This window comes from Heteronotia binoei, chromosome 6 (assembly GCF_032191835.1).
Source record: "Heteronotia binoei isolate CCM8104 ecotype False Entrance Well chromosome 6, APGP_CSIRO_Hbin_v1, whole genome shotgun sequence".
NCBI classification, from domain to species: Eukaryota; Metazoa; Chordata; class Lepidosauria; order Squamata; family Gekkonidae; genus Heteronotia; species Heteronotia binoei.
The window spans coordinates 37,626,910-37,762,406 of NC_083228.1; the positions used below are offsets into that span (position 1 = coordinate 37,626,910).

At 43.4% G+C, this 135,497-nt stretch overlaps 4 protein-coding genes across 7 annotated transcripts in view; 2 read left to right on the forward strand and 2 right to left on the reverse strand.

The window, feature by feature from the left end:
* ANKRD22 (ankyrin repeat domain 22) overlaps positions 1 to 10,386 on the reverse strand; it is a 20,512-nt gene extending 10,126 nt beyond the window's left edge. The window contains exon 1 of the mRNA XM_060241286.1: positions 9,774 to 10,386. Coding sequence (XP_060097269.1) covers positions 9,774 to 9,794 — 21 coding nt within the window. The 5' untranslated portion in view covers positions 9,795 to 10,386. The remainder of the gene's footprint in view (positions 1 to 9,773) is intronic.
* A 28,262-nt stretch (positions 10,387 to 38,648) lies between these two features.
* STAMBPL1 (STAM binding protein like 1) lies at positions 38,649 to 53,006 on the forward strand. 4 transcript variants are annotated; one of them, XM_060241287.1, is made up of 10 exons: positions 38,649 to 38,761; positions 39,471 to 39,688; positions 42,532 to 42,607; positions 44,437 to 44,532; positions 46,722 to 47,064; positions 47,364 to 47,488; positions 48,419 to 48,556; positions 49,598 to 49,710; positions 51,469 to 51,568; positions 52,681 to 53,006. In XM_060241287.1, exons 1-10 carry the CDS (start codon positions 38,732 to 38,734, stop codon positions 52,735 to 52,737), a joined length of 1,296 nt encoding a protein of 431 aa, XP_060097270.1. In that variant the 5' UTR covers positions 38,649 to 38,731; the 3' UTR covers positions 52,738 to 53,006. The 4 variants fall into 4 exon arrangements, 3 of the variants coding, with proteins under 3 accessions (XP_060097270.1, XP_060097271.1, XP_060097273.1); XM_060241288.1 differs by having other exon boundaries at positions 38,684 to 38,761; positions 47,364 to 47,446; XR_009555557.1 differs by lacking the exon at positions 49,598 to 49,710 and having other exon boundaries at positions 38,684 to 38,761; positions 52,681 to 52,767.
* A 1,553-nt stretch (positions 53,007 to 54,559) lies between these two features.
* On the reverse strand, positions 54,560 to 74,089 carry ACTA2 (actin alpha 2, smooth muscle). Its single transcript, XM_060241291.1, has 9 exons — positions 73,936 to 74,089; positions 65,808 to 65,978; positions 64,041 to 64,169; positions 63,044 to 63,154; positions 60,633 to 60,717; positions 60,384 to 60,545; positions 57,385 to 57,576; positions 55,732 to 55,913; positions 54,560 to 54,911 (listed from the first exon to the last, which is right to left on the reverse strand). Exons 2-9 carry the CDS (start codon positions 65,934 to 65,936, stop codon positions 54,768 to 54,770), a joined length of 1,134 nt encoding a protein of 377 aa, XP_060097274.1. The 5' UTR covers positions 65,937 to 65,978; positions 73,936 to 74,089; the 3' UTR covers positions 54,560 to 54,767.
* Positions 74,090 to 84,779: 10,690 nt separating this feature from the next.
* On the forward strand, positions 84,780 to 115,210 carry FAS (Fas cell surface death receptor). Its single transcript, XM_060242652.1, has 7 exons — positions 84,780 to 84,922; positions 89,628 to 89,796; positions 92,716 to 92,850; positions 96,236 to 96,347; positions 101,738 to 101,802; positions 109,693 to 109,783; positions 114,668 to 115,210. The coding sequence occupies exons 1-7, from the start codon at positions 84,878 to 84,880 to the stop codon at positions 114,996 to 114,998; spliced, it is 948 nt and encodes a 315-aa protein (XP_060098635.1). The 5' UTR covers positions 84,780 to 84,877; the 3' UTR covers positions 114,999 to 115,210.
* The last annotated feature ends 20,287 nt before the right edge of the window (positions 115,211 to 135,497 follow it).

Here is a 135,497-nt window from a genome sequence, read left to right on the forward strand (position 1 = left end):
CATTGTGGTACCATTGCACCCCTGCATACATTTAGCTGCAAAAGACCAATGGCACGTAGTTCCCTTCAGGAAAAAAACCGAAAAAACCCCCACAATTTCTTCTAGGTGATCAAATCTCTAGCGAAAATACCTTGTATTTAATCAGACTATTGGTCCATCAGGGTCTGCTTTGATTGACAGTGACTCATTAATCCTTGTAACTGGAGACTGAAGAAGAGACTTTCTATGCACAAAACTAATGTTCTACCACTGAGCTACCCTTGATTGACCCTAATGAACATCCAAAATAAATATCATATATCTATAGCTTAACCCGCATTTTCCATTTTTGAAGGATGGGGGAAGGAGGAATTTTACAATGGTAAATTTATATGAAACAACTGTAATTTTATATGAGCCATTTGTCAATAACATCAATAAGGAATTATATACTATAGATAAAGTAAAAGGATATGTGCTAGTTTTTCCTACTTTTATATCATTAATCATCTAAAAGAAAACCATAAATAAAACTGAAAGACAAAATGTCTTTTGAGATTATCAATTTACACAATGTACATAGTCAACAAAACTGCACTGTTTGAGAAACCCTGGTTTGTTTATGGAACAAGGGAAAAGTGGGAGCAGCATTAGAAGTCAGACTGCAGTTCCCATTGAAATCCTCAGAGTGGTGCTGCTAAGCAGCATGAACTATATCTAATAAAAGCACATGAATGCTGAAAGTACATGAAAGTTCAGCTGATGAAAGTACATGAAAGTTCAGCTGATACATCAGCTATGGCCTTTCCTTGAAAAGCAAGGCCTGGACATGCCAATCTATGCTATGATTATATCCAAGTTAGATTACTGTTGTGCACTCAATGTGGGATACCTTTGAAAACAATCCAGGGCAGTCTAAAAAGGAGGGGGGCTGGGTTAGGCTATTTCTACACATTAAGCCTATATTCAGGGGTCGTTTTGTAGAAAAAAAGGTAGTGGAGCTCATCCAGGGATTGTTATGCAACTGCACCTACTATTCAATGAACAAGGTAAAAAGGAGGAGGAACCCTCAGAAAGGTTCAGGAGCTGTGCTTCTGTGAGCTCCTGCTGAATCCAAGGTCTGCCTATATTAAAGGACAGGACATTGTATTTATCCCCTCCCCCCAGGTGGCTGGCAACCCTAACATTGAGCTAATCCAGATGTGTATTTACTAATGGCCCTCCCTGCCTTCCCTGCAGATTCTTCACTAAAAATCACAGCTGCTTTTCAATTACACATCCACATGTACACACCCACATGTCATCGGGACTCCCTTAAATGCTTCTGTAGGTAGCTCATAGTTTGTTCCATAAAGGCAAAAGTGCTGGAGGCAATAAAAGGTGAGAGATATGAACAGAAATCCCAGAAGGCTCTGTTAATTTAGCAATGACCTTTGGGGGTAAGAAATTGGAATTGAAGCTGGCTCCGGTCTTAGCAGTTTAAAGGGAATGTATGGTGTCTGACTTAGCTGTTTTTAAAGTTTGTTACACTGTGATGGACTCAGCATGGGAGGGAGAAAAACTGGAGATGGGTAAGAGTATTAATACAATCTTAATAGCTCCTTACCAGACCAACAGGTCTGGGTATATGACAACAAAGACCTGCCTAACGGTTAGTTGGAGGATGTTGTGTGTATGACAGAAATTCCCTAAAAGCTGAAATTATTTTAAATAAACTACTTTAACCCATTCTTTATGCAATGCATATTCATGAGCTGTGAATGAGAATACATGTGCATGTACCACCAAATGACTACTAAGGGTAAAGGGTGTGTGTAGAGAAGCAACTGTTGTAGTTTCTACCTGGATATGTGCTTTGGTCTCCCTGTACCACACCACACCTTTGGTAGTGGACCCAGGCTAGGGGTGGATTGGGGGCAACCAATAACCCTGGAGCAAGATGAGCTAAGGGGCCATGATAGCATTCTACAAGCCTGAGGTACAGCGGCCACTCAGCTCAGCATCAGCAGCAATGGACATTAGCTCACGTGTTGCTTCCTCTGCTAACTGGTGGCTGTATGGGGGGAGGCAATTGATGAGCTGACATCAATTATCACTGCTGATTAAAACTCTAAACCAAAGGGCCCTTGAAGTGCTGGCAGAGATGCTGGAGCTTAACTTTGCTTGTTCCTGGCCACCAGTTGCCTTCTAGGGCATTGGCTAACCAGGAAATTTCCCTGGAAGTTAAATGGTCAATCTGCCCCGCACCAGCTCCCTAAACTCCAAGCTGTTTATTTATATTTGGCGGGGTGAGGGTTCCCAATTTATTTTCAAAGGTAAATATAACATATACAGCTACATGCACTAATAAACCACAGATGGGGACATTATATTTATTTATATATTTGCCTTATATCCTGCACTCCCCGTCGAGGCAGGCTCAGGGTGGCTCACATTCAAGGTCATAAAAACCAATATTAATATAAGCCAAGCATAAAAATAAGAATGCATCATAGATAAAATATATAAAACATATCGTAAAACAATGTCAGGTGTTATTTTGATCTAGTAACGGAACATATTGATGTTTCAGTCAATACTGGCTGTCCTATTAAAAGAGAAGTCCCGAAGTCACAATAGAGTATTCGAAGTGGGTCAACTGGTGTCTATTTGGGCCAATGGTATAATATCTGTTGTCTTAGATTTCGGTTCAGAAATGCTTGGTGGAAGAGCACCGCTTTGCAGACTTTGTGGAACTGTGTGAGCTCTTGCAGGGCCCTAACCTCTTCCGGAAGCTCATTCCACCAGTAAGGAGCCATCTTGAGCCTGGCCTCTTTGATGCTGGGAATCATCAGCAGGTTCTGAGACCCTGACTGAAGTGCCCTCTGGGGTACATGTGGGGAAAGGCAGTCCCTAAGGTATGCAGGTCCCTGACCATATAGGGCTTTAAAGGTGATAACCAGCACCTTGAAGTGAATCCAGTAAGCAATAGGTAACCAGTGCAGCGTTTTCAGCACAGGTTGAATGTATTCCCGTGAAGAAAGCCCCATTAACAGCCTGGCTGCAGCATTCTGCACTAATTGAAGCTTCCGGGTTTGGACAAGGGCAGCCCCATGTAGAGGACATTACAGTAATCCAATCTCGAGGCATGGATCACTGTTGCCAAGTAGTCGCGTTCGAGAAAGGGGACCAACTGTCTTATCAGCCATAGATGATAGAAAGATGATTTAGTAGTGGCTGCTGCCAGGGCCTCCATAGTTAGGGGGGGATCCAGGCAGGGCCATAGCCAGGATTTTGAAAGTCAGGGGGCCTTTTAAAAAGGGAGGCACCCCTTCTCATCCAATGCGGGGTTTGCTGCTTCTCCGAAGCTTTCTGGGGCAAAAGCTGGAGGCTCTGAAAGTGGCCAAGTCGAGGCAGCTAACCCTAAAGCTTTGGACTGCACCTTACATGCAAGCAGGGACGTTCCTTCCATCTCCCTCTCCCCCAGACCATCGCAGATGGATTCCTCTGCCTCCCGCTCCTCTGCCTCCCTCCTTTTCACCTACTGCTTTTGCTGTTTCAGTGCACTGTGCCCTTCTCAACTCTCCTGGCTCCAGCTGCTGCTTATGAAAAAAAATGGCTGCACCCCAGAGGATTCCCTGGAAGTCTGGGGGCCCAGCCTGGATGTCAGGGGGCAGTGCCCCCACAGGCCCCCCTGTGGCTACAGGCCTGGATCCAGGAGCACCCCGAAGCTTTTAACCTTAGGTGTCAACATAAGTTGCACTCCATCAAAGGTCGGTAGAGAGACCTCCGGTCCCAGACTGTGACAGCTTAGATACAGGACCTCCATCTTCATCAGATTCAATTTCAGTTGACTCAGCCTGAGCCACCCTGCCATGGCTCACAAGGCCATGGACAGATCTTCCAGGGTGGAGTCAGACTGGCCACCCATCAACAGATAGAGCTGGGTGTCATCTGCATATTGATGGCAACCCAGCCCAAACCTCTGGGCAATCTGGGCAAGGGGGCACATATAGATGTTAAATAACATCAGAGAGAGAATTGCCCCCTGTGGCACATCGCATGTGGGTGGGTGCCATCGGGATAGTTCCTCTCCTATCGCCACCTTCTGTCCCTGTCCCTGGAGAAAGGAGGAGAGTCATTGTAAGGCCAACCCCTGAATCCCAGCGGCGAGGCAGCGGGTCAGTAACTGATGGTCAATCATGTTGAACGCAGCCAACAAGTCCAATAACATCAGCACTGCCGAACCACCTCTATCCAGATGCCTCTGGAGATCATCTGTTAGGGCGTACTTTAAACTTTAAAGTACTTTAAACAAGAGACATGATATCCCCATACATATCTTTCCTTATGGCATTATCAGAGATAGTTTTGAAAAATAAACATTTTGTATTTTATTTTATTTATTTTATCAAATTTATATCTCACCCTTCCCTGGCGAGCTCAGGGCAGTTAACTATAGTTTAAAACAACAGAAAATATTAAAAAAACAGAATATGCAATAAAATCATTTCCATACATTTTACAGTCATTAAAAGTCCAAGATGCATGTTGTGCTCTGATTATTCTGATGTTTCTGGTTTTAGTTATATGGGTTCAGTGAGGTTGTTGGTGCTGTGGAATAATAACCACCTCCCCTTAACTGTTGAAAGCGAGTTCAAACAGTTTAGTCTTACAGGCCCTACACCCCACCCCTTGGAACTGTTATACGTAAAGACTTACTATCTACAACAGGGGTCCTCAACCTACGGCCCGCGGGCCAGATGCGGCCCGCTGAGGACGTTTATGCGGCCCGCCGGGTTATGGCAAAATCAGACCGGAAGTGACGTTCGACCTAAACTTGCGTTAGCAACGCACACTTCCGGCACTGGGCTGAGGTGGCGGAGACAGAGTGTGAGGTGATACCAAGGTGAGGTGAGTTCCCAGGCCGGGGTGTGTGGTGTGGGGAAGGGAGAGAGATGCAGAAGACGGAGAACTGACGGCCCGCGGCCTTGTACAGTAACGGCAGTCCGGCCCTCCAACAGTCTGAGGGACAGTGAACTGGCCCCCTATTTAAAAAGGTTGAGGACCCCTGATCTACAAGCTAATAAGATTGATGGGGGAGAACAAAGGAATGCAATTTTATTGACTATCTGTGAGCAAAAACTTTTGCTATTGTGAACCTGCTGCACCAAGTACAAAAACTTAAGAACTGATATCTCTATTTTCTATTTTTTAAGCATGATCACACACTAGTGAAAATACAGCAGAATTTTTAATCAGTTATTTCATGCCATTTTGGGAGAAATTTAGTCCAGATTTCTTTTTTTAAAAAAACCAAGAAAATCCCATATATGCAAAATGTACTGTCTGCCAGCTTCAGATATGCAGGTCTTTACTTCCTGGATGCTTTTGCTTACACACATGCACAGCCCAATAAAATTCCTAACGGAAAGGTTTTTGAGGGATAAACAAGTATAATATACCATAACTCAGAGTCTGGGACTAGGATGGCCAGAGAACATGCCTATTACCATGATATGGTTTATTTAAGTCATTTCTCAGATTACTTTCTTCCAAGATTCATAATGTTGGTGTATTTCCAACCACACAGGTAGAACAACATTTCTATTTGTGGAAGAGGGACAGGGGCTTCTGTCAGTTCCTTTCTCCCACTGCAGACACTCACTTTTCAATTGTAGTGTTCCAGGGGATCCATTGACACCCCCACCCTATGCCCGTAGCTACAGTGGGGTGCATGGGGGGGGGGGCAGGACACTCCATTCAACCCCCCCTTCCATCTCTATGGCCACTTCATTGGAGGGTCTTCAATCTGCTCCCTTTGCTCACCACCACTCGCTGCTGCTCTGAACAAGTGCAGTATTGCTTCTGTAGGGGCTTCAGATTGGAAAGGAGGGGAGAAGTCTACTTGCAGCCAGATCCCCCTGGAAGGTTTACTGAGTTAGAGGGGGGGGCTGTCTCTTTACTTGAGAAGCAGATAAAATGTTTAGGGCCAAACTGGGTAGCCCCCCTCAAACAAAAATTGCTGCTGCAGGCCCCACCAAACATTAAATCCTGGCTACGGCCCTGCCCCACCCCCAAACAAAACTGGGCATGCTTTGTGGTCTGCTCCAGGAGAGGGAAACACAAAAGTCCCACTCTGTGAATTCCACAAATGATTGGATATTCAGCATTGTATTTATGTAATGGAAAGATATTACAAATTTGCTTTAAACTCAGATATATACTTATTCATAGTAGCACCTATGCTATATGCAACTCCAGGAAGACAGCAACTTAGATGTCACTCTTAGGAACCTATTCTGCATTTCAGCTCTTTAAAAGGTAAAGGTAGTCCCCTGTGCAAGCACCAGTTGTTTCCGTCTCCGGGGTGATATTGCATCATGATGTTTTCACAGCAGACTTTTTACTGGGTGGTTTGCCATTCCCTTCCCCAGTCATCTACACTTTCCTCCCAGCAACCTGGGTACTCATTTTACCAACCTCAGAAGGATGGAAAGGCTGAGTCAACCCTGAGCTGGCTACCTGAACCCAGTTTCTGCCAGTCAGGTCATGAGCAGAGCTTGGAATGCAGTACTGCAGCTTACCACGCTCCAAAACTTAGTTTGGGGTACAGCAACCTGAGAATATGACATTCTTGATCTTTACAAAAACCTATTGCATTAAGCATTTTTTTTAACCATGATTTTTGAACATTGGAGAATTACATGCCTTTGATAACACCACTCATTTTTCAAGTGTTGCTCTACAATGGTATCCTATAGTCATGTTATGATTAATGTACATTAAAGTCAACAGAAAATAACTGGCATTCCTCAAGGCATGAAAAAAAAGTGGTCGGGGATGTCAGAGAGAATTGCCAAGGCGATGAATTAGAGTTATTTTTTTCACTGCCTTGCTAGCAGGAAAAAAGTTGGCAAAATTATGAACATGCAAAAAAAGAAATAATACTCAGATGTCTGGATTCCATGACTCTTGTTCAGCCTAGTTTTGGATTAAGCAACACAAATATTCCATATTCTCCTGTGGGGGTGGGATAAGACTACATATAGTCTAATCATGGATAGGGCCATGGCTCAGTGGTAGAGCATCTGCTTTGCCTGCAAGAGGTACCAAATTCAGTCCCAGTACCTCCAATTTAAAAGTAGGTAGTTGGTTAAAGTGGAAAGTGCCAAAACAGAATTACAGCTGAACATCAAGAAGACTGAAGTAATGACTCCTGGGGAATTACAGAACTTCACAGGTGATAATGAAGAAATTGTTCAAGATTTTTTTGTTGTTGTTCCTTGGCTACATCATCAACCCAAAGAGAGACTTAAACCAAGAAATCAGAAAGAGATTAAGGATAGCCATGAAGGAGCTAGAAAAGATTCTTAAGTGTAAGGATGTACCACTGGTAACTAAAATCAAGTTCATTCATGCCATAGTACTCCCCATTACTATGTATGGGTGTGAAAGCTGGACAATGAAGAAAACTGATAGAAAGATATTTGATTCATTTGCAATGTATTGTTGGAGGGGTTTTTTTATGGATACAGTAGATGCCAAAAGGACAAATAAGTAGGTTCTAAATCACTTTAAACCTGAACTAAAAGATGATGATGATGATGATGATGATGATGATGATGATGATAATTTTTTATTTATACCCCGCCCTCCCCGCCGAAGCAGGCTCAGTTAAAAGTTAAAATTAAGACCGAGAAGCTAAAATGACTAAATTGAGGCAACTGTACTTTGATCACATTTTGAGAAGGCAAAAGTCACTGGAAAAGACAATAACACTAAGAAAAACAACAGGAACAGAGGAAGACCAAACATGAGATGGATTGACTCAGTAAAGGAAGCCATGGCCCTCAGTCTGCAAGACCCAAGCAAGGCTGTTAAAGATAAGATGTTTTGGAGGATATTAATTCACAGGGTCACCATAAATCAGAAGCGACCTGATGGCACTTCACATGCACACAGAGGGTGACGTGAAAGACCTCCACCTGAGACTCTGGAGAGCACCTGCCAGCCATAATGACCTTAACAGGCCAATGGGCTGACTCAAAATATTGGATTAGCTTCATGTGTTTAATGTAAATTATGAGCATTGGTTGATGTAAGTAAAGGACAATGGTCTGCCTTTGGATATATAAATGATGTTTCTATTCTTGCAAGGTTTCACTTTGTATGCTGCCTTGAACAGCCCCAATGGAAAGGCGGAGTGCCAGTTTGGTGTAGTGGTAAGGAGCTTGGACACTAATCTGTAAGAATTGGGTTTGATTCCCCACTCCTTCACATGCACCTGCTGGTGTGACTGAGTCAGTTACAAGTTCTTTCAGAGCTGTTCTCTCATAAACAGTTCTGGAAAGAGCTCTCTCAGCTCCACGTACTTCATAGGGTGTCTGTTGTGGCGGGCGGGGAGGGAAAGGAGATTGTAGGCTGCTCTAAGACTGAGTGAAGAACAAGGTATAAATCCAATCCCCCTCCTCCTTCTGACTAAATACCTTTGTGGTACCTTTTAAAAAATACCTCATAGTAATCATAAGTAGTCTGCAATGCAGTACAGGCGAACTACCACTCTCTTGAATGGCTATAAAGAGAACGTGACATTTAAGACTATATTGTATATGCTCAATACACACCCTTTTACATTTCAATGCTCTGGATAATATACAGCCAAGAACACAGAAACTAGATTAAACATCAGGGATACAAATGGCTAACTAACAGGGAATGCAGTCTAACCAGAATATTTCATTCCTTTAGTTGTGTATGTGGATGCACCAGAATGACTTCTTCCCTGTTCACTTGTAACAAGCAGTTGATTTTTTCCATCTAAGACATACACTTTAATTAATGAGCTTTTATATGTAGACCAACATGATTTTTTAAAAGTATGACATAGCGACACCCTGAAACACAAATACCAACAACCACTTGGACTGGAATTTATAATTTGTATAAATAGGTGTGTGTGCATACACACACAGAATCTAATAATTTTAAATATATTATTTACTTTTAAAACTTTATTTTAACAATGGCAAACATTTGACAAAGCAAACATGAATCTTATGGCAGCAATAGTGTGTTTTACAGATGAAATTCAGATTTCCAATAACTGGGTTTATAGGGAATTGGAGGTTGAGGAAAACCAGCGGGGGAAAAAAGACATTCTTTCTGGTAGGGTTGCCAGATACCCCTGGCCACCAGAGAGGAATGGGGAGGAACAGTAGCCAGATCCGGGTTAAGAAACAACTAGAAATGTTGAGGATGGATCCTGGGGAGGACTGGTACCTGAGTGGGGTGTGATGCCAACACCCTCCAAAGCATCCATTTTCTCCAGTGGATCTGATCTCTGTAGTCTGGCGATGGCCTGTAATTCCAAGGGATCTCCAGGTCCCATCTGGAGGCTGGCATCCCTACTTTCTGGCCCCTTATCCCTCTCATTAATGCAAAATGTAAGTCAATTATCCTAGTTAACACAAGCTAAAGAAAGAGGTGAAATATTTTCCTTTTCTCAGTTCATTCAGTGTGAAAAATGCTTGAGAACTACATGAACAAGAATTACTCCTGAGTAAACATGTTCGGGTTGAACATGTTTACTCAGGAGTAATTCTTGTTGCACCCTGTAACTCCTTAGTAAATATGCTTAGTTACACAACCTCACTCACAGCTCTAGTCCTTTAACATTTTAGTATCTGACAGACGTATTCAAAAGATATTTGGAAAATCTTTTTCAAGAGACCTTGATTTTTGTGCAAATCATCCTCTCCTTTGTTTATTTGTGTGTACTATGTATCTATATAGTCTACGAAATGGCTACATACCTCTGAATAGAGAATTCCCATGATCTTTCCTTGGATTCAGTTCTGGCAGTTCTGAACTGGCAGGCTCTTGACTTTGTATCACCCTTCACTGTGTTTAAAGCTGATTAAAATGTAATTAGCAAAGCCCTTTTACCTAATCACCATGAACAGCAAACACACTGAAATACAGTATCTTTTCCAAAGCATTCCGTAGGTTTGCTTGCAAAGGCTTTTTTAGTCAGTCACTCTGAAAACAGAAGGTGACTGCTTCCTGAGGCCCAGCCCAGAGAGATCAAGCTAAGTGCCGGTTTACTACAGAGCTCTCCCATCTGAGTACAAGTTACAACAGGGAGAGGGGGTGATTCACTCTGTCAGTTTAGCAACATCAATTACTAATCGCCTAAAAGGAAAATGTCACAACAGCGGCTGCAGATAAAGGGAGGTGTGTGTCCAAGGGTAACTGGCAGTGAGAATGATACTGTGGAAGAGACAGAAGCACCACACTCTACATTACTAAGCAGACTGTACACTAAAAGTCAGAGACCAAACATAGAGCTGGCAATCTCTAGCGGGGCATGAAGATCTCCCAGAACTACAACTGATCCCCAGACTACAGAGACCAGCTCCCCTGGAGGAAAACTGCTATGGAGGGTGGACTTTATAATATCACATCCCCACTGCACTCCTTTCCCAAATTTTGCCTTCAATAGGCCCTGCCCATAAATCTCCAGGAATGCATTGACCTGCAGTTGGCAGCCCTAGCAGAATGTAATGCATGTAGAAATATTGAAATACACGTACACTTCCCCACCAGTCAAAGGAAAGCATAGGACAAATGTTCCCCCAATAAAAGAAACAACACTTAATGTTGATTTTAAAAGTTAAGCATTACTTCCTGGTTGATAATATATGAATCTGAATCAAATAGCATAAAGGTAGTTTTGAAGTATTCATTTCAATGTAGCTTGTGCAGGGAAATTGCCTAGTACGTTGTAAATTTTAATACCATATTTATTAGTTTTATCACATCTGAATTGTCTAAATATTGCAGGTGTATTTGTCTCAGTCACACCTGTTTTATAAGTTGTATGAGGGAGGGCCATTAAGTGATAAAACATTTGTTTTTAAAAAAATCACAAAGAATTCACAGGACTTGCAAAACTAGTTCAACAGTCATCATGTAAGTTCTTTCTTTCTTTCAGTGCAAAATATTTTCCCTCATGACTAAAATAACAGTTGGAATAGGCTCTATTCACCAGTGGACTATAAGAAATTGAGGTCACTGGCATGACCCTCACTGAGCAGGCTCTGGGGGAAGAACCTGGGTAACTTGAATCATGGACTGGGGGGAGAGTAGGAAGCTCAGGGAGACCCCTGTAGTAGGCGATTCTGCCACACCACTTCCAGAGGCTGCCCCTGAGCTGAGCCTGTAGCCACAGTGGAGCATCTCATTGCCATGCCCCTTAACTTTACAGCCACGCCCCACATGGAGCTGTTTTTAAAAAATAAAATATTTTTTAATTTAGCCATGGCATTGCGCCCAATTTTGCCTATGTTGCCTTCTCCTCCATTAGTTACTGCCCACCGTGGCTGGAGACACCTCCCCATTTGTTGGATTCCACTGTGGCTTCCAAGTGCAAGGCAGAAGTGATGTAAGGAGGGAAGAGGAGTTGTCAGGATGGAGGAGGAAAGAGGAGTAATCAACCAGGCAGACAGGTTTGCAGAGCCCCAGTCTCTTGCTTGGTTGGGGATGGCTGGGTGGGGGGACCAGCAAGCCTAGCCGCCACTCGTTGGAGCAGGAGTTTCTAAGTAGGGGCTGCCATTTTCTCCTAGGTACCACTGCACCATCAGGACTCCAAGGAGCCACAGCCACTTGCTGGAAGGTGCTGCACCTGGTCTCCTCCTCCTCCAGAGTAGGTCCAGAACCACAGGAGCCTCTTGCCAGGTGCACTCTGCCTCACCTCTCCCCTAGCCTGCAGAGCACTTTGCTGTGATTGCAGAGGAGGCAGAGCCTGGCTTGGACTCCGGCCCAGGTGTGGGGTGAAGATAAAGAAAGATCACACCAGAGCACAAGCACCATGTTTATTTGCCCACCAGTCCAGCCTTCTTCTTGCATTCCACAGAAGAGATAGATTAGGAAAGTGGCTGAATATATTTTTAATTTGCATTTTTAATCTTTCCTTTACAATGTCATGCCCCAGTGCTCCTTCGATGAAAATCTCCTGGCTATGGGTGAGCAGCCTGCAGTGGAGGCTCCTCCACCAGAACTTCCCTCTAGCTCACTTGTTCCTTGAGCAAATGTGCCAGCTCAGGACCCAGCCCATAAGCCCACCAGAAGCAGCAGAGGCAGCAGGCTCATGCTGAGATAAAGAACAATTCCAAGTTAGCAGCCCATGCATCAGCTGTGGAACTGAACTAGACCTAATTCTCAGCAGAATTCTGGCCCAATAAAGATCTCATCAGGTGAGTTCTAGGAACTGCCTCCCAAACAGCTGGGGCTGCTTTTCCTCAGCCGATTTAAGATGAGGGCAAGGAAGTCATTAACCAGTTTGCTGTTGGGTGCTAGATCAACTCTGAGACCCTACCAAGTGATCATTTGTAGGTGCTCAAGAAGATCAGCAGACCAGGGAGCCAGAAAGCAAAACACAAACCAATATTGCTCAAACTTGGGCAGAAAAGTAAAGAAGCTCCTGAAATGAAAAATGAAACCTGCAACTTCCATCCTGGATATCCCTACATTTTAGCCCCTCCCATTGGTCTTAATAAGTCATATGTCCAGCTTCAGTCCTACAGGCCACTGTACAAATTATTCAGATAATCCTGGGTCTTTGTGAGCCATGTTTATGAGGCATTTGTGCAAAAATCAGGAAAGTGCTTGGAAACTTTATGACATCTCAGTTTTACACTACAAACTACCAATTTGTACAATCTCCTACTTCTGCTGGACTGTGCTGAAATGAGAGAACTGTATTCTTGTGTCTATTTGTGTTTGATTGCCATTATAAAAAACCCCCCAAAATCTTCCAAAACTGTGCTTACCCAGTATATCCTCCTATGGAAAATGAGGCTGAAGTTGGATCCCAGTTCCATATTTGCCATCCTTGCTTTCTTATTCTCCACCCCACTGCAAATATTAATGATATTTAAAAATCTTTGCCTCCCAAACTAAGCATTAAGACCACCCCAAATAATACTTTCCATGGGTATATGAGTTGGCCCAAAACTTAACAATGCAATGCAATTCACTTCACTTCAGATTGCTTTTGTAGAAACCAGGCTTTGGACTGGGCATCACAGTATACCTTTCAGAGCACTAATTCCTGACTCCAGGGATGTCTGTATTAGGATGATCCAAAACTTAGTTTGTTGTACAGCAACCTAAGAACTTTATTATTCAGGTACTTAGCAACAAAATTCAATGGGACACCTTGGAACACTCTGCTTTGGAGCACAGTAACTGCAAATATGAAACTGGAACCCATTTCAGTCTTGTCCCACAAGAGGGTATCAACAGATATATGTGGTAGGTGGTAGAGAAAGCTCTGATGCATGATGGATCATTCTTTTTATGAATCAAATTATTCTTGGCCAATGACACTTTTTCACCTCTCTCTTTACACACTGAGACATCATAATATTCATAGAAGCCTTGTCTCATTTTGGGCTAGAATCCATTCCAGAATGGAATCAGGACTATTCCTTGTTTTTATTCTGGATTTTCACAGAGGCCAGCAATATTCAGAGCAGAAGTTCTTTGGTTCCCTTCCCCAGCAGGACCTCCAGCTCAAAGACGGAGAAGAATCCGGTCATCCTTTGTGTGCTTCCTGATGCCCTTTTCAGTTTCACTCCCCACAAGCCTCTTTGGCGCACTCGCTTGCTGGAGTACAAAAATGTGCATTGCTCACTTTGCCACACTTTATTAGAAGGGAATTTTTGGCACAGTTCTCTCAGCCAGTCAATGTACATAAACTACAATGAAACTTGGTTTGTTGGAGTATGGCAGGAGATGCTGATCAACAGGAGGGAATATTGGACAAAACTGAGGAGACTCTGATTAACAGGAGGGAGTATCTGACAAAATGAAATGCACTGATGGAGAGGAACAGGCAAGCAGCCAGCTGGCTAAAGAGTGAGCCTACCTGGAGCCATAACATGGGTGGATCTGGACAAAGTAAACAAAGCAATGTGAAGCAGGAGATCACACTGCCCGCCTTAGCCAGCAACAAAGCAGCAGAGTGGAGAGATCCTGGCAAGAGAACAATAAGGACACTTGAACTGAGATAGGGGGCTAAATCATGCCCACAGGGCTTCCTCACAAGAGATACAGTTCTAGACTCCATTCCCCTGCATGGTAGTCTTTTAATACAGGAACAAAATTTAAATGAGTTAACAGCTCAAGCCTGTATGTTGGGTTACTTCTCATGTATTCAAACGGTACAGTGTGGTATGATGCAATCATCAGCATCAATACATGTGTATTCCCACATGGCACAACAACAGCCCTAGTTCCCCTTCCCCTCATATACACACACATTCACAAACCTGCCATTGCTGCATGCTGTCAGTAGCCAACTGATTAAATTGTGAGTAAACCAGTAGATCAGTTAGTGATCATAATTAAACACTTTGGGGCTTCTTTGTTTGATGTTAATCAAAGTCCATGTCTTTGCACGGTCTTATGGAAGTTCTAGCTTTCCACCCCATCCCATTCCCGGTGTCATTTACTGGAACTAATGATGGTTGCTCATTTCACCAGCTGTACAGATGTAAAAGCAGGATATAAAGCAGGTGGGCTGAAACTCCACAATGCTGTTCAGTATCTGCCAGAAAGCTGCAAAGCAATGAGACTGGATTCAAAGCTAAAAAGTGATTAAAAATGGTATCTTTGCTTGCTGGACATGTTAGCAGCACCTCCAATCAGAAGGCAGTTCCCAAGCCTAGAAGCAAGGTCTGATGTACCCAGATATAACTGTGGCACTACACAGAGAATAGCCAGGAGAGTTTCAGTTTATTTGGACACAATAGTTTATGTTTCTCTTTCACATCTTTCATATACCCCCTGCTGTCTCAGTGGTTGAATCTAGGTCATGATTTGGTGAGGGTCAATGTATCTATTTTTAAAGGTGGGTCTGGGTTCCTGCAAAGAGTAATAATAATAATAATAATAATAATAATAAAATTTTATTTATACCCCGCCCTCCCCACCGAGGCAGGCTTAGGGCGGCTTACAGAGTGTGGCAAAAGCCATGTTAAACAATAAAACAATTATACATTCAGTACCATTTAAAATTACCATTAAATTTACATAATATAAAAATCTAAAATCAATCTAAAATAATCTTATCTTATTGCTAACTCAATTGTTGATGTTAATGATGGCATGGTGTTCATTTCAGGTTTCATCTTGGAAGGCTAGCCGGAAGAGGGCGGTTTTGCACAGCCTACGGAATTGGCTAATGTCCCATAGGGGAGGAAATCAGTCCCCCCCCCCCCCGCTCCTGAACACACTGTTTTAACACAGGAAAGTAGTTCATAGTGGTCTAACAGCCCTAACAGCCTCTCCTTTATTTTACAAAGGCTATTCCCAACACCTGCACCCCAAGTTGAATATGGGGAACCAGGACCCAACTCTAAAACTAAGCATGTCTTGTTTGGCTCTGAGAGGGCCATTAGTGCCTAATTCTTCACAATTCCCAAATAAGAAGACAATTTTTCGTAATTTGTCATTACCTGTAATGGATTGTCTGTATAGCTGACATTGCTGCTGCAAATGCAGTACCATTTGCACTGGCAATGGAGAGTCCATGTGGGCCTTGGGAGCACACTTTCCTGCATCAGCTGTAATTTTCCACCTGCCATGCCACCAGAGGCTTTTTTTTTTTTACAAAAAAAACTAATTATTCCAATACCACTTCAACGTTCAGTTTGTTGGTTTGTTTTTCAGGATTCCAGAATTATTCAAGTTACATTATTCTTCATGGAGTTTTTTTTTTCAAGGCGGAGGGGTGTATTTCAACCAAATGACAACAAACTTTTAGGGGATGTAGTGCTGAAGGACAACTATAAGTCTGTAACTTCAGAAGAACAACTATAAACCTGGAACCAGATTAATAAAAAAAAGTACTAACAACTTAGAAAATCCATTCAGATACTCATGAACTTTAGTCTGTGTGAAATGTTACTGAGATCGGGTCCCACTTAGAAGCCAATATATGTATAAAGAATAATGCAAAATGCAATATTATAGCTGGGAATGCGTCATCTTTTGGCTTTTGGAATTGAAATTTATTCATCATATAAGCATTGATCCACTCCTAAAGGAACTTTGACTGAAGAGGAAATTATTCCAGTAGGAGTGACTCAGTGAGACTTATATTTTGGATAATTGAATCTGTATTTCTTTGCTTTTGTATTAGGCATATGTGAATATATACATTGTATGTTGGTTGTGGACCACAAACCATATGACATTAGTTTACAGAAGAAAATGACACATATACTCTATTTATGTGAAATTGCACAGTGGTCTAAACAGCAGCTTGTCTTTTTTGGCTATTAGTTTTCTACAAGCAAAATTGTAAATATAGCTATTGTATGAAACAAACAGGCAGACATACACACACAGAGAAATGTCCACTGCTGAACTCTATGCTCCCCTAGCACATGTATCCTAGATTTTGCCATCTGAAAGAAAAGAAAAATAAACATTGAAAATATGAAGAAATTGTTATAGGAAACAAAAGAAAGTATATTATTTGGACAGAGGTGATCTCATGCAGCCACAACAGGACTAACAGTATATTTTTATTTTAATTGTTATTTGATATTATTTATTTCAAGTGTTTTATCTTATTGTAAGCCATCCTGAGTCCTGCTTGCAGGAAAAGGCAGCCTAGAAGTCTAAAGAATAAATAAATAAATAAAATTTGGGTGTACAGTTAAATTTAACAGCAAATCCTTCAATACTGTATCATTATCATATTTAACTAGTTAATTAGTTAATTTAAACAAGGAATGTATCTTTGAAAATATGTCGCTTATGGCTACAGTATACATGGGAATTATCTAGTTTACTATTCTACCATCCTAGCAGATTGTTTGCATAAAAATCATTGTATTTTAGTGACTTAAGCCTTGTCTTAAACTGCATTACTAATCCCAAATGAAAAAGTATTTCATAGGAGTTTTTTTCCCCGAAAGCTGCCCCAAATTTCCAGTTTTTCCACTGGAGAAACTGGGGGAAAGTCCTCAAAAGAAAGAACAATATTTTTCCATTTTCCCCCCATGCCATCACATCTCTAGTACCTATCTGTCAAGTCCACAGGTACATTATATGTAAGGCTAAGACTGCCACTGAAACACAAACACCAATATTTATTTTTTCTGCTAAGAAAATTATATTCCACTTCAAAATGCTTTGGTTTTTCTCATATTCTCAAGCACTTTTTCTCTGATCTGTTTCCCTTGTCTGCTCAGAAGTGTCAACAACATGATTTGAATATCGAAGTATAGTTAAGTGAACACCCCAGAGAACAGTGAATTAGGCTATCCTTCCCATTTTCCCTTGAGTCTTGCACTTTAAAACTGGAGCCAAGCAATAGATGAAAGACAAGAGAAAGTGATTTTAGGGAGCCTTTGTTTTTCATGCTATACATACCTACAAAGGACTTGTTTACTTTTGGCTTTAGCAAAGCTAGCAGGGCTACCCTTTGAAATACATATTTCCTTTGTCCAGTATTGCCCTTGATCAAACACAATATTTTTGAAACAGTATTAACCTCTCTCAAATAATCTTCATCATCAACTCTGTGGGGGAAATGACAATTATCTGTCTCCAGCCAAATTTAAATTAGCCCAGGACACACCTCAAATGGTTAAACCTGATTAAGCCACCTAAATATGCCTAAGAAATTAAACAAATCAGCTAAAATGGAAGACTCCAAAATTGGCTGGTCTTCTCAATGACCTGAATAGCTTCTTTTCCATAATTCCCTTTGAGGTTTCCCATAAAATGAGGTTAGTGTGGTGTCTACAATGTTTTACTTCAACTTTGTCATAGCTCACTGCCTTGTGAACTTTCTGCACCTCTGCAAGGAGTTGATTTAAAACAAAGGAACAACTGTAACCCCATCCAATAAATATGAAATTGGGGAAAACTAATGGTATTGGAGGGAACCAAATTGATGTCTGAAATCTAGTGCGATTCACCCAGTTTAAAATCTCCTATATCTGATGCTCTTTTCTTTCTTTGAATGAATGAATCTGAAATATATACATTTACACTTTTTAAAAGATTGGTTTCCTTTTCTAAACGCTATTAATCTGGATATAATTTGGTGAAAAATTCATCTCAGCTGCACTTTTTTGGGCAGAATGCATGCAAAGTGCTTAATGTTTTTCTCCTTTTAGGATATTGTCACCCACACATTAGTAAACAATGTCCCCAGTATACAGCTACTTACCATACAGAGCTGTCCTCCTAAAAACAGAAAAGCATCTGATACATAAAATAACCAGGGCTTTTTTTGTAGGAGGAACTCCTTTGCATATTAGGCCACACACCCCTGATGTAGCCGGTCCTCCAAAAGCTCACAGTAGGCCCTGTACTGAGAGCCCTGTAAGCTCTTGGAGGATTGGCTACATCGGGGTGCATGGCCTAGTATGAAAAAAAGTTCCTGCTACAAAGAAAGCCCTGAAAATAATCATATAAATCTACTGATATCAAAATACTTTTGACCATTGGTCTATCAGATGGTATTGTGTCTCCTCTGAATGGCAGTAGCTCTCCGGGGCCTCAGTTCACATTATTTACTACTTGATCCTTTTAAAAGGAAATGTCGGGGTCCGAATGGGACTTTCTGCATGCAAAGCAGATGCTCTACTGATGTTCTGGATACTGTAATGTTGTGTTAACTGAACCTCAGCAGTCTGGCAGAGTAAAAAATTAAACAGGATTTTGCTTAGGCTTCAGTGGCAGGAACTAGGAGCGTGCAGAGAAAAAAAATCATTAAAATTTGGTTTTGTGTGGATTAAACAAAAAAAAAAATCATTATTCCCTTGGAAAGCCGAATCTCATATTAGGTAAAGGAAAAAACCTGGGGAAAAATGGTATTCCTGATTTTTTTAGGCTCCATTATACTCTATGGGCCATTTTAGTCAATGGCAAAATCCCATAGAGTATATTCTGTGGGCTGGGGGGGGAGGGGGCTTGAGGTAGAGGCACCAAATTTGCTGTGTACCTTATAGAGCGTCTTCCCAAAAGATCCTCCAAGTTTCAAAAAGATTGGACCAGGGAGCCCACTCCAAAGAGGGTGCCCCTATTCCCCATTGAAATCAATGGCTGGGAAAAATCCATTAATTTCAATAATGGGAAAAATGTCAAAGCAGAGAATCTGACTATCACTTTAAAAATTGCCTTTGTAAAAAAGGCAAAACCACATAGAGAACAACCCATAGGTAGGGGGGAATGGGGTTTGAGGGAGAGGCACCAAATTTGCAGTGTACCTACTGGAGGCTCTCCCCAAAAGAACCCCCTAAAGAACCCCCAAGTTCCAAAGAAGACTGGAGTGGACTCCTCCCCACCCCCGCATAGAAACCAATGACTGGGAAAGCTCCATTGCTTTCAACTATGGTGGAAAAATGAGTAAGGTCAAGTAAGAGAATCTCTGAATTGCAATATGGGGTGGGGGGATTTTTGCAAGGGCAGCTAAAGCACTGCTACTAGTGCCCATACCCTACAGCAGGTAAACCCACTGCACTGCCAATGGTGCTGCCCAGCAGGAGAATCCAGCACATTTGTGGAACATCCCCAGCCCAGCAAGGCCACTGTCAGGTGCAGACTCACAATCCAGGTAGGGGGAGGGGGTTTCAGGGACAGCAGAACCAGCGCAATGCCCAGTGGCAGATCCCAGTTCATTGATGGGGTGGCAAATCTTAAGGGCGCCCTTATCTAGGATTCTGTGTAGGGGTTTGGCCAGGGCTGCTTTGTGGGGCAAGAATGAGTGGTAAAAGTTCAGAAGCCCCCAAAAAACTTTGCAGCTCCGCCCTGCAAGTGGGGGCTGGGGCTTGTACTATCGCCCTGGTCTTGTCGGCAGTTGGATGAATTCCCGCGGCATCCACCATAAATCCCAGGAACTCCACCCTTGGCACCCCAAGCGAGCACTTCTCCTGCTTCACCTTGAGACCCACATTCTGGAAGCAGCGGAGCACCTCTTGAAGGTGGCGGCAGAATTCATCGGCGTCAGGTGCTGCTATCAAAACGTCATCGAAAAAGGGTTGTACTCTGGGAATCCCTTTAAGGAGAGAGTCCATTAAGCTTTGGAAAATTCCAGGGGCCACGCTGACCCCAAATTGTAGCCACCGCACCTTGAAAGCCCCCCGGTGCATAATGATGGTCTGAACCTCAGCCGTTTGCTCATCCACCGGAAGTTGTTGATATACTTGGGCCAAATCCAACTTCCCAAAAATCTTGGAACCGGCTAGGGAGGCGAGGACATGGCTGACCACCGGGATGGGGTATGGGTGGTCCTGTAGTGCTTTATTAATTGTGCATTTGCAGTCTGCACAGTTGCGCATGTCCCCGTTCGGCTTGACTGGGGTGACTATTGGGGTTTCCCAAGTGGTATGGGAGACGGGCTCTAGCACTCCCTGGGCCACGAGGTGGTCCAGTTCAGCTTTGATTTTTGGCTTAGGTTCAAACGGAATCCACTGAGCCTTCAGCCTTAAGGGCCTAACCGTAGGGTCCAGCTGCAATGCGATAGGTGGCCCCTTGTACGTTCCCAGAGCCCCATCAAATACTTCCAGGAACTCCTAGCACACTTGGTCGAAATTGTGGGCCTATATGTGGTCCGCCCCTACAATTTTGATGCGCAGGGGCTTATACCAAGCCAATCCCAATAGGGTGGTGAGCCAGCGCTTCACCACAAGAATGTCCAGGGCCTTTTAAAAAATTTTGAACTTCACCCGAACTCTGACCCACCCCATGATCTGCACTGGATTCTTTTGAAAGTCTTGCAGTATGAACTCTGCGGGCCACAGGGCCGGCTGGTTGTGGGGGCAGAGTTTACTGAGGGTCTCCTCCGAAATAATGGAGATGAGGGTCCCATGTCCAATTCCATCAGGCAGGGACCCCCCTCGATCAAGACCTTGTCGGGCAAGTTCATTACCTGGATGCTGTTTGTGGCCATTGTGTGTGCATCTGTCAAGTTGTGGTGTGTGGACTGGGGCCTCCTGTTGGGTCTGGCCCTGCAAGCTCAGGCGATGTGACCCACTTTTCTGCAGCTTCTGCCGTCAGTGTTATGGTAGGGGCAGTCTCGGCACTCGTGTGGGTCCCCACAGTTGGCGCACTTGGTGCTCGGTTTCTCCACTGGCCGTGGTCAGTTTGGTGTTTTCAGCCCGCTGCGTGGCTGGCGGCGAAGCTGATGTGCCCCTTCCTCATTGGAGCTGTCCGAGATGGAGGCAGTGGCAGCCTGGTTCACAGAAGGGCTGGTGTGCGTCTGTTCGAAGGCGGTTGCCTGTCGGAGTGCTTTTGCAAGGTCGATGTCTTTGTCCTCGCATGCTAGCAACTTTCAGTGCATTTTCTCCTCTTGGATGCCAACTGCAAAACGGTCCAGCAGGATCTCTTCCAGGTCCCCCATGAAATCGCATCTCAGGGCTAATCCACGGAGCTCTGCAAGATACTCGGCGGCAGACTCAGCTTGTCTCTGCTGTCTCATGTAGAACGCATGCCTGCATATGAGACGGGATTGCTGGGGCGCCATGTGGTTCGTCATCGCCTTGACCAGCTGGTAGTAGGTTGCCCTTGCGAGGGTGGTTGGCGCGATGAGTTGCTTCATCAGCTGGATGATCTCCACCCTGCACAAACTCAGGAGAATTTCCTTCTTCTCTGCTGCTACCTCCATTTTGTGCAGCTCTGCGTAGTAGTTGATCTGGTCCACCCATGATTCCCATAAGTCAGGCTGGGTGATGTCGAATGCTGATAGGGTTTGTCCAGTAGCCATGACCTTGGCCGCAGAAGCACTAGAGATTGGATCACAGGGCTTGTGAGTGGCTGGAGGCTGCTCGCTGCTCACCGGTATCCCACCTTCATCGCCAGTGTAATATACTGAAGTCGGAGACGTTCAGATGGCAACATGCTTTATTAGAGAGTACATCACAAGGACAACATGGCAGGGCTGGGTCCCCTGTTATATACATTTCCCGGAACAACCTTCTTCCTAGTCAGGTCCAATCCTGGCCAGTTAAACTTCCCGCCACTGATCATCATAGGCGGGCTGTGTTCATCCCTTCCAGGCACCATCCACAGGTGCACTGTGCTGTCCTTTTCGGGATTAATGCCAGACACAACACTGGCCATGCACAGATTTTCAAAATGTGAAAAATCCTGTGACTAACATGAACTTCTGTTGCCCCATTGGCCAGATTACCCATCTCTCCCCCCCTCCCTCAAAAAAAATCTGCTGGCCACTAGCAGCCCAACCTGCTACAAAAGCCTTACAAAGGAAAACAAATTTAGCTGTAATGTGTAATTAAGGACACAGAAAGAAGGTTAGGCATGATACATTACATACTGCCCTTGTTTTTAGCTATTGCTTTATTCCAAAAGTCCGTTCCTTTCCTATCCATTCCTGAGTACATGTGAAATTACAAATATTAACCAATCTAGAGCATTTATTCTTATTTGCAGCCAAATAATAAACGTTGCAACAATCTTCCAAATGCAATTCCTCCCTCCCCTCCCATTGCCTGATTGAGTTCGTTTTGCTACAACTGATAACACAGTTGTTAACTTGATGACTGAGTGAAGACTGGTCTTGAGGAATGAGGAACACATTCAGAGTAAATTCAGACCTCTTAATGGATTCTAAATGTAGAGACAAAAGATTCCCCTGAAGTATGAAAGGAAGGGGATGTTAGTTGTTAAGACTATAATGTTCTTCCCTTCCCCCATTTTCCTGATTCCCGAAAAAAAAAAAAAGCCAAAACTTTTAGGCTTTTCCCCAGATTTCTCTAATTTGGTTGCTGAATCTTATCAGATAATCTGATTTGTCTTTTTAAAAGCTTAAAAATGCTGAAAAGGACATATTTCAGCTTTTTTCCAAGCTAATGTTTACCGAATGCACACCCCTAGCAGGAACATCCATACATACTCACATACCACTGTACACACAATCACAGGAGTGAGGAGTTATGTTGTGTAGCTCCACGGTAACCCCATTAAACAAGGTAATTGTTGAGCAGGCATTTTGCTTGCTTTTTGATATGACTGCAAACATTGTGCTCATGTGCACAAATACTCTAGGAGCAGAATTTCAGGGGACATTTAAGGCTTCCGTGGAAAGGGGAACTCTGCAAGTGGACCCACCTCATAAAATATGGAAACTATTATTTGTCCACTTTCATTTCTGGCACTGCAACCATGAGGACACTTTTGGAACAATACAATTTTAGAGTTGGGAGCCATAGTAGGAATGGAATAGCTTTACCTGAAAGCTACTGCACTAATCCGCATTTTGCAAGGCATTGATGACACTTCACATTTATTCCACATACTGCATAGTAAGGATTTTTTTTTTTTTTGGCTCTATTCATAATGGTAATTATCTCTATCCAAAAACTGCAGGCAGCATAGATTTGCAGGCATAAGCTTCCTTTCAAAGAAAAATATTTAAAATGGGCACCAATCAATAGCTGCCACTACAGGTAAATGAACTGTGTGACTATTTGTTTTAAGATACAGAGTTGCACAAAGATGTAGCAACTAACTGTAATAGTAAAGAAGCCACTTCCCGCATTCATGTTCTTCCAACAGATACAGCTGTGGTTTCCTGTGATTGTTGTGGCTGAAACCTCCCAACAATTTCTATGAGCACAGTTGCACTTTTTCTTGTTGCCATGATCACAGGAATTCTTGCTAGGCAGTGGTGACTGTACCTGTGAACAAGCCAGATCACATATTACATCTGCATGTGAGAGGGTCCCTGGGAACAGACATGCTGCTTTTCTTTTGTAAGAATTTGACTACATGAACTACTCCCCCCACCAAGTGCTGAAAGCTGGGATTACATAGCTACTGCAACACAATGTGTCACCGTTCCTATCCTGTCCTACAGTTTATAAAAGTGTAGTGTAGCCTGTCTACACTTTTTTGACGATCTTAGAACTTCAAACAGAGAACAATTGAAATGCTGTTTCCTATCCTTTTATAATCTTAAAGGACAGTTTCTGCTATGCCACAGTCTTATCCAGGCTGCTTGCTTAACCTGTGGGTGGGCTAAGGGCAGCCAATCTGCAATACAGGTGCCATGAGGCAAGAGTTTGTGGCACCACTGTCCAGCAATAGAAGAGATTCAGATCCCAAACAGTGGTGAACTTGCAAGCACATTTAATATATAGGTAAATGGCAGTGGACACCACCACCAAATGGCTGCCCATCACAAAACGTAAGAAGGACTGAGGCCAGGTGTCTTTATATATCAAAGGCAGCTACTTGATTCCTAGGACTGCCTGCCTTCTTGCCTACATCACTGAGCTACTTGGTGACCTCAGGCCAGTCACACTCTTGACGTCTATCCAACTTCACAGGGTTTTTGTGAGGATAAAAAGGAGAATGGCGTAAAGGCAGGGTACAAATAAATAATCTTACATGCCAGCTTTCAATTTAGTTCAATTCGAAACTAAAATATGGGGGAAGCCTGCCCCTCTTTGGCGCGCTGTGCACTACTTGAGGCAAAATGGACCATGTGACTTTAGATTGCAGGTCGGGCAAGTCAAGTGTTTAATGTTCCACTTATAAAAAGCAACTTTTTAAAAAAAAAATCAGCATACCAGGGACAAATGTTCTAGGCTAGCCCATTGTATGTTGTGCCAGTGGTTCCACTTACAGAATATTTATTAACATGTGTGTGTTGTATCTGGTTTGTATTACTGTTTGGCTTGAGCTTGAAGCATGCTTCCATTACTCTCCAGGATCCTGATGCCTACATTTTGATTGGCCAGTCTCTTAGAACCGGCCAATCAGGACACAAGGCATTTATTCCAGGAAATTCAAATAAAGGAACCTGGAGAGACCAATAGGAGGGATTGCCACCAACTCAAGGGGGTGTGTTCTACTCAGCCAAAGTAGATATAGTTTGCCGTGTTGTCTGTGGCTGTTTCTTCTGGAATAAACCGTGGCTGCTTATATAAGAGTTGAATGAATTCACTTTACAATGGGGGGGGGGCGCTCTTTCTCTATAGGGTGGGATGTATGTAGCCCATTCTACCACCTCAGCACCAGCCTACCTCGTTTTACCTCATTTATCCACACCAAACGTCATAGTCTGGAATTGGACTCATCGTGGTGAAAAGCTTCGTGGTGAAAGGAGAGCCGTGGGGGACGGCAGTGGCAGTCTCCGCAGGACACAGGAGAAGAAACACCAGGAAGCCTTGCCGTTGCTCGTCCCCCACGGCTCTCCTTTCTATTTCCCTCGAGGAGGCAAAAAAGCAGGAGGGAGGCCCCACCCTAGCGCTGCTGCTGGCGCTATGGTGTTGGGGGGTGAGCGCGCGCGCGTGGCGCCAAGCTCCTCCCTCTAACCAGCCTCCTCGCGGACGGGCGAAAGCGGGAAATTCTCCGGGGGAGTGGAAGCGGCAGGCGGGCGGGGGCTGGAAGCGGCGCGCGGCTGGCGCGAGGGAAAGCTAGCGTGCGCTCTTCGTTCCCCGTGGCTCGTGGCTGATGACAGAAGGGAGGAGGAAAGAGGCGGCGTGCGGTGGCGGCTGCTGGGCCGGGCCCAGCCCCTCTAGCTACACGAGCGGCGGTAGCAGCAGCAGCAACGACGAGTCTTTCTAGCGCCAGCCGCAGCCTCCCGAGTCGACGCGAGCCCGGGCAGCCAGCAGAAGAGGCTTGGGGGGTAAGCAAGCCTGTCGGTCTTCCAGGAGTCGAACGAGGAGGGCGCCCGGGCTGGCCTTGCGGCATAGCGGCGCTTGCCTGAAAAGGGTGTAGAGGGACTGGCGCGGGGGGCGACCACGCGGGGAGGGGCTCGGGCGACTTCTGGCTGGCCAGGCTCTCTGGAGGCGTGCGGCTGGCCGGCGTTGGAGGCAGGCTGGCCTGATCTAGCGATGATCGCGCCCGTCTTTCCGGCACACCAGATCGTGCCCTGTTTGTCTTCAGGGAGGCTGCCGGAGACGTTCTCCTGCCTTTCCGCCAAGGGCTGGGAATCGCGATTACCAAGAAACGATACGGAAGCGAGAAGACCGGCCCTCGGGAGCTGCGAGGCGAGGGCCTGGCGCGAGGATTTCCCTTCGCCGTCCTGTTTCCTACGCGGGTGCCAGTTTGCAGCCAGTCGTGATGGAGATGGCCGGGGCTGCTTTTGATTTGGAGAGCTGCTGAGGTGGGAGTCTTGGAAGAGGGAGCAAAAAGATGGCTCTTGAGATGTAACAGATCTGAATTCCCTGTTGCAGTGTTTAAAAGTGGCATGGGGGGGGGGCGGGGGATGTCCTCGTTTCAGATCAGCTCATAGCAGGTCCAGAGATTTGCTCTCCCCAATTTCCACTTTTCGCAGTAGGGAAGCTGTCTAGAACAGACACAGCTCCCTTGGTTGTGACATCGTCTGGGCGCATCCAGCCATCTCCCAGTTGCTTGGGATGTGTGATCCCCTGCGCTTCTCGTTCTCCTTGGTGGCAGGTGTTGTCTGCTCTGGGGACTTTACTGCATCTCTGTTCCAGCTCATTCTTCACCCATGCTGCAGCTCTCTCTTTGCCTGCTCTCAGCAGTTTCACAGCTATGTTATTGATCTCACCAGCACTTATGGGTTCTGTCATTAGGGCCTGGAAAGCACCATGGGGGCATTCAGTGCTTTTCTGAACAAGCCTAAAGCAATAGAGTAAATGAGTAAGGTCAGGTGTAATGAAAATGCTTGCCTGGGGTGGTGTGTTTTTGTTTTGTTTTACTGGAAGGGCCCTGTTGCCAACATGGGCCATAAATAAAACATGAATAACACGACAGAGTACTAAAAAAAAGTTGAAAGGGTCACCACTGTGTGTAATTGCACTGCCTAGAAAGATTGTTCTTTGATAAATAAAGGTGAACTCAGGATAACTTGCAATAAAATGTTACTGGAGAGTGTAAAGGTGGTTTATTTTAAACAAAAAATCAGCTAAAATAAATGGAGATTGTTCTGCTTTAAATCCCCGAAAAGAAGATTCATTCATATGATTAAGGATTTAGATCAGTGATATGGTTCTAAGATTGAAGCAACCTCTGTGGAAACCCATCACCTTAAGAAAGTTAGGAGCCCAAGGTGAAAGATGCCGTTGAGTCATAGGTTACATTGTGAGACAGGCAGCTGTTTTGGAAGGTGTAACACTGAGTTCAAAGGATCAAAGAGTTCATTTAAAAAACAATTATACTGTGACTGCTCCCCCCCTCCAGTTTTATTAGATGGCTAAATCTGAATATTGGATTTAAAAAAGTACTCCAAATGGAAGTTCTGTTTATAAAATAAATATTTAATTTGTGTTTGTTTACTTTCCCATGAATACCCTAACACAGGGGTGGCCAATGATAGCTCTCCAGATGTTTTTTTTGCCTACAAATCCCATCAGCCCCAGCCAGCATGGCCAATGGCTGGGGCTGATGGGAGTTGTAGGCAAAAAAACATCTGGAGAGCTATCATTGGCCACCCCTGCCCTAACATATATTGTTAAGTGACAGGAGCAGGAAATGTTTTAGGATTATAACAAAGTTATTATTCCAGCCCTAGACATATTTAATCTGGAAAAAATAAGGCCTTATTTCACTGGAGCTTGGGCTTAATTTAGCAATGTTTAAGTTTACTGAATATTGGTATATTGCATAGTTTGGGATGTGATTGAGGACTGACTGATGTGACTCACTAAGCATAGGGCAATGCTGGTATGCACTAAGCTCAGCAGATTCATTGGACAGCTGGAGCAATATGTGAACAGAATTCAGCATTCAAGTAGCAATCATATAATACCTCTCTTTCTCCACCAGCTAACTTGCCCCATTGATTTTATTTGAACTTATATGACTGTCTTTATTTGGACTGGTCCATCTGAGCCCATATATTAGTTCTTCAGTTAATTCACAATTAACAGCCGAATTTATTGAGGGTGCTGCATGGTGTAGAAGCAGGCTTGTTCTCCATGCTCCAGCTGATTTATCCCACTAGTATAACTTGATGCATGCATCTCCTGTTGGAGTGGAGCTGTGCACACAAAAGTATTGTCTGTGACTAACACAGCTATCCATCTGGAATTACCACTAGACTGATTGAAGAGGTCCGTCATGTTTCAGTGAACAGAATGTTGGTCTTTGATCAGGGTTCAAGTCCCTGCTCAGACACTTAGCTAACTAGATATAATATGATACATGTGTTCCATTGAGAAAGGGGTGGAACATAATTATAAGTTTATTTAGAGCATAATTAGTACACCTTTCTCTGCAACAGGACTCTGATGGGATTTTAAAAATGTGTGTGTGTGTGTGTACACATGCACATACATGGGCATGCCTGGAAGTCTTGGTGACCCCTACTGGGGCCTGGACATTTTTACAGAGAGGTGGACTGATACACCTGGCGCTGTGCCTTGGTATTCCTTGGAGGTCTGCTTTTCAAATACTTTCCAAGGCCAGTCCTGCTTAGCTTCCAAGATCTGACAAAATTGAGCTTGCCTTGGATATCCAGGTCAAGGCTATCACTCTGATGAATTTTGATGGGCAAATTAAGGTCTTGCTTCCCAACAGTCTGAAATAAAATGTGCATTTATTTTAAAGACATTTCCAATTTTTACTAAATAGTTACTTATGTTTTAGAACTGGAAAAAGTGTGGAATCTGTTCACATAGGTACTGACAATCTATTAAATACATACATTATATGTATGTTTTTTTCTAAAATATTTATTCTGAAAATCAGGAGGGAAAACAAGAATGGAAAAAACTCAATATTCAGCAACTGAATAGAATTTTAAACGAGGAAAAAGTGGGGGAAAGTATACCTTAAGTAAAGACAGAAATATAATAAACAACGGTGGCAGATTGGCACATAAATGTCTATAAAAGGTTTCCAAATATCTAAAAAGAAATCCATATGCACTTGTTGTCTATATGCCATGCTTTCAAATATTGATAGAGTTCTAAAGTCTTCAATCCATTAATTTACCAGAAGTGGGCATTTATCTTGGTTGTAATATAAGTCCTTTAGCTGTAGTAAGGGTCCATTTTCACTGACCATCAATTAGCCTCCAACAGATGGGCAGATAGTTTAAAAGAATATAAGTATCCTCAAAAATCAATGAACATTCTGATACAAAATTGATCTGAGTAATAACTTCTTCCCAGAAAAACCAAATGACTGGACACATCCAAAGCATTTATTTAAGGGATGCATCCTGTGAGTTATGCCAACAGTTAGACACTTTGCTCAGTCCTTCGCTGAAAAGTTGCTGTGGTGTTCAGTGTAACCTAAATATACTTTTTTCTCGCTGAATAAGCTGCAATTTAAGATTAATGGAGAGAGCAGGTATAAATGTTAAGAACATATGCCATTATTTTGGCAAAATTGGGGGATCTAGCCGATTCATTCTTTAGACCCTGGGTATCATATTTATTAATTGACATAAAATATTTATAGACAAACATTGTAGGTTTTGTTTTCTGCATTGATTCAATTAGAGTTTCAAGGAGCAAAAGGGACTCTGAGACAATTCTATAGGGCCATATTTAGATACCAACAGATGTTGCCATTATAAGCACTGCCGTTCATTCAACAGAGATTGTGACAATTCATACCAAGACCTTAGCTGAAAAAAATGACAAAAGCCCATCATAGTCTGTCATTGGTCCAATGCAGGCCATAGCTACAGGAGGGCCAGGCCACTCCATTCAACCCCACCCTCCTTCCATCTGTATGGCCCCTCCATTGGAGGGCCACCAGTCTGCCCCCTTTGCTCACCGCCACTCACTGTCACTCTGAAAAAGTGCAGCATCATTCGAGAGGGAAATGAGCTCTGCCATTTCTTTTGTAAGTTACCCCACATACACACAACTTGGGCACCTTCCTAATGCAGTTTGTAATCTCAGCAGTGAGCACAGCAAAGTCCTGCTCATAGCCTTCAAAGTCAGATGTCATTTTGGGCCCCATGGCCCTCCCACCCAAAATTTTATCCCCTTGCCTAAATTGTTTGGCTATGGACCTGGTCCAATGTAACAATATCCCTTTCAATTCAAATGTTCTATTTAAAAAGTTATTCTCACTTTTTAGGTCTGGATTGGTTCATAATGTTAATTTAGCATGTGGAAATGGATCAAATTGATATTGGCATGACATTATGCACCATTGTTCTCTAGCTGCTGAAACTGCAGAAAGAATGGGATCCGCTTCAGCGTAACTATACATTCCTCTTAGGGGTGCCAGACTAAAAGAGCCCATGATAGTCCAACTGCAAGTAACAGTCCCAATAATTAGTACAAGTTAACAAGTATGCCTGATTATATAAATTAAGATCAAGGAACCAAATCCTCCTTCATTGAATGGAATCTGCATCCCTTTAAAGAAATCTGGTGGTAAGGAACCCCACATAAATCTCCAAAACAGCATTAATTTTGCAAATACATCTGCAAGGTATATAGAGAGGAATTGCATGTAAAATATAAGTAATTCCAGGTATGACATTTGTTTTGAGTATATTTAGTATACACAAAGTATATGTTCCTACAGCCATGTACTTTGTACTTTGCTTACAGAGCCTGAGCTACTCTCTTTATTGCTGTATTTGCTTTGCCCCATAAAAACAAGTTTAAAGTTGCCCATCTGTACAGGTTGAAAGATATATCAGCAATTAGCTTTTTAAAAATTTAGCATAATCATGTGCATATTATCTCTAGGAATCATGATCCATAATGACATCTGGGCACCATCAAAAATGCCTGCAGACAAATTTAACAAAAATGCCTGCAGACAAATTCACGCAGTGATATATTGTCTCCCAGTGGAATCAACTCAAATTTTGCCCAGTTAATCAAATATCCAAACAGGTCTTCAGAGCTTTTAATCATATTCATCAATGCAGGAATGGAAGACTGAGGTTCCTAAAAATTAATAAAAGATCATCTACATAAAGAATAATTTTAAATTCCAGAGATTAATGTATAAAGCCATGAATATTATTACTTTGACTAATGGAACAAGCCAGAGGTTCTAGACACAGATCAAAAACAAGAGGAAAAAGGACAATCCTGGCTAGTACCCCTCTCAAGAGAGAATAACATCAAAAATATGTTGTTAGCAAGCACCCTGAATCTGGAAGATGAACAAAGAATCCTAACTCCCTTCAAAAATTTGTGAGGGGAATTAAATTTAGTCTGTGTAGCAAAGATATATTTCTAGTATATATTGTAAAAAATGTTTTTAGCATCAAGTGAGAGAATGGCTTTGATAAAATCTCTTACTATTCAAGGCAATCAGATCAGTGACCAGCCTAAGATTATGAGAGCCTTGTACAAATCCTGTTTGATATACATGTCTCAAAGTAGTGACAACGTTTTGAAGTATGTTAGCAAGAGCATCAATTAATGTCTTAACATCTGCAGTTATCAAATAAATAGGTCAAAAATTTGAACACTGAGTACAATCTTTCTTGCCAGGCTTTGAAATCACAGTGGTATAAGTTTTATTTAACAACAATGAGCCAGATGAAAAAATCTAATTATACAACTGGTAAAGTTCTGGAATTAAGAAGTCTGAAAAAAAGTTTTACACCATTCAGTCTGTTAGGTGTGTGTGCTAATGGTCAACATACTGGATTAATAGACACTTCTTTCCTGCAGATTCTGAATGTCCAGTTCTGCTTGATTTGTCTGTACTGAAGGGTTTTCAACTGTGGCAGCCATGGGCACATGGTGCCCACCAGTACTTTCCCTAATATTCTCCAAGCTTTTCAGAAAGTGGCTGAAGTAGTTGCAAGGCCAGACTTATTATTGGCTATCCCCATGCATGTGAAAGTTTTCCATGGCTACAGTAGTGGCCTCAGCCACCAGAGGATCAGGAGGACTGAGAAGCACTCAGGATTGTGGTTCCATTTCCCTTTGGATTTCTTTTTATCCCCCTTTCTCTTTTTTTCTTTTTACTCCCCTTCTATGATTCTTTTGCAAGGTGTGGAGAGAGATACTGCATTTGGCTCTGCCTCTGGCTGAAAATATTTTGGTGTGGCACACTCTTCTCAAAATTCCAATGCAGGATCAAAAAGATTGGGGATCCTCTTGCTATACTGCTTCTGCCTTTCTTCATTGTCAGTGGGCCTCTAAAGCTGAAAGGCATATCATTTATATCTTATATTGTGCCTTGTCTTTTTCTCATGTCATTGAGAATAATCTCATTGTAGGCAATAGTGCCTTTTTAACACTGGTTTTTCTGCTAGATCAGTTTTAAAGGTGACCTCTTGGGTTTATGGGAAGCTTCCAACAATAACGGGGGTAATTTCACAACTAAGTAGTAAAGTGCCAGCACCAGTTATTGATTGGTATCATGGAGCCTATAGTTTCCAAGCTGTTTTAGTAAGGTTTGGATTGTTTGTGTTACTACTGCTCCTTTAGTCAGTTGTTTTTCAGTCTTTCCACCTTTTTCACTTTGACCTGTCTGCCAAAAATACTTTAACCTTTGCATGCTGTAGCAGATTCTAGGGTTCATGCTGTGTTGAAGTCTGTCCAGACTTGTCAGGCCTGTCAGCCAGTGTAAGCTGAAAGTATGCCATTGAGGGTGCCCTGACCTGGATAGCCCAGGCAAGCTCGATCTCATCAGATCTCACAGACTAAGCAGGATTGACTGTACTTGGATTGGAGACCTCCTTGGAATATCAGCAGTCAGGAGGTGAGGGCAGGCTTTATCCTGCAGGCCCCCAGTAGGAGTGAGTCACCAGAGGTCACCATGACTTCCAGGTGCATGTGCACACACATGCACGCCCACAAACAAACACAAAAATACAAAAGAAAAGATGAGTTTTCCAGCAAGATTTGTCTACCATGAATAAGCTTAATATGGAAGAATTAGCATTCTCAGAACATACTTGAAAACCAGTGCCATGACCTATTGCCATTTACTGATACTTCCTATGGCTTTTTCCAGACATAGTACCCATAACTGAATACATTATAAAAAGGCTAAAATAGCTTGATGTCCAATCCTTATTTAACTGGATGGATGGGATATAGCATTTTTGCCTGTGGTGGTTGCTATGTTTTTAGTATTTGTTGTTATTTAATTTAAAAACTGAACCTGGTGGGGGGGAGGGGGCGGATTCTGTACACAGGAAGTTGTTATGGAGTGGCCTGCCTGAGGAGGTCAGGAAGGCTCCCCCTCTCCTAGCCTTCCACAAACTGTGCAAAACTGATTTTATCAAGAGTGTTTTTCTACACAGGAAGTATAGTCACACTGTACTAAATGCTTCACGGTTACTTGATAAATTACTAGTACCACTGTGTATAGCTTGCTGAACCTCAGATCCTACTATGCAATTTTTACATCATAGAATGTGTCATGTTAATAGTTATGCTTTACTTCAGATCTGTTTTTAGACTTTAGGTTGGTTCTACAGTCCTAATTCCAGTTGCATTGTTCATTGAATGTCCCCTCTGTCGATAGTATTGACTCGCTCTATGTGATCCACTTTGAATCCAAGTGAGAAAGGTGGTCTATGAATAATGATAATTAATAAATAAATTTACTGCTTGTTCCAGTTTTTTTAAAAAAATAAATAAACTTCAGTGCTGTGTATTGTGCACAAGAACATGCTTGAGAAAATTTTTTCTAGAGTGCCACTATTTAATTACAACAGGATTAGATGGATTCATGGAGGAGAGGTCCCTATGATGATGGAAGGAGTCTCCCATCTACAGAGGCAGCAAATCTTTGAATAATAGTGCTAGGAGGCAGCATCAGGGGAAAGCCCTGGTTGCTATCCCCTGTTTGATTGGTCCTCCAGGACAACTGGTTGTGTGAAACAATATGCTGGACTAGATAGACCACAAGTCTGATCCAGCAGGCTCTGCTTCTTACGTTCAGGCACATACTGTTATGAAGTGAGACATGGGCACTAAGAAGAATGAAAGTGTTGTTAATATCTTGTTATGGAAGCATTTGATAGTGGTGATGATTGAAAAATATTAGACAGTGATGGAACTGTGACTAAATAAACCTCTTTGAAAAGAGCAGGTATAGAAAATGCAGGTGAGTTAACATATATACTTAGAGTTGAAAGTTTGATTTGTATGTAATTCAGAGAGTTACAGTTGGATTTCAGGTACACTGCAACAGCAAGTACTTTGTTAGAAAAAACCCATCTAATAAAAAACAAAAAAACAAAACAGAAGCCCTATACAAGTATAGTCACTATCACTCACAATGTGAGAACTTATGTTTTTATAAGAACTAAAATTACAGCTAACTTTGTTCATTCAGATGTTGTTTGTTGCTATCATTATGAACTCTATTATTTGTTGTAGATGTATGCATTGTATAAATGTTCGCTTGTCAGTTATTGTTTGCTTTCTGTTGTTATGGTTTTAGCTAAAATCTCTAATAAACTTTCCCTTTTGCTTCAGCTTTACACGCAAATAGTCAGCGTCACATTCCAATGTAAGCAATTTGTGGCACATTAACAGTTTGGAAATATGTAACTTGCCATAGAAGATCAAATAGATGCTTATAATGCTGATTTACATTGTCAGATTTTGCAAAAGCAGAAGCAGATTTTTTTTCTTTTTAAATTCATTTTTGTTTATGTGCAATAAACATATTAATATGATAAAAATATAATATCAGACACACGGGATGTGGACTGGCATGATATAGTCCAGTCTCATCAGAAGCTATGCAGGGTCAGTACTTGGATGGGAGACTTTCCAGAGGGAGGCAATAGCAAACCACCTCTGCTTAATCATGTGTCTTGAAAACCCTATGGGATAGCCATAAGTCAGCTGTGACTTGACAGCACTTTACATGCACACATCAGACACATGGTGCTTGTCCTGTGTCTCTAGAAATGGAACTGGATGACTAACTCTATAAAACAAACAGAATGGGAAGATATAAATACCTGTCTTCACATTGCTATCATGGATGTCATTGTGACCAGAACTTGCAATTAGGTAAATACTGCAGCAGGAAACAGATAGTATGTAAGTGTGTAAGTAAAGAGTTTTGATGAAACCAACTAAGAACTCCATGGGAGTTCCTTCTGAGTAGGTAGGATTATTCCTGTAAGCACATACATCCTCATTTTAAAACAGCATTTCATTGACCTACAACTCTCTTCAGAAAATGTCTGCTCACTCCTCATCCATTTATGCAAGACACCTTGAATTCCTTCAAAGAGAAATGTACTATAGCTGAAGACATCATTAAGCGGGAATAAGATGACAGGACTTATTTGGAAGCAGACATTATGAATAACACCTCACAGTGGTACAGGTATAGATTTCTCAATAGTCATGACTACCATTGTGTCACTTGCATTTGCTGTGGGAAGAAGGTGTGTCCATGTGAAACTTCTGGAATATAATTGGTATAGGGGGTCTTATAAAAGGCAGTGTTTTGATAAGCAGCAAAATTCCCTCTGTTCTTTGTTTATAATAAAGCTTTAAATAATTGATTACTGTTTGACATTTTGACCAGTTAAATGAGAGTCGTAATTCTGTATTCCCATAAGTAATGTAATTTATCCTAGTGGAAAAAATTAGCCAGCTTCCTGCAGGGCATGGAAGAACTAGGTCTCTAGATAGAAAGGCAATGTGTGATGAGAAAGTCTTTATGGAGATCCTCACCAACTCAGCTCCTTCAGTTCTGTCAGATATGTGTGGATCTAAGGGTTCTGTATTTTTGTTTCCAAGGAAGAATATGCACAGTGAGACAACACATAATGCCAGCTTTGTGACTGTGGAATGACTCTTACTTTTTGGTTACTTTTGATGATAATGTGTTTATTTATAACCATAAATGCCTTCTACTTAAAAGAGAGTGATTCTATTGAGATTATTGTCCAGAATCCTATAAATAGGTTATCCTTTGACTTAATGTTCCAAAGCAGCTAGATAGTCAATTCTGCTTTTGCTAAAATGAATAGTCCTGAGTATATGAGTCAGTAAGGTAATCAGTTTCTATCAAAAGTGAACAGAAGGTGTTTGTCAATTACCGTATATATATTTCTTAAAATATTGTGTATCATATCTGTGCTATGCAGTAAACTGGAATTTGTCTATTCATATAGTAGCATAGTGAAAGGGAAGATTCTACCATGAAGATGTAATTTATTTATTTGTAGAGTTTTTTTGTTGGATAAGTTATTGCAGTTGCTTACAATTCCAAACAAAAATCTGTTTACATGGTACACAGTTAGTAAAAGAGAACTGTTAGAACAAACATAATAAAAGCGGTATAAAGCCAGCAACTGACTTTGATTAAGCAGGTCTGTAGAATAGGCAAAGAGAAAATGAACAGCCAGTAAATCCATCCAGAATAAAAATATCCCTGCTGGATCAGACCAGTGATTTTACACTGTGACTAATGAGCTGCCGTAGAGACCAGCAAGTAGAGCATGCTTCCCCTTGCACTGCCTCCTAGCACTGGTATTCAGAAGTTTGTTGCCTCTGTATATGGTGGTTTCCTTTACTCACCATGGCCATTGATAGATCTCTTCTCCATAAATCTGTGTAATTCTTTCTCAAGATCATCTGTGCATATGGCCATAGCAATGCCCAGTAGCAGTGAATTGGACGACTTAATTGTTGAGTAAAGGAGTATTTCCTTCTATTCATCCTAAGCCCATAGCAAATCATCTTCATTGGATGCCCCCAAGTTCTAGTACTACGGGAAAAGAAAAAGAAATGCTTTCTATCCAGTTTCTCCACCGGATGCATAATTTGTATAGATCTCTATATATGCTTAGCCATCTTTTCTAAACTGAGGCAGGACTTCTGTTTGCGGTTATCATGTTGATTTTACCTCAGCAGGCTTTGTTTTAAGTGCTTAAGAATTTTGTCTTTATTTTTATTTTATTTTTATTTTATCAGATTTATATCCCATCCTCCCCTGACACGCTGCTTTTATTATGTTAGTTCTAACAGTTTTCTTTTACTGACTGCATACCATGTAAACAGATTTTTGTTTGGAATTGTAAGCAACTGCAATAACTTATCCAACAAAAAACTACAAATAAATAAATTACTTCTTCATGGTAGAATCTTCCCTTCCCGAGACTTCTGTTTGTGGACACCATGTTGATTTTCTCAGCAGGCTTTGTTCTTCAAAGTGCTTCAGAAGTCTGTCTTTAATAACAGTGTATACTGATTTACCTGGAGGAGATTCTAAGCTAACTGGACTGTAAGTCCCTAAACCCCTTTTTAAAAGCTGATGTGACACTTGCTACTTTTCAGTGACCTGGAACACTTTTAGAGACAAGTTATTGGTTAACAGAACTATAATATAGTGAGTTCACAGCATCGAGGAGACGAGGCAACAGTGATAACAGCTCTTTATTAGAAACAGCATGGTAATGGGTGCTTCCAGCAAGACTGACCAAGGCCCTATGGGCCACATCTATATACAACTCTTAAGTTCCCACGCAAGCATGCCATTGGTTCATTCAAACAGGCAAGGGTCTGTGATTGGTGTCGGGCAGCAGGTATTTGGATCCTACTGTCCATTGTTCTCCAGTCCCCAAGCTATGCTCTCCTGGCTCCAATGAGCCTGGCAGGAATCGTATATTACAAACCCTATACATAACAAGAACAACAGTTTCACATTAGTTCCTTAAGCACCATTGGTTGTATGCCATATGGATCTTGAGATTTGCTAGTTTTGGGTTCACATTGTAGGTCTAGAATTTCATCTCTTGTCACCTCTGATGGGTAGCCATGTTGATCTGAAGTAACAGAACAAAGTTTGAGTCCAATGGCACCTTTAAGACCAACAAAATTTAATTCTTGGTATAAGCTTTTGTATGCATGCACACTTCTTCAGAATCAATTGAAACAAGGTAGTAGGGCGGAGGATTACTTGCCAAGAAGGGCTAATTAGAGTCAAGATGCATAAGTAACTGAGTAATAAGTATAGCTAAAATTGGATTAAAACAGTTGGTAAGATCTGTGAATAGCAGCAAATTTAGCATACAGTTCGACTCAGTTCTTTCGGCATCCTTCCTGAAAATCATCACTATGCTGTGGGTACAAGCCCTGTGTTTTCCACCAAATGAAACATACCACATGATTGTTAAGTTAACGGTTTTGGGACAAGCAAATGTTTTCAGGGAGGGAAAGGGGGAATTTTCAGGGAGGAGACACCGTCCTCTAGTAACCATCTGGCTCTTCTTCGAAAGTGGAGGCACACATAAGCCAAGATATTAATGGTCAGATATGCCTAGGAATGAGGCATCCATTTCAAGCATCATATTTGAGGCTTCATTGAAGAGTGGCAAACTGTTAGCAGATTGAGTTACTTTCAACCCTGAATGTAAAAGTGATCTTAACACCTCGTCCAGTAAAATATAACAGTTAATTGATACTAAGTTGAACTGCAAGGTAAATATATTGCTTTCATACTGTGTTCTGTGTTTGGGGAAAATTAATTGCGCTACACAAATTAGGGACACTACTTGGAATTTCTCCCTCCTGTGCCCCAGATACCTGGGACTAGCCTAGTAAATCAGTTTACAACAATGTTTTATATTTACAGGCAAATGTAAGAAATGCAGTTTAAGGTAGAAAAGGAATATTCCCTTCAAACTGTCTCAATGATTATATAAGATAATACATTATTCTTGCAGTTAATTACTATATATATTGTGCATGCTTTGGCAGCACATATACTAAAATTGGGGCAATACAGAAAATATTAGCCTGGCATACTATACATCTATATTTTTTCTTTCTGTGGCTAGATGGAAGAACTGTGAAGAAAACAGTAAAGTTGGTTGAAGGGAGAAACTAATATGGACCAGCCATTCACTATGAGTTCTTTGGTAAGTAATGAGAATTGATGCTTTCATAGGAAACTGATTTTTTTTTTTGAGCTAACTAAATGTCATGTGTAGTTTGGCCTTGGTTGTATTCCCTCTCCACTCCATTACATTGGTTGCCGTTTGTGTGGATGGGTGGAGCAAATCTCATCATGGTTAACATATTATGCATTTTAGATTATTAGATGTTACTGGAGAGGGAGGGAAAGGAATGGGAAGGCAATGTGAAAACAGTAGCAAATTACCTGCATAATGTTTGGCTTGAACCACATTTCAAACCTCATTCATTATTCTTCTCTGTAAAATGAAAATAATAAGCAGATAATATTGGTGTATTTTTTAAAAAAATGTTGTCTGCAACCCACCTGAATAAGTGCAGTATAAAATAAAATAAGAACCACAGTGAAGTGTAACATAATTGGCATTTAAAAAAAACCCCTCACAACTCATGAATAGTGAGAAGCTTTTGGGAAGTGGTGGTTAGAGAGGGTGTTCGTGCACAGCTGGGGAAGGTGTTGCTTTTAGTGTAATGTTCTGCAATTATATTTTAATAGCCTGGAAGCAGAAAATTAAAGTTCCTCAAATGTTGCTGAATCTAAAAGTTGCAGCTAATTGCACCTCAAAGGTTTTTCTTGAGTTTCTTAGACAAGATTGTTCCTGAATAAGGTCAATCATCATAGTGACATGTTACTTGTCTTTTCTGCTTTAAAAGAAAAGGCTAGCTGCCATGCCTGACCACACAGATGTTTCACTGACCCCCGAAGAACGTGTACGTGCCTTAAGCAAGCTTGGTTGCAATATCACCATAAATGAAGACATTACTCCACGACGTTACTTTAGGTTTGGAGTGGAGATGGAGCGTATGGCATCTGTATATCTTGAAGAAGGAAATCTTGAAAATGCCTTTGTGCTCTATAACAAGTTTATAACGTAAGAATTTGTCTGCTTTTGAATTTTTATTTGATATATACTTCATTTAGATTTTAGGACTGCCAGGGGATACTATAATGGAAGAGTCCAGAAAACCACTTCAGAGCTCATTAAATGTGTGTTTCTTGTTCATTCATTACAGGGAATTCAGATTTCCTTTAGAGTTAGGCTTTCATTGTAGGGATATTGTATTTTGCCAACAAAGAACACAGGTAATGTTTTGCGTTTAAAATGCATTTTCCTGTCCATCTAACATTCATCTTGTGTTGTGAGGTGTGATTTTGCAAGTCTCGTGAGCACCTCTCAGAAATTATCTTTGACACCATGTGGTACCCATGTAATTTCCCCCCAGTATTTTGGCTTGGATCCTGTTAGGCATAAAAAAAGCTGTACTTCCAAAATGGTGACTTACTTGCCTTCCCCTCCCACTTCAGGCTTCTGTTTCCTCCAGTTTGTGTCCCCATACGTTAGCAAACCCCCTCTAGGAAAATCATGAGAATCAAGGCAAGGCTGCAGTGAAAGAAAGGAATTGGTAAAAATTATCTTCCCCCTCCTCCATGATTCTATTATGAGCAGACAGAGTGCTTAGAATCCCAGGCTTCATGTATTTAGAAGCTGAGTAATCAAGAGCAGGAGCAGTCATGTATCTCTTTTAAGGAGAAAAACATGCTCCCAGAATAGCTTTTCCATTAGGATTTATTATAGCTGTGTGCTGTGTCTGTAGTGCTGGAATGCACAGTTCCCTTGTATTTTAGAACAACTGTGAAGAAGATCCCTCTCATAGCAAGCTAATTTGTGTCCCTTGCATATTGGTGATTCCTAATGAGAGCTGTACACTGCCACCACTTCCACCCTGGAGGCAATCTGCAGGTCATGGGGGACATTCAGAACATTTGGGTACAACTAGTGGGCATTCAGGATTTTAGGCAACCACTTCAGCTTCTGACAGCCAAAAGAAGAGACTGCTTATCTCACCTTGAGGGTAAAAATTTGATAGCCAATTCATACATTAGGGAGAGAACAGGTTTGGGTCCAGGTTTCTACCCTGTGTCCTGAATAGATCAATCACACGTGCATTGCAGATTCTCCTCAGTTCCCACTCAAGCGATGCCCTGCTCAGTTCACAAGCGCAGCACAGATGGAGAAGGGGCTTCAGCCTTTCCCTGTGTCATTTTCCTGATCTGAAATAGTCCAGGGAAGATGCTGTGTGGCCCATTGGAAAAACCCACTAGTGTACACCTGAATTTTCCCCCTGAGCCAAATAGCGCACCTGTAGGACCGGTTCATAAAATAGCTGGGGAGGCTGAAGCGGCTTGGGTTCCAGTGCCACTTGAGCTTAAATAAGATATATGTTCTGAAGTGCTATTTGTATATCCTAATTTTTTACTTTTGGCTTGTGGGCATCCACTTTGTAATATGTATTTGGTGAATGGCGTTTGATTAAATGTTATGAACCAGTGATTGCATACTTTAGTGTAACTGTAGCACTGAGAAAATATCTTGGTATACTATCTCAGGAGGTGGGTTTTTTTCAGATATAAGTGCTTTGTTGACTTATGCAAGTTCTTGCCTTATTGTAGCCCAGAAATACAACAATACAAACTATTGTGCACAAACAAACACTCTTAACTGGTGTATATAAAGTTCTATTATAATGAAATGAACAGCCTACAACAGTGGGCATACATTCATACAGTATAAATAGAAAACAACAGTCTCAAAACAATATACCAAGGAGGACCCCACACAGTCACTGAGTTTTCAAAATGAGTACACAGACTCAAAAATAATGTTCCACAGGAGTCCCTCCGTTGTTTGTTGACTTCTGAAGGACAAATTCTAGCCTTCACGCAAACCCCGGATTTGATTGCGTTCCGCTGCTCCTGCAGCTTCCTCGTAAGTCAACTGTAAACAACAAAAGTGACCGATAAAAACTACTTTTGTTGTTTACAGTTGACTTACGAGGAAGCTGCAGGAACAGCGGAACGCAATCAAATCCGGGGTTTGCGTGAAGGCTAGAATTTGTCCTTCAGAAGTCAACAAACAACGGAGGGACTCCTGTGGAACATTATTTTTGAGTCTGTGTACTCATTTTGAAAACTCAGTGACTGTGTGGGGTCCTCCTTGGTATATTGTTTTGAGACTGTTGTTTTCTATTTATACTGTATGAATGTATGCCCACTGTTGTAGGCTGTTCATTTCATTATAATAGAACTTTATATACACCAGTTAAGAGTGTTTGTTTGTGCACAATAGTTTGTATTGTTGTATTTTTGGATTTCATATATTGTGCTGCCACTGTTCTTTTGCATTTTTATTGTAGCCCAGAGCTAGAAGCTCTCTAGGGTGGGATCATGGCTCAGTGGTGTAGCATCTGTTTTGCAGGCAGGTTGCCACAGGCTCAATCTATGGCGTCTCCAAACTAAAAGAGATCAGATCATGGGTAATGTGGAAAACCTCTACCTTTAGAGAACCACTGCCAGTAAGAGTTGACAATACTGACCTAAGTAGACCAGTAATATCTATCAGATGGAAATACCATATCATTGAATGTGCTTGATAAACCACCTTTTCCAGAATAGGTCCATTAGAATTAGTTGCATTGCACCATAGTAAATAGTGTAAGAATTAAAGCTATTGTGTACTCAGGCATTGTGAAAACCTACTTTAGAATTGCACTGTCATAATTTAAAGGTATGGAAAACAAATCTGAACAAAAAAAAAAAGGAATGTTGTTTCTGGTCCCATATGATTTCTGCAACTTGCTTTTGTCTCAGGACAGAAAAAGAATAATGATATCGTGTGTATTCATCAGGAACAATAAGTATGTGTTTCATTTTTAGCTTGTTTGTAGAAAAGCTGCCTAGTCATCGAGACTACCAGCGGTGTGCTGTTCCAGAAAAGCAGGATATTATGAAGGTAGAGTTGCTTTTTCAACTGGCATTTGAAGCAGGGGTGGGGGCAAAGTCTTTCTAGTAATTACAAACATTCACCAGTGCTGTGGAACAGTGACTTTCACATTTGCTGCTACAGGGAACATTTCTCTATCAGCTTGTCTGATAAGGCACCCTTGTACATCTGCCAGCACATTGCAAAGGTATGCTCCAGGATACACAGTCACCGCTGCAGGGCATTGTACACACCTGTTTGGCATCACTGTTACCCCCTAATGAATTGAGAGTACATCTCAGAACACACCCAGCTGTCTCTTGGAGCAGCATGGTATGTAGTCTCTTTCAAGAAAGCTGTCTGCCATTCCTTGATAATCTTCCAAAAAATTCCACAGTGTTCCAGAAAATGGTCCAAATGTGGCCTGTACTTAAGTCCATCTAGTGAAGAGTTATACTAGTAGTGCAGCTCTCATAAATCTTACTAAATTTCCCATAGCATTGCAATCTGAATTAGAGCTGTGGCCTTTATACATGCAAATCAACTAGAAAATGTCACATGATTACATCAGATGCTTAACTGATACTCCAATCCTAAATCTATTTATGTGTACATCTAACTTATTTCAGGAGAGTGTACTATGGTTAGGTCTATGTAAGCATACCTAGGATTCTGTCTTGAGTAGACAAAAAAAAAAATCTGTTTTCTATTCTAAAATTTAAAAAACCATGCAATAGAAACATGTGAGCAAGATACATTTCACTTTATCTGTTTGGTTATCTGTAGTGGTTAAGTGCGCAGACTCCAGTCTGGGAGAACTGGGTTTGATTCCCCACTCCTCCACATGCAGCTGCTGAGTGACCTTGGGTCAGCCACAGTTCTCACAGAGCTGTTCTGGAAAGAGCTCTCTCAGCCCCACCTATCTCACAGTGTGTCTCTTGTGGAGAGAGGAAGGGAAGGAGATTGTAAGCCACTCTGAGACTGTGTGTGAAGGACAGGGTATAAATCTCACCTCCTCCCTCTCTTCCTCATACCACACATTTATAGTTTCATAAATGATAGTAGAAACTTTAAATGATAAATTTGTTTGAGTTATAGAGAGATTTAAAACCATTGTAATTTTTTTTTCTCTGAGACTTTCTGTAGTTCAAATGCCTACTCTTTCAATTATGTCATAGTTTTTGTTATTTCTTAAAGTCCCATTATTGCTGGAGTTTTTGCTGCCCCAAAATATGAAATCACTAAGCAAGCTTCATTGATGCAATGCCATCCCCCACTTAACCATCTCCATGGCTGTTCGCTTCCCCAGTCCAGTTTATTTAGAGCCTTTTGCTGGAGTAAAAATGGAGTTTAAAAACTATAAAGAATAATTGTGGGGGGCGGGGTGGATTGTCTGCCATATCTCCTCAGTAAATGCATTCCCTCCTTTAGTATTACAGTGCTAAAACTTAGGGTGAGGAATCCATGTTTACTTTGTAATCTGTAGTTCTAACTTGAGGACTGAATATAGCCTGATTCTGGGAGCCTGTCTGCTGAAGCAGCTGTGACTTTATCTCCTGCTCCCAGTTCAGGAGGAACCAATGCCATGTAAAACAAGACAACTGACACCTCTCCTGTGCCATATATTAAATTTGGTGGGAAGTACAGTGAGCCATTACATCTGCGCTGTAGCCATGTTCATATCACACTTTTTTGCAGCTATGACTGATACGTTAGCATGAATGCATTGCTTTTGTTTAACTTTACTGTAATAAATGTTGTATATGGTGTCCATCTGATGATTCAAAATGGAGGAACTAAAGCATTCACATGCATATATACAGAGGTTTTATTTGTTTTTATCCCCCCCCCCTTCAAAGAAACTGAAGGACATTGCATTTCCAAGGACTGATGAACTGAAGAAGGACTTGTTAAAGAAATACAGTGCAGAATATCAGGAATATATGCAAGACAAGGTAAAGTTTTCAGACAGCTGTATCTTTAATCAAGCATGGAATAGTGATTAGAGTGTCATATTACAAAAACACATTCAAACTATATAAATAATGTATAGGTCCACTGAAGGTCCAATCAAGTATAGGTCCACTGAATTTTTCTCCACTGAGATGCTTGCATCCCATATGCTCTGTTTGGAATCATAATCATTTTATTTATATCCCGCCCTCCCCGCCGAAGCAGGCTCAGGGCAGCTAACAACACAAATCAATACATACATTGTACAGTATATTTAAGCAAAACTAATTTAACAGTTAATTAAAATTCTATTAAAATTCTAAAACAATAAAATGAATTACGCCTCTTTGAGAAAGATGGAGTTGGAAATGGTGGTTTAGTTGGCAATACCATTAGGGGCAATTTATTATAATCCATGTTTAAAGTTACTGAAGAGAAGAAGATCACTATTGGATATATATCCTTGTTGGGAATTGAGACTGCACAAGCACTCTGCTCAGGGATTGTACAAGCACTCTGCTCTATTAAAGAAGAAGAAGACAAAGAACAGAAGTGGGTTGGTTATGCATATTTGAATGGACATTTTTTGAAGGAACTGAAGAAATACAGTAGTACCAGTGGACCTATACTTGATTGGACATTATTGATATGGTTTGAATGTGTTTTTGTAATAGGCTATTGTATATCTGAGTAGTGTTATTGCATTGTACGGAAACAGAATTTTTTGTAGAGTGAATGTCTTTAGTTATTTTTCATGGGTTCTTTTGTATTGAGCTTGGAGTTGCAAGCTAAAGAAATACAGTGCAGACTACTGTTGACTTTAGTAGACTAAAGAGTGTAACTCTGTTCAGAATTGCACTGTTACTTCATTAACCAGTATTCTTATTCTCCTTATCATTGTGTCTATATAATAATATAGAGCAGTGGTCCTCAAACTATTTGGCACCAGGGACCAGTTTTGCCGCTGCCGCCACCACAACCTGCCCCCTGCCTTCCCTTGCCCGGCGCTACCATGCTCCATCCCCCCCTCCCCCATGCACACAATCATAGGATGCTCGGAGTTGGCCCTACCCACTTCGACAGGGCCCAGGCTGATTTGAAGTTGTTTGAAGAGCAGGTTGGAGGAGGAGGAGTTTTGCCCCTCTTCCCTTCTGGAAGTTAAGGGGGGGGGAAGCCTCCTTCAGCGTGCTATTCAAATAGAATCAGCCCAGGCCCTGCGGAAGCGAGTAGAGCCAAGCCCCATCGCCTGCTGCCCCTCCCCCCGTGTGATCAGAGAGGCGCTGCAGTGAGGCTTGGGCCACATTGGCAGGGCCCGGGCTGATTCTAAGTTATTTGAATAGCATGCTGAAGGAGGCTTCTCCCTACCTTAACTTCCAGAAGGGAGGGAGGGGCAAAACTCTTCCTCCAACCTGCTCTTCAAACAACTTCGAATCAGCTCAGCCCTGTTGAAACGGGTAGGGTCGACTCCGAGCCTCCTCTGATCGTGTGGGTGGAGGGGCGGAGCGCAGAGCTGGGGAAAGGAAGGGAGGGGACAGGCCCTGGCAGTGGCAGAGAGCCGAGCCTTGTCATGTGTGTGGGGGGGTGGGACAGAGCGGCGTGTTGCAGTGCTGCAAAGGGCAGGGGGGTGGCAGCAGGGGGACGGAGTGGCGGCCTGGTTGATAACAGGCCGTGGACCAGTACCGACCTGGTGTTTGGGAACCCCTGATATAGAGTATACTTTTGATTCCCAGGCCCTAATTAGGATGACCAAACAGGCATCATGGCTGGAAATCCACTTATTTAAATGTGATTTATTTACATGCAAAGCAATTGAAAGGGCCAAAATGGGTGCACTGATGGGGATCTCATTCCCACCCACCCTTCAGTACATTCACTCAAGTTTCAGTACCAGAAATAAGTCCATAAGTCCATGCAGGAGAAAAGCAGCTGTACAAATGATTAAGGCAGAGTCATATTTTAAAGACATGATCTGTCATTGTCACATGTGGTTTGGACCCCACTGGTCCTGTTTGTATATTTACTTAATTAGAAAATTTAGATGTCACCTCTCCGAAGACAGTCAGTTCAAAACAGGCCAACTCCACTGAAATAAACCAAGGTATGAAACTTAAGGGATTTGTCCTTTCTTAGTTAAGCTCCTATCCTTGTCTTTGGCTGTTGATTAGATCTCTCCACTTAACGCATATTCCAGAACAAATGCAAAGCTGAATTACTGAAGAAGCTGGAGCAGCAAAGTTTGATTGAAGCAGAAAAAAGGAGAATAGCACAAATCCGTCAACAGCAGCTGGAAAATGAACAGTTTCAGTTCTTTGAAGATCAGCTGAAGAAGCAAGAACTAGCCCGTGATCAGAAAATTAGAGATAATTCTGTTTCATCTGAGCAGACGGATGGGAGCACGTTGTCATCGTGCCTTTCACCACATTTGAACAATACTTTGTCCACTGCATTAACAAACAAGAGCGAAGCTTCAGCTGGATGGTCTCCTCCGATTAGTCGAGGTATAAAGCCAGCTGCTACATTGAGTGCTGTCCAGAGTAAGCAAGCTTCTTCCCGGCAGACCACTGCATCCCATTTTCATTTTAAACAAATATTTCCCACTTTAAAATGTTTTCCATTTTCAGTTAGGGTCATTTTATTACCAGTGTTCAAGATTGGCATCATATTTCAGATATATATAATTTGAAAGTACTAATTAACTACCTATAAAAATCCAAATGTTCACATCTCAGACAATTAAAACTGTTAGGATCCAGTTCAACCTTAGGAAAATGTTTTACTGTAAGATTTCCTTGTACATGACCTCTCTCTCTCCCTGCCTCCCTTTCCTTTTCAGGCAATGTGACTGAAGGGCTGCGAAGTGTAGTTCTGCCCAAGGATCTTTGTCACAAGTTTCTGCTGCTAGCAGAAGCAAATACAGTAAGAGGAATAGAGACATGTGGAATTCTCTGTGGAAAACTGGTACAGTTGATCCTTCACATTTGTATGGGGAAGTCACTTTTAGTAATACTGTATTTTCCTATAATGAAGTGGTATCAGAGCAAAAGCAGATCTGAAGTGTAAGTGTGCTATATAACTGGCTTTCTGTATAATAGCTTGTTTGGGTCTGGGCAGAAATTCTTATTGAACTTAAGACAATTGATTGTTTGCCTCTGCTGAAGTAGTTAATTCTATGAGAGGCATGAAATACAATTAACCTGCTACCATCCACTCCTGTGCAGTTCCAGGTGCCACTTCCAAGATGCTTCATGGTTTTTTTTCTGGCTTCCATCAAATACAAATTTTATTGCAGGAAAATTGATGTTAAGGATAGCAGAAGCTATCCTCAGATTTTCTTTTTTAAAAACCCACTTCTAACACACCATTTACGGTTGTTTGGGTTTTGCTTATGCCTCTTGATAATGTATATTGATAATAATAATGTATATTTATATCTATTGAAATATTTAAATGTATAAGATGTCTAAACTGTTCAGCCTGGTGCCTGAGGTATATACACAGATGTGGAATGTATATATTATAGCTAATAAGAAGATGGAAATGATACATAAGCCATTTCTATGTATATTTACTAAGTGAATTCCACTGAGATCAGGTGTTAAAGGGCTGCATACTAAAAGGGCAGTACTAATGTCCTAGTTTTAGATATATGCAGAAAGCACCCCTGGGGAGAAAAACTTGTATATGTCTGTATTTTCATATGTACTATGTAAACTCCACTGTTGCTATTTTGTCTGTTGCTGTGATGAATCATTGGGATGAAGCTGGTATAAATTAGTGCAGCTCCACTGAAGTCAGTAGTAAGAATTCTGCCAGTTTATACCACCATTAGGTTCTGAAGATTAAAGTTACTTGTTCAAAAAGATATCTCCCCACCCTTGTGTTTTACAGACCCATAATGAATTCATTATTACTCATGTGATAATACCAAAACAGTCTGCAGGGCCAGACTACTGTGACATGGAGAATGTGGAAGAATTATTCAGTGTTCAAGACCAACATGATCTCCTCACTCTAGGCTGGATCCATGTAAGTATACAGCCAATGAAGTGTTGAAGAAGGGAGGGCAAGCATGTAAATTAAAAAACAAAAACAAAAGAACAAATGTACTGTTATCAGCATTGCAGGAAAGATGACAGCTCTCAAGTACATGTGTAATTTTTCCAGGTCTCACCATAAAAAGATGGTGGAAGGAAAGAAATAAGAGTTTTAAGACCAACAGAGTTTTATTTGCTGTTTATCTGTTGGTCTTAAAGCTGCCACTGGACTCAAACTTAGTTCTGCCACTTCAGACCAACACAGCTACCCACCTGCATCCAATCTACAATATTTGTGTGTTTTACCTTCTCCAACAGTGGTCTTAGATCACATCTGTTTATTTAGCTCTATCAGCTAATGGGTTGGATTCAGTGATCTCTCAGTGAAAGGCCCTGAATGGGTATGAAGCTATCCCCTTCCATCGCAGCTCTGAGAAAGACAATATCCAGGATTTCAGGACCCTAAACCAGGATGCCTGACTTTCTGCAGTGAGCTTACTGTTCAGATAGCGCTCCAAGAAACTAAGCCACCTGAGTTTAAGTGGAAGTTTAGTTGTTTGTATTTTTTCCTGTTCCAGAAATAATTGCATAGGCAAAGGCCTTTGTTTTATGCTTCTTTCGGGATTATTTTCTTGCCTGATTACTCTTAAAACTTTCAAAAACTACCTCAACTGTGACTTCAAGATGTCAAGTTCTGAAGGTCTTTAACAGTGTAAAATGAGTACCCAGCTTGCTGAGGGTAAAGTGTAAATGACTGGGGAAGGCAATGGCAAACCACCCCATAAAAAAAGTCTGCCATGAAAATGTTAAAGCAACCGTCACCCAAGAGTCGGAAACGACTGGTGCTTGTGCAGGGGATACCTTTACCTTAATCATGTTAGATGATGAATGGCATAAATGGTTTCCTTCAATGACAGAAGTTTAGAAAAAAACTTTTAGTAATGATTTCTCCTTGATGGTATTCTAACCTTGACGGGTGAAAAGAAAAGTGTCCACTATGCAAAGCTTTCTTTCTTTCTTTTTTCTTTTGTAGACACATCCAACACAGACGGCATTCTTATCTAGTGTTGATCTTCATACACATTGCTCTTATCAGCTAATGTTACCAGAGGCTATTGCAATTGTTTGTTCACCAAAACATAATGAGTGAGTTTTACCCCTCTTCATTTCCTCAGTGCATATATCCTTCAGTGCACTGAGTCACTGCTGGAAACCAAAGGTTTCTGTGGACCACTTTTGTTCACTTCTTCTTGTACCATAAGTGCCTGTTGCTTAAGTTGAACTATTTGCTCAGTGTGGAAGCTTTATTAATTTTAGATGGAAGGCTGTAAGTTAAGGGTATTTTTTTAAAAACACTATTTTGGTTCTGTTGTATTAATATGAGAGATAATAAATAAATAAATAAAACTATAAAGTTGGCTGTTCCTTTTAACAATGAACCTTAGAATATATGAAGCTGCTTTAGATAGGGTCAGTCCATTGGTCCACTAGCCCAGCACTGTCTGTAATGCCTGGCAGTGGCTCTTGTAAGGTCTCAACAAATGACGAATCAACTGAAAATTACTTCAGTAATCAGATCCTTCATTTGTCTACTAGAAGGTAGGACCAGAACCAATGGGTTGAAATTAAATCAGAAGAGTTTCTGGCTCAACATTAGGAAGAACTTCCTGACAGAGCAATTCATAAAAACATAAGAGAAGCCATATTGGATCACCCTTAGGGTGAAGAAGTACTTCCTTTTATCTGTTTTAACCCGACTGCTCAGCAATTTCATCGAATGCCCACGAGTTCCTCAGTGGAACAGTCTTCCTCGTGAAGTGGTGGGCTCTCCTTCCTTCGAGGTTTTTAAGCAGAGGTTAGATGGCCATCTGATAGCAATGCTGATCCTGTGAATTTAGGGGGAGGTATTTGAACATTCCTGCATTGTGCAGGGGGTTGGACTAGATGATCCTGGGGGTCCTTTCCAACTTTATAATTCTATGATTTTTTTAAAAAAAATATTTATGCAAACGTACCATTTTCCACAGCAAAACATGTTTTGTGGGTTTTTAATTTTTATTGAAGCAATTAGGCAGAACATGCCTATAATTTGGGGGGTTAATCACGTGATCCTACATTTTCATATATGAAACAACAGTTAATTCTTATTGTGATGCAGTTGGGCCATATAAGGCTGTTTCTTCAGTTCACAGAGGTGATCCATACATACAGTGTAATTGTAAGCAGACCCTTCTAAACTCACTGAAGTTTGTGGGCTTAGGACTATGGTAGAAGTTACAGTGGCCTGGCCTGTGACTGCCAACATGATTTTAGAGAAGAATTTGAACATTTAAAAATGCTGTGAGTTCAGCTCATGAAAAAGCATGGAGGGTGAGGACAAGATTGCCTGGTCTCCCTGTGCCCTGGGCCTGATCAGGCTCTTCTATAATTTTAAAATGGCCAAATTCTCTTCTAAAATGGTCAGACCCAGTGGCCTCTGTAACTACTAGTCTAACTTTTAGAAATGTGCAACTCTGTTTATGATTGCATTGATGGTGTACTAATGAGTGGTGAAGAAAAGTCCCTCCCAGTGTCAAGCAGAGTTCTGCATTTGCAGCACAATACAGGTATACATTTACAGGGCTTCACAAATTCAAGCAGGGAATTGCTGGCCAATTCTGAACCACTGTATTGTCTTTAGTTGCTGCTATAGATGCTGTTTTGTGCACTTCTGCAGCTTCATGGGATTGAGCTACTTTTGTCAGTTGTTAGGGATGAGTTTGATTTGAAATACTGTCTGCTCTTTATGCATTATCTGCTCTTTATGCACCTTTGTTTATGATTCTGGCTAATCTATGGATATATTTTCAGATTGCAAAGGAGCAACATGTTTTTTACAAGTTACTCTTATTCTTTGCTTTCTAGCACCGGAGTCTTCAGACTTACTAATGCTGCCATGTTGGAAGTTTCTGCTTGTAAAAAGAAGGGCTTCCATCCTCATACCAAGGAGCCTAGGCTATTTAATGTAAGGATAACACTTACATTAATCACCACCACTATCGTTAAGGATATATATTTTAAAACATATACTGTCACGGAGTAGGGTTTTTTTAGATCATACAAGTGGCAACACTGCTGAAAAAAATGACAGATGAATAATAATCTCAAAACATGCATGTTGAAGATTGTTGTTTAACGGTTTTAGGGTCACTCTACCAGTTTGCTTCTGGAAAGGGGAAGGATATGTGAACTCCATTTCTTCTTCCCTCTGCTCCCGAACTAGCTGTAGTGTACTGGTGATGGAGGAGTAGAAATAAGCATGAATCCTATAACTTTGGCAGGGGGGTGTTTTCTACCTTGCAGTTGACTTGAGCTAGGATCGAAAATTTGCTCTTGCTGCTTTCACATAAAGTAAGTTAAATATACTCAGCGCCCCCCTAATATTTCAGTCATGAATCACTCCTTTTCATTTGGTTACACAGCAGTGCGGCTAAGCTGACACTGACCAATGATACACCCACATATCATAGGATGTTACATTATTGATACACTACAGCAATCATTCAGTTGGATTTTCCTGTGCGGACAATATTGTTATAGGCATTGCTATTTCAGTATCCAATGATACGCAGCTCAACATGTCATGCAAACTTGGTAATTACTGCTACACATATCTGTCTTTATATGACAGCAAGCTTTCAATATGGCCAAAACTAGCCCAATTTTTTTCAGATCTTGGAAGCTAAGCAGGGTCAACCAGAAGTCCAGGGTTGCCATGTGGAAGCAGGCAACGGTAAACCAACTATGAACATCTCTTGCCTTGAAAACCCTTCAAGGTTGGCATAAGTCAGCTACAGCTTGATAGCACTTTCCACCACCACTGCCAGGCTTTCAAGAAAGGGACGGGGTGAGCCATAAAAAGAAAATGCTTCTTTGGGCATCAGGAAAATATCCTCCCTGCCTACTAGTCAGATCTCATTGACAGGGTGGCACTAGCCATTTGACAAATACCATGTTTTCAAAGAAACAAGCCATCCTTGTGTTCTGTCTGTTACACGTGTTATTCTTGTTCGGCTGCAGTGGATTCCATACTAACAGAGACTGTGACTGATTTGATTTTTGTTTGTTTGTTTACAGAGTTGCAAACATGTCATTGGGAAAGATGTAAAAATAACTGTTTTAGACCTGAGGTGATATGGATGGGAGAGGAAAGGCCTTTCCCTAAAACAGATGCCCAAAGGAAAACTATGGCTGCCAGATTTTACTACAGTGTTTTTTCCAAAAATTACTGACATTTTATATTTGTACATTTTAGATTTAATAATTTGATATTTATTACCCTTTTCCCATTCTGAGATTATTTTGTTGTTCTGTCAAGATACACAGTGGCATTCAATCAGGATCAGTTGTTTATTCTGAAATACTGTGATAACGACAATAAAGTGAACTTGAAACGCTGGCAATACTGGGATTTTTTGTACTACTTCTGATCTTTCTGTCTTCATGGTTATTATTAACTGCAGTTTTTCAGCTACACATACTTTATGAATGGTCCAGTGGTTGGGTTAACATAAAAAACTATGGACTACAGAACTTAGGACTCATGAATATTCCAATTCCCCCCCCCTTTTTTAAAAAAAGTCAGATCATGAATGGTTCCAGATACTGGCTCAACTGGATCTTGGTCCTGGGGAAAGCTTGCTTGGAGTGGGAAAGTGTTTATTGGAGTGAGGAGTGTATATGGAAACAAGAGAACTTCCAAGCAAAACAGACTCCTCCTATTGCCTCACTACCATGTGCTTCTTAGTTGAGTAATGCTTCCTACGAAGCAAGGAGGAGACAGCCATTGGAAGAGCTGAACTGGAACATTGATGTTCCATGAAACTTAAAAAACAAACAAATAAAAAACCACCTTAGGACAAATCCTGAAACTTCATCACTATCTTGATTGCAGTGATCAAGTGTTCCATATGGGCACTAGCAAAATGTCAAAGGATCAGAAAGAAGACTGCAAATAAAAATATTTCTAAGCTCATTCTGAGTTCCAGGTTGAAATGTTAAGACTCACCTACACATCAATCCTATTTACTGTGTTTAGGGCACACTTTTGTAGCTCTATATTGATAAAGCTACACATTTTGAAGACTTGAACAATCCTTACTTTCCTTTCCATCTCACTGTAAATATTTTTAAATGTTCTAAGACAGTTTTCAATCCTATCAAAAAACCACTAGTTTCAGCTCCATAACTGAAATATTTGCTCCAAGCCCAGTATGAACTGTACCAGAAGTAGTCCCAAAGAGCACTAATAAAGCTGAATTCTCATAAAAGTTTCCTTTGTCCTTTTGGTTTGATCCATATGTGCACTTTTATATCACAGGAAGCATTCATTACTGTTGTGTACTGAACTTTATGTTTGGCAGGTAGCTTTCACGCACCCAGGAACTCGGGTCTCTGGGATACATTATGTGTTTTGAACTCTAATAGAGAACCAATCAGCAGTTCTGGCGCAAAGCTTGACTGTCATGATTTGGTATGGGGATCTTGGGGGGTGGTTCTTGTGCATGCATATAAGCAGGGTTGTGGCCCCGCCATTTTGTCTTAGTATGTAGTGATCAATAAAGCATGATTCCTGTTTTACCATGACGTATCGAACCCAATATTTTACAATTACTATAATTTTTTTGTCTATTCTTCGGAGAGTTCCTTACGGTTGTCACAAGAGCCTAAGAAAAGCCCTGGATCAGACTAAGGTTCCATCTAGCCCAGATTTAGTCCAAAATCCTGTTTATAGCAGTGGCTAACCATCTCCTTCTCAAAGCAGGGCATGATCTCTGCTATCACTGCAGAATATGAAATTCAGAAGTTCACTGCCTTTCAACATGAATGTTCTACTTAGCTGTCATGACTAATAAACCTACACTCCTTGACCTTGCAATTGGTTAGTCCTGTATATATCTATTGTGGTGGAGTTTTTTTTCTTCCACAAGGATTGGATTTGCAGTTCTTAGAATAATGGAAGTCAACGGGGACTTTTATTTGTGACAAATAAAAACTTATTTGATCATTTCCTCCACCCCAAAAATTACACATTAATTGGAAACAGAGAGACATTGTTGGGAAGGTATTTGGAATGGAGATATATAAGAACAACATTTTTCCTGAATACATTCACAGTAATGTGCTCAAAGTGAGAAACAGAGAGAGGAAGAAGAGGAAGCAACTTAGAAGCATTTGCGGTGTACGATAGATGGCCCAGCCTCATCGTATTCCTGTTTGCTGATCCACATCTGCTGGAAGGTGGACAGGGAAGCAAGGATAGAACCCCCAATCCAAACAGAGTACTTGCGTTCAGGAGGAGCAATAATCTGGAGAAGAGGGGGAAAGAAATATAAGATTCTCGCTAAAATGTTGTGCAGCAGGTTATCCTGGACTGTCTTGCATAAAGAATGTTCATTTGTGGGTGTTGCGAAAGCTGCCCCTATGACAAACCTTGTAATGCCATAAGTTTTTTTTATCTATATTTAACTGTGCTTCTGACCACAGGTAAGGAGAACTCCCAGAATCTCTGCTTGATTCAGGTAAGCTTAAAGTTTCTGTGGACAGACAGATTTCTACATGCACACCATGACTTTTCTCCTTCCTCCTGCAGCCACAAATGCCTGTGTGGTCCTCTGTGCTCAATGAGCAGTGCTTTGGGGATCATGCACTCCACAGATGGAAATCCTTCCATCTGTGGAAATGCGCTGATGGATTCAAGCCACGGTTCTTTAGACCTGCTATATTTCAGTTTTCTTGCAGAAGTGCACTCATGGTCAGGTTTATAATTTGCCATCTATTTGGCTTACTTTCTAAAGAAACTTCAAAAACCTAATGAGAGTATTTATACAGGTTAACTATGATAGATAAAGGGAATCATTGGATGACTTTTTTTTTTAAGATAGCTCATCCTAATAATCATTATTGCTGACCTACTGAGTATTCCAATAGATCTGGGCTTTGCAATCCCTGTTTTTATGGAAACAAGATGAGCTGTCAGCTTTAGTGTTATATACAGAGCTTTAGACCCCCTATTTCTGAAGTGAATTTAGTGGCACTATAATGCTGAAATGGCTTATATTAAAATAGCTCATCTATACCTGTCCTTTTTTGCCCCCTAGTATGAAATAATGGGCAATTTTGTGGTACCTTGATTTTCATAGTGCTGGGTGCGAGGGCCGTGATCTCCTTCTGCATCCTATCTGCAATCCCAGGATACATAGTGGTGCCACCAGAGAGGACATTGTTTGCATAAAGGTCCTTTCTGATATCAATGTCGCACTTCATGATGCTGTTATAGGTGGTTTCATGAATGCCAGCAGATTCCATGCCTGTAAATGATTTCAGCAAATACATTATTACAAGGATGGCTAGTGAAATACCTTTGGTTTAATCAAAGTGAAGAACAATTTCTTTCCCATGCTCAGTGTATTAAAATGTTAGTTGCTGATGTGCATGTTTTAAGCACAGGAAATGAAATATCTTGCAGCAAGTTAAAGTCAAGAAAAAGTTATTTGGAGTACAATAGAATGATTGACTGTAAACGTTACTTCCAGAATGCCTGCCTCTTTTGCATTGCTTCATCAGTGTTTGCAATGAAGTATATTAGCTTGCTATCGGTGATGTCATTATGTAATCAAATCTTATGGCTATATGACAACATCACTGTTTCTATGAAGAAAAGAGAGATTGGAAAAATGAAGCTTGCTCCATACCATGGTCAATAACCATTGAATAGGATGGGATTGGTGCATCAGAAAACGGTACTCGGGGAAGAGCAGTAGGGGATGTGGCTGGAAGGTGCTAATAGTTTTGCTGCCATTTTGAACCCCCTCTCCCCAAATGAACTTGTTATTCCTGTTTTGCCCATGCATATTTTAAAATATCCTAATATCTTCATCACATGTTAATTTACTGCTCAGCTTCTGTCTATAAATTTGAACAGTAATCTTCCATTTCATTATATTTGAAGAAGTGTGTGTGTGCACATGAAAGCTCATACCGTGAATAAAACTTTGTTGGTCTTAACAGTGCCACTGGACTCTAATTTCGTTCTTGAGCATGCATATTTCACCTTAGTTTCCATTAGAGGCACACATGCATATGGATAAATTCCAAAAAAAGCAGTCATGACTGGATGTACCGATGTTTTATCAATATGCACAGACACTACTATGAATTGATAACACAGACTGAAAGAATTTTGATGTAACTTTGTGTAGAATAATGATTTCTTTTTTGACAGTGCTTTATCAATGTGTACAAACTTACTGACCACAGTGCAAGTGGTCTAAGCGAACTCAAGAAATGAGGATACAGTGAAATGCACATGCATGGAGCTTTGGAAACAAAAAAATAGGAATAATAGAAGATTTCTAATACATTGGTTTCACTAGTGAAATATAACCATCTAATTTGAAAACTCTAAAATCTAGGGAGAAATTTGGATAAGAAGAATTTCAGAAGCATAGTTAATTTTTCTTAAGATAGCACACACACTTCCAATCAACACATTAATTGATTCAGTTATGTCCAAAACAGGCACACTCAGTAACAGATATGGCTGTGGCTCCTTATCAAATGTATACATGGTAGCAAAATCCATAAATTGAAAAATGTAGCCATATAAACATGAAGTTGAATTAAGGGATGGTTGCTCAAGAATTATATGACTTGGGTAGGCCCAGAATATGAACTAAACAGAACTTGAAGAAGAACATTTGGGGCCCTATTTGGGGAAGATGAAGAGGCTAAAATTTCAGAACAAACGGGGCAAGAATATTAACATATACAAGATCTTACCAATAAAAGAGGGTTGGAAGAGGGTTTCTGGGCAGCGGAAACGCTCATTCCCTATTGTGATCACCTGGCCATCAGGTAGCTCATAGCTTTTTTCAAGGGAGGATGAAGAAGCAGCTGTAGCCATCTCATTTTCAAAGTCCAAGGCAACATAGCAGAGTTTCTCTTTGATGTCACGGACAATTTCTCGCTCAGCTATGGATGGGATCCAAAATAAAGACCTATTAGTTTTTCCTCAATTGTAACATGGAAGATATGGTTTTATTTGCCTTGTTTCTCTATAGTTTCATCCCTATGTTTTTTAAAAGGAGGAGGAGGTTGTTGCTTGTTAAATGTAAAATGGCTGTTTCCATTCCTGAGACCAACAAACAGTTTGATATCACAAATCTTCTGGATCTTGTTCTTTAATTTTCAATTGTGGCTTGATATTTTACAAAACAACAACAGATACTTCACAACAATCCCCCCCAAAAGTCTCGGTGATCAGTTTTTTAAAATTCTAAACTTGGGGGGGGGGGGGGAACATAGTTTCCATTCCATTCAGAACTGGAACACAAGTTTTCTTTTTCACATATCAAAAAAACATAATTGCCAGTTCTGTTCTGTTAACTGAAATAGAATTCTGCATTCAGACTCCAGAAGCAGTCTGAAGCCACATACATACCTCCTGGCTGAATATCTGAATGCAGCAACATCAGTCATTTGCATACTTCAAATGCTAGATCAGTAATGGCATACACAGTAGCCAGAAGATGCATTAAGGGGTGTGATTGAATTAATCTCAGCCTAGCTATTGCTGATGCTGTGATCCCTGCAAATCACTCACTCAAAAATGGAACCTACCCAGTCCCTGTGCTGCTTTCTCTTTTGCCAAGTACCCATGTGCTGCTTTGTTCACTGTTTAAAAATGAGCTACATTTTGAGAGTACTTGCCTCTGCACAATGGACACCATTCATCATCACCAAGACAAATGACTAGATCTACTGCTCGTGCATGCTCAAACCTTACTGGACTGCTGGGGTTGATTAGAACTGTAGTTTTCTCCTTATTCTGTTCAGGTAACCCTGAAAACTACAATTCCTGTCAGCCCCAACATGAAGTCATAGTAGAAGGCATTGGGAAGAGCAATTTACAGGATACTCCCCAGTTGGTAGTCCATTCTCTTCATAAAAAGCCATTCCCCACAGCTGGTCTCTCCCCTACAGAAAGAGTTAGAGAGGGAGAAGAAAATGGTGGGAATGTGACAGAATTTATGGGAAGTTGATAGGGCACCTCTATGTGTGCATACAATCAGTTTGCCTGTGGAGGGCAACCACCCAACCCTGGGCTTCTACTGCTACTTAATGGCACAGCAAGATCAAAATGGGGGGGGGGCACTGTGTCACACAATGCCACTTCCAGGTTCATACCCACAAGTGACATCATGGCATCACATGATGCTCTAGGAAATTCCCCAAATCTCTATGCTAAATACCAACTTCCAGATAGACTTGGAGGTAACACCACAATCTTGTGCAACATAAATTACTGCAATCACTGTCGCCTCAATATTCCCAAGATTGTCCAGCTAACAGCTGGCAACTCTAATTTGCAAGCACCCTGTCAAACACAAAACCATTTTCAAACGGAGAGTAGTTTGGGGTTGAGCTGAGGAGGTTGCCCATCCAAGATCAGTAGTGAACAGTAAGAATGACATATTTGAGGTTATCTAAAATTAGTAATAAGAGCCCTGACCTAGATAGCCCAGGCAAGTCCAATCTCAGCAGATCTCAGAAGCTAAGCAGGGTACACCCTGGCAAGTATTTGGATGGGAGATCTCCTTGGAATATCAGAAGCAGAAGGCAGAGGCAGGCTGTATCTGAACGTCTTCCATGCCCCAGTAGGGGTCACCAGAGGTTGCCATGATTTCCAGGCACAGGCACACACACACAATACAACCCCTCCCTAAAAAAATTAGTAATAGTAAGCCATAAATGCTAGTTTTGTCTATTGGGAAAAGATGTTGCAAGGTGCAAATTTTGGGGGAAATTGTTCATAAAGTTAATAATGCTTTTTGGAACATTAGTCTTCTGAATAAACTGGAATGTTTGTTTTGTGCTTGGTTTTATTTTTAGTTCATTGCTCTGAAGTCATTCCAATTGGTCACAAGAAATTGGTGCTAAATTTATTGATAGTGGCAAGAATTGTTTTTGCTAGATGTTGAAAGACCAAGATACTTCCTAATACAGGAGAATGGCTGGTAAAAGTTTAGGATACTCTGCAAATGGTAAAATTAATCACTCTGCGACATTTTGGGAAAATAACGTATGAAGAAGAAAGCTGGCAACCCTTAATTAGGTATTCAAATTTAGTTGCAGAGTAATGTACAAGATAGTGTGGTTTGTTAGTTACAAATGAATATATGTCAGCTGATTTTCAAACTGAATATTGTTTTACAGTTATTGGTTATGTAATATTATAGTAGATAATTGTGATTTTTAAATATACATTTGTATTATTTTCAAATAGACGTTTAAAAAACAGAGCTCACTTTCTCATCTAATGTTAATATAAATCTATATCTCAGCGCAATCCATGTGTATGTTACTACTTGCATGCATCAACTTGTTGCATTTTTATTATATCTGTATCAGGGCCAATTCCTGTTCAGTCTAATGCAGCTGTGATCACACTGTGTTGCAGTGAACTGTGGGTTTCTCAATGAGTAAAATCAGTGTTGGCAGGCAGGTAAGACAACTCATCCATCTTCCCTTCAACAATGTCAGAGGCTGTGTTCTGTAACCCAACAATACAACAATAGCCCAACAATGAATTTATTGTATACCCAAGAGCATAACATGCAAGGATTCCTCCGCAGAAAAGGGAACAGTGAAAACAGAACATTTGAAAATGACTAGTCTAATATACAGACTAGAATACAGTTTAAAAATTAACACATGACTACCAAAACTCTAGAAATAGGACACACTGAGCCAAACTTGATAACAAGCACTTCCCTTACCAGTAGTAACAAATGAGTAGCCACGTTCTGTCAGGATTTTCATGAGGTAGTCAGTCAGATCACGGCCAGCCAAGTCCAGGCGCATAATGGCATGAGGCAGTGCATAGCCTTCATAGATTGGCACATTGTGGGTGACACCATCGCCAGAGTCAAGTACAATCCCTTCAGAGGACACACAACCAACAGCATTGAGGCCCACATCTGTTTATAACTTTATTCTAAAAATTCCTTCAGTTATTTGACACTTACCTGTTGTACGGCCAGAAGCATAAAGGGACAGAACAGCTTGAATAGCAACATACATGGCTGGTACATTGAAAGTCTCAAACATAATCTGAAAAATAGTGAAACAAAAGAAAGATGAAAAGTATTGTTTACTGTTTGGTCTTTGTATTAGCCACTGACAAAATAGCTGGACCTGTTCCAGCATTTAAAGACAGCACAGTTTAAGTGATTTCTCCTGCCTTCCAAACAATAAATTCGAAATTTCCTGAGAGAGATAAATGCAAATGCAGGATGAATCATGACTAACAAGGAAGTTTTGTTGTTGTAATTTATGTACAACATAACTAGGATCTTTCCTGAGGATTAAGAAAACCACCCACCACTTTGGGCATATTTTACACTACAAACTCGAACTGGTTTAACAATCATTCCATCTCCCTCACCAAACTACAGTTCCCAGGATTCTTTAGCAGATGACATGAGAATTTAATTTGTATCAGACTGATATGAGTGCATATGACATTGTCTTAAAAACATGAATTGAAATCTCTACTTCCCTGGTTAAATTAAACTCTTGGAAATCTGACAGCAAGGAAGATCCTGTGAATTTAGGGGGAGGTATTTGTGAGTTTCCTGCATTGTGCAGGGGGGTTGGACTAGATGACCCTGGAGGTCCCTTCCAACTCTATGATTCTATTATTCTAAATGATCTCGCTGGAAGTGATCTACTCTCAACCACACCCTGACTGTAATGGATAGTTAAAGTGTGCTAAGGAACAATTAATTCACATTAACATCTGAGCCAGGGACATAATCACAACTATCAATGTAACCAAGATTAGCAGTCAAAGAGGTGAGGCTCAGTGAACAATGAGCAACAGACAGAGATGAGATTTCAAGGTGATAAAACCATATGGCTGTTCTTTCAGATTCTTGCACCAGATTATTTAGAACCTGAATGTAGAGAGTCAGCAAACAAGCAGACAAGAGGCATGTAGTAAGACAAGGGTGCAGGAGAGTTCAGTCAATACTTTCAAGAGTAGAAGAAACCTCAAGAATTAAAATAATCTGACACTCTCCCACATAGCACTGTTAAGTAGTATTTTGAATTTGGGGAAAAAGCTCATTAGTACAGGTTGTACTTTGTAACTCTTATTTAGGGATCAGCAGAGGTACCCAATTCCATTTTCTTATCATTCTGTTTTGTCTGCTTATCCAACTCTGGCCCTTTCTGCATTCAGATTTGATCCAGATTTTTGAGCACTTAATCCACCTGGTACAGATCCACATCTACATATTGATTCTGCTTTTAAAAATTTGCTTTGCACCTTTTGTGGAGTTTTGCTTCTGTATCTGCATTATAGTTCTCTTTATCATCCCTCATGTCCTCCCAACTCTGTTTGGTGACAAGATGGACATGGATCAGATTATAAAGAGGAAGAGAGACACTGCTGTTCATCGTTAACATAAAACATAAGAAAGTAAGTGTATTTAATTTCCTTTGTAAACTTTTAGGGCTTTCTTTCAGACTGTCCTTTCCATCTGTATTTCTATCCCCCCCCCCCCGCCCTTTTCAATTGCAATGCTAGTTATTTCGTTGAGGGGGTGGGGGTGGTGTTAAGAGGCTTTGCTGCAGGTCATTCATTCAGCCTAGCAACTTCCAGAATCAGTGCACTAACAATAACTTTGGGGATGACTTTGAAAAACCCAGACTTAGATCCAGATCTGGCCTGGGCCAAAACAGGTTTTGAGAACAGCATGGCAACAGCAGGGTGGAGGCAGAGTTAGCACCCATTCATCAAAACAAATGTAGAAGCTATAAGAAACGGTGAGGCAAGACAGAACTGAAGGCAGTATGTAATGTAGGTCACTTTAGTATGTGGAGAAAGAAAGGATCAAACTGTTAGTACAGAAAGGGCCTTAGAGAATTTAACATTGGAACTGGTAGCCCGTTGCAGTCTTCAAACTGCATCTTTTTTTCCTTCCAAGTTAACAGCATGCATGAACATTTATGAACATTGCTGAAAACATTATGCAAAACAAGAGTGTTAATGTAATCATGCAGGAATATTTGCATATATATATATATATATATATATATATATATAATCTACTTACAGGGAGAGGTGCACACGGAAAATCGCATGCACAGTGATCTCAATAAAGTTCAGAAATTGAAAATGGAAAATTGGCCAACTCACTGGTTCCAAGGCTTGAAGACTGACAATAATTTAAAAAATTCCAGAAGAAAGACAGGTGGAATTTCTTAACCATCTATACTGTAACTGTGCAAGCAAGCAACAAGAGACTAGGACTGTCAGAATAACTTGCAGTTTCCACATCTCACCTCAGAGAAAATGGGAGCACAGAATTAAAGCAACTGAGATCATACCATTAGGCCCTTCAAAAAATAAAACTTGGAATATACCATTTACCTGTGTCATTTTCTCTCGGTTAGCTTTGGGATTCAACGGGGCTTCTGTGAGCAGAGTTGGATGCTCTTCAGGGGCAACTCGCAGCTCATTGTAGAAAGAATGATGCCAAATCTATAGTAAAAGGCAAGAAGATTATTATTGTTATCAAGCCATTAATCATAAACCTCATGATAATTAATACCACAACTACCACCACCTGTTGACAACATTTCTGAAGCTCTAACAACATTGGACCATCTAGATATATTTTTAAAAAAAAATAACTGCCAACATTTTATACTCAGAAAAACAGCAACATGGGATTGCAGTTCATATTAGAGGAAATACTTCTGAATTTTGCTGGCCAACTGCATCTGTTTAGAAAAGAGATTAACAACTGACTTGCTCCCAATATGCACACTTAATTGTAACAAGAAGCAGAAAACTTTGAAGCAAACAGGAATGCTCCTGAGGAAGTCAGATTCTTCTGGAATCTTAGGGTTAGAAAGATCTGTCTAGTTCATTTATGGTTCCACCCTCTTATTTAAGTATTCACAGAATTGGCCATATTGACTATTAGATATATTGATAACAAAATCACAGGAGCCAAGCAGGGAGAAGCCAGATGGTGACTTGCTCAGAAAGTGACTTCCTATTTGTAGTGTGACTTCCTGTTGATTGAAAAAAAAAAATCTGCAAAGAGTAAAAATAAAAAGCTTACCATGAACACAGGTTTACAACAGTAAGGAAGGTGCAAAATAAAGGGACAAGTTATTTCATATTATTAGTTAGTGAGCATTTCTGTCCTTCCCCCTCCTTCTGTTTGTACTCATGCGTGTGTCTACCGACTGAGTATAATATGTCATACACTTCAAGAGGACATGCACTAGAAGGCCTGCAGACGGCTCAATAAATCAGGAAGATACATTTATTGTGAAAAGGTAATTATACACTTTTGCTTTTACATTTGATCAGGATCCTTTTCTTCTGCATGACGTCAAATATTCAGTTTAAATACCTTCTCCATGTCATCCCAGTTGGTGATGATTCCGTGCTCTATGGGATATTTCAAAGTCAGGATCCCCCTTTTGCTTTGAGCCTCATCACCTACATAGCTGTCTTTCTGTCCCATGCCTACCATCACACCCTAATAAGAGAAAGAAACAAAGAGGGCTCCCTCAGGCTTTCATGTAAGCAAAGTCAAAAGCAAACAAGATGCTGTATAAATCAATTATTTTATTTTCAATCCAGATAAGATCTGAAGCTAACAAGCTGCCTCATTCTAACAAATAAAATGCAATGCCAGACAAAATAATGTATTAAATCTGGATTCTTGACAAACATTTCAGCCAAAACACCATTTCTTCTTCTCTTGTGATGCCAAATTCAGAGACAAAAATGGGGAAAGAGCCATCTAGTGACAAATGTTGTACAGAACACTTTTTATCTACTAATTTACAGCCTGCTGTTAAGCATCTCTATCCCAAAGTTTATGATTTTAGCCTAAAGAGTTTGTTATTTTAAAATAATTGAATAATTGCATATTCTGTTAATTCTTAAAGTCCAGTGCCACCTTAATACCACCTTATTAGGTGATTTACAGTGAAATAAATTTTATTAATTCCTAATTACATCAGACTCTTGTTTTAGTCTGCTGCCTGATCCGATGATTATCACACCTCAGGAAACAGGCAGCACTAGCCACATTTACAGTACTAGGGTTGCCAATCCCCACTTTGAGGCAGGGGATCCTTTGATTTGGGGGCCCTCCCCCAACTTCAGGGCTATCAGAGAGCAGGAGGGTGGAGCTGAATGTGGGCTGGGCTCTGCATTATACCCTATGGAGACTGGTTTCCATAGGATATAATGGAGAATTGATCTGTGGGTATCTGGGGCTCTGGGAAGCTGTTTTTTGAGGTAGAGACACCAGATTTTCAGCATCGCGTCTGATTTTTGTTGTTCAGTCGCAAAAATTGGACTAGTCCAATCCTATGAACCCCAAAAGAAATTTTCAATTAAGGGAAGACATTTAAAAGAAGCACAGTCCCTTTAAATATGATGGCCTGTCTCCCTTTGGAGTTCAATCATGCTTGTGATAACCTTGTTTCTGATTCCACCACCAAAGCCCCCAGCTATTTCCTGAGTTGGGCCTGGCAACCCTATCAAGGGATCACAACCCCCTTAATGGGATTTCCAGATCTCTCTGAAGTTTTGAGGCCTCTTTGGGATGTGAAGTTCACATTTAATTTCACTGTTACTTAGCAAGAGGCACCGAGTACTTCCTGGATTCAAACCCACCTCTATAGTCAACTGCACTTGTGCTGACTGAATTCAGGCTGCTGCAGTTTTGTTCTCACCAGTTTATAACTTGACTAAATAAACTGACCTGAGTCACGCACCCCACTTCAGCAAAACAAGTTCTTATATATCTGCTATGAGTAAATTGGTTTGACTGTGGTGGAAGGAAAAAGTGGCCAAATTCCAACAAAAGATGGCTGCCTTCCAAGATATCTGCTCATAGTCAGGCTGAAAGTGAGTAAAACAATTGTATCCTACATGGAGCAGCCATTAACTGGATAAGCCTAGAAAAAATGGTCTGAGAACTGTGATGTTTACCATAAACTACCACGATTCAGTTCAGTTTACTCTACCAAGCAGTCATTGAAGAGAACTCAATGTGGAGGGCAACATTAGAAAAAAATATGTCTTCCTCCCCATTAATCGTAATAGATCTATCTTATTTACTCTGTGAAGTAGTAATTGAACAGCTGAACCAATCATTCACCTGGTGCCTGGGACGTCCCACGATGGATGGAAAAACAGCTCTTGGAGCATCATCCCCAGCAAAGCCTGCCTTACAAAGTCCTGAGCCATTGTCACAAACCAGTGCGGTGCTGTCTTCTTCTTCACACATCTTCTATACTAACTTTCTCAGACCCTCCACACAGTTACAGTCCTATAAAAAATAAGACCAATGCAGAAGAACAAAACATTTCTAGAACATTTTCTGTTGCTGTTTCTGAAACAGCAAGCAACCAGAATTTAGCTTCATCAGAATTTAAGCTATTTTAAAATCCTATTTCCAAGTCTTTATGACTATGAACATTTGCTTGAAGTTATGCATGCTAAAACCTTAGACGTCAGATGAATGGCTGAATAAGTCCTTTCAGTGGTACTGCACTGTGTTTTTTCTCTCACAATTAGCAAAACTCGAGGAAATATTTAAGAAGACAAATTTGACTAATTTTGACATTTTGCAAGATTCATGTTTTCTTGATGTATTTTTTTTATTTGCATGGAGCACACACTGTCCTGCTAATTTAAGTATTGCCATTAATGTCACTTAAGATAATACTAGCTTTCATCTCCTTAATTCCAGCCCTACATGTGAGTTCAAAGGGCTTAATGGGCCATGCACAATGACCTGATAGTGTATGTTACTCATGTTAAGATGTTTCCACACAGAAGGCCATACAGAAGTAGGGGTGTGCATTCGGTTCAGCCGAACCGAAAAGACTGCCGAATACCCCCTGATTTGGAAGCATATGGCGCTGTATACTTCCGAATCCAATTGGAAGGCATTATTCTGAATCAATATTCGGAAGTATACGGAACTCAATGTAAAAGGCAGGAAAGAAGTTTTTGCAGCGTCAGGGAAGCTGCTTGCCTCCTTTCCTGCCTTTGGAAGCCTTTTCCCGCCTCTCCCATAACCTCCCTGGGATTAGGGAGGGAGAGGGAGGGGGAGAGAAGCCCCAGCAGCCAATCCAAAGCATGCATTTGCAAAATGCATTGCAAATGCATGCTTTGCAGGGCTGTTGTGTAGCTGATGTCTGGGCTAATCCCCCAGCCATCAGCAACATTGTTGTTCTTTTGTTTACTTGGGTATCCAAGTAAACACTGTTCTCTGGCCAATCACAGAGCAGTGGTATTTTTTGAAACTGCTCTGTGTAGTTTTTAAGGAGTCTGCCTGGCTGGACTCCATTCCATTGCTGCTGTGCTGGTGTTGCTGTGAGAGAGAGATTGTGCTTGGCCTCAGCTGCTTGCCTCTCTCAGCCTTGCCTGACCTGCCTAGAGAAGACATCTAAGGTAATACAGTCTTGGGGTTCTTGTTTTTATTTTAGTTAGGATAAAAGTAAAAGGACTTTTTAAGACTCAGAGTTCCTTTACTTATCCAGATTTGGGTGGGTGGGTAGCTTATTTGGGGTTAGGGTTAGGGGGTTCTGCTGGGGGTGGGGGCCTAGGGTGAGGGGTTGCCAATTTGCCTATATGTTATTTTAGTGAGAGGACTTTTAAAAGTGCAGTGTCCTTTTACTTTTCCTGATTTGGGTGGCTTGGATTTCTTGGAGTTAGGGTGAAGGGGTTTTTTGGGGGGGGGTAAGGGGTTGGTTAAGTTCCTGTATTGTTACAAGTCAAGTTTTTTACTGTTTTAAAAGGATTCTGTGTTTGATTTGTTGCTGCTGTGTTGTGCTGCTGTTTTTCCTTTTCTCTTCTGGTTCTTGGGGAGGGGGCTGTTTGGCCTAATTTTTATTGTTTAAAAGTTCAGTTTTTTTACAGTTGAGTTTGTTGGCCTTTTCTCAATTGGATTTGTTTGGATCTGTTGTGGGTTTTGCATCCTGTCCTGTTGTCCCTTTTCCTGGTTCTGGTTTTTTTTTTGGGAGGGGAGGGGGTGTTGACTGATTTGGTCTGAAGTTTTTTATTGTTAAAAAGTTCAGTTTTTTAACAGTTATGTTTGTTGACCTTTTCTCAGTTGGATTTGTTTGGATCTGTTGCTGTTGGTTTTGCATCCTGTCCTGTTGTCCCTTTTCCTGGTTCTGGGTTTGTTTGTTTTTTTTTGGGGGGGGGGGGTTAAAAGTTAAGTTTCTTTCTGTCACGTTTTGGTTTTTTTAATTACCTCTGGTTGGTGTGAGGGGGTTGATGTCTGGGCTGTGTCATTTTCATGATTTATAGAGCTATTCTTGGAGTCTGTGGGTGCTTTCGGTTTGCCTAGGGCCAATAAATAGGCTGCCCTACTAGTGGAGAAAGTGGGTAATTGGGCTTTCCCCAGCATTGGTGGCAATGGGCCTTTTGGGGAGCCCAAAGACAGAGCCCCCTGGCCCAATCTTTTTGGGACTTGGGGGTTTTGTAGGGGAGAGTCCCCTGCAGGTTCTATGCAGTTTTGGGGGCTCTCCCTCAAACCCCCTGCCCCCCAGTAGCCTCTGATTATGCCCTATGTTGCCATTGAGTTCAATGGCCCATAGGGTATAATGGTGGGATAGGGGCACCCTCTTTGGGTGCCCCTGGAATGGGATCCCCTGGCCCAATCTTTTTGGGACTTGGGGGGGTTGGGACTTTTTGGGACTTGGGGGGGTTGGGGGGGAGAGTCCCCTGCAGGTCCCCTGCAAATTTGGGGGCTCTCCCTCAAACCCCGTCCCCTCCAGGCAGCTTCCAATATACCCTATTTTGCCATTGATTTCAATGGCCCATAAGGTATAATGGGGCCGTATATTCGGAAATAGCCGTATATCTCCTGTACTTATGGCTATTCCGAATACCAGTATTCAGAAGTATATGTTATTCCAAATATTTTGGCCCCCTATATTTCCGAATCTGATTAATTCCGATTTTTTTTTTTTTTGCACACCCCTATACAGAAGCTCCAGCTGAGCTTAAAATGTCAGCACCACATCTCCCCTGAAGACAAACTGAATTGATTCTGAAAAAAAAGGGGGGGGGATACTTTGCAGAAAAATCCTTTCCACATTTATTCTGAAGTAGGACCAAGGACATTCAATTTACCCCCAAGTAAATGAGCATAGGACTGCATCCTTTGAATCAATGAACCTCTTCCATTGAGGTCTCTGTGTTACTGTTAGCTGGAAGGATAATCTACGATGAAAATTCAGGGGATTTTGCTGCATGATCCAGCTGGCAAACCTACAGCTGTTGCCAGCAAGTGTGTGCTGAACAAATGTACTTAAGCCTGCCTCCCTGATGAGGATGTTCATGCTTGCAATGTCTGTCACATTCACACATGACATTTTTAATAGCACACTTAACATAATGGGTGAGAAGTGCCTCAGCACATAGCTTTGGGAAGGTCTCTTCCTCCCCCTGCCCTCTACCACCTAATAACCCTCACAGAGTTTCTAGGAAAATACAATAATGTGAGAATGTGTTGTAGCAATTTGGTCAAAGAATCTGAGAAATAAATCTCAAAGAATAATATCTTTTTACTGGAAAAGAAAGGTTTGAAATAATAACTTGATCAAGGATAGCTGCTAATTTTTATGGAAGCATTTCATCTAGGATGCAGGAACGTCACCTAACATGAAAGCCTCAAGCCTGTTTGGAACAAACCATTTCCTAATTAGGAAACAAAGTCTGTCAAAAGACTGTTTTTGGAATGGAACTGGAGAGGTCAAGGGGCTTTGCTCAAACTCAGCCAACTGAGCCAAAAAATCCTTGGAGCAAGGAGGGGAGGGGGAAAACACGGCATTTCTGTCTGAGCATGGCGAACTCCACAGAAAAGCCATATTTAGTAACGAAAGCTCAGAAACTGGAGGAAATCGGAGCTTCCTCTGCTGCCTGCTGAGCTACGATTTAAACCCTCAGGATGCTTCAGAAAGCAGGGATAAGAATGTACAGTAGCTGATTCAGCCAACCTGCAATGCACATCTCTTCTGGGTGATTAAGGGATGCAATTAACTGCTAATTGTCTCTTGTTCCTAGGAAGCTCTAAAACTGATTTCAGCACACCAGGCTCCCAGCACCATATTGCCAAGGCAAAGTTGCTTAGATGTGCATTGCCAACACGTCCTTACAGAGATATGAATGAGGGTGTTTTCTGATATTTTTACTTCACTTTTCAGGGGAACAAGTTCCTTGAGTACCTTTCAATATCAAAATAATAGGGTTTTTTTTTTTTTAAATCAAATATACAATTCAGAATGTGCAATTTAAAATCACAAAAGTCAACACAAAAAAAGAAGAAAAACATAATCAACAAGACCAGAGATGGCAATCCTATGTTCATTTCCTCTGGAGTAAACTGCATTGAGTTCAGTGGAACTTAGTTCTGAAAATAAAATATGCAGGGCTGGCCCTAGACTGTCTGGCACCCTAGGCAAGGCTAACCTCTGGTGCCCCCCCTCCCCCGCACTGATAACGTCACCGAGTCACATGGGGTCACCCAACTGGGTGCCCCCAGAAGGCCGGCATCCTAGGCAATCGCCCAGTTTGCCTAGTGGTGGGGCCAGCCCTGAAAACATACATAGGATTATTTTTTTTAATTTTTTAAATCATATTTTATTATATTTGTATCCCACCCTCCCCTGATGGGCTCAGGGTGGCTAACAACAATCAAAACAACTTAAAATTAAATTATTATAATAAAGTCACAATAAGTTATTAAATCATCTCAAACATATACAATTATGCTGTTAACATCCAAAAGTCTTACAGCCAGTGTGCTGTGGTGGTCAGAGGGCCAAACTGGAAGACTAATTTCAGATTTCTATTTGGCCCTGAAGCTCACGTCAGTTAATTTCTCTCAAGCACATATACCACACAGGTTCCTTCTGAGGATAACATTGGGAAGAGAGAACCATGTTCATTTTGAGCTCCTTGGAGGAAAAGTGTGATAAAAACCTGGTAGATAGGAAGCAGGTGCTAACCTATGTTATTTATTATTTATTTATAATTTAAATGTATAGACCACCCTACCCTGAATGCACAGGGCTCAGGGTGATAAACAGCAGTAAAAATATTCATAAATTAATAAAATAACCCCAACAGTTTAAATAAAATATGACTAAAACATAATCAGATGACACTGAAACATCAAATTTCAAATTGTATCACTATATCACAGGGGAGGTAGAGAAGAAGCAGGGGAGGAGGAAGGGAATGCTAGATAAGGTAGTACCCATTGCTGTCCTCAACCAAAAAGCCTGGCAAAACATTTCTGCCTTGCAAGCTCTGCAAAACTGCATTAGGTCCTGTGTAGATGTTATTTTGCAGAGAGTTCACCAGGTAGGAGCCAGGGCTGAAAAGGCCCTGGCCCTGCTCGAGGACAGCCAGACATCTTTTGGGCTGGGGGTCACCAGTAGGTTGTTCTCTGCAGAGTGTGATGCTCTTCGAGCGACATACCAAAGGAAGCAGTCCCAAAGATACATGTCTCCCAGAGGGGAAGGGTCTTTGTTCTTTTCTTTAAAATTTGAAATGAGCTGGCCAGACAAACCTCCCTCCAAGGGGAATACCACAGGTACCATGTCATTACACAGCAGGCTTTGGGCCTACAGTGCCCTTCAGACTGAAGTGCAGTTTATGGTAGGAGCCTGTGGGATTAGTCATACAGCTAGTCATTCATTTCTCAGTGATAACCTAAGACCAGCAGTGCCAGATTAAACCCTGCGGAGGCCCCTAGGCAATCAAAATCTTGGGGGGCCCCCTTACAAACTATCTCAGAGTGCCTGCCCCACCGCCCATTGCCCCCACTGCAACCTGCAGGCACCTTCTCAAAAGCCCCTTTAACAAAGTTGCAGGGGAGAGACAGAAAGGCAAACATGATGTCGATGCTAGCAGCAGCTTCACCAGGCAAATCAGACAAAGAGTGACTCAGTTGCTGGCTGCACGTGCAGGCTCTGAGGGCTGCAAGTAGCGGGGAAACTGGGGAGGTGGAAGCTGGCCCGGGTCCCCTAAAGATGTGGGGGTCCATAGGCCAGTGCTTACTTGGCCTAATTGTTAGTCCAGCCCTGAAGACCTTCTATCCCCAGTGTCTGCTGTTAAAAAGGATCAGTAAATGACGTGAAAGACCACTGCCTAAAATCCCACACAGCCACCACCGACCAGTGCACAAAACACTGATCTTGACAGGCCAACAGCCTGACCTTGTCTAAGGCAGTTTCATAGGTTCAGTCAGGAGAAACTAAAAGCAACTAAGAAAACCCTCTCAAAGAATGGTATGTAAATGAATAGTTCATAAGACACTATTTAAAATTGCTAATAATAAAAAGTGTAACTGTAGCTTAACAGTACAAAATCACATGTTGGAAAATAGTATCATTCGTGTAATGCTGAAACATAGGCATGGTACTCAGAGAAACCTCACTCAGCCCAGTTCCTTATCGGTTTGAAACAGTGGAGCAGAAACTCACCAGTCCCCAGCAGATAATGGGAAGAAGAGCCCTCACCTGGGTAGCCCAGGTTAGCCCAATCTCATCAGACCTCAGAAGCTAAGCAAGGCTGGTCCTGTATCTGAATGGAAGACCACCAACGAATATCAGGGGTGCTATGTAGAGGCAGGCAATCTACCTCTGAATGTCTCTCGCCTTGAAAACTCATCATAAGTCAGCTGAAACTTGACAGCAAAGGAAAAAAAGTTTGCATGCATGCTGCTGCCAAGGCAAGGTTAGAGACATAGAGGATGTGGTCTTCTTTGCATCATGCTGACAACTGTTGCCAAGAAAGGAGTCTTCTGTGTCTTGTCCCCAGGACTACCCCATGGTGTAGTATTGTGAAGAGGTCAGTGTAGAAACACTGGGTCCTCACTTAGCCATTAAGTCCTGCCTGGTGATCTTAGGCCAGTCACTGTCTCTCTTAGCCAAACCCACCTTGCAGGGGTGATGTGAGAGTGGAGAAGGGAAAGAACCACCTTGTGCCCCTTGAAAGAAAAGTAAATGTAGATCTACCCATTATCTCAAGTGAGCATATTCCATGCTTGAGATTCTATATTACATCTGTTAAATTTTAGTGGAAAACCCACAGTGCAAAGTTCATTTTACTCTAGGTTGTTTATGTATTGAACTGGAAATCATTTGCCCTGCTTACTTCTAACGAGTTTAGCCTATGCATCTGTATAGTATCATCACTGTACACACACTTTACCTAATACTTAAAAGCAAGGCAAAACTTTTGCTCTACAAAGTCTACACAGTTCCTCCTGCTCTGAAGCCAGAAATAAATGCACCTCTTACTCCTTAACAGTGCAAACCAGGAGCTAATGAAAAGTGTCCCATCCAGCAATCTAGTTTAGACTAAGGCAGGTTTGAAGAGAATCCGTAGAAATCCTTAAGTAGGAAGAAAAATAGGTATGCAATGCAGAAGTTAATTCATGCAAGGGCAAATCCACTGCATCTAAAATAAAAAAGAACACCAGGGACGAATCTGAGGCTAAGCCTGGAGAGAAAGGACACTGCCCAGCAAAGATCACTTTGAATGGTGCCTTAATGGCAGAGACATAGGTGAAATGTATCAACACAAACAGACCAGTTCCAGATTTCAGATCTAAATGTCATATCCTGTAAACATTATAACCATTCACATCTTGCAAATTAAACAGAGGAAAAAAGACCAAAGGTACAATCAAGTCATTGATTTCAATGCTTCATGCATCCCATGAAAATCAATTATGCTTTTTAAAAAGCACTGCGCATGCCAAAAGCTTTTTTGGGCACCTAAAGGGGGAAAAAAAGAATGCAATCCTGTGCATCCTAGCTTGGGTGTGAGTCCCACTGAAATTGGTGAGAATTACAGTCCAGTTTCTAAGAACTCTCACCTGAGAGCAAGCCCATTTGAATACAGCTGAAAAGAATTATGTTTAGGATTGCACTTATTGCCCAAGAGCATTTGGCAGCAGGACTGCAGCCTACAAATGCATGCCATGAACCATTGAAGAGAATGGAAAATGTTGAACATTGGCAGCACAGTTCTCCTAGGCAGAGTTACTGGGCTTAGTAACAGAAATGAGTGGGCTTAGACCGAAGATAGCTCTGCCTGGGACTGCATTGGTAGTCATTTCTTGAGGCTTCACAGGCAGTGACACATTTTAAACATTAAGGGGAAAAAAATCCTTGTTTAAACCATCCCAGCAATGAGAGAGAGAGAGAGAGAGAAAGAGCTCAGCCAACCCCCCTTTTGGTCCACTGCCCACTTACCCTGTCAGCACTTGGCTGGGGAGAGCTACTCAGGGATGGTGCAGTGGGAAACTGAAAGTTCCCTGGTTTTATAGCTCCTTAGCTCCTTCCCCTCCCAGCAGCTTCCCAAACAAGGAGCAAAGCCAGGCTCCATCTCCATCGCTCTGTCAAACAGGACCATATAGGGCCTTCTGCACAAAACCCTCTGATCTGGGTAGCCAAGACAGCCCTGGGTATCTTCCCCTTGCACATTCCATTCTGCCGTTTGCAGCACGGGAGGAGGCTTCAGCTGCATTTAATATAAACACAAGCTCCATGGCAGGAGAGCTGCTGAAAGACTGCTGGGGGCAGAGCATGACTGACAGGCAGCTCCCGGGAAGCAGCACATGCTCTAGCAACATGTCTCGTGCTGCGCTTATTATGCATATGCCAGTCAGCAGGCGTTCTTGCCTTGACAGGCCACAGACCCCAGAGTCTACATGTGCTCTGGGAAAGGAAGTTAAATGCCAAAAATGCTGTCTCAAGGGTAGGGTTGCCAGCTCCAGGTTGGGAAATACCTGGAGATTTGGCGGGTAAAACCTGAGGAGGGTAGGAGTTAGGGAGGGAAGGGAAGGGTCTTCAATGGGGCATAATGTTATAGAATCCAGCTTGCAAAGTGGCCATTTTCTCCAGGTAAATTGAACTCTGTCACCTGGATATTGTGTAATCCCAGCAGATTTCCAACCACCACTTAGGGATACTAGACTCCAGCTCAGACTACATGTTTCAGTTCCCCTGGAGAAAATGGACACTTTGGAGGGTGGACTGTACTAAGTGGCACTGTTCCCCCACTGAGGACCCTGTCTTCCCCAGACTCCATCCCCAAATCTCCAGGGGTTTTCCCCAATCCTACCCTTCCCCCCATCCCCTGCCAGTGGGGACTTGGCAACCCTAAAGTTGGCAGCCCTGGGAGTCAAGTTGGCAGCCCTTTTTGGTACCCACCCAGTGCCTTCCAGATACTGTTATTGTCTATGGGACACTGTTGTATATCAGGGTACCCACCACCATCTGCTTAAAAGCTGCTATAAATCAGGGTTGTGATGTAGAGGCAGGAAATGGGAAACCACCTCTGAACATCTTTTGCCTTGAAAACCCTATGGGGTCACCATAAGACAGCTGTAACTGGATGGCAAAATACTCCCAAATCCTGTCCACATTTGAATTATCCTATTTAAATCTGCTTTCCAGCTGGATGCTGCTGCTCTCTTCATGTCTACAAAATATAAAAAATGTTATTGTATACTATTGAAATAACATTTCTCCTTGGCAAATCCAGTTTGTAGGGTATTGAAGGCCTCAGATGCCATGCCCTGTTGTTTGCCATCCAGAGGAACTGGTTGACCACTGCATAAGATGGGATGCTGAACTAGATGGACTCTTGGTCTGATCCAGCAGAGCTCTTCTTAGGTTCTTATGACAGCTAACCTGATCTCCTTATACCTTGGAAGTAGGGTCAGCCCTGGCCAGTATTTGGATAGGAGAGCGCCAAGGAAGTTCAAGGTTGCTATGCAGAGGCAGACACTGGCCAACCTCTGAACACCACTTGACTTGAAAACCGCACAAGGTCACTGTAAGTTGGCTGTGACTTAACAGCGCACACACACAAAAGTCCAAACACTCTACAAATTTTAGCAGCATGTTTTGCCATGGCTATTCAACCCCACATTGCCATCCACTCAAAGAGCCCTGTTGAATCTAAACACCCCAAGTCACATATTTGCCAACTACACAACATCAAAGCACAGCTAGTATGTGCTGAACTCTATAAAGCAGGCTGTGGGGAAAGGAAACTATAGTATGGGAGCATGGGAGGGAGGACTTTACTTTTACTTTATGTTAGAATTGTCAGGTCTGTGCTGGAAAATACCTGGAAACTTTGGGGGTGGATCTGGGAGAGGGTGAGGTTTGAGGAGGGGAGGGGCCTAGCATGGTACAATGCCATAGAGTCCACTCTTCAAAGCAGCCATTTTCTCCAGGGGAGCTGTCAGCTGGAGATCAGCTGTAAGAGCAGGAGATCTCCAGGCCCCACCTTGAGGATGGCAACCCTACTTTACATTTAACTTTCTTAAAAGCACCTCATCTCTCTCCAGCTGTTTTTCTCACAGTAGTCATTATATATCTAACAGCAATGGGAGACCCCACCATGGGGCTCAAAGGAATCCACAAAGGGGCCACTGAAGACTCAGGAAGGTTGGGTAAGAGATCTGAAGTACATCTGACAGCATCTACCTGATAGCTTTGGATAAAACACAGACATCCATTTCTGCATTGTCATTATTTATAATTATTATAGTAAACACGGTTTGTATACATGGAGCTCTACAGTTTTTAAAACAGCAGTCTTGTGTTTACTTCTGGATGAAAGCATGGCTCTTCTTTAAAAGGCAAGTTAGTTCACGGCATTTTGCTGAATCTTGCTATAAAAATGTCTCTTCTCCCTTTTGATCATAAGTTATTTCCTTTTGCAATCAGCAGCAGGATTTCCAAACTGATCTTCTTCACTACAGCTCACAGGGGAGACTTTTAAACTCTCTTACAAGAAACAGAACAGGTTGGGGGGGGGGGCAGGGAAGCAAGACTAAGATACTCTGCTAATTCATTGTGGTTGCCAGAGCACCTACTGTGCCCACAAAGCGCAAATTTGAAGCGTAAAGAGTTATACAGTCTCTCTGACAGGAAGGGAGGCAGCCCCAGTTGGGCAAGTAAAAAAGCAAACCGGAAGTGGAAATGAACTTCACTTTGAAGTCAACAAAGCTATGTCAGGACCAGTGTTCCCTCTGAGCTGAGTTAGCATGAGCTAGCTCACACATTTTTTAGCCTCCAGCTCACACATTTTTGGCTTAGCTCAGGAAAATTGACTCCAGAGCACAATAATTTATGCAGTAGCTCACAACTTTAATGCCAGTAGCTCACAAAGTAGCGTTTTTACTCACAAGACTCTGCAGCTTAGAAGGAATTTTGGTCAGGACTTCATGAACATTCTACGGGGGGTGGGGGGGACACACCTTTGTTTTAGTGACTTTCGGACATGTAGTTTAATTATTTTTTCACGGGGCACTGTGAAACAGAAAGGGAGCCAGGGTCCAGGACAGTGGAGAGGCAGATTTGAATTCAGTTAGCATCTTGAAGACCAACAAGAGTTCATTTCATCAAACAGTAGAACAGAAGTGGAGATCTGAGTCCTTTCACTCTAGTTAGAAGGCAGGAGGCATGGTGTAAAGAACACTTATAAAGGAAGCAAAGGTGCAATGTATATTAGCTTGATAAGAACAGATGCTTAGGGGAGAGGGGGTTGTTTCCACAGTGCTGTACTACCTCTCTTAAAGGGTAAAAGGTGCAAAGCTCACCACAAGAGGCAAGAGACCACTTCAGACATCACATCCACTCAAACTGGAAGCCTGCTGACCACATATATCAAGACCATATGATGCAGCCAATATGCACACTGCAGATTGGACAATGCATGCATTTTCCATGCACATGCATTATTTTATGAAAAATACATTTCAGAAATACATGGCTGGAGGGCACCCAGTTCAAATGAATGTCATGTCTGAAAAGGGCTAATGAATGGAGAAAGCACTCCATCCATTGAGTGATCTTGATCCCTTACCACAACGTAGGTTCACTTGGTTGATTAAATAAGAGGCAATGTAGTCTGGACTCACTAATGTTTTGCATGTGATCAGTCCAGATCTCCACGTCTGTTCTATTGGTCTGTTCTACTGTTCTACTGTGTCTGATGAAAAGAGCTTTGACTCTAGCTCACTTTGATTGCCTTCAATAACATCATGACATTCACTGAATGATGGAATCAACTGAGACAGAGGAAGAGATGGTCCTGAAGCATCAGCAATGGCAAGGAAGAAAATAAAACAGTGATTTCCCACTACTGTAATTGCATCAATTTGGATCTCCAGCTTCCCTTTCTGTTCATGGAAAGCATCTTCGCTCACAGACAAGGAGGAGGAGGACAATGTCACCAAAATTCATCATCCCTCCACTACTAGGGGTGCTCAGAGGCAAAATTTTGGTGAGTATAGAAGACTGCAGTTGGAAGCAGAAAGTGAAAAAACTGCCAATCACAAATATCACCATTTCTCACTACAGTTCTCTTTATTGTTTATGTAGCTGTTATGTATGTGGACTCAAGTGAAGACCTTGGGTATTCCTGCCTGGCTCATTGGAGCCATAAAGACTGAGCTTGGGGACTTGGGAACAATGGGCTACAGGATCCAAATCTCAAAGCCTTGCTGGTTTGAATGACCTAATAATGTGCTTGCATGGAAACCCAGGGATGTATATAAATTTGGCCCCATTGACCTAGTTCCCAGTCTTGTAGTGCAGCCACCTACTATGCTGTACTTAATAAAGAGCCTGTTATCACTTCCACCTTGCCTCTTCAGTGCATAGAACCCACTATACAATAGTAGCACAGCTCCATATCCACTGAAGAAGCTCTGAGACACCATAATCTGAACACAAATTAGGGCTGTGCCCCCCCCACCAGTCAGCTGGCTGCAGGGGCTTGCCAGGAGAAAGCAGAAGGCCTAGGCCACATCATGCAGGAAGTAACATCATCACATCAGCAACACCCGGGTGATGATTTGGGCAGAAACTCTATAATAGAAGCCATTTTTACCATAGAGTTTTTATCCCCAAACCAGAGCATCACAGCAACATCATAGAATGATGACATCATTTCCTATGTGATGTCAGCAACATGACCTGGGCCTTTCTCTTTCTCCTGCTAAGCCCCCCCCCCCCCCAATCCCCTACCAGTTGCCAGGATGGACATGGCAACGCTAACACAAACAGCAAGCAGGCATCTTGAACACTCAGGAATATGGTCATTCTAAATTGTCTTAAAGTGGATTGTCAGTACTATGTGAATGAGTGTTCTTGCACTACATCTTGAGAATTATGGTTTGTGTATTGGAAAAGGCATCCTGACCTGGATGGCCCAGGCTAGCTGAATCAGGGTCAGCCATGGATGGGAGACCTCCAAGGAATACCAGAGCCATGATGTGGAGGCAGGCATTGGCAACCCACCTCTGAATGCCTCTAGCTTTGATAACCCCATGGGGTTGCTGTAAGTCAACAAAAAATTGGAAAAGGCATCAGTCTAGAAAAAAAAAAGTCTGGTTCATCTCAACATTTGATTTTCCCCTTTTGTCATCTCATTTCTAAATAACAATGGCAGGAGGGACTCAGGCTGCAAAGCACTAATGTCTCTACCTCTCCCCTCATGAACCGCCTCCTCTCCAGCCAAGTGGTCGGCTTCTCCTCTCACTAAACTTTTAAAGCAGCGCCTGTCAGTGATTTTTTTTCCCTCCAGAAATCCCAGATTAGTGCTAAGCTCCTTGACTACTGGTAAATGGGGCAGGGGGGAGAACAGTAATGGCTACCTCACAGTAAATTCACCCACAACACTACCCGTGTTTTCTCATTGGTTTGCAGAATCTATACATCACAATTCTCAATAGAAATCAGAGGGGGGGGTGCAGAATGCAGGCACAGCATTCCCATTTGGGTAAATCCCAATTGACTTCACTGAAAATAAGAAGTAAGCTGTGTATGCAGAAAGGGTCTTAGAGTCTGGGATACTCAGGTTCAAATTCCCACTCTTCAGTGGAAGCTTACTGGGTGACCTTGAGCCAGTCACACACTCTCAGCTTAAACTACCTCACAGGGCTGTTGTAAGGATTAAATGAAGGAGAGAATAACAACTTAAGGTGCTTTGGGTCCACATTGGCAAAAAAGGTGGGATATAAATAAAGTTAAAAAATAATAGAAGCTCAGTGGAACGCTGTTTACTAGGTGATGTTATTTACCTCCGTACCGTGAAAAACTTCAGACCGTTTTCGCACACAGCTTACCTCGCAGTCACAATCCTGTTCCCTCCGTAGCGTCTGGTCGGATTTCCCACCATCTGCGCTGAAGTTACAGGAAGTGCCGCAACTTTTGCGTAGCAAACTTAACCGCTAAAACCCAGTTTACGTTTGCTATGCAAAAGCCGTGGCACTTCCTGTAACTCCGGAGCAGATGGTGGGAAATCTGACAGATGCTGTGGAGGGAACAGGATTGTGACTGCGAGGTAAGCTGTGTGCGAAAACAGTTTAAGTTTTCCATCCCACACATTAAGCGTCTGTTAAAGGGACAGGGAATTTTAATGCAACCCTAAAGTTACTCTCGAGTAGAAATTACTTAAGAACTTTTGAACAGAACTCACTGCATACAATGACTGAGAGAACACGGACAGAGTACAGCACTGAGAGAGAAGGGAATTCTCATGGCTAAAATAAAGAATCTGAGTAGTCGACTTTGAGACAGAAATACATTTACATTTATGGTTAACATTGCAGTGATTGGCTGGGAGCATTCTCAGGCATCAAGCCAAATTGCTTTTCCAGCCAAAGGGAAGCCTATATGGGAAACAGGCTTGTTCTACTGTGAGCAGTTTCACTGATTTTATCATTTTCAGGATACTTTAAATTTGATTTTATTCCCCTGTTTTCCTGTTTTGATTGTCCTGGGCTTGTTACTGAAGTGGCACTGATGTAATAGGAATTGTCATGTTTTCAATTCTGTATTTTGTAGAGTGCCGGCCATGTGCAGTTTCTGCAGCTTTTACTTCTTTATATTTTGGATAACGTGCAGAGAGAGAGAGAGAGAAGATTACATCGACATACTTGGATCTGCAATGTTTTACAAAGATGTTTACTATCCAAAGTAATATTTACATGAATGTATCTATTAAGATTTCTTTTGTATGATGATTTACCAGTGTCCAAAAAGATATGTGAACGTCACTAAAACACAACACAGCACCCACTATGAATATCATGTGTCATTTATTTATGTACCATTCTTGACAAAGCAGATTGTGGCCTGCTAAACCAATCAGTTTGCCAAAGTCCACGGCCCTTTTTGTGTACTTAAGTACACTGCGGGGTGACTTATGAGGCCATCTAATGGAACCACATTGGTAGTGAAAAGTGGGGAGGGATGGTGGCTCAGTGGTAGAGCATCTGCTTGGGAAGCAGAAGGTCCCAGGTTCAATCTGGCATCTCCAAAAAAGGGTCCAGGTAAATAGGTGTGAAAAACCTCAGCTTGAGACCTTGAAGAGCCACTGCCAGTCTGAGAAGACAATACTGACTTTGATGGACCAAGGGTCTGATTCAATATAAGGCAGCTTCATATGTTCATAAGTCAAATCCAGTTTATGGCAATTCTGTAGGATTTCCCACTCTCCTAATTTCCACATCTTTGAAACACTATTTGCATATTAGGCCACACCCCTTGGCTTCACCATTGTTTCACACAGGGCTTTCTTTGTAGAAAAAATATTTATCAGACCGCTGCACATCACAAGCATAAGAATTTGCCTTCCTGAAAGGCATTATAGAATTTGGATCCAATCCATTCTGCAAGGAAGGAATAATGCAAGAGCAGGCACTTTCTCCCCCATTCCTTTCAACGGAGCTTCCATGAGAGAACTTCCAAAAGAACTGAGTCCCTGCAGTTTAAAACATCAACATCAAATTTTGCTTGATTAAGCATGAAACTAAGTGCTATGAAGGTAGCTTGTTCCTTGGGCTGGCTTGCTATCCTTTACCTGTTTTGCTATTGTGAATAATATGCCTATTGACCACCAGGGTGGCTGGAGAGAAAGCGTATTTATTTATTTAGAGAAATTTTGTCATCTTAGCCAGCCTGAGGCAGCCTACAAAATAAATACATAAAATATTTAAAAGTTATTAATTAATGAATCCAGTCTGGCACAAAGAGAGATAACTCAGCAGCACTAAAAACAACAGTTTTGACATTTTTGAAAATGGATTATAAAATGGTGTTAGAGCACCTCCTTAATGAAAGGTCTGATTGAACAGAAACATTTTGGCCTGGCACCTAAACAAAGAGTAACACAGGTACACAGGCAAGTCTCAAGGAGAAAGGCATTACACAACTGAGATGTGCCACTACTGAAAAAGCCCAGTCACTGGTTGCTTCCCACCTCACATTCATAGTCAGGGGCACAGAGCCAAACTACATGTTATGGGCAGACACAGGCTAGCACAGGACAACCTGTACCCGCCAATGCCAAGTTCGACAACAATTTAGCAATTTAAAAATGGCTGTGAGGGCCTGAACTTGATGGGCCCCACAGTGCAGAGGCACCATGCAATCCTGTTTGCCTCCTGCATGCCTTTTCAACTGTCATAATAGTCATGGCAGAGGTTTGCTTTGGCACCTTTAAAGGCATTTGGGGGGTAGAACAAGGGCTGCCAAGCCTCCAGTCTGGGCAGGGAATCCCCCGCCTGAGAGGTTCCCAACCCATTGGCCCACATTAGGCTGGCGGAGGGAACCTCCCCCAACGTCGCAGGCACAATGATGTCACCCAGAAGTGATGTCATTGTGCCGGCAACGTCGCTTACTCTAGGTATTTCCGGGAAAACTATGGTTTTCCTGGATGCTCTAGTCATTTGGGAGGGAAAGCTCTATGGTACCATAGAGTTTTCCCCTTCCAAATGGCTAGAGCATTTGGGAAAACCATGGAAAGGGAGGCATCCAGTATCGCCCCTAGACTCCTCACCTGCTGAGCTGGCACCAAAGGGGCACCATCTAGGGTGGGAAGTCGGATGCCCGATCCTAATCCCCTCCAATCCAGGTACAGGACCTCCATCTTAGTTGGACTGAGCTTCAGCTGGCTTAATTGCAGCCATCCAGCCATGGCTTCTAAGGCCCTGGTCAGGTAGTCTGGGGTGGTGTCTGGCTGGCCATCCATCAACAGATAGAGCTGGGTGTCATCTGCATATTGGTGACAACCCAGCACTAAACCTCAAACAATCTGGGCAAGGGGGCACATATAAATGTTAAACATCATTGGTGACATCAAGGGGGCACATATAAATGTTAAACATCCCTGTGGCACACCACATTCAAGTGGGTGTCAAAGAGGTCTGCTCATCAATTGCCACCCTTTGTCCCCGACTGTGGAGAAAGGAGGACAGCCATTACAAGGCTACCCCTTGAACTCCAATATTGGCAAGGCAGTGGGTCGTTAGATCATAATCGACTGTGTCAAACGCTGCTGAGAGATCTAACAGCAATAGCAGTGCTGACCTGCCTTGATCCAGATGTCGTCTAAGGTCATCTGTGAGGGCAACCAGGGCAGTATCCACCCCATGACCAGGACAGAAGCCAGACTGGAAGGGATCAAGGGTCAAGGTATCCTCCAGGTAAGCTTGAAACTGCTTTCTCAATTACCCAGAAATGGTAAATTTGAGACTGGGCAGTAATTGGCCAGGACCATCGGGTCCAAAGTTGGCTTTTTCAAAAGCGGATGGACCACTGACTCTTTAAGTTTAGCCAAAAAAGTCCCTGTTTCCAAGGGCAGATTAATAATACCAGCTAAAGAGCCCTGAATACCCTCACCACCTGCCTTAATAAGCCAGGATGGACATGGGTTAAGCCGACACGTGGTCGGCTTCACTGCAGCCAAGATCCTGTTCACATCTTCCTGATTAAGACGGCTGAAGTGGTCCAATATAAAACCTGAAGACAGGCAATGGGCTTCTAGTTCCCATACTGTACCAACTGTGGCTGGGAGGTTTTGGCGGAGGGTCGAGATCTTATCTGCAAAATAGGTTGCAAAAGCCTCACAGCCGATATCCAATTGTCTAGCTTTTGAATTGCCTGTACGCACTGTAGTCAGTGATCAAATTGTCCTAAATAATTGGGCCGGGCACGACTTTGCAGATGCAATGGAGGCTGCATAGAATTCCTTCTTAGCGAACTTCACTGCCTTCTCATAGGCTTTCATAAACACTCTATAAGAAGTTCTAGACTCCTTGTCATAAGATCTCCGCCACACTTGCTCTAGACTAAGTTGCCGTTTCATTGTCTTTAGCTCCAGGGTATACCATGGAGCTGATTTAGTATGGCGACGAAGAGGGCGTCGGGGGGCGATATCATTGATGGCAGCGGTATACATGAAGACTGGTTCTTTGTAGTGTTTTATCAATGAACACAAGCACATTGGTAATGTACAGAAGTTAAAATACGAGAAAATAAATTAAACTGAGACAAAGCACACAGATACAAAACTCAGAAATTAAAAAAGGTCAGTAGCAAAAAGTCAAAGCATGGAAAGATTCTTCTCACGTCAGTTCCATTTTAGAATCAAGATAAGATTTTGGTCACACATCTTCATGGACTCTTATTTGGGGGGACCGTTTGATTTCCCACTCCTCCACATGCACCTGCTGATGTGACCTTGAGTCAGCCACAAGTTCTTGCAGAGCTATTCCACTCAAGAGCAGTTTCTGTCAGAGCTCTCTCAGCTCCACCTACCTCACAACTAGCAACGTCCCTTCTAAGCTGCAGAGTCTTGTGAACAAAGCTTCTACTTTGTGAGCTACTGGTATTAAAGTTGTGAGCTACTGAATAAATCATTGTGTTCTGGGGCCATTTTTCCTGAGCTAAGACAAAAGTGTGTGAGCTGGAGGCTAAAAATCTGTGAGTTAGCTCACACTAACTCAGCTTAGAGGGAACACTGCTCAGGGTGTCTGTTGTGAGAAGGTGAAGGGAAAGGAGATTGTAAACTGCTCTGAGACTTCTTCAGGCAGTGACGGGCATGATATAAATCCAATCTTCTCCTCCTCCGTTACATTAAGAAAACCTACTCGCCTTCAGCCACACTGGATTCAGCGCAAGAATAACTCCCTAAAAGGCGAGAGCGCCTATCCAATCACGAGCATTCTCCTGCCTTGGAGGAGCAGGGGTGTGCTGCCGCTCTTTCGTGTGCAGCCGTCGCAGTTATTGACACTGCGTCCCTCCCACCCAGGATGGAGCTTCTCCACAGCGTTGTTAACCTTTCGCTTTCGTTAGGCTTCTGCTAACGAGCTGGCCTGGAGGCAAGATGTGGCAGGCGCTGCTGCTCGTCCCCCTTCTCGCCTGTCTTCCTGTAAGTATATTGGTTTACACAGCTTCTTCCCGACGTCCCACTCATACTCAGGGACGATCTCCTTCCCTGCGCTTTGGAATCCAGGGAGCTGTGAAGGCTGTTGAGAGGTGGAGGGAGCTCAAAGAAGTTCCGAACACGGCTGTTAACTCAAACTGTTGCTGAGCTATCTGGATGCCGCCGGTCACGGCATGGGGAACAAACGCACAATTCCGACAGGGTAGCATGTCCAGGAAAAGAAGAGGTCAGAGGCTTGTCATAAGGAAAGCCACTTTTGACCTGGGGAAACTGTAAGTCAGATGCAGCCTCTGAAGTAACTTCCTCAAGTCTGCTGCTTGCAAATACGACAGCGATTGTTTTTCTTGTGACTCCGGAGCTTGAGGTGAACTCTTAAGCTGAACTCTTAGTAGCTCATATGAACAAAATGCAAAGTGTGGAGCAGATTTTTTAAAAAAATGGAAATTCAGCAGCTAGTTTGAGTGGAGCGAGCTTTTCATATTCTGCACGGCTCAAACCTCTCTTTACCAGAGGGAACAAGAGGTTTTTTACTTAAAGAGATGGTTGTTTATCAAAACTAATCTTTTTGACTTTTTTTTTAAAAAAGTTGTTTTACAGATTTAGCACAGGGAAATTCCAAGAACTAGTTACCTTACACATCTGTTGTTGAAATCAAAACTGAAAAAAAGTACCTATGACTAATTTTATACTGAAAGTATTTGTGCTGCCTTTGCTAGATCGCATGATCTTTGGACAGAAGGCTGTTTTTCCTTGGTTTGGTTTTTTGAAATATATATATATATTTAAATTAAAATGTGAAAAGTTGTGTGCATGGAAATAAACCGAGCACATCAGGGAGAAAGTCTTTCCAATACGCTAGTTCCTGACATACATGGAGTTTTACACATGGGGAACATTAAAAATGCAATCTCTCATTTAAGTTTGAAAGGCTGGAAGGGCTAAATTCTTGTTGTGTTTCCTTCATTAATACCCCACTATTTCCCCAGCAGGGAACCAAAGTGGCGTACATAGTTTGCCTCTCATGTTATCCTTGCAACAGCCCTGTAAATCCAGGTGGGCAGCCATGCTGCTCTGAAGCAATAGAACAAAGTGACCAACAAAGTTTTATTCTAGGTATGAGCTTTTGTGTGCATGCACACTTCCTTAGGTAGATGGAAACTAAGGAAGTATGCATGTACATGAAAGCTCATACCTTGAATAAAACTTTGTTGGTCTTAAAGGTGTCACTGGACTCTTCACTTTGTCCAACAGCCCTGTAGAGTTAAGCTGAAACTGTTTAACTGGCCCAAGGTCACCCAGCAAGCTTCCATAGCAGAATAGAGATTCAAACTTGGGTCTTCTCATATCCTAGTCTGACACTTTAACCAATATATTAATGGCCATTTTTTTCAAATGTCCAAAAATGCCCTCTAGTGATGGGAGGGGAAAAATGTTGGCTGTGGGAGACCAAGGCAAGGAAAGTAGGGGGGAAAGTTGCTGCATTGCCACTGTGAATGGTGGCAATAAAAGCGATGTGGAGAATCATTCCCATCTGGAAGCAGCTTAGAACATTGTTCTCAGTTGCTTCCTTTTCTAGAATGCATTCTGTAACAGGTGTGCTGCAAAGAAACCGAAAGGCAAAGGTATCGATTTTGGGAAGTAAATTAGCAAGTACCACACTGAAAAAAAAATCACTAAATTTTCTGAGTAAGTTGTGAATTTTTCATTATTATAGTTGAAGGTTTACAGGAAATTAAGTAACAAACTGTAGTGTGTACATGCATTGTCGTAAATGCAGTCATTTCCTTTTTGCATTAAGAAGCTGAATTGGGTAGAGGGTGTTTTTTGTTATGGCAAGCTTTCTGCATTCTTACAGTAGCACAGATAGTTGACTGATGGGAGGGTTTGCTACAGTTTCTGCAGCTTATCTTGTCAGCTGGCTATAATCCAGTAGCCCTCGGTGTCAGCGTGGAAGGAATGGCTAAGAGACTTGTGGTGCTACCGTAGCTACAGATTTTGGAATAGGAAATTTGTCTATTTATTTATGTCAAGTCCCCAGACTTTCAGCTAACACATACTCATAAATCATTTAAGAGTTTTTATTGAGATCCTGAAACCTCAGGACAAGAGGCTCCTTGCGAAAACTGACAATGGCGGGAACACATCCCTTCATATACCTTGGGTTAACCGTTACATTTCAAAGCAAAAGGTGCCAAACTGTCCATCCCTCCCCTCCACAGTTACATTCCCATTCTCTCAAAGCAGGTGCAGACATAATCCCCTGGGAACCAGACACTGACCTTGGCTCCTTCAGAGACTAGGCAGACTAATACTTGTGCTTGGTACTGGAAAGAGATAGTGATAGTGGGCAGGAGGGAGGGCTAGCAAAGCCAGGTCTAGAGTTACTAAAGGACACGGACTGATACAATAAACAATGACAAAAGACCCTCTTGGCGATTTATAGTAAAAATGGATATATCTCTGCCATGGTGGAGGCATTCAGCAAGGCTTATGATACAAATAAATACAGAACTGACTATAACATTTATTCATTTATCCCCCATTTTTCTCTCCAGTGGAGGGACCCAAAGCAGCTTGTATCATTCTTCTCTCCTCAGTTTTATCCTCACAAAAACTTTGTGAAGTAGGTCAAGTTGAGAACGTGTGACTGGTCCAAGGTCACCAAGCAAGCTTCCATTGCAGAGTGGGGATTTGAACCTGGGTCTCCCAGCTCCTAGTGTGACATTCTTAGCCACTATACCATATATATATATATATATATATATATATATATATATATATATATATATATATATATATATATATATATATATTAACATATTAATATATCCTGCTGCTCCTATTTTATAATTTCTGTTTTTATGGTATTATTTTAACTCTGTTGTTTTATTGTTGTAAGCTGCCCTGAGCCCGCTTGTGGGATAGGGTAGGCTATAAATCTAAAAATTAAATTAAATTAACCAGTGAGAAAAACAGCATCTTTTTTTAAAAAAAGCATTGATTCAGGTGGGTAGCCTTGTTGATTTGGAGGAACAGAACAACGTTTGAGTCCAGCGACACCTTTAAGACCAATGAAGTTTAATTCTGGTTATAAGTTTCCATGTGCATGCACAACTTCAGATGCATTGAAAAGATTTCCTCAAGCATTACGTATAGGTGGGGTTGGGGTTTAGTTGCCAGGAAGGGCTAGTTAGATTCAAGATGCATAAGTAACTGAGCAATAAGTATAGCTAAGATTGGATTTAAGCAGTTGGTAAGACTTGTGAATAGCAGCAAATTAACATGCAAATAAAAGAGTTAACAAACAGATGTGAGAACTAACTTTGCGTTGTACCTTTCAGACCAAGAATGTTTAACTCTGAGTATAAGTGAGAACTCAGTGATTTAACTTGTGTAGATGCACACTTTTTCAAGTACATTAAAACCGATTTCATACAGGTAGAGGAGGGAGGTTAGTTGCCAGGAAGGGCTAATTAGAGTTAAGATGCATAAGTAACTGAGCAATAAGTATAACTAAGATTGGATTAATGCAGCTAGTTAAACCTATAATAGAAGCAAATTAGCATACATATAATAAAAGAGTTAAGCACAGATGTGAGAACTAAATTTGAATCCCATGGCATCTTTAAAACCAACAAAGTTTAATTCTTGGTCTAAGTGAGGACTGAGTGAGTTAGCCTGTGTAGTGGGATAAAAACCCAGTATCTCTGTTAAGCCCTGGGAGCTCCATTGTCCGGATTGTTGTAATAACTTTTAATTCAGCAGTATCCCATTCCAGTCTGTTTCTAAAATTCCTTTACAATAAAATAGCTACTTTGAGGTCCCCCACTTGAGTGTCCTGGGAGGCTGAAATGTTCTCCTACAGGTTCTTAGTTTTGTGATTCTTGATGTCAGATTTGTGTCCATTTATCCTTTCTAACATTGTATATGCCATTAAATGCCAGCAGTGCTCTTCATTTCTCTACATAGAGCAAACAGGTCAAACCCTATGCCAGGAGTGTCAAACCCTATTCCAGGAGTGTCAAACATGCAGCCCGAAGGCTGAACCAGGCCCCCAGAGTGCTCCTATCAGGGCCCCAAGCAACTGGCTGTCATCTGCTTCCTTCTCCCTCTCTCTTGCTTCCTTCTGCATCACAGCTTGCTTTGCCAGACTTGCTTAATTGTACAGGAGCTAAAGAGTAAAACCTCTGTTTTCTCCATTGGCTGAGGCTCCTCCCTTGGTGAAGAAGAGGGGGAGGCAGAGCTTGCTTTGCCAGGCTCTCCCAGTTGTACAGTAGAGCTACTGAGCCAAGCCTTTCTTCCTTCTATTGGCTGAGGCTCCTCCCCCTCCTGGTCCCCTGGGGAAGGAAGGAAAGAGTCAGACCTTCCTTTGCCCAGGTCCCTGGATCCCATGGGAGAGATACAAAGACAGTGCCTTTAAGACCAAGAAGTGCTAATGTTTTAAGCATGCTTTAATTTTTTTTTTAAAAAAAAATCTTTAATTGTATTTGTCTTGTGTCCTTTATAAAGTTTATATCTCTGCTACCTAATCTTAAATAGTTACACACATGGCCTGGCCCAATAACGTCTCATTTATGTCAGACCTAACCCTCATGACAAATAAGTTCGACACCCCTGCCCTATGCCAAATGGACACAGTAACAATACACTCTAGTAGTTACCATGTTTTTCTCTCATTCCCCCTCCGCAGGCATTTGAATCAACTGGCGCTGGAGCACGTCAAGACAACGATTCTGATCCCTTGATACACAGAGTGCATAACAAATTTTCTGCAGTGAGAAATATTTCTAAACGAGATGTTGCATGTCCACAGGGCAAGTACCAATCAGGAGAAAACTGTTGTGACCGTTGTGAGCCTGGTAAGTATTATTGTAAGTGAGCAGAAGTGAGGATCAGAAATGAGTCGAAGAGCATGCCTCATTAATATTCTTGATCTTTCTTCCTCTTTTGTGAAAGAGGCCAAAATGATTTAAAAGGGGCAGATGTTTTTCAGTCAGGCTTCAGCCTGGCTTTGGGACCGAGACAAGACTGGTGGCTTCGGTTGACAATCTCTGTTTACATCTGGATAAAAGTGTATATACAAAGTCAGTAATAACAACCAAAAGCACTGTAATGAAATGCATAAACACTGAAATAAATTATATGAAATGTATATTGTATATAGTATTTTTTTCTATTTTATATGTTCATCTGGTCTGTTATGAAAATCATATACCAGGTATGAAAATGTATCTAAATGTCTACTTATAAATATACAACTGCTTATAAATATACAAATAATATTACAACATCGTCCTCAAAAAATCCCATTAAAGAATCACATCATAGGAAATACCCCAAGAATCAACCATAAGGAATTATTTCAGTATTCAGGTGTTTCATTACAGTGGTTTGGGTTGTTATTACTACATCTGAATAAAGGCATGCTGAATAAAGCCCCGAGGCGCAGAGTGGTAAAGCTGCAGTACTGCAGTCGGAGCCCTCTGCTCACAATCTGAGTTTGATCCCAGCGGAAGCTGGTTCAGGTAGCTGGCTCCAGGTTGACTCCGCCATCCATCCTTCCAAGGTCATTAAAAGCTTGCTGGGAGGAAAGTGTAGATGACTGGGTCCTTCCAAGGTCATTAAAAGCTTGCTGGGAGGAAAGTGTAGATGACTGGGGAAGGCAATGGCAAACCACCCCGTAAAAAGACTTCAGGTAGCCGGCTCCAGGTTGACTCAGCCTTCCATCCTTCTGAGGCTGGTAAAACACCCCCAGTTACTGGGGTTCCTAACCCAATGTTGGTATCACAGAAGTTTCACACACACATACACATGCAGAGGTTTCAGCTATGCATGGCAGGTCCACTTGCTGTCAAGTCGGCTGATTCAATAACGAGACCTTTTGATAAAAAGTTTCTAGTTTATTGAGATCATTGTATCCAACAGCAAAAAGATTGCGAGACTGAGGAACATACAGTAAAAGGTAATCATATAAGGTATCCTTCAAAGGAATTCTTTAGGGAGGGGTACTATGCAGGGCACATTCACACATTGATGTTACAAATCGTTCTCAGGCCGGCTGGCCTTGGCAAGGCGCCTCTCCCCCATTGCTCAGTCTGAGAAGGCACTATTATTTCTTTCACACACTTCCATTTCAGAGCAAAACTACATAACAAAAGACAGGAAGGGGGGAGGAGGAAGAGTCGAGCTAGCAGCATTGGCATACAGTATGGCTTTTACCCAGAATGCTTTCCCCTGAACCAAAGATGACACACAGGCTTGGCCAGAGCTGAAGCAGACTTGACACTTGCTGCTCTGCAAAGTAGCTTCGCAATGTTGTGGTCTTAATTATTAATGGACCTGACATTGCCAGGTAAAAAACAGAGTGCAGTGACCTGAAAATGAGGAGTCAAGCATGGAGAGGACCCAGAGAGTCTCTGCACATCAGGAGTTTCTCAGACATTGACTTGGCATGGAGTGACCACAAGTGTTTCCACATTGGATTTTGGGGCTACCTTGCTGATTTGGCTAACAGGGACCAGCACAGAACTTGGCACAGACATTTAGCCAAGGCAGGGTGTATCTGCCTGTCTTGCCTGGACTGAGGGATCAGGTATAATGCCTTGCTGATTTGGCTGGCAAGATCCTGTATGGATGAGGGCCACAAGGCTTTCTGGGGGGGATCTGCAACATGGCCTCAATTGGGGACCAGTAAGAAGTTGACCAAGAAGTGAGCTGCTGTCCTCTTGTGGTAGTAATGGTGTGGGTCAAATTGCTTGAATCAAACAGGTATTATTGAGATTTCTGTACAAGGTAACCCCTCAAATACTTTGTCTCCAATTTGTATCCTCCTGATAATCTTTTAGAATGGATTTTGTGTAGACAATGGTTTAGCAACAGCATGGCATGGAAATGGAGTGAGAGAGAGGGTTTTTAAAAGCAACTGTGATTAGTAGTGCTGAAATACCATCACTTGTTTTTCATTGGTAGGGGTATAGAATTTGCCCCAAATCACCATAAACATTCATTTCCCCCAGACAGTACTGATTAATCCTATTGGCTCAGAGTCTACTCATCATAAGACCACTGAAAAAGAAGGCTCTGGAGTTTTATTCTATCAGATTCCCTGTATTATCGACATAGATTCAGGTGGGTAGCTGTGTTGGTTTGAAGCAGCAGAACAAAGTTTGATGATGATGATGTTATTGGATTTATATCCCACCCTCCACTCCGAATCTCAGAGTCTCACAATCTCCTTTAATTTCCTCCCCCACAACAAACACCCTGTGAGGTAGGTGGGGCTCAAAGAGCTCTCCCAGCAGCTGCCCTTTCAAGGACAACCTCTGCCAGAGCTATGGCTGACCCAAGGCCATTCCAGCAGGTGCAAGTGGAGGAGTGGGGAATCAAACCTGGCTCTCCCAGATAAGAGTTCGCACACTTAACCACTACACTGAACTGGCTCTCAAGTGGAACCTTTAAGATCAACTAAAGTTTCATTCTGCATATAAGCTTTTGTGTGCACATGCAAGTTTATACCCAGAATAAAACCTTGTTGGTCTTAAAGGTTCCACTGGACTCAGGCTGTGTTCTCCTGTATTATAAAGTTCAATTTATATCTGTCTACTTTTTTCTATAAAGATGGGTATCTATTTAGCCCCACCAGCATTTGGGCAACATTCTGTCTAGAATTGTTCTTAAAAGGTCTGAAGGAATAAGAATTAGAAAATCTGATATGTCCAATGGGATCATAAGATACTGCCCCCCACACACACACACTTGTCTTTTAACTTTATTTGCAGGTTATGTTAAAGTCAATGATTGTACAGCATCCACTAAAACAATTTGTAAAAAATGTGAAGAAGGAAAAGAGTACATGGATTTTTCCAATTACCACTCCAAATGCTTTCGGTGCAGCTCATGTGATACAGAGTACGGTACGTTTGAAACTGATCATTTTTTGATTACTACATTAGTTACATTTCATTGCAGAAAGCTGAAGGTATGGATGGTCATGATATGACAGGGTGTCATGTATCGTAGAGAGAACAGAAGCTTGTGATGTGCCTAAGCAGGGGAGTCCCTGAGTGTTGCTATGGCATAGAGTCAGGCCTGCACTTCTGCTTGTCTCTGCAGCATTGTGCTGTTGCCTTTTCCTAGTACACTAAAAGCAAAACCATCTCCAAGGCATGGAAGGCCCATAAGGACTGTAGTGTGCATTAGAATGACCCTCAGTTCAGAGAAATGGTGGTGTTCTTGCACTGTTTCAGAAACATTGTCATTCTACTGTTCAAGGTGTAGTGAGGAACTAATATTTTTATGCATACCTGAGGAATTATTTTGAGTATGCAGAAGCCACTGTTTCATCTGTGGGTAACGGCATTTTATTGACCTAGTGACAGGAACATTGCATCGAGTTTATTATTAAGAGTGACACACGTGCACACAGAAAGAGAGAGAGAGAGAGAGTGCTTGATATAAAGGCAATGATTGATATAAAGGATGCTTGATATAAAGGCAAAGACATAAAAAGATATCATTCGGTGGCCCTTAATTGTTGGGAGATGGTTTTGCTCTGATGCCAACCCGACCTGGAAGAGATTGTCTTTCCATCTAGATGGAAGGAGGGGACAGATGGATGTGGTGTGAAAAGAAAGAGCAACATTTGGAGGTTGACAAGGGCACAGACACAGAAAGAGACAGCTACTACTGGATTGGGCAGAAACCCCTGGAGCAGGGGTTTCAGAATTACAACCCATTGGGTGGAAGTGGCCCCTGCAGGACTCCTATCCAGTCCATGAGCATCTGTCTTGCTGTCATCTGGTTCTTGCATCGCAGCTCACTTTTGCCCAGGTCTCTCCTCTCCTGCTTCACAGAGAAGAGAAGGAAAACCAAGCCTCCTTTCCTTCAACTGGCTGAGGGCTCCTTCCTGCTCCTCCCCCTCCTACAGAGAGGAAGTGAGGGGGAAGGAAAGAGCCAGAGAGAGATGGAGTCCCATGGCACTTTTAAGACAATTAAGTTTTGTTCCAAGTATAAGCTTCATGTGGAAGTTCACTTCTTCAGAGAGGGAGGGGGAGTGAAAGAGCTGGAGGGATCATGACAGTGAGATCATTTCCAGTTCTAACAGATGCCTGGAGGGAGGGGGGAGCGGAGAAACCTAATAGCACAGCTTGAAATCTTAATTAGTGGAAGGGAGCAAGAGACTAGGAGGAAGGGGGAGTCCTGTGGCACCTTTAAGACCAACAAACTTTTATTCCAGGTATAAGCTTTCTTGTGCTTGAAAACTTTTCAGAGAGAGGGAGGGTGGGAAGGAGAGTGAAAGAACCAGAAAGAGAGAGATCCCCCATTCTAGTTCTAACAGATGGGGAAAAAAACCTAGCAGCACAACTTGCAATTTTTATTAGTAGAAGGGAGCAAGAAACCAGTAGCACCTTAAAAACATTTGTGGTGAGGCCTGAGCTTTCATGTTCTTCAGATACAGCTTAGAACATGAGACTTGGAGAATGAGGTGATTTCAGATGCCAAATGACAGTAGCAGGCATTGGTAATAAGAGAAGAAACCTAGGTCTCAGTTCAGTCCAGGAGGATGCATCATCTTGAGCTTCATTATCAGCTGCAATTCAGCAGTCTTGCCTTATAATCTCTTCTATAGAGTTCGCCTCAGTCAGGAGTTCGCCTTTTCACCTCATCCCTTAAGCCAAAGGCTTCTCTCCTTGAGCTGTCATTTTTTTTTCCAACTCTTTTTTTCAAGTCTCCTTCTCTCAAAATTCCTTTGGCTCTCATTTGCTGCTCAAAGGGAGAGGCTGATTACTGGAACAGTTAATACGTCACATAAACTGTGGGAGCCTCTGTAAAAGGTCAGAGATTTACATTCTGCTTGGTAAAATAGTCTCCCTCTGCAATTTTGGTAAACAAAGGAGATTATTTAGCAGGTAACCAGAATAGGGATGAAGTTAATTTCATCCAATTGTCTCCCAGTGTTTCAGAGTTCTAATTAATACTGCCTCCCCCCCCCCCATTGGATCTAATGCACCAGGAATTCTCTGGGTTTTATGTCTTGTCTCCAGTTTTTGTACAGAGTTGTGAGTATTCCTGAATTGCTTCTGCTTTCCGTTCCTGCAGCTCAATTGTAACTTTCCCCTTATCTCTCCATTTTCAGCAAACGTAAACATTAATTAAAGATGCCCCCCCAAAAGCAGCATTGCTGTGATCACACAAATTATCACATCATGATTCATACAGTGCAGTGTATGTTTGTTGTTCTACCAATCTGGAAGAGCATATGTGAGCAAAATATGAGTAAAATAATGCACAAAAAGAATCTTAATGCAATTATTTGTATAGCTGTGCGAAGGTTGCTTTTTAAAAAACAATGTTTTATCAGTGCAGCTGCTGCGGTACATAGTGGGAAAGTGCTGGCCTGGGATTTGGGAGACCCTGGTCTGAATCCCCACTCTGCCATGAAGCTTGCTGGGTGACCGTGGGCCAGTCACATCCACGAATCTAATCTACCTCACAGGAGTATTTATTATAAAAACAAAAATGGAGGAAAGGAGAACAATCGAAGCCTCTTTGGGTCCCTGCTGAACAGAAAGGCAGAGTGCAAATGAAATTAAATAAATAACATCCACACATGTACATTGATAATGTAGAAGAGGGAGATATAAAAGATGACAGGACTGGAGTTGCAACAAACTGCACATGCTCCACTTCCAGTGTTACTTTTGTAAACTCTTCTCCTTATAGCAGAATTCAGCTTCTCCTTTCTACAGCTGCCTTAATGTCAAAGATATCATGAAGGAATGTATTAATTTAATTGTAGCCATTATCAGTTCAGTGTTTTTATTCTGTTTGGGGCATCTTATTATTCAGTGCTTTTTTTAAAAAGAAAAAGCCCAGCAAGAACTCATTTGCATATCAGGCTACACCTCCAGACATCACCATTGTTTCAGCAGGAACTCATCTGCATATTAGGCCACACCCCCTGGTGCCAAGCCAGCTAGAACTATGCGTTCCTGCTCAAAAAAAGTCCTGTTATGAGAAATAAAGACAATCTTGGCAAACAAACAAAACCCCACATAGTCAAGTGAAACATAGTGTGCACCATCTACAGAAAGTTAAACATGCTACCATCTTCTTTGCCATCAGTGAGATTTGAGAAATTTAAACAGGTGTCCAAGACTTAGGTTTCAGTGAGGTCTGAGAATATCTTTGCTTTCCTGAGGCATGTTGGATGTTTCTGTGACTTCAGAACCTGCCCAAGAGAAGCAGGCAATTCCTTTCTAAAAGAATACTCTAACAAAGCAATTCAATTTATTTTAGGTTTGGAAGTGGACAAACCCTGTAACAGTTCCCAGAATGTAAGATGCAGGTGCAAGCGTGGCTTTTATTGCAATTCCTCAGAACCATGCCCTCATTGTGATCCATGTACAAAGTAAGTTGCCTGTAAAGATGAAGGATTATAGAGGACACAGAAGATCAGGGCTTACTGTAGCTGTCCCCTTGAAGCACTGCTGCTTCACTGGCTCCCCATAAGAGGCCTCAACTAGGGTGGGGAGGGGGTATTGCTCTGCCTAGGCACTTCTCCTTTCCTGCTTCGCCCTCTTATCTCAGAGAGCTTTTCCACATTCTCACTTTCCTTTCTTGTGTTTTCCTGTTGCTTCTGGGTTTTTTTTCCCTGTTCCACATGTGTTTTGCTCTCTAGTGGTAGATTCAATATTACATCACGTTATGTCCAGCATAAAAATCTGCAGTTTAAATCTGCAGGGAGATATGCCAGGCATAAAGTGATGTAATATCAAATCCATCTCTAGAAGCCAGGGCTTTTTTTGTAGCAGGAACTCCTTTGCATATTAGGCTACACCCCCCTGGTATAGCCAATCCTCCAAGACCTTACAGGGATCTTAGTACAGGGCCTACTGTAAGCTCTTGCAGGATTGGCTACATCAGGGATGTGTGGCCTGATATGCAAAGGAGTTTCTGCTACAAAAAAAGCCCTGCTAGAAGGAATAGAACACATGTGGAACAAAAACAAAACTCCAAAGCAACAGGAACAGACAAGCAAAATGAGAATGCAGAAAAGCCAAGACTCTCACCTGAAATTAGCCTGAAGTTTTCTTTCTTGTACCTGACAGCCTTTTTGTCTCTCCATCCCTGTTCTGGGTCATGTAAGTCCTCTGGATCTAGAGCTCAAAAGAGCCTCATTTCCATAGTGACCAGTTCAGAGGCCTTGCCCTTGCCAGATACACAGGTCATGTAGCACCCTCATTGAGCTGGGGAACCTCCTATGGATGGCCGGAGGGTTGGCTTCTGCCAGCAGCTGTTGCACATCAGGGGTGTGCTCTTACTTCAGTGTGTCAGACTCTGTTCATTGATACTAATGCTGATTACTGATTACTAACCATATTGATCAATGCCTATGTATGCTCACTAACCCATGCCAGTAGAACAGTAGAGGGGGGGGGGCAAGTAGAGAATAGCCGAGGAATAACTTCCCAGGAATATCAAAGGTTGTTAGGCAGTCTTTGAAGTAGAGAGTACCAGCCAGATCCTCACCTCCCCCCTAGAAGCAACAAGGACATTGCTGCCGGGAAATGTAACCACCAACGGAAAAGATAAGGGGGGAGCCGTGTGCAAATGCATGCAAATGCAGCTTTTGTTTTGGGAATTGGGGAGTAGATGCAATTGCTTTGATGTAAAATGTTAAATACCAATGATTTGAACTGCTTTCCATCAGTTCCAATACCTATCATGTTGGAGTAACTTTGGAGTATACAATAAATGCAACTTTGTTTCAAATAACAAGTCTACTCATTTGAAAACTTCAATGAACCTTCGCTGACATTTTGGAACTGATCCTCACTAAGGTTTATCAGCGTGGGTAACTTTGTAGCGGATGGCTGAGAAGGCACCTAGCGACCGAGAACCTTCAGACCCAATCGACATCCCGACGTCCCCGGCGCGGCACATTACCGAGCGGAGACCGGCCAGGGGGACTGCTGAAGGGAGAGGGGGGGTTCTGGTACCATGAGGGGAGACTATATGTCCCAAAGACCTTGCGGCTGGAAGTGCTGCGGCACTGCCACACTAATAAACTGTCAGGCCACTTCGGCTATGTAAAAACCCTCCACTTAGTGAACAGGCAATTTTGATGTCCCCAAATGAAAAAGGACATTTCTGATTTTGTACAGACCTGCCCGGCTTGCCTCATGGCCAAGAGGAGGGGGGGGGCAAAGTGCCAGGGCAGCTGCAACCTCTCCCTACAGCCGAAAGGCCCTGGTCGGTTGTATCAATGGACTTTATTGTAGAATTGCCCCCCTCACAGGGGAGAACGGTGATCTTAGTCCTGGTGGACACTTTTTTCTAAGCAAACCCACTTTGTCCCTTGCCGAAAGTTGCCCACAGCTAAGGAGTTAGCGTACTTGTTCTTCCTGCACGTGGTCCGGATCCACTCGTTCCCCGATAAGATCATCAGCAACCGCAGGCCACAGTTCGTTGCCAACTTCTGGCGGGAGTTTTGCAAATTGGCGGGGATGGAGCAGGGGCTGAGTTCCACCTATCACCCACAGACAGACAGACAGACAGAGAAGGTGAACGGCCTTCTGGAACAATATTTGAGGTGCTACATAAATTTCCAGCAGTCCAACTGGGTGGAACTATTGCCATTTGCCGAGTATGGGTACAACAACAGCCTCCACAGCTCCACTAAAATGACTCCCTTCCAGGCAGTGAACGGTTACGAGGGGAAGCCATTCCCTTCTTTGCCAGGAGGAGGCGATTCCCAGCCCACAGACTGTCAGCAATGGTGGGGCCGTTTGAAAAAAACTTGGAAAATAATACAGGAAAACCTAGAGGTGGCAAAAAGGGATTACAAAACCCAATTTGACAAAAAGCATAGCCCATGTTGGGATTTCAAAGTACGGGAAACAGTGTTCCTATCAACCAAGAACTTGCCGTTGCCACAAACCTCCAGAAAGCTGTCCTACAAGTTCCTGGGACCTTTTAAAATAAAGAGAGTAATCAACCAAGTGACTGTAGAACTGGACTTGCCCAAACTGTTTAGTAAAGTGCATCCTGTTTTCCATTGCAGCCTTCTTCGTCGAGATCCGGGTGGGTCGAGGTGGCACCCTCGAGGTCCGGAGCCCAAACCCATCCTGGTGAAGGGTCAGAAGCACCACGAAGTAAAGGAGATCCTGGACTCTAAAATCCAAAGGGGGATCCTTTACTATCTAGTGCGCTGGCGCTATTTTCCACCCAGCTGCGATGAGTGGGTTAAAGCTTCTGATCTAAACGCTCTGCAACTGCTTAAGCAATTTTACCTACTGCACCCAGACAAACCCCGAGCGAGAGCTTAGGGGGGGGCAGTATGTCAGACTCTGTTCATTGATACTAATACTGATTACTGATTACTAATCATATTGATCAATGCCTATGTATGCTCACTAACCCATGCCAGTAGAACAGTAGAGGGGGGGGGAGTAGAGAATAGCCGAGGAATAACTTCCCAGGAAAATCAAAGGTTGTTAGGCAGTCTTTGAAGTAGAGAGTACCAGCCAGATCCTCACCTCCCCCCTAGAAGCAACAAGGACATTGCCGCCGGGAAATGTAACCACCAACGGAAAAGATAAGGGGGGGCGCGTGTGAAAACTCTCACATGCAAATGCAGCTTTTGTTTTGGGAATTGAGGAGTAGATGCAATTGCTTTGGTGTAGAATGTTAAATACCAATGATTTGAACTGCTTTCCATCAGTTCCAATACCTATCATGCTGGAGTAACTTTGGAGTATACAATAAATGCAACTTTGTTTCAAATAACAAGTCTGCTCATTTGAAAACTTCAATGAATTTTCGCTGACACAGTGAACCTCCAGGGATGCCATGATGGGGGAAACTGGAAGCTTGCAGGAGGGGGAATTGGTGAGGATCACTTCTCTCTTCCAGTTTGGTGTAGTGGTTAAAAGCAGTGAACTCTAATTGGAAGAAATGGGTTTGATTCCCCATTCCTCCACATGCAGCCAGCTGGGTGACCTTGGTTCAGTCAGAGCTGTCTGAGCTGTTTTCCCAATAGTTCTCTCAGTCAGCCCCACCTACCCCACAGGGTAGCTGTTGTAGGGAGGGGAAGGAAAGGAGATTGTAAGCCCCTCTGAAACTCCCAAGTGAAGGGTGGGATAGAAATCTAATTTCTCCTCTTCTTCCTTCCATTAGCAGTAATTTTCCATGGGATCCCACACGATGTTTATTCCTTGTGAGAATATCATTAGCTGAATCAATACTAGAGGAGGATTGTGCACTATACAGAGTAGACTGTGTCCACCAATCTTCACTTCCTTGTTTTGGAGATTTAAACTTGAAAAATATGCACTCATTTCCAAACACCAGGTGGTGTCCTTTCCTTACTGCTATAAATGCCAGTCTGCTTTATGCTACAGAGAATGTGAGCTAAATTCCAATTTGCAGGTCAGCTGTTTATGTGTTTATTGCAATCTGTTTATGTGGCTTTAGGAATAACTGCTCACAAAGTAGCTCAAAAATAAAACAACCAGCAGGGGAATAGAAACACCTTATGAAAAGTTCAGAATTCAGGCCTGTTATTCAAGAAACATTCATATGAAATAGAATAAAGACTTTAAGAGACTTAGTTCAAAGAAAAAAGAAAATGTCTCTGACCATTGGCAAAAGATGAAAAAGGGGAGCCTTCAGGGGAAGCTAGAAGATCCTGCTCTGGTCGTTGCCAATTTTTCAACAACATGAGAGGCCATTCTGAGGGTTCAAGGACATTTCCAGATTTATTTAAAGCAATATTTGGAACTTCATACTCAAGGAAAAGAATGGCATGGAGAGAGGGGGAAACTTATCCGTTTGCTCCTCTGCCATTTTCTTGTGGGGGGCTGCAAATGACTGTTACTTCTGCTAAGGAAAGCTTTCAAAAAGCTTTCCATTAAACTTGTTTCCAAACACAGTCCCAGCAACAGACTACCGGCAGTCTCCATCAGGGTCCTGTCCTCTTCGAGATGAAGATTGGATAAGGGTTTTCCTCGACAATAGTGGGATCTCCGGGAAACAAATTTAATGGACTATTATTCATTTAAACGGACTGTGACTTTGTGAACAATCTTAATGTACATTCGTACACTGATTTTGGTTATGAATTTTGTATCCCTGCCCCCCCATTGATGATATTCTATTATAAATTATTCCTTTGTATATTTATTGTCAAAACCTAATTGATTTATATATAAATAATATAAAATACACAACTGGTACTAAAATATAAGAATTTATTTGTTGTTCATAACTTTAGTCTCTTGTTTACACTTTTTTTTTTTTGCTTTTTTGAGGAAAGCTTTCAGGCTTCTGTATCCAACCCCCACCCTGTGGAAGTAAAAAGCAGTTTAGGGTTGACTTTTTCCAATAAGAAAACAGCGGAGGGGGGGGGGGAATGAAAATTATGTTCTCTCTCTATGTACCATCGCTTCCTTCCTTGAGGAAACTGCATTTACTAAATTAAAAATGGCATTTCAGATAAATATGAGGTGGAAACTGAATATGAAGTTGATCCCTGAGGAAGGCCTTGTTTGCAGATCTAGACAGGAAGGTTTCATATGGGAGCACACCTAAGCTTTATATACACCTTTATGTACATTTTATGGCCCTGGCTATGACACTGCGATGTAATGGGTATTTGGCTCAGCTTAACTGAAGAACCGAAACATATCAGAAATCTATTAAGTAAACAGATGGCTGTATCTTGACATTCTCTTTAAAGGCTATTGAATCTTTTCATCATTTTCCAATAATGGTTTTTCATATATTTTTTTCTTCTAGATGTGAAGATGGCATAGTTGTAGAAGAATGCACCCAAACCAGTGACACCATCTGTGAAAGAAAATGTTAAGTATCAACACCTCTGAAATATATCTCAGATTATGATTGCAGGGGATGAACTGCATTTAGATCTCTAGAAAGCTAAATTCATACGATCGTTTCAGTACATAAAAGCACCATTTTCCAGCCAGTCATTCCAGACTTTTATCCTTGCTACCAGTTTACTTTGGTCATGTGAACAAATGATGTGCTGGAAAATAAATCTTTTATAGCCAATCCCAGACTCTGCTAAGGCTGTGATTTTGATTGGCTGTCAGAAGACAGCCCATTTAGGAACTAAGTGATTTCCTTGCTTGGATAATATAATACAACACTAGGGTGACCATAATGTCTGAAGGCCAGCCAGGGACACCTTGGGGGGGGGGAAGGTAGGGGTGTGCGCGCGCCGCCGGAAACAGGAAGTGACGTCACTTCCGGTGATGTCATGCCACCGCTGGAAACAGGAAGTGACATCACTTCCTGTGACATCACTTCCCCCAAATGACATCATTTCCCCCAAGTGCCACTGCCGGAAACAGGAAGTGACTTCACAGCACTTCCTGTGACGTCCCCAAAAATCCCCCAAATATCACCGCCGGAAACAATTTTGTTCTCAAATCCTGTATATACTTCATCAGTATATGGGATAAGGCACTTTCTCAACTGTGCTGCATAATGCAGCCTATTTATTTTGTCCTGTTTATTCTGTTGGCTCTATCTGCGCCACCTTCTTCACTTTCGGGGTGTGGATCCCCCAGTGGGGTGGTCTCGCGACTCCCTCCGCCGGCTGTTTCTGATAGCCCTGCGCCCCCTCTTTCATTTGATATGTGTCCCGTGCGGATGCCACCCTCCCGCCGGGAGATGCCGCAAAATGAGCCCCCTTGAGGCTTATGGCGGCAGGGCTCGGGGGAAGCGAGCTAGACTGCTGTTCTTTTGAGGGGTTATAGAGTGTTTCGAGCCCGTCCCTGTGGCATCGGTCCCATCGTTGTGGAGCCCAGGGGGCTGGCGCAGCGGCATGCTGAAGCAGCCTGTCGGTCACTTCCAGGTTCCTGTCCTGCATCTCGACCTGTGTTATTAGTGACAGGCTGCTTCGGCGTGCCGCTGCGCCGGCCCCCTGGGCCCCACAACGATGGGACCGATGCCACAGGGACGGGCTCGAAACACTCTATAACACCTCAAAAGAACAGCAGTCTAGCTCGCTTCCCCCGAGCCCTGCCGCCATAAGCCTCAAGGGGGCTCATTTTGCGGCATCTCCCGGCGGGAGGGTGGCATCCGCACGGGACACATATCAAATGAAAGAGGGGGCGCAGGGCTATCAGAAACAGCCGGCGGAGGGAGTCGCGAGACCACCCCACTGGGGGATCCACACCCCGAAAGTGAAGAAGGTGGCGCAGATAGAGCCAACAGAATAAACAGGACAAAATAAATAGGCTGCATTATGCAGCACAGTTGAGAAAGTGCCTTATCCCATATACTGATGAAGTAAATACAGGATCTGAGAACAAAATTGCACCAGAAGACACAAACACAAAGCTCCCTTACACTGAATCAGTGCTTGGGTCCACCAAAGTCAGTATTGTCCACTCCAGTCACAAACACAAAGCTCCCTTACACTGAATCAGTGTTTGGGTCCACCAAAATCAGTATTGTCCACTCCAGTCACAAACACAAAGCTCCCTTACACTGAATCAGTGCTTGGGTCCACCAAAGTCAGTATTGTCACATAAGAGAAGCCCTGTTGGATCAGGCCAGTGGCCCATCCAGTCCAACACTCTGCGTCACATAAGAACATAAGAGAAGCCCTGTTGGATCAGGCCAGTGGCCCATCCAGTCCAACACTCTGTGTCACATAAGAACATAAGAGAAGCCCTGTTGGATCAGGCCAGTGGCCCATCCAGTCCAACACTCTTTGTCACATAAGAACATGAGAGAAGCCCTGTTGGATCAGGCCAGTGGCCCATCCAGTCCAACACTCTGCGTCACATAACAACATGAGAGAAGCCCTGTTGGATCAGGCCAGTGGCCCATCCAGTCCAACACTCTGCGTCACATAACAACATAAGAGAAGCCCTGTTGGATCAGGCCAGTGGCCCATCCAGTCCAACACTCTGCGTCACATAACAACATAAGAGAAGCCCTGTTGGATCAGGCCAGTGGCCCATCCAGTCCAACACTCTGCGTCACATAACAACATAAGAGAAGCCCTGTTGGATCAGGCCAGTGGCCCATCCAGTCCAACACTCTGCGTCACATAACAACATAAGAGAAGCCCTGTTGGATCAGGCCAGTGGCCCATCCAGTCCAACACTCTGCGTCACATAAGAACATAAGAGAAGCCCTGTTGGATCAGGCCAGTGGCCCATCCAGTCCAACACTCTGCGTCACATAAGAACATAAGGAGGGAGGGAGGGAAGGAAGGAAGGAAGGAAGGAAGGGAGAAAGGGAGGGAGGGAAGAAGGGAAGAAAGGAAGGAGGGAAGGAAGGAAGGGAGGGAAGGGAGGGAGGGAAGGAAGGAGGGAAGGAGGGAAGGAAGGAAGGAAGGAAGGGGGGAGGGAGGGAGGGAAGGAAGGAAGGGGGGAGGGAGGGAAGGAAGGAAGGAAGGGAGGAGGGAGGGAAGGAAGGAAGGAAGGCAAGGGAGTGAGGGAAGGAAGGAAGAAAGGAAGGGAGGGAGGAGGGAGGGAAGGAAGGGAAGGGAGTGAGGGAAGGAAGGAAGAAAGGAAGGAAGGGAGGAGGGAGGGAAGGAAGGAAGGAAGGAGGGAAGGAAGGAAGGAAGGAAGGGGGAGGGAGGGAGGGAAGGAAGGAAGGGGGGAGGGAGGGAAGGAAGGGGGGAGGGAGGGAGGGAAGGAAGGAAGGAAGGAAGGAAGGAAGGGAGGAGGGAGGGAAGGAAGGCAAGGGAGTGAGGGAAGGAAGGAAGAAAGGAAGGGAGGGAGGAGGGAGGGAAGGAAGGAAGGGAAGGGAGTGAGGGAAGGAAGGAAGAAAGGAAGGAAGGGAGGAGGGAGGGAAGGAAAGAAGGGAAGGGAGTGAGTGAAGGAAGGAAGGAAGGAAGGAAGGGAGGGAGGGAGGGAGGGAGGAGGGAGGGAAGAAAGGAAGGCCGCCCCCCGCCCCCCCCCCCCCCGCTTTCGGCCCCCTTACCTTATTCCAGGGCGGCGGAGTCCAGCGGCGGCGGCGGCGGGGAGTCCTCCGGCGGCATCCTCGCGGCGAGGGAGGGAGGGAGCTGCCGGCGCTGGCCTCTGGAGGCCTCCAGGGACCAGCGCCGGCTGCTCCGCGGCTTCCCCGCGGCCTCCGCTGGTCCCTAGAGGCCCTCCAGGACTCTGGAGGGCCTCCAGGGACCAGCGGAGGCCGCGGGGAAGCCTTCCGCTGGCCGGCGCTGGTCCCCGAAGGCCTTCCAGAGGCTCTGGAAGGCCTTCCGGGACCAGCGCCGGGTGCCCCGCGGCTTCCCCGCGGCCTCCGCTGGTCCCTGGAGGCCCTCCAGAGACTCTGGAGGGCCTCCAGGGAACAGCGGAGGCCGCGGGGAAGCCTTCGCTGGCCGGCGCTGGTCCCGGAAGGCCTTCCAGAGGCTCTGGAAGGCCTTCCGGGACCAGCGCCGGGTGCCCCGCGGCCTCCCCGCGGCCTCCGCTGGTCCCTGGAGGCCCTCCAGAGACTCTGGAGGGCCTCCAGGGACCAGCGGAGGCCGCGGGGAAGCCTTCGCTGGCCGGCGCTGGTCCCGGAAGGCCTTCCAGAGGCTCTGGAAGGCCTTCCGGGACCAGCGCCGGGTGCCCCGCGGCTTCCCCGCGGCCTCCGCTGGTCCCTGGAGGCCCTCCAGAGACTCTGGAGGGCCTCCAGGGAACAGCGGAGGCCGCGGGGAAGCCTTCGCTGGCCGGCGCTGGTCCCGGAAGGCCTTCCAGAGGCTCTGGAAGGCCTTCCGGGACCAGCGCCGGGTGCCCCGCGGCCTCCCCGCGGCCTCCGCTGGTCCCTGGAGGCCCTCCAGAGACTCTGGAGGGCCTCCAGGGACCAGCGGAGGCCGCGGGGAAGCCTTCGCTGGCCGGCGCTGGTCCCCGGAAGGCCTTCCAGAGGCTCTGGAAGGCCTTCCGGGACCAGCGCCGGGTGCCCCGCGGCCTCCCCGCGGCCTCCGCTGGTCCCTGGAGGCCCTCCAGAGACTCTGGAGGGCCTCCAGGGACCAGCGGAGGCCGCGGGGAAGCCTTCGCTGGCCGGCGCTGGTCCCGTAAGGCCTTCCAGAGGCTCTGGAAGGTCTTCCGGGACCAGCGCCGGGTGCCCCGCGGCCTCCCCGCGGCCTCCGCTGGTCCCTGGAGGCCCTCCAGAGGACTCTGGAGGGCCTCCAGGGACCAGCGGAGGCCGCGGGGAAGCCTTCCGCTGGCCGGCGCTGGTCCCCGAAGGCCTTCCAGAGGCTCTGGAAGGCCTTCCGGGACCAGCGCCGGGTGCCCCGCGGCCTCCGCTGGTCCCTGGAGGGCCCTCCAGAGACTCTGGAGGGCCTCCAGGGACCAGCGGAGGCCGCGGGGAAGCCTTCGCTGGCCGGCGCTGGTCCCCGAAGGCCTTCCAGAGGCTCTGGAAGGCCTTCCGGGACCAGCGCCGGGTGCCCCGTGGCCTCTCCGCGGCCTCCGCTGGTCGCTGGAGGCCCTCCAGAGTCTCTGGAGGGCTTCCAGCGACCAGCGGAGGCCACGGAGAGGCCTCCACCACTGCCGCCGGGCCCCGCGCGCGGGCGGGGGAAGGCGGCCAGTGAGGAGGGAGCGTCCCTGCGCAGGCGCAGGGACGCTCCCTCCCTCCCTCGCCGCCTTCCCCGCCGGCGCCCGCGGCCCACCGGCTCCGGGGCTGCCTAAACCGGGACCTTTAATGGTCCCGGTATAGGCAGCCCGGGATCCGGGATTGGGTGGCCAGAACCGGGAATGTCCCGGGAGACCGGGACGGTCTGGCCACCCTATAACAACACTCAACATCTCTAGCAATGGCCATCTGTGAATAGTAGTGAATTCTAGGACTTAGGAACTGCACAATAAATATTTGTTTCATGATCACAGAAAGAACACGTTGAATCACATCTAGGGACCATCTCATCCAGCTCCCTATTTTCCATAGTGGCCAGTGAGGAGGGGAAGGGAGAGGCCTCAGCCAGATATAATGCCATAGGGTCTACCCTCCAAAGCGGTCATTTTCTCCAGGGAGACAGATCTCTGAGAGCCAGCATGATGTAGTAGTAAAGAATGGAGGACTCTAATCTGGAGAACTTCCTTTCCTCTGCATGAAAAAAAAACCCTTACCTCTCTCCTTTCTTCTGCATAAGTGACCTTGGGCCAGTCACAGTTCTCTCAAAACTGTTACCCACACCTGCCTCACAAGGTGACTCTTGTGGGGAGAGGAAAGGAAGGCCATTGTAAGCTGCTCTGAGACTCTAAGATAGAGAGAAGCACGGTATAAAAGCCAACTGTTCTCTCTCATGATCTCGGGTTCAGTTGTAATTCTGGGATATCTCCAGGTCCCACCTGGAGGTTGACAAGCTTCAGTCTGGCAGCAATTCTGGCTGAGTTGATACTACCTGACTTCTATGATTCAACTCTGCCTGACTGTTTCATACTCTTCTACAGTGGCCGCCCCATGAAATCCAGTGTGGTATAACAGAGCTTCAGAGTAGAGTCTGGGAGACCCAGGTTTGAATGCCCATCTTGCTGCAGAATCTAAGTTGAAGGGTTGTTATGCAGTTTAAAAGTAGGGAAAGAAAATAATATTAACTGCTTTGGTCCCCATTATGGAAAAAGGTGGGGTATAAATGAGGCAAATATATAATAAATGTAGCTGAAGATGAGAGGGAAATAAAAGGTAGGTTGGTGAATGAGGAGAGAATGAAGCATGTAAAGGGAGTGGATATGGACATTGCCGGGTGAAGGAAAGAGGAAATAGTGTGGGGAGGGGGATACAGAGAAAGTGAGGTACCCCACCACAAGTCCCTACAATACAAGTGGGCCTGATCCAATGGCCAGCATCACACAACTGGGCCATAGTTTTCCAAGGTAGGGGCTGGGGGGAGGGGTTAGAGCTGAACAGAGAGGTGCAGATAAATGTAGGTGGGCTGTTGGGTAGGAGGGAGACAGGGCTCCCAACTCCAGGTTAAGAAGTTCCTAAAGATTTTGGGGGTGGAGCCTGGGCTTGAGAAGGGGAGGGACCTTAGAGGGGTATAATGCCATAGATGCCACCCTCCAAAGCAGCTATTTCCTCCAAGGGCAGCAGAGTTGTCAGCCTCCCAGTGGGAGCTGGAGATCACCCATAATTACAGCTACTCTCCAAATGCAGAGATCAGTTCCCCTAGAGAAAATGGCCGTTTTAGAGGATGGGCTCTGTGGCATTATACCCCAGAACTGGATCTACATTTTTTTTTTTGGGGGGGGGGGCAAAATTAAAAAAAATGATGCCCCCTTTTGGGCCATTCTATCTTATGTTCCCATATAATACAATAGACTCTATACCCAATTTGGCGCCCCCCCCCCTCCGTTGGCACCCGGGGCAAGCACCCCCCCTCCCCCCCCCAGATCCGGCCCTGTTATACCCAGCTGAGATTGCTTCCCTCCCCAAACCTTGGCCTCCCAAGGCTCCACGCCCAAATCTCCAGAAATTTCCCAACTTGAAGCTGGCCATCTGAAAGGGAACCAATCTCTGTACTTGAGAGATTCATTGCGATTCCAAGAGATCACCAGATTCAAGTTGGCAGCCCTAGAAGGAGAGGAAACGGGGCAAGGCTGTGGGGCTTTTGGGAAAGATGAAATAGTGGGGGAGGGTGATGAGATGCCTCCTGCAAATACTTACAGCTTTCTGCTTGTTTGTTAGTAATATTTATCCACCTAACCTATAGATCTTTTCTTTTTAGCAAAACATTCGCGATTGATAATTGGAATTGTCATTCCATCTGTACTTATTGTGATAGTAGCAATCATAATATGGAAATGCTGTAAGTTTCATGTTGCTTTTGTTAAACTTTTCTCAAATATTCAAAACTCTGATTTAAAAAAAAAAACTTACCCCTCTCCATAATTATGATTATAATGCCCTAATAATGTTTATGGATGAATGTTCTCAAAATCTAGAATTCAGCATTCAGATTTTGTGATTTTTTTTCCTCCTCCCAGTTCTGCAGTGCCCTATCCCTTAATGAGGTGAGGGAGAGGGTTTGCAGGAAGCCCCCTTCAACGGAGAGGTCTGCGTCAGTCCTGACACTGGGAGGTGGGAGTGGAGGCGGCCAGTGTCAGGGGATAGGAGTGAGAGGGCTTTCACGGCCTGACAACCCAGCCCTCACTGTCTTTGTGTCTCTGGCCACAAGATTGCTGCAGGCATGGCTAGGAAGTGGGGGCCTTCAAGAGGCACAAGGCTGAGTACTGGGGACTGGGGTGAGGAGTTGCTGAGATGGCCAGGGAGGCATCAGAGACTTCACTGGGCCCCTCCATCCCTTTCATTTGCTAGCCAATGTGTGGCTTTTCAGCACAGATACAAGCAAGAATGGCGGCTTCAGTGGGGGGCTTCGAGAGCCACACAATATGTGTGAAAGAGCCACATGTGGCTCCCAAGGTGCAGTTTGGCCACCCCTGACGTATGCTGTCAGCTATGTCAGTCCCAAACAACTATTTTAAAAGATATATAATCTTGTAAAAAGCTTCTTGTGGCTCCTGAGCTAGAAACCATATATGGCCTTGAAAAGAATATGGTGGAGCAGGATGGGTTCTGCCTCATATATTTCAAAACTTCCCACAATGCACAGCCTCAAAGGTGACAACTCCACAGCTTGTGCAAAGATGGCATGGCACCTATTTTCCGCTTTCTGGAGCTGCAAATCTTGGGTCACTTTATATGAGCCCATGGTTATATACAAGCCCCTTGCTCTGGTAGCTAGAAAGATGAGTTATTGTGGGGATTGCATCACATGGCCTTTCTTCTTGCAGGGAGCAAGAAGGTGCCAAAGAAACAAATCAAAGATGAACAGAAACCAATGGTGAGTATCATTTCTCAAATGAATGCATTCCGCAACATCAAGTAAGATAATGAGAAAATAAATTGGAGAGAATTGTCAATGCCAGACTTTGACAAGACAACATTGTTTTGCTGTTGTTTGAGATAACTGTGCAGTGACAATAAAGTGGGCATGGCTGCACTGGTTCAGCCACTGTCAGATTATACATTTGGATTAAAAAGGGGTAGCCATGTTAGTCCATCATCCCAAAATGAAACAAGAATTCAGTGTCCGCTTGAAGACTAACAACACTGATATCAATATGAGCTTTTGGACTCATTGCTCATTGCCAGATTCCAGTTCATGAGTACCATTCAGAACATATCCCAGCTAGCCTTGCCACAGGGCAATCACCTGTTTTGTCAATGCATCCACAGTTTCATCTCCCTTACACCCAAAAGCCTGCTTTGATAAAAAGATGGATGAATTTGATCAACCATTTCAGGATTTGGCCAGCTGTAACCCATTGAGGGTGTTTTTTGTTGTTTAATTTGCATGAAACTTGAGAGAGTTTCCTTGTGGCACAGGTTCACATACCCTTTCTGTCAGCTGTGTACTCAGATTCAGTTTAGTGCTCATATGAATTACTCCCAAGTTTGTAAACATTCATTTCATTCCAGGATGGGATGATGTCAGAAGACAAGGAAAATGATCTTCCACAATGCAGAAAAGAGGAGTGAAATAGGATAAAAAGATTACCTTTTTGATGGCAGCTTACTATTGCTTCGTTTCATGGTGTCATAGAAAGAAATTAAAAGTGAGAAACAAGATTGGGTGGAATGTTTTTAATTAATCAACATTTCACTTTATCTCTCTTAGGAATTGGAGCCTCTCGTTGACGCAGGTATAGAAAAAATCAGTGTGTGAATATTTGTGTGCATTTCTATTAAGGCTACTGTTTCACAATAGATACTGCCATCTTGAGCAGTACAGTGTGCATTGTGGGGACTGGAGAATGGGGGGAAGATAAATGAAAACTCTTCCCCCTTTACCTATTTTCCATTCAAATGTATTCCTATTAGTGTTGCCAATCCCCAGGTGGGGCAGGGGATCCCCCAGTTTGGAGGCCCTTCCTCCACTTCAGGGTTATCAGAAAGTGGTGGGGAGGGAAACTTCTGCTGGGCACTCCATTATTCCCTATGGAGACTGATTCCCTTAGGATATAATGGAGAATTGATCTGTGGGTATCTGGGGCTCGGGCAGAGGCTGCTTTTTGAGGTAGAAACACCAAATTTGCAGCATAGCATTTGGTGCCTCTCCTTAAAACACCCTCCAAATTTCACAAAGATTGGACCAGGGGGGGGGGCAATTCTATGAGCCCCCAAAGAAGGCATTATTTCCAAAGGGGGGGGGAAGGCATTTAAAAGGTGTGCAGAACTCCCTTTGGAGTTCAGTTATGCTTGTCACACCCTTGCTCCTGGCTCCCCCCCCCTCCAATGACTCCTGGCCAGGGATGTGCAAAAAAAAAAAATCGGTATTACACGGGTTCGGAAGTATACAGGGAAATAAAATTCGGAATCCCCGTATACTCCTGAATACCGCATTCGGAACAGCCGCATATACGGTAGATGCACGGCTATTTCCGAATATACGGCCCTATTATACCCTATGGGCCATTGAAATCAATGGCAAATAGGGTATATTTGAAGCCACCTGGAGGGGACGGGGTTTGAGGGAGAGCCCCCAAATTTGCAGGGGACCTGCAGGGGACTCTCCCCCCTAACCCCCCCAAGTCCCAAAAAGTCCCAACCCCCCCAAGTCCCAAAAAGATTGGGCCAGGGGATCCCATTCCAGGGGCACCCAAAGAGGGTGCCCCTATTCCATCATTATACCCTATGGGCCATTGAAATCAATGGCAACATAGGGCATAATTAGAGGCTGCAGGGGGGCAGGAGGTTTGAGGGAGAGCCCCAAAAACTGCAGGGAACCCGCAGGGGACTCTCCCCTACAAAACCCCCAACTCCCAAAAAGATTGGGCCAGGGGGTCCCTGTCTTTGGGCTCCCCAAAAGGCCCATTGCCAACAATGATGGGGAAAGCCCAATTAGCCACTTCCTCGCTGTAATTGTCGTGGGAAAAGTGGCTCTGGGGAGCAGGGGGTTTTGAGGAGAGCCCCCCAAACTGCTGTGCAGCTTCAGGGCACTGTCCCACACAAAACCCACAAGGCCAAAAAAAAATTGGACCAGGGGGTCCAATTCTGGGGCACCCAAAGCCAAACCTAACTTCACACCAGAGAATCTCTATAGGACCCAAATGCACTACATCCCTCTATCAACTCTATGAACCCTGCAGGCTTGGAACCAATATAAACTCAGTTGCCAAGATCACTGCCACAGAAAACACAATTGGCTCAAGGTCTGCTCTGCAGACCTGGCTGCAGCAAACCCAGATGCCAGCTCTCCAGCCCTGCCCCAAACAACACAGGGAGAGCTGGCCAACCACAACAAGCCTGCTGGTTCTGGGTCTCTCACCCAGGTGCCAGCTTCCCTGCCACAGAACACGCAATCTACAGATGCCAGCTCTCCAGCCCTGCCCCAAACAACACAGGGAGAGCTGGCCAACCACAACAAGCCTGCTGGTTCTGAGTCTCTCACCCAGGTGCCAGCTTCCCTGCCACAGAACATGCAGTCTACAGATGCCAGCTCTCCAGCCCTGCCCCAAACAACATGGGGAGAGCTGGCCAACCACAACAAGCCTGCTGGTTCTGGGTCTCTCACCCAGGTGCCAGCTCCCTGCCACAGAGCACACAATCTACTCTATAAAAACAAGAAAGTGACCCAGCTCACACAGCCCACACACAACCTCGCCAACCCCCACACCAACCAAATCAAACAGTAAACAAATCAAACAGTACTTTTAAAACAGTAAAAAAATTAACTTTTAACAATACAGGAACTTAGGAAATTAGGCCAAACAGCGCCCCCCCCCCCCCAAGAACCAGAAGAGAAGAGTAACAGCAGCACAACACAGCAGCAACAAATCAAACACTGAATACTTTTAAAACAGTAAAAAACTCAACTTTTAACAATACAGGAACTTTGCCAACCCCCCCCCCCCCAAAAAAAACCCTTCACCTTAACCCCAAGAAATCCAAGCCACCCAAATCAGGAGAAGTAAAAGGACACTGCACTTTTAAAAGTCCTCTCACTAAATTAAGATATGGGCAAATTAGCAAACCCCCCCCCCCCACCTCAGGCCCCCACCCCCAGCAGAACCTAACCCCAACCCCAAATAGGCTACCCACCCAGTACTCACCCACCCAAATCTGGATAAGTAAAGGGACTCTAGTCCTTTTACCAACAAACACTAAAACAAGAAGAACCCCAAAACTGTCTTACCTTGTCTTCTCTACTCCTGGGAAGTCTGGTAAGGCTGAGTGAGAGAGCAGCAGGCAGCAGCTGAAGCCAAGGGCCAGCCAGCAGCAGCACAATCTCTCACACCAACACAGCAGCAATGGAGGAGTCCAGCCAGGAAGACTCCTTAGAAAGGTTCTCTGGCCCTACAGAAAGCAATTTCAAAATATAGCACTGCTCTCTGATTGGCCAGACAACAGTGCTTACTTGGATACCCAAGTAAGCAAAAGATCAAAATAACAACAATGTAGCTGATGGCTGGGCCATCAGCTACACACAATAGCCCTGCAAAGCATGCATTTGCAATGCATTTTGCAAATGCATGCTTTGGATTGGCTGCTGGGGCTCCTCTCCCCCCCCCCTCCCTGATCCCAGGGAGGCTATGGGAGAGGCGGGAAGAGGCTACTAAAGGCGGGAAAGTAGGCAAGCAGCTCCCCTGAGGCTGCAGAAGCTACTTTCCCGCCTTTTGCATTGACAGCCGTATACTTCCGAATAGCTATTCGGCAGTATATGGCGAGCCGTATTCGGCTGCCGCATAATAGGCGGCAATGGGAATCGGCTACAGCCGATTCCGAACCGAATGCACATCCCTACTCCTGGCTCCACCATCAATGTCTCCTGGCTCCACCCCCAAAGTCTCCAGATATTTCTTGAATTGGACCTGGCAACCCTAGTTCCTGTCTTTTCCTGGAAAGCTTTTTCTGTGCTTCCGTGTTGTCAGAGAGCCAAGATGGAAGTGTGAAAAGTTGCTGAATGAACTTTTTTCAAGTGGAAGCTACCTCACTGTTCATAAATGAGGGACCAATTCAAACATACTTTTTCAATTATATGTCAGTCCTCTCACAGAATTCTATCAGCTGAATGCTTTTAGAAACATAGTAGTTTGTTTAGTTTAGAAAGCTCACCCTGTACAACAGAGAACACACTTCTCTTTGACACATTTGAATTTTAATGTGTGCATTATCACTTTTGCACCACTGTCTCCCTCCATGTAATATTTCAGTTGCAACTTTCACCTGATGAGACTGTATATTCATATCATATTTTGGAATACCCCGGGGTTGCCAAGCCAAAACCAAGAGTGGGGTTTTCCATACCTTTGCACAAAAGGAGAAGAAGCCAGCAAGGTGCAGTTTCTCTCATTACAGATAGGGAGAAATACAACAGGCAACATCCCGCCCCCGCTAAGCGATCCCTTAAAGTTGTGGAAGTCTCTTTGCTCATCTTGCAAAGGCCTGGTTTAAGAAACGGTAAAACCAAACACCATACTGAGCTGGATCCAAACCGTCCTGGTGGGGATGGTTGTGCTGATTCTGTCTGCCTACTGTAACTCTCTGTTCTATCCTGTGCTGTTCCCAAAGTTCCCTCAGGAGTGACTTTTCAGGGAGCACAGGGGTCCACAGCAAGACAAGGGAAGGTACAAAGTTTTGTCCTTCATCCCAGCAGCCACTGGAATTAGAAAGTGTTGTCTCTGCTTTCTATCCATTTGTGCTATTCCGATGTACAATGAACATAATGTCATATAATCTTGATTAATTCCCCCCCCCCCGTCAATTTTTTCTAGATATTGACTTGACGCCTCACATCAGTGACATTGCAGAGCAGATGACCTCAGAACAAGTCCTGAAGTTTGTTCGGAAACAGGGGCTGTCAAACCCTACCATAGACAAGATCAACTCGGATTATGCGCGTGAAGCTTCAGAGAGGAAAATAAAGCTCCTTGAGACCTGGTACCAAGAGAAGGGGATAAAAGGTGCTTATGGAACTTTAGTAAGGAGCCTGAGAGACCTTAAGGAACGTGTCCTTGCTGATAAGATTGTACAAAATATGGCTCCCCATATACAGAACGATGCAAGTGCTTATCAGAACATAAATGTGGTCACGTAGAAGACATTTCCGGCTGTTGAAATCCAGTTTTTATAACAGCAGTGTTTACATGTGTTGTATGTGTGTGTGTGTGATTTTATGTTACCATTAACCTGAGTTGCTCATTCTAGAAGTGCTTCATGGACACACCTGCCTGCAATTCGGGCAGAGAAGGTCACAGCATATGCAAAACAAGCCAGCTGTTCAGTATCATACAGAGAGTAACTTTTTGGTCCGAAACATCTCTGTTTTTGCTCAGCTAGAATTCATTTACATTCCCCTCGTTTCTATCCAGCTATGAGTATTATTCTCAAGCTAAGTAACAAAGGAAGAGTATAAAATACTTTAAGATCTGCTACTAGTACTCACCCAAGTCCTTCTCATTCTGTGTTATATATTCTGATGGATTCTGTTGCTGCAGAATAAGGGGATTCCAGCATGTGGTAGAAAAGATCTGTCTACTTCCTAGGCAGAGCTCCAGAGATGCTGCCACCCCAGGATTTAGCTCCACTCCTCACCCTGCCCAGACTATTCTGCAGCATATTTTGGGATGGCTTCTGTAGGCAGTTGGTTCTGCTGCCACAGAGGAAGAGCCACTCCAGTAGTGGAAGCTTTTATTGGTATATATCAGATAGCAAATAAAACAATGAACAGGTATAGAGGTAACAAGGAAAAAAGGTACGTCAGTCATATACATGTAAACATTAAGCAATCAAACCTTAATTAAAGGTAAAGGTAGTCTCCTGTGCAAGCACCAGTCGTTTCCGACTCTGGGGTGACGTTGCTTTCACAACGTTTTCATGGCAGACTTTTTACGGGGTGGTTTCCCACTGCCTTCCCCAGTCCTTAATTACCAGACTTAAAAATAAAGCGACCTATTAAGTTATTTTGGTTGATGAATCATTCAGGAGATGGTGAACCTTTACGGCATCCGGACAACCTGTCATGTGTGCGGACTCTTATCTGGGAGAATCGGGTTTGATTCCCCACTCCTCCACTTGCACCTGGAATGGCCTTGGGTCAGCCATAGCTCTGGCAGAGGTTGTCCTTGAAAGGGCAGCTGCTGTGAAAGCCCTCTCTAGCCCCACCCACCTCACAGGGTGTCTGTTGTGGGGGAGTAAGTAAGTAAGTAAAATGTTATTTGTATCCCGCCCTCCCCCGCCAAAGCAGGCTCAGGGCGGCTAACAACAACAGAAAACAACAGTACATTAATAAACCATTACATTAATAAACCATTACATTAATAAACATTAAATTAACCTTAAAAACCAGTTAATACATTAATTAAAAGCCATTATTAATTAATTACATTCAATTGAGTTAAGTCTAACTATATCTATCAGTTGGTATTGATGGCGGATATTTCTTTGTTGTGCACTTGTAATTCAGCTATTCATAAACGCCAGTTTAAAGAGGGTGGTCTTTAAGGTGGCCTTTACCTGGGAGAAAGGTAAAGGAGATTGTAAGCCGCTCTGAGACTCTTCGGAGTGGAGGGCGGGATATAAATACAACAGGCAACATCCCGCCCCTGCTAAGCGATCCCTTAAAGTTGTGGAAGTCTCTTTGCTCATCTTGCAAAGGCTGGTTTAAGAAACGGTAAAACCAAACACCATACTGAGCTGGATCCAAACCGTCCTGGTGGGGATGGTTGTGCTGATTCTGTCTGCCTACTGTAACCCTCTGGCCTTTTCTGTGGCGGCCCCCTCCTGGTGGAACCAGTTGCCGGAGGAGGTGAGGGCCCTGCGGGACCTTGCCCAGTTCCGCAGGGCCTGTAAGACAACCCTCTTCCGGCTGGCCTATGACTAGCTGGTACAAGAAATCCAAGTGTAGTTATATTAGAGGTTGCTGTCCCTAATGTTTTAAATGGTTTAAATGTCTTATAATTTTAAATATTTTATAATTTTAAATGTATTAATTAATTTTAACTGTTTTATGTTTAAATGTTATTATGTGGAATTCTATGCTGTGAGCCGCCCTGAGCCACTTGTTGGGAAGGGCGGGATATAAATTAATAAATAATAATAATAATAAATCCAATATCTTCTTCTTCTTGAACAAAATTGAATCTAAAATATTAAGCCGAATATATTGGGGACGGTCAAGAAGAATATGAGGAACTGAGTCAACATGTTTTAAATTGCATACACAGAGGGTGCAGCCCCACCTTCCTTTGTGGCAGAAACTTGGACTCAGATTATTGTACAATTCAGTTTACTTTATTATGGTCCATGACCAGATGCACAGTTCAAAGAGCAGCAACCACAGTATTGTACAATTTTGCCATGGATCTTGGTTGCTTTCTTTTTTTCCTCAGACCGATTTCGCACACAGCTTACCCTGCGGTCACATTCCTGTTCTCTGCACAGCGTCTGTCCGATTTCCCACTATCTGTGCCGGAGTTACAGGAAATGCGTAGCAAACGTAAATTGGGTTTTAGCGGTTTACTTTTGCGATGCGAAAGCTGTGATACTTCCTGTAACTCCAGCGCAGATAGTGGGAAATCCAATGGACGCAGCGCAGAGAACAGGAGCATGACCGTGTGGTAAGCTATGTGCGAAATCGGTATCAGTCTCCAGTTGTAAAACTGGAATATTAATGACCTACCTCATAAGGTGAATGTGCAAAAGGACTATCTTTCATTTTTTTAAAAATACTGTTTAGTGGCAGCCCCACAATTAAGGCACAATCTCCTCGGGAAGATGGGCCTTGCCTGCTCATTCTCAACCTTTAGGTAGCAACTGAAGATGGTTTTATTCATGATGGCATTTGAGAGAGAGACTGCTAAGGAAATAAAAATTTACCATCGGTTTAATAGCACCAGGATGTCAATTTTATTAATTTTACTAATTTTATTAATTTTAGAATTTTAATTAATTTGTTAAATTAGTTATTACTTCGAACATTATTGTACTCAATGTATTAATTAATGTTGTTAGCCGCCCTGAGCCTGCTTTGGCGGGGAGGGCGGGATACAAATAAAATGATGAATGAATGAATGAATGAGTAGTTTCAGTTCTTCTGCCTACCAGAAAGTTTTAAATTACTATTTTTAAAATGGTGTTTTTAATGTATTTTATTAGTTTTTTTGCTGTTTACATTGTAAGCTGCTTGAGTTCTTGTAAGGTAGAAAGGCGGCTATTAACATTTTAAAATAAATAAATAAATTTGCAAAGAGCTAATTGCAAAAAGCAGCACTGGTCTCTTGTATTCCATTTTCCTAATAAAACTAACATTATAAAAAGAACCCTGAGGACTTTTATTGCTCAGGGAACTGGAAGGAGGGAAGCAATGAACTAACCCTTTAGTACCCTGAACCTAACTACATTTCAGTTTTTTAAAAAATCAGACTCTTCCTTCTCTGAACTACCATGTGATCTCTCACTTAGCACTGATTATGTGATCCACATGAGAGAGTGTGGAGATTCTTGTTATTTTATAGCTTTCTGCTACTGCATGTGATGATCTGTGAATTTAAAGAATGCTAGTCAAACACAGAAATAGAAGCCAATTTTGGGACATCTGATAATTCTCCCAAAATTGCACAGTGGATTTTCATTACAACAACAGCTCTTTCTGAGGTTTCCATAGCTCTGTAGACAAGGTGGGACAAAGAAGGAACAGCAAACCTGATAGTTCCTATGTGAATAAAAGAGGGTAATTTGTCAGGCTTATTCAGCCAACTTAGATCTGGAATGAAGGTCAGACAAAAGATCCATCTCATTCAGGGTCCTATCTCTGTTTGGAACTCGGCGCATATGTTGGGCATGCAAGTTGTTCAAGAGTTCCAGGCCCACCCCAATTTTTAGAACCATAACCATTGTCAGTTCTCAGCATTATTCTATCATTTCATGCAATTTCCAATGGAGGAAGTTTGAGGGTTTTGATTCAACAAAAGAGAAGGGAGCAGGGCTCAAAGAATTTAAGAAACTAGAGCAAACCTTTTCACTGCTCACAAAGGAAGAAGTTGTGTGGATGCAAGCATATACTTGTATTTCTTCCCTTTGCTTGTCTAAAAGGCATGCACACAAATCAGGTTTCCCTCTCCTTTTGGTCTGTTGGTACAATAGCCTCAGCTTTAAATGAAATTGAATTGAAATGAAGACAGTTGTTGAGTTATCTTTAGACAGAATGGACTTTCCCAAACAACCACTGCTGCTATTAAGAACAGCTTTTTTAAAAAAAATTCAGGAATGAGTCATTTCTGACTCCTGTTCTGATCTGTCTCCGAAGAAGTACTTTACATGTTACGGGTTTTGTACTCATTTGTGGAGGAGAAAATTTGAAAACCACATAAAAGCCACTTGCCATGATTGCACATGTCCTTATTTTATTAAATATTTCTGCAAGTTTTTCATCTGCAGCCATTCTCCATAAATGGTCTTCCTTTCTCCACTACACTAACAATGCTGCATTCATTTGGGTGCTGAGATGCTACTGATGAATAATTTTTCCATACAGGAAAACCTGCATGGGGTTGCACTTAAAGAAAATGAGTAGGGAAGTGTCATGAGAACTTTTATGCACATAAAATTTGCCCCCAAACTAGAGTGGGCCAGAGATGCATGAGCACACTGAATCTCCCATATGAACACTCGCGAGGAAACTGGTCTCTTTAAGCAGTTTCTTGTTTCATTCAAATATTGGTTCAGGCTGAGGCCTAGAAAAGATGGAAGCTTCTTTCCCTGAAACACAACTCAAGCTGCTTGGAGCTTCAAAGACTCAGATAAGGGAAATGGGAGGTAACCCAGGTGCTGATCACACCATTAGGACTGGCAGTTTCAAGGACACAACCCAGGAGGCTTCATTTGATCTTGTTAGCACCTGAGCTCATGGTTGTGAGAAGGTGTCTGCTAACTGAACCTAATGCAGTTGCAGGGTGTTTGGTTTAATTGGCAAACCCATCTGATTGGTTAGATCATCTGTTAGCAAGTGATCTGATGGGTCAAGTGACATAATTTGCTATACACTTGATTGGTTGACTAGAATCAGGCCAACTTGGGTTGCTGGGCATAAAGGAAAGGTCATTCATTGTAGTTTTGCCCTATATTGGGATAATCTCTGGTTTTGGGGTGTTTTATGTGGGTCATGTGATTGGAAACCTTGTCTTAGACTTTGGAATCCTGTTGGACTCAGTCTTATAGGTAACATCTGGATCTTGAACCAAAGCTTGGAATTATGCTTAAGTTTAGACTTTTTAATATATATATTATCCTCACTGTTCAGTGCTCTTTTATTATTTATGTACAATTTTAAAATAAAACATTTTTGTGGAGTTGTTGAACTCAGGAGGCTTCAGTCTGAATCCAGTACTTTAGCCTTCATTGGCTACAGCTACTGGATTGTATGATGAAATTTGCCTTGTAAGTGTCCTAACTTGCAAGGGTAGCTTTCTTGATCTTAGTCCCAAGAGGGCTGTAAACTTTGTCCCTTGGTCTCTGGCTGTCTGGCTGGTGAAAAGAGGCTGCTGGTGGTACTACCCTAGAGTGTGACTCACGTTTCAGCCTTTTTTTTTTTTTTAGTTTTGTCTTGCTTGACCTGCCCCTCCAAGGGATCCTGGTTTGGGGTCTCTTGACACATTGGGGCATAGAATTCAATCAAGCTGAACTGAATTTCAGAGTTGGTCACAGAGTCAGCAGCAGGGGTAGTGATCTTGGACTTGGTTATCAGTGGTCCTCAGGATCTGATGAGAGAGGAATAAGTTGTGGGAAAAGTGACCACAATGCTATTAAGTTCAGCATTCAGGTCAATGGTAGGTTACCCCTAAAGTCAAAATTGGTAATATTTGATTTCAAGTGAGGGAACATCACAAAAATGAGAAGAATAATTAAAAGAAAGCTGCAGAGAAAACACAAGAGAGTCAGCTCCCTAGAGGATGCTTGGAAGCTGTTTAAAACCATACCAACTGAAGTCTAAACAGAATTCCCCAGGTCAGCAAAGGCATGGTTAACAATGCAAGTCAAGGAAGTAAAGAAGTAAAAAGTAAAGAAGCTTATTTTAAAAGACAGAAGATTTGCTCCAATGAATTCAACAGAAGAAGAAGGAAGATGATGATGATATTGGATTTATATCCCGCTCTCAGAGTCTCAGAGCTGTCACAATCTTCTTTACCTTTCCCCCCACACACACACACAACAGACACTCTGTGAGGTAGGTGGGGCTGAGAGAGCTCTTACAGAAGCTGCCCTTTCAAGACAACTTCTGCAAGAGCTATGGCTGACCCAACGTCATTCCAGCAGCTGCAAGTGGAGGTGTGGGAAATCAAACCTGGTTCTCCCAGATAAGAATCCATACACTTAACCACTACATGAAACTGTCTCTCAGAAGGGATCGCAGGCTGTTGCAAAGGAAATTTAAGGCAATAATTGTGTAAAGTGCTGTCAAGTTGCAGCTAACTCATGAGAACTCTTGCAAGGGACTTTCAAGGCAAGTGAGAAACAGAAGTCATTTGCCGTTGCCATTGCCAGGGGATCTCCCAGTCATCAGGGCTCCAGCTGGCCAGTGGGAGAAAGCCCACCCCCAAACAGGCCCTTCAGAAAACATGGATATTCTCTCTGTTGCTTATCTGTGATGAGTGAAAGAAAATCCATAGAGAAAAATTGATCTTCTGAAAGATGCATTATCCTACTTATGTCCACCAGAGGGCAGCACAAGTATGAATAAAGATGCTTTAGGTGTGAAATGTGAAAGTTGGTGTCAAACACTTAAAACAAAATTTTCCTAAACAAGGGCTTCTAGCACTGTTGCAGCCCTAGTTTTTTCAAATATCCAACCTCAGCTGCCATAGAACTATGGAGAAATTCTTAATATGCTTTGCTTTGGCTCTCAGGTCTCTAAAATATATTTCCCCTCTATTTTTAGAGTTTTCCTGCATCACTGTGGGTGAATCAGTTCTGAAGACAGTCCAGCAGTTCAGCTACCTGGGGTGCATCATCTCCTCAGATGCCAAGATCGACAAGGAGATTGACAACAGGCTGGCAAAGGCAAACCGTGCATTTGGCCGACTGCACAAAAGAGTGTGGAGCAACAAGCATCTGAAAAAAGGCACAAAGATCAATGTTTACAAAGCGGTTGTGATGACAACCCTCATCTACGGCTCCGAATCATGGGTTTTATACCGTCATCACCTGCGACTCCTTGAGCGCTTTCATCAGCGCTGCCTTCGCACCATCCTCAACATCCACTGGAGTGACTTTGTGACCAACACTGAAGTCCTCAAGCGGGCGGAGGTTACCAGCATCGAGGCACTGCTGTTGAAGACGCAGCTGCGCTGGGCAGGGCATATTTCTAGGATGGAAAACCACCGCCTTCCCAAGATTGCCCTGTATGGCGAACTCTCCACCGGCCATCGAAATAGAGGGGCACCAAAGAAGAGGTACAAGGACTCCTTGAAGAAATCCCTTAGCACCTGTCACATCAACCATCACCAGTGGTCTGACCTAGCCTCAGATCGCAAAGCATGGAGGCACACCATCCACCAGGCTGTCTCTTCCTTTGAGAACGCACGCATAGCTGGTCTTGAGGACAAAAGGAGATTGAGGAAGAATCGCACTGCTACAGGACCAACCCTAAATCAGACTTTTCCCTGCAGCCGCTGTGGCCGGACCTGCCTGTCCCGCATTGGTCTTGTCAGCCACCAGCGAGCCTGCAGCAAACGTGGACTATTGCACCCTTCTTAAATCTTCGTTCGCGAAGCCAAGCCAAGAGAGAGAAAGAGAGAAAAGAGAGACTTTGTGGCAAGGATAACCCAGACCATACCTTGAAACCAATATTCCCTCTAAGCTCTACAGTGTTGTGAGCAGAAACTCTACCTCATATGCGAAAAAAGCTAGTAGTATTAAAGTTTTGAGTGAGTCTATGTTGGACTATCACATAAATTATTTTTTTAGAAGATTACTTCCATAACAGAGGAGTAACAATCACTGTCAGAACCCTGTCTAACAAACCAGAAGTTCCTTAAATGTTATCAGCCTGGCCAAAATACTTGTTTATATGATTATTTACATCTCGTTTCCCTTTGACTCAAGGCAGCTTACAAATCATGCTGAAAAGCATAACAGGGGTGTGCAAACAAATATTTCCACCACCTCCCCCCCGGCTCCAACGTAACTTATGGGGAGTGGAACCATTATAGTCAATGAGCCCCATAGTCTATAATGGAGAATCACAGGGGGTATCTTGGGCTTGGGGGGGGGGGCTGGTTTTTTTTTTTTTTTTTTGAGGTAGAGTCATCAAATTTGCGGTGTAGTTGCTGGTGCCTCTCCTCAAAAATGACTTCAAGTTTCGAAAAGATTGGACCAGGGGGTCGAATTCTATGGGCCCCAGAAAGAGGTACCCCCGTCTTCCATTGTTTCCAATGTTTCCTTGTGGGCAGAAGCAGAAATGTCTGAGCTGGTGCCAGCAACTCGCCCCTGCCCCCCCAGCGCAGTTTAGAGAGAACTATGCACCCCTCGGTGCTTTTCTCCCTTTCTCACAATGCAAGAACTTGTGGACACTCAATGAAATCACTGAGCAGTCGAATTAGAACGGATAAAAGGAAGTACTTCTTCACCCAAAGAGTGATTAACACTTGGAATTCATTGCCACAGGAGGTGGTGGCAGCTACAAGCATAGATGGCTTCATGTGGGGATTGGATAAAAATATGGAGCAGAGGCCCATCAGTGGTTATTAGAGGATATAGATGGAACCCTCTGTCTGGGGCAGTGATTCTCTGTATTCTTGGTGCTTTCGAGGGCAACAGTGGGAGGGCTTCTGGTATCCTGGCCCCACTAGTGGACCTCCTGACGTCACCTGGGTTTTGTTTTTTTTGGCCAGAGTGTTTTTGTCACAGAGTGTTGGACTGGATGGGCCATTGGTCTGATTCAACACGGCTTCTCTTATGTTATGTTCTCCTTCATGAATTAAAATGTTTTTGGCATTGAGCTTACTGGGGAGGGAGACATTTTTCAGCAAACTTGGGCACAGGGCCAGCCACAGAGGCCAGTAAGGTAGGGGAAGATGAGGCACCGAGGAACAAAGGAAAGCTTCCATCTTCAACTAACAGATGTACCTCCTTCTCTTCTTGCCTGTTCTGGAGCCACGCTATCAGGGGAATGGAGACGTAAGCAAGAGGGCTCGCCTCTACAGGCCTCAGTATCGCTTCCCTAGACAAAATAGCTGCAGGGAGAGGAGAGGAAGTTCTCTGGAAAAGAGATCCCATCAGGGATTACCTTTAAAATGTTAAGACAGAGAGAAGGATCGCTGAAGAGAATGCAATAGACGAAACCCAAAGACCTCCCCAGGCTTTTCTCCCCAGATTGATTCCCATTTGGTTTTTTTTTTTCTTGTCCCTCCTGTTCTTTTATTAAAGTGGTTTCACTTTGTGGCAGAGAGTGCAGACACAGTGGCTTCCTCTACCCTGCTAAACAGATGCAGCCTCAAAGAGCCTATTCCCCCCAAAATATACAGCCGCACCCCAGAGATGTATGTGAATAAAACTGTGGTTTAGGGTTCTCATTCCTCCACCAGAGGTGCGGGTTCTCCCAATTTCAGGGCCTCCAACCCACCACCATGGAACTGGCCAGCAGGGGGAGCACTGGCATGCTAAAATGTGCCCAGCATGATGACATCACCCAGAAGTGACATCATCACATCAGGCATGTCATGGGGAGACCATTTAGGATTTTTTTTTGGGGGGGGGGGAAACCTCTGTGATAACCACAGAGTTAGAGCATCCCCCCAAGTGCTAGAGCATCCCCCCACAAGCTGCTTGGCATGATGACATCACTTCAGGGTGATGCCATCATGCCAGGTATGCTTTGTATACATGAGGAAGATCCCCCACCAGCAGCCAGGTAAGACCTGGCAACCCTACTGTGGTTGCCTTGGAACGGACTTCTTCCAAAACCGAGGGTTGCTACTGCCAGGAGGAGTCATTGCACCAGCAGGTAGACTTGAGGGGGGGGGGGTGTTCCAAGAGTGGGTGGGGACATTATTGATGCACTGACATCACCTTAAAGTGACATCATCGCACTGGGAGTCATGCACGGCTTTTGGGGCAAAACTCTATGGTAAAATTGGCATCAAACTATATCCCAATAAGGTGATCAGTGTTCCCCCCCCCTTTTTTTTTTCAGGAGTACCATCCAAAGAAATAGAGGATACAGTCTTACCAAGGGAGTCATCTCACATCCTGGGCCATCTTCCTTTTAGGTAAATATGGTATCTGAGTGCCCACAAACAGGCCAGAGTTCTGGACCAATCAGTTTCTTCAGCACTAGGCCTGCTTAGCCCAGCCTCAAACCACAACAATCTCACTGACTCAAATCCTTCAGTGCTTAAAACTGTCTTTTCTCATTCAGACAAATGGCAGGTGTAGTTCTACTACCCTTTCTAGGGAACTAGACTAGGGTCTCGTGGACCAAGCAACTGTGATGCTGAAGAGGCTGACTGGCTCAGAGAATGCCTGCGGCACAGCACTTTCAGGACCTGATCCTCATATCCTGTGGAATGTAGTGACACAGATGTAGCAGAGTGCTGAGGTGGCAATAGGGTTGCCAAATGCCTGCTGGATCAGGGAGATCTCCTGCCCACCAGCCTCCCAGTGGCTGATGGGAGAAAAAAACCCTAAAACTCATTGCTGGTAACAGTGTGACGGCTCATCCAGAAGGGGGAGAATATTGGCATGGGAGAACAATAAATATGTGACTCTCCTCATCTGGAGCCTGAAGTGATGCAGCCTCTTATTCAGCCTTAGGATCCTGCCATCTCAATCCTGCTGCATGTGTGGATCAAGCTTGAGACCCTGTCAAATGTGCTTAAATCAATGTAATGTAATGTAATGTAAAATTTTATTTATATCCCGCCCTCCCCCGCCGAAGCAGGCTCAGGGCGGCTAACAGCATTTCAAGTAAACAATACAATAATAAAAACATTAAATTCACATTAAAATTCACATTAAAACCAGTCAATAGTCAATAATTAATTAAAACATTCCTAAATTAACACTGGCGGTAAACGTTATTAATCTGACGGTAAACATTAATTCAGTTATTGGTGAACGCCTGTTTGAAGAGGGCGGTCTTGCAGGCCCTGCGGAACTGGTCTAAGTTCCGCAGGGCCCGCACCTCCTCTGGGAGTTGGTTCCAGAGTTGTGGGGCCGCAACGGAAAAGGCCCGAGTGCGGGTGCTTTGAAGTTTAACTTCTTTTGGCCCAGGGATATTCAGTCTGCTTTTCCCCACTGACCTCAGTGCTCTCTGGGGCTCATATGGGGAGAGACGGTCCCTCAGGTAGGTCGGTCCTTGGCCATATAGGGCTTTAAAGGTTATGACCAGCACTTTGTACTGGATCCGGTATACGATTGGCAGCCAGTGCAGTCCGCGCAGCCCCGGCCATATATGTTCCCATCTTGGGAGACCAAGTAACAGCCTGGCCGCCGCGTTCTGCACTAGCTGCAGCTCCCGGGTCCGGTACAGAGGCAGCCCCATGTAGAGAGCGTTACAGTAGTCCAATCTTGAGGTGACCGTCGCGTGGATCACCATTGCTAGGTCCCGACGCTCTAGGAAAGGGGCCAGCTGCCTCACCCGCCTCAGGTGGAAGAATGCTGATTTGGCAGTGGCTGTTATCTGGGCCTCCATTGATAAAGAAGGCTCTAGTAAGACGCCCAGGCTCTTCACCCGCTGCGCCGTCTTCAGCGGCGCCTCGTCAAAGGCTGGGAGAGATATTTCCTTCCCCAGAGTGCCACGACCCACATGGAGAACCTCTGTCTTCGCTGGATTTAACTTCAGCCCACTCAGTCTAAGCCACGTTGCAACTGCCTGCAAAGCCCGGTCCAGGTTCCCTGAGGCGGAGGCAGGCCGGCCATCCATTAGTAGATAGAGCTGGGTGTCATCTGCATATTGATGGCAACCCAGCCCAAATCTCCGGGCAATCTGGGCGAGGGGGCGCATATAGATGTTGAATAACATCGGGGAGAGAACTGCTCCCTGGGGCACCCCACAGTCTAGTGTGCGCCTCTGGAATCGCTCACCCCCAATCGCCACCCTCTGTCCCTGACCCATGAGGAAGGAGGAGAGCCATTGTAAGGCCAGCCCCTCAACCCCTATGTCGGCGAGGCGGTGGATCAGAAACCGATGGTCAACTGTATCAAATGCAGCCGACAGATCTAATAACATCAGTATTGCTGCACCGCCTCGATCCAGTTGCCGCTGGAGGTCATCCACCAAGGCGACCAGGACCGTCTCCGTCCCGTGGCCCGGCCGGAAGCCAGACTGGCACGGGTCTAAGACAGAAGCGTCATCTAGAAATCTCTGTAGCTGCAACGCCACTGCCCTCTCGATAATTTTACCTAAAAATGGTAAATTGGACACCGGTCGGTAGTTTGCCAATTCGACCGGGTCTGCTGTAGGTTTTTTCAAGAGGGGGCGGACCAAGGCCTCTTTCAGAGGCGTTGGAAAATGCCCCTCTAGGAGGGATCTATTTATGATGTCCCGTAGGGGACATCTAAGCTCCCTCTGGCAGGATTTAATCAGCCAAGAGGGGCAAGGGTCCAAATCACATGTTGTTGGGCGAGCAGCAGAGAGAATTCCATCAACTTCCTCCAGGCTGAGTGGGTCGAAGTGGTCCAATACTAAAACTGAAGACAGGCGCGGAACCTCAGTTTCACTTACTGTGTCTAATGTGATAGGCAGGTCTTGGCGGAGCGATGAGATTTTATCTGCAAAATATTTCGCAAATGCCTCACAGCCTATTTCTAATTCCCTAATATTTGGTTTGCCTTGTGGCAATGTTATAAGATCTCCAATTACTCTAAACAATTGTGCTGGGCGCGATTTTGCAGATGCAATCTTGGCTGCAAAGTATTCTTTCTTTGCAGCCTTGACTGCCATCTCATAAGACCTTATAAGCATTCTATAGGATGTTCTCGTCGCTTCGTCCCGAGTATGCCTCCACCGTCTCTCTAGTCGTCTGAGCCCTTGCTTCAGCTGGCGTAACTCCAAGGTATACCATGGTGCCAGCCTCTTGCGAGGGCGCAGAGGGCGCCGAGGTGCAATTTCATCAATAGCCCTGGATAGCTGGCCCTGCCAGACTTCCACCAGGTCATCGAGGGAATTGCCAGTGGGCCAGGGATCCCTCAGGGCTGTTTGGAACCGTTCCGGGTCCATCAAGCCCCGGGGGCGAGCCAAAATAGGCTCTCCGCCCATACAGGGTTGGGGCAACGTCTCCATACGGGCCTTAAGGGCTAGGTGGTCCGACCATGGAACCGCTTCAGCCGCGATATCGTTCACCAAAATCCCGGATGCAAAGATCAGGTCTAATGTGTGCCCGGCCTGATGCGTGGGAGTTGTGACAAATTGAGAGAGCCCCAGTGTCGCCATGGAAGACACTAGGTCCATCGCCTGAGTGGAGGCCGTGTCATCGGCATGGATATTGAAGTCACCCAGGACCAAAAGCCCCGGGAACTCCAATGCCCAGCCCGCCACTGTCTCCAATAGTGATGGTAAGGCGCTGGCTGGTGCGTTGGGCGTACGGTACACCAGCCAGATCGCCAACCCCTCTCCAACATCCCACGTCAGGCCGGCACATTCAATGCCATCGATCCTTGGAGCCGGGAGAGCCCGAAAGGTGTAATCCTCCCGTATGAACAACGCTACCCCTCCCCCCCGCCCGTTGTTCCGTGACTGGTGAAAGACCGAGTAACCTGGGGGGGTCATCTGGGAGAGAGCTACTGTCTCTCCGTCCCGCACCCAGGTCTCGGTCACGCAAGCCAGGTCCACATCCTGTTGGAGTAGAAACTCCTTGAGGGTCGAGGTCTTGTTGTTAATGGACCTGGCGTTGCATAACACCAGTGACGGAGACAGGCATTTCCTCTTGGTCCCACTACCTACCACCGTTGGGATGGGAAGTAGACTAGAAGGTGGCCGAGCACCATTTTGTCTCTGTCTCCTTCTCTTGTGTATCTGTCTATTCCCACCGTCATATCTTCCCCTCCCCAGGAGCACTGGAATCCCTTGGGCAGACATCCGCACTTGTCTGGATAGCTCACAGTATAACCTCATCAGTATAATCAAGTCACCTTCTTGCCATGCATCTTCAAATATTCTACAATCACGCATCAAGCTGCCTAAACTCACAAATTATTTACACTGGGGTTCTTATTATTGCTCTTGGAAAACAAGTTTGCTGCTGGAATATTGTGCAGACTTGGATGGAGGTGACTTGGAGCTGGTTCAGATGCTGTAAAATTGCATGTGTTGCGTAGCCCAGTAGCCTCTTGTTACATATATAAAGCAATGTATTTGGTTGTATGACATGTTGACGGGCTCTGTTCCCATGCACAAAATCACAAAAATAGGACAAATGGCACTGTTTTCACATGACTCACATCCCAAAAACCATACCTATCACATCGTTTGCTAAAGTTGTTTTAAGCAGGGTTTTTTTGGGACAGGAACTGAACAGGAATGCAGTTCCAGGTGGCTTGGCCAGGGCGCTGGCTCAAAAAAAAGGTCTCTGGCAGAGGGAAAACACTAGGCAGCCATGCATTTCCAGACTGCATAGTCCATCCTCTCTGCCACCTCCAGCCTTCAACGGGCTTGCGAAGAAAGCAAGAGATATGGAGCCACCCCTGAGCACCCCCTCGCAGGAGAAGCCACACACATGGCTCTCTCTCTCTCTGGCCATGTTTGGGGGGCTGAAACAAGGTCTCTCATTGGGTTATGTGAGAATACATATCCATGAAATGCAGCTGATGGCACTGTACTATTCTATGTCAATATGTGGAAAGTAACTTACTGAATGGGTGATGTCACTTCTGGTGATATCAGGGGGGGTGGCCTAATATGCTACTGAGGTCGTGCTCTATTTCCAGGCCATGGATCCCTACTATGCTACCATGTCAACAATAAAGAAATCTTGAACATTTCTCGAACCCCCTGAGTTTGGGGTTTTTTTAAAACACAGTTTGGAAAAATCTAGTTTCCAATTATACAAGCAACCTTTAACTAAGACTATATTAACAATGTTTAAATAAATTGTGTGCCACCTCTCCTGAGAACTTGCTGTGGACAGCTTGTAAGGTAGAATATGATAAAAACCTAAAGCAGCATAGAGTTATTAAAAGCTAACACAAGTGAAAAGTATAAAACATTAAAATGTGAGATAGAATCCCATGAAACTGATATTAGAAACGACAAGGGGAGGATGCTTGAGACCAACACAGGAGTAGGAGAATCCCACCCAGGTCAAAGAGCAGCAGGGTGGCTGTGCCAGGTGAGATGATGGGAATGCCTGGACTGGGGGCTAGCCATGGATGCTTGGGCTTCTTGCCAGCACAAATGCCACTGGCTCTGTGTGTCTGGCTGCCATCTCCAACTACTCACCTCTTTCCCTCCTAGCAGGTAGGAGGAAGAGATGGAAGGAGTGAGTGGAGGCAGCCAAGGTAGTCCTAACATTGCAGCACTCAATGCCCAGCATCCATCCTCCATATGACAGCCCTTCAAGTACTTGAAGATGGTGATCATATCACCTCTTAGCCACCTCCTCTCCAGGCTAAATATGCCCAGCTCCTTCAATCTTTCTTAATAGGACTTGGTCTCTAGACCCCGCACCATCTTCATTGCCTTTCTCTGGACCCATTCCAGCTTGTCTATATCCTTCTTAAAATGTGGTGCCCAAAACTGAACACAATACTCCAAGTGAGGTCTTACCAGAGCAGAGTAAAGCAATACCATCACTTCACGTGAACTGGACACCGTACTTCTGTTGATACATCCCAAAACTGCATTTACCTTTTTAGCCACCACATCACACTGTTGACTCATGTTCAGTGTATGATCCACTAAGACCCCTAGATCCTTATAAAGATTTATAAAGAGGAACACTGACTGTTCTATCCAGTGTGGTTCTGTTTGGTTTTATTAACTTTTTAAAATGGTGGTGAAATCCTTCTACCACTTTTCCTGGGCATGAGCCCCATAGAATAGACATGAGTAAGATTCTGAGTAGGCCTGCTTTTGATTGCTTTCTGAGTTCCATTGCAAAAGCATTAGACAGACAGACACAATTATGATCATCATCATGTCAATGTTGGAATAACACAATGTGGCCACTCATGCTATTTTAAAGTTTCTTAATTAACAACCACTGTTTGCAAACTGCCTTGCCCTGAAGTATCCATTTTAACAGACTTTATTCAGATGTCAGGTTTTGGTGGTGGTGGTCAGATTCAGTGGTGGTGGGGAGGCCACAAATTGAGACCATAAGGTGCCCATTGGTCTTCTTAAATTGGAATAAACTGTCCTCCTTGACCACAGATTGAACAAAACAGATACATGCATTTTGCAAGTTTCAGTTTAGCTGCTGGAGCAGAAGAACAAGCGAGCACAACATCTCGGCGATACTTGTGGGAAATGGTTGTTGGACTCATAAATAATACTGTCATTGGCATCAATTTATTTACAGTGAAACCCAGTGGTCTGGCTGCCTTCCACTCTTCTATGTAGCTGTGTGACATTTACTTAAAATAATTGCATGTTGTTCCACCATTCTTTACCTTCCTCAGCATTTTGTGCATTTCAATGGGTGTTTTCGCACTCACGTTTTACTGGCGCCATGACCCTCCTCACGCCGGCGAATCTGCATGGATTTCGCACCAGAAGCGCCGGCGCACCCAGAAGCGCCGGCTACTTCCGTCGCTAAGCCAGCGCAAACGTTTTCCTGCATCTTTGCGATTTCCGTTTGCGCTGGCTTAGCGACGGAAGTAGCCGGTGCTTCTGGGTGCGCCGGCGCTTCTGGTGCGAAATCCATGCAGATTCGCCGGCGTGAGAAGGGTCGTGGCGCCAGTAAAACGTGAGTGCGAAAACGGCCAATGGGATTTGCTCCCACCCAACTTCAGTACAATACCTAAGGAAATCTCACAGTCCAATGGTTTCCAAAACACCTACCTTCAGAAAATTCATTTCATTTCTCTTCTGTGAAATTCTTAAGCAGGGAACTCCCATGGCCAATGTCAAGTTGCCATATCTCTAACAGTGCAAGGATAGCATGCTGGTGTGTTCTATTTCCAGGCCATGGATCCCTACTATGCTACCATGTCAACAATAAAGAAATCTTGAACATTTCTCAAACCCCCTGAGCATGTTTTTTTTTAAAACACAGTTTGGAAATCATTGCCTTAGGTAGTCTCATTGTTTATATCACACTGTGGGCCCCAGGGGAAACTGAATGAATCCAGCTAATGAAAAAGTCCCCCACCCATTGTGTGTGTTTTTAAATTTAATAAAGTTTTTGGTCTGCCATCTGTGTCTTGACTCATTATTTCTCTGCGGGTGGGTGTTTGTGTGCATTCAGTCTCACATTTTGGTTATCTGCTTTCCTCCGTTTATTGTCTTTTTTAAAAAAAAAAATACATCCATACCAACTGCAGTTGTTCATTATTTTTGTCTCACTCTGCCTAAGTTTGTTTATGTGAAGTAATGATAACAACTCAAAGTAGCAATCACCTTTTGTTGCTTCTGGCAGCAGAAGCAGCAACTGTGGTCTGGTGATGATGATATATTGATCCCATTCACCTCCATATCAGTCCACAGTGGAGACTTGGTGTTTGACTTCTCGGCCTGGTGATCATCGTGGTCTCCCCTTCCCAAGTCCTACAAAATTAAGTCACAGTGAGGTAATGGACTTTGGGGGTATTCTTTTTAGCCAGACTTCCAGAATGTCCCAGTGCTTGGTGACCATTCCATGAGGTAACACTTTGTTCACTATTGCTCGCCAGAACATTCTTAATTGGGTGATCAAGGATTATGACTTTAGTCTACTGGTTACATTTTTTAACGAGCCTTTTAAAGTAATTCATTAAATACTGTAAACCAAATGCATCATCCTAAGCAGAGTTATACCCTTCTAAGCCCAGTGACCGCAATGAATATAGAACAGTCCAGGACTTTTTTTGTAGCAGGAACTCCTTTACATATTAGGCCACACACCCCTGATGCAGCCAATCCTCCAAGAGCTTACAGCGCTCTTCTTACAGGGCCTACTGTAAGCTCTTGGAGAACTGGCTACATCAGGGGTGTGTGGCCTAATATGCAAAGGAGTTCCTGCTACAAAAAAAGCCCTAGGTGTAACTATGCTTGGTGTGGCACTGCAGAATTTTTATTTTGGGGTTTTTTTTGTTGGTTTGTTTGTTTTTTAATGCAATTACAGTACAGCCCTCAAAAAACATAGGCTTTATCAGAGCTTGGGAATTAAGCAGCATTGGTCAATACTTGGATGGGAGACCACAAAGGAAGAACTGCCATACCTCCTCTGCTCATCTCTGCCTGAAATGCCCTAAGTCAGCACACGTTGTTGTTCCCCCACCCCCCTAGCATAATTACACAGGAAAGCAAACTGTGAAACAGTCGATCTTTGTAGGTCCTTGGCTGAATGCCTCTATTTTCACTGGTCTTGTGATGTGAGCCTTCTTTTCCCCTATCTTGGTCATTTCCTTCCTCACCCATCTGGCCAAGTTGTTTCTTTCTTGGACGTCAGCCTTTGATGTCTGGCAGGGGTTACCCATTCGGCATCATCCTTTCTTACTTTTGTGACCTTCAGTGGCTGATTATGGTTCCCTGCTGGGTGTTTTTTCCCCTTGTGCCAATAGCCAATTACTTGAAAAAAATAACAAATGCTGATTGATAGGAGCCTTCATTTCCACTATAAAACCACAAATTTGGATTGACTTTTCTACTTTTGAGGGCTCTGAAGTTGAATGGCTTTTTTAAATGATTCCCTATTTTGTCATGGATTCTTTTTGCAATATAAAGCCTGTAATGAAATGCAGACATTACATTAACATGATTTGGGAGCCTGCCATGCATCCATATAGAGAGTACTTGGTCCCTGAAATACACCTGATAGCAGGATCACTGTATTGTGGGCAATGCATGGATTTTCCATGACCGATTCCCCACTAGCAGTTGCTCTGCCCCCAGGATTCTGCTTCCTGGGTTCAAGCGATCAATTCCCCACCAGTTGCTGTGAGGGTGCATTTTGACCTGAGTCTCCCTCCAATTTCCCTCATGGTTTCCTGATCTCTAAAAAACAAGGCCTTTGCATACTACCTCCATACATGTGAATCAGCACACACCTTAGCTTTCCTACAGAACTTCTAAAGAACTAGCTATTTTAATCTTGTAATAAAAATAAACAATAGTCATGCTGCAACCTTGAAGACTGACAGGGTTTTATTTTATCATAGGCTTTCATGGAGTATAATCCACTTTGCCAGATTATGAAGAATGCTTTCTTTAGACTAAGAGCAAAATTGTTTAAAAACAGTCCCCAAACACAATTTCAGGCTGTGTTCCTGTTACAAATTTATCACACAACAGTTCTTCACAGCATGCTTAACTGATTGGCTGAGTGTCAAGAAACTGCCTCCAGAAGACAGCTAAAATTGAAAAACAACCATCAGTTTCTCAGCATTTTGAAAAGCCAAGTTCCATCCAGTTTACTGCTTTCACATATTGTTGGGTAATGCACTGTGCATGCACATAGCATTCGTTTGCCTTAACTTCCTGTCACCTGTCTAGACCAATTGTGTTGTTCCTTTCTTGCATGTTAGGAAAATCCCAGGAAAATCCCATTTCAAACGATTGCTATAGAACACTGAGAGTGCAATATCCAACATGTATCAAATATCACCAGGGGTTTTTTTTGAGCAGGAACACACAGGAATGCAGTTCTGGCTGACTTGGTGTCAGGGGAGTGGCCTAGTATGCAAATGAGCTCCTGCTGGGCTTTTTCTACAAAAAAGTCCTGAATATCATAACTCAAGGTCATTCCAGCAGGTGCAAGTGGAGGAGTGGGGAATCAAACCTGGTTCTCCCTGGTAAGAGTCTGCACACTTAACCACTACACCAAACTGGCTCTCAGTGAGCTGATGGACAGTTTAAGAGAGCGAGTGATGGACAGACTTATGAAATGGCTCCAGTAAATCAGTCCTGCTGGTCTGGTGGAATAGGACCCCTGATAAGGACTGGAGGTAAGACTTGGGACTCCAATGGTGAATGGCATGCTTTGCATAACAACCCAATCAGGAGGAGTATAAGGAAATGGCAGGATCATAACTGTTTTCACACCTTGCCACAGAGAGACATTTTGATCAGACATTTTGCTTACTCTTTATGGAAATGTGCCTGAACATTCTTTTCCCAGCAACTGTTATCACCTCAAACATGGAGTCCTACTCAGCCCGAGTCAAAAGGACCCCCCCCCTCCCGATAATTAAGGAAACGGTTTCTTCCGAAGGTGAAAGCTTCCTTACAGTAAAGAGCAGGAGAAATCTTTGGAAGCGCTAGAAATAAATGATTTTGCAAAGCATCAGAACTGCATTTGTGTTTGGAAGCTACTTTATGAAATCCAGGTTTGGGCAATCTTAACGTATTTATGAAGAGCAAGAAAGAGAAGCCGAGGCATTACAGTAATTCTCTCCTTCAGAGTGCAGGGGTGGGCCTGAGAAATTATTTCTTGTGTTGCAATAAGGAAACACATTGGTGGTA

What these genes read in the sequence shown, in the direction of transcription:
- STAMBPL1 (XM_060241287.1), top strand. Translation starts at nt 38,732, where the DNA reads ATGGACCAGCCATTCACTATGAGTTCTTTG. An exon ending in TCACTCTAGGCTGGATCCAT is followed by an intron (nt 48,557 to 49,597) that starts GTAAGTATACAG and finishes TTTCTTTTGTAG; the next exon opens with ACACATCCAACACAGACGGC. An exon ending in TGTTCACCAAAACATAATGA is followed by an intron (nt 49,711 to 51,468) that starts GTGAGTTTTACC and finishes TTTGCTTTCTAG; the next exon opens with CACCGGAGTCTTCAGACTTA.
- ACTA2 (XM_060241291.1), bottom strand. Translation starts at nt 65,936, where the DNA reads ATGTGTGAAGAAGAAGACAGCACCGCACTGGTTTGTGACAATGGCTCA. An exon ending in TGGGACGTCCCAGGCACCAG is followed by an intron (nt 64,170 to 65,807) that starts GTGAATGATTGG and finishes TTCTCTTATTAG; the next exon opens with GGTGTGATGGTAGGCATGGG. An exon ending in ACTGGGATGACATGGAGAAG is followed by an intron (nt 63,155 to 64,040) that starts GTATTTAAACTG and finishes CTTTTACTATAG; the next exon opens with ATTTGGCATCATTCTTTCTA.
- FAS (XM_060242652.1), top strand. Translation starts at nt 84,878, where the DNA reads ATGTGGCAGGCGCTGCTGCTCGTCCCCCTTCTCGCCTGTCTTCCT. An exon ending in CACCATCTGTGAAAGAAAAT is followed by an intron (nt 101,803 to 109,692) that starts GTTAAGTATCAA and finishes TTCTTCTTGCAG; the next exon opens with GGAGCAAGAAGGTGCCAAAG. An exon ending in AATGCATTCCGCAACATCAA is followed by an intron (nt 109,784 to 114,667) that starts GTAAGATAATGA and finishes CCCCCGTCAATT; the next exon opens with TTTTCTAGATATTGACTTGA.